The sequence below is a fragment of the Conger conger genome, chromosome 14, assembly GCF_963514075.1.
Source record: "Conger conger chromosome 14, fConCon1.1, whole genome shotgun sequence".
Classification (NCBI taxonomy): Eukaryota; Metazoa; Chordata; class Actinopteri; order Anguilliformes; family Congridae; genus Conger; species Conger conger.
This window is the reverse complement of record NC_083773.1, coordinates 40,528,629-40,671,642: the sequence shown is the minus strand read 5'-3', so window position 1 is coordinate 40,671,642 and position 143,014 is coordinate 40,528,629. Positions and strand designations below refer to the sequence as shown.

At 42.4% G+C, this 143,014-nt stretch overlaps 8 protein-coding genes and 1 non-coding gene across 22 annotated transcripts; 4 read left to right on the top strand and 5 right to left on the bottom strand.

The window, feature by feature from the left end:
- Positions 1–1,946: 1,946 nt before the first annotated feature.
- ncoa5 (nuclear receptor coactivator 5) lies at positions 1,947–20,543 on the bottom strand. Of its 6 annotated transcripts, XM_061219486.1 has the most exons (11): positions 20,408–20,537; positions 17,135–17,457; positions 16,170–16,277; positions 12,272–12,335; positions 9,992–10,555; positions 7,790–7,899; positions 7,424–7,553; positions 6,068–6,267; positions 5,350–5,554; positions 3,862–3,953; positions 1,947–3,214 (listed from the first exon to the last, which is right to left on the bottom strand). In XM_061219486.1, exons 2-11 carry the CDS (start codon positions 17,295–17,297, stop codon positions 2,427–2,429), a joined length of 2,424 nt encoding a protein of 807 aa, XP_061075470.1. In that variant the 5' UTR covers positions 17,298–17,457; positions 20,408–20,537; the 3' UTR covers positions 1,947–2,426. The 6 variants fall into 6 exon arrangements, with proteins under 6 accessions (XP_061075470.1, XP_061075471.1, XP_061075472.1 ...); XM_061219487.1 differs by lacking the exon at positions 16,170–16,277; XM_061219488.1 differs by lacking the exons at positions 16,170–16,277; positions 17,135–17,457 and having other exon boundaries at positions 20,408–20,543.
- A 6,902-nt stretch (positions 20,544–27,445) lies between these two features.
- Positions 27,446–44,147, top strand: ctsa (cathepsin A). The gene is made up of 15 exons (XM_061219189.1): positions 27,446–27,454; positions 27,975–28,135; positions 28,540–28,651; positions 31,179–31,229; positions 34,947–35,033; positions 35,282–35,437; positions 37,067–37,158; positions 37,387–37,471; positions 38,035–38,126; positions 38,329–38,407; positions 38,853–39,001; positions 40,257–40,332; positions 41,446–41,535; positions 42,181–42,282; positions 42,998–44,147. Exons 2-15 carry the CDS (start codon positions 27,975–27,977, stop codon positions 43,079–43,081), a joined length of 1,416 nt encoding a protein of 471 aa, XP_061075173.1. The 5' UTR covers positions 27,446–27,454; the 3' UTR covers positions 43,082–44,147.
- Positions 44,148–44,259: 112 nt separating this feature from the next.
- On the bottom strand, positions 44,260–62,627 carry pltp (phospholipid transfer protein). Of its 6 annotated transcripts, none has more exons than XM_061219182.1 (16): positions 62,470–62,627; positions 58,029–58,148; positions 57,205–57,304; positions 55,250–55,378; positions 54,466–54,621; positions 53,639–53,702; positions 53,388–53,451; positions 52,655–52,746; positions 51,932–52,108; positions 51,340–51,399; positions 50,120–50,284; positions 47,711–47,778; positions 47,530–47,572; positions 47,367–47,430; positions 46,293–46,369; positions 44,260–45,598 (listed from the first exon to the last, which is right to left on the bottom strand). In XM_061219182.1, the coding sequence occupies exons 2-16, from the start codon at positions 58,135–58,137 to the stop codon at positions 45,500–45,502; spliced, it is 1,467 nt and encodes a 488-aa protein (XP_061075166.1). In that variant the 5' UTR covers positions 58,138–58,148; positions 62,470–62,627; the 3' UTR covers positions 44,260–45,499. The 6 variants fall into 6 exon arrangements, with proteins under 6 accessions (XP_061075166.1, XP_061075168.1, XP_061075167.1 ...); XM_061219184.1 differs by lacking the exon at positions 62,470–62,627 and adding an exon at positions 62,300–62,436; XM_061219183.1 differs by lacking the exon at positions 62,470–62,627 and adding an exon at positions 59,386–59,546.
- Positions 62,628–68,712: 6,085 nt separating this feature from the next.
- pcif1 (phosphorylated CTD interacting factor 1) lies at positions 68,713–87,287 on the top strand. Of its 3 annotated transcripts, XM_061220936.1 has the most exons (18): positions 68,713–68,753; positions 68,896–69,051; positions 70,640–70,781; positions 71,618–71,742; positions 72,034–72,171; positions 73,336–73,490; positions 74,874–75,028; positions 77,299–77,446; positions 78,456–78,539; positions 78,728–78,827; positions 79,230–79,392; positions 79,966–80,138; positions 80,713–80,799; positions 81,367–81,551; positions 82,054–82,147; positions 82,793–82,968; positions 83,788–84,132; positions 85,502–87,287. In XM_061220936.1, exons 3-17 carry the CDS (start codon positions 70,655–70,657, stop codon positions 84,125–84,127), a joined length of 2,250 nt encoding a protein of 749 aa, XP_061076920.1. In that variant the 5' UTR covers positions 68,713–68,753; positions 68,896–69,051; positions 70,640–70,654; the 3' UTR covers positions 84,128–84,132; positions 85,502–87,287. The 3 variants fall into 3 exon arrangements, with proteins under 3 accessions (XP_061076920.1, XP_061076922.1, XP_061076921.1); XM_061220938.1 differs by lacking the exons at positions 68,713–68,753; positions 68,896–69,051 and adding an exon at positions 69,254–69,332; XM_061220937.1 differs by lacking the exons at positions 68,713–68,753; positions 68,896–69,051 and adding an exon at positions 69,778–69,889.
- A 1,578-nt stretch (positions 87,288–88,865) lies between these two features.
- On the bottom strand, positions 88,866–88,939 carry trnat-ugu (transfer RNA threonine (anticodon UGU)). The gene has a single exon. It is a non-coding gene; the product is annotated as a tRNA-Thr (tRNA).
- Positions 88,940–89,224: 285 nt separating this feature from the next.
- LOC133110003 (deoxynucleotidyltransferase terminal-interacting protein 1) lies at positions 89,225–103,040 on the top strand. Its single transcript, XM_061219811.1, has 13 exons — positions 89,225–89,729; positions 91,216–91,286; positions 94,140–94,236; positions 96,381–96,479; positions 96,585–96,644; positions 97,778–97,834; positions 98,010–98,071; positions 98,433–98,478; positions 98,679–98,737; positions 100,334–100,394; positions 101,456–101,527; positions 101,642–101,697; positions 101,844–103,040. Exons 1-13 carry the CDS (start codon positions 89,658–89,660, stop codon positions 101,950–101,952), a joined length of 921 nt encoding a protein of 306 aa, XP_061075795.1. The 5' UTR covers positions 89,225–89,657; the 3' UTR covers positions 101,953–103,040.
- Positions 103,041–104,018: 978 nt separating this feature from the next.
- Positions 104,019–107,967, top strand: ube2c (ubiquitin-conjugating enzyme E2C). 2 transcript variants are annotated; one of them, XM_061219750.1, is made up of 7 exons: positions 104,019–104,153; positions 105,090–105,254; positions 106,134–106,161; positions 106,245–106,331; positions 106,913–107,117; positions 107,520–107,579; positions 107,786–107,967. In XM_061219750.1, the coding sequence occupies exons 2-7, from the start codon at positions 105,154–105,156 to the stop codon at positions 107,821–107,823; spliced, it is 519 nt and encodes a 172-aa protein (XP_061075734.1). In that variant the 5' UTR covers positions 104,019–104,153; positions 105,090–105,153; the 3' UTR covers positions 107,824–107,967. The 2 variants fall into 2 exon arrangements, with proteins under 2 accessions (XP_061075734.1, XP_061075735.1); XM_061219751.1 differs by having other exon boundaries at positions 104,073–104,138.
- Positions 107,968–109,965: 1,998 nt separating this feature from the next.
- On the bottom strand, positions 109,966–112,336 carry zgc:109913 (regulator of G-protein signaling 9-binding protein). Its single transcript, XM_061218851.1, has 2 exons — positions 112,129–112,336; positions 109,966–110,507 (listed from the first exon to the last, which is right to left on the bottom strand). The coding sequence occupies exons 1-2, from the start codon at positions 112,328–112,330 to the stop codon at positions 109,966–109,968; spliced, it is 744 nt and encodes a 247-aa protein (XP_061074835.1). The 5' UTR covers positions 112,331–112,336.
- Positions 112,337–119,948: 7,612 nt separating this feature from the next.
- LOC133110499 (E3 ubiquitin-protein ligase RNF182) lies at positions 119,949–137,341 on the bottom strand. The gene is made up of 2 exons (XM_061220663.1): positions 137,089–137,341; positions 119,949–122,575 (listed from the first exon to the last, which is right to left on the bottom strand). The coding sequence occupies exon 2, from the start codon at positions 121,554–121,556 to the stop codon at positions 120,777–120,779; it is 780 nt and encodes a 259-aa protein (XP_061076647.1). The 5' UTR covers positions 121,557–122,575; positions 137,089–137,341; the 3' UTR covers positions 119,949–120,776.
- Positions 137,342–143,014: the final 5,673 nt, after the last annotated feature.

Sequence of the window (143,014 nt, the reverse complement as noted above, 5' to 3'; positions counted from 1 at the left end):
TCTGAAGCCGGTGGAGGAAGTGTCATGGAGTGGGCTCACTAATCTTTATTGATGATGTAACTCACACAATCCAAAACGAGCTCATCTGAAGCCCGGTGGAGGAAGTGTCATGGAGTGGGCTCACTCATCTTTATTGATGATGCAACTCACACAATCCAAAACGAGCTCATCTGAAGCCCGGTGGAGGAAGTGTCATGGAGTGGGCTCACTGATCTTTATTGATGATGTAACTCACACAATCCAAAACAAGCTCATCTGATCAAGCTCATCTTGATGATATAACTCATGATGGTAGCAGCAGGATAAATTTGTAAGTCTACAAAAACATTCTGTCTGCCAAATTACGGAGAAATGTGTCCAAACTAATTGCAAGGAGCTTCGTCATGCAGCAAGACAATGACCCAAAACACATTGCCAACACAACAAAGGACTACATTTTTGATTGGGTTAAGGTCTGGTGATTGATCAATTGAGCATGCATTTTACCTCCTAAAAGGAGATTGAAGAGAAAAGCCCACAAAACAAACAAGTGAAAGAGGCTGCAGTAAAACCCTGGAAAAGCATCACAAAAATGCAACAGGTCAATGGGTCGCAGGCTTGATGCAGTCATTGCAAGGTCATTTATTTTCATTTACTTAAATACTCTCTAATACTTTTGCTCACCGAAGAATTGGGTGGTCTGATACCAAAGGTGCTATGTTCTTAGTAGTTTAACATAGTATTTCTGCATGGCAAATACTTTACTTGTAGATGTAGTAGTGCAATATAAAAACAACCGACCCAACTGTCATGACATGAATGCTGCTTGTTATGAGTAATTGACTCATTCATTGAAAGGGGCGTGTTCAAAATAATAGCAGTGTGGAGTTTTAATTAGAGAATTCATTCATTCTGTGAAAAAACAGATGTCATTAATTGCCCTTTTTTAAGGAAGGGAAGCAAATATTCCACACATTGTTATAAAATATATTTCCTTCTGAATCGCTAAGTAAAATGGGCTGTTCCAAACTATATTATAAGATGCTCAGCTAAAATGATCTCAAATGTTTTAAAATGGCAACAAAAACCCAAAAAACGGGTCCAGAAAGATCAAAGATGATCTACAATTACCTGTAATTGACTGCAGCTGCAGTCATAAGACGTTTGATCCAAGCTGAGCTATCAGCAAGAAGCCCCCGTAAAGCACCATTGTTGAAAAAATGGCATGTGCAGAATCGGTTGAAATTTGCCAAGGAACACATCGATTGCCTCAAAGAGAAATAGCTTAACATTCTGTGGACTGATTGTTATTGTTATAAATTGATATTTTTGGGTCTAGTGGTGGTCGACAGTACGTCAGACGACCACCGGGTACTGAATTCAAGCCACAGTACACTGTGAAGACAGTGAAGCATGGTGGCGCAAAAATTATGGTATGGGGATGTTTTTCATACTACGGTTTTTGGTTCGTATACCAGGGATCATGGATCAGTTTGAATACATCAAAATACTTGGAGATTATGTTGAAACATGTCGAAGAGGAAACGCCCCTGAAATGGGGTTAACAGATTAATATTCTTTTTCTTTGCTTCCTGTAAAATAATAATAGACTTGATAAAATTTGTTAATGCTTTCATTTGGAATTGAATGTGTAATGTTTCCACTACATTTGAAATATGGAACTAAAAAAAAAGTTGCTCTTTATACACTTTAACGCACTATTTATTTGAACACAACTGTATCTAGGTGTAAATACCAGGAAATAAGCGGTAAATTTCTGAACTCTTCGCATGTTCATCTTTTTATCTTAATGTCTTCTCACTTTTAAAAAAAATCTACAAAACCTGCAGATTGCCCAAGCATTTTTAGACCCCATTTTTGTAATCTCAAAAGTTTGTAGACGTCCCCAGAATTATAATAGAAACCTGAAAACGGCAGTTACAAGTATGACAATGCATCAAGCCAGGTTTTCTTCCATTTCAATGAGGTTTATTTCAGTGACACTGAAATCAGCTAGTATTTACAAGCACATGGGCAACTGTAAAAATAAAAAAAAGGATGACAGAACTACTAAACTCTACCGATAACATAAACTACAGTGGACAGTATCACAGTTCAGGTGGTGACAACTTGATTTACAAAGTAAAGTCACATTCTTCTGGCATGCCATTGCATTGCTTCCTTTTTCGCCAAAATCAACCACCAATCAACCTACTAAGCAAAATTAAGCAAAGGCTCTAATTCAACAACAAAAACAATGTCCGACTACACAGTGGCCCACAAAATCTGAAGCAATCATGCCAGAATTCCAAAATTAAAATAAAATAAATCTTGAGGAACGTCTTTAAAAGCATTCGCAAATATAGCCAAAGAATAACTCCAGGCTAATTACGCCTACATTTCCAAAGCCTTAGTCTTGCGGACTTGTCGCTGGGCGGTGAGCGTGGTCAGTAATGGCGGGCGTAGTGGGCCATGGGGGGAGGCTGGCTGAGGCCCACGCCGGGCCGAGAGACAGGGACGTTCCCGGGGTTCACTAGGTGGTTTATGGAAGGTCCGCTTTGAATGAGCGTGTCCAGGGCCTTCTGGACGCTGGGGTTGTCGAAGTTGATGCCCGCCCCGCTGCCGGCCGGCCTCACCGACAGCTGCGGGACCACCAGGCGGCTGGGCGGGGGCCCGTACGGGGAGGGGACGCCGGCGGGGGTGGCCGGGGCCCGCAGGGCCGGCCTGGCGCCCAGCATGCCCGGCCCCGGGGCGCCGGACTGCGGGGGGATTTTGGCGATGGGGAGGCCGGCCGCCTGGCCGGCCATCGAGGCGCCGTAGGCCTGGGCCGGGGTGGGGGAGACGCCCGTCCCGCTGTTGAACAGACTGAGGATCTTGGCCTGCAGCTCCTGCTGGTGGTTGGAGGGGGCGGCCGGGGCAGAGGCGGGGGCCGGGGGCAGATGGGCTGTGTGCGCGGCGTGGGAAGCCAGGACCAGGTTTGCGGGGTGAGTGGGGTGCGTCGGGTGTGTGGGGTGTGTGACGTGCGCGGTGTGCGTGGGATGGGCGGTGTGTGTGGGATGGGCGGTGTGCGTGGGATGGGCGGTGTGCGTGGGATGGGCGGTGTGCGTGGGATGGGCGGTGTGTGTGGGATGGGCAGTGTGTGTTGTGTGTGTGGTGTGTGTGGAGGGGGGTGCGCTGGGTATGGGCTGGGCAGGAGGAGGAGCTTCGAGAGTTGCTGGAGCTGCAGTATGGGACGCTGTAGGATAAAACACACACAGGATCAGTCAAAGGGTTCGACAACAGGGGCATCTCACCCCTACACTGATGAAACGCTTCCCTGCGTTTCATCAGTGATAACATTTTGGACAACCAAACAAAAATGACAATGACAAAACAGAGAACGCCTTAAACTGGTGCACGTGTCATCACGATAAAATCAGAGCCAGCATTGAGAATCGAGACAAAGACATGAAGGAACGTGCTCAGGTTGGCTTAACCAGGCCAGACTATGAGAGCTGGCCATCTGAGGAACCTAGTGCCCAGGGTGCTTTCTTTTAAGGGGATGAATATAAATTGTTGCACATCGTTTCTGCTTTCAACGCCTTAATGTAGGCCTAAGTGTATAATGAGAAATCATACAGGCCACTCCAAAATGAAGTAAAATAGCTTAATGTGCAATGCCACAGCAAAATGTTGAAATTGAAAAGTCTGGAGCACTGCCAACACAAGCATACACAGGCTATCCTGGCCATTACTCATTCAGTCCCTGGCTGTCACTTGCATAGACGCGTAACAAACATAAGGGCTGAATCTGTACTGGATATGGGCATGTAAGGGGGGTGGGGTGGGATCCTGAGACGTAAACGCAGCTCATCCCATCGGAGGAGAGGGCCAGGGGCATACCTGCGTGTGGATCTCCGCTGGCTCTCACCAAACGCTCCCTCTTATCCCGCAGGTACTCGATCAGGCCGTCCAGCTCCTCCAGAGTCAGATACCTGCAGGGACACCCAACGGCAGAATGAACATCCAACACGGATGTGGTGCAGCGCGATTACAGTGCAGGTGAAGGAACATGGAGCTGCAGGTGATGGTTTGTGGAGGTGGTGTAGTGTGATGGTTTGTGGAGGTGGTGTTCTTGTGTGATGGTTGTGGAGGTGGTGGAGTGTGATGGTTGTGGAGGAGGAGTAGTGTGATGGTTGTGGAGGAGGTGTAGTGTGATGTTTGTGGAGGTGGTGGAGTGTGATGGTTGTGGAGGTGGTGGAGTGTGATGGTTGTGGAGGTGGTGGAGTGTGATGGTGGTGGAGTGTGATGGTTGTGGAGGTGGTGTAGTGTGATGGTTTGTGGAGGTGGTGTTCTTGTGTGATGGTTGTGGAGGTGGTGGAGTGTGATGGTTGTGGAGGAGGAGTAGTGTGATGGTTGTGGAGGAGGTGTTGTGTGATGGTTGTGGAGGTGGTGGAGTGTGATGGTTGTGGAGGTGGTGGAGTGTGATGGTTGTGGAGGTGGTGGAGTGTGATGGTTGTGGAGGTGGTGGAGTGTGATGGTTGTGGAGGTGGTGGAGTGTGATGGTTGTGGAGGTGGTGGAGTGTGATGGTTGTGGAGGTGGTGGAGTGTGATGGTTGTGGAGGAGGAGTAGTGTGATGGTTGTGGAGGAGGTGTAGTGTGATGGTTGTGGAGGAGGTGTAGTGTGAAGGTTGTGGAGGAGGTGTAGTGTGAAGGTTGTGGAGGAGGTGAAGGTTGTGGAGGAGGTGTAGTGTGAAGGTTGTGGAGGAGGTGTAGTGTGATGTTTGTGGAGGTGGTGCAGTGTGATGTTTGTGGAGGTGGTGCAGTGTGATGTTTGTGGAGGTGGTGTAGTGTGATGGTTGTGGAGGAGGTGTGTAGGTGTTGCTCGGTGGAGGTGTGTAGGTGTCGCTCGGTGGAGGTGTGTAGGTGTCGCTCGGTGGAGGTGTGTAGGTGATGCTCGGTGGGGGTGTGTAGGTGTTGCTCAGTGGGGGTGTGTAGGTGTTGCTCAGTGGAGGTGTGTAGGTGATACTCAGTGGAGGTGTGTAGGTGATACTCAGTGGAGGTGTGTAGGTGTTGCTCAGTGGAGGTGTGTAGGTGATACTCAGTGGAGGTGTGTAGGTGATACTCAGTGGAGGTGTGTAGGTGATACTCAGTGGAGGTGTGTAGGTGTTGCTCAGTGGGGGTGTGTAGGTGTTGCTCAGTGGGGGTGTGTAGGTGTTGCTCAGTGGAGGTGTGTAGTGTGATACTCAGTGGAGGTGTGTAGGTGTTGCTCAGTGGAGGTGTGTAGGTGTTGCTCAGTGGGGGTGTGTAGTGTGATACTCAGTGGAGGTGTGTAGGTGTTGCTCAGTGGAGGTGTGTAGGTGTTGCTCGGTGGGGGTGTGTAGGTCTAACCTGCTCTCGGACAGCAGGGTGATGGCAGGTTGTAGAGAAACTGGGTGGCCCTCCCTCTCGTGCTCCCTCATCAGCACGTCGTCCGCCATCTTGGCGGCTTTCCTGGCGATCTCCTCGCGCTCCTTATCCCGGTGCTCAACCTTGAACTGGTCATAGTTGTGGGCCACCAGAACCATCGCGTCCTGCATGGGCATGTTCCGATGCTCTGAAATTTCAAGGCCAAAAGCAATCAAGTCGATGGAAGATAAAAATAAAATATTTTTAAAAAAGAATTTTAAAAAAAGGGGTTATACTGCCCAACATGCTGTCCTCATCAAGTTCACAAAGAACTGGAACCTCTCCAATAATGAAGCCTCTTTAGTAAGAATCAAAAGTACATTCTGAATTACAGCTATTTATCAGGGGCACTGTGAATTTTTGCACATTCAGGCAGAGCCTGAGAATCTTGTAAAAAGCAGGTCAGAAAAACCAGTTAAGTAAACGGAATTTAAGCAATTCAGTTCAAAGGTAACTACATTCGTAATGTACAAAAGTGCATTACGACTTAGTGCCACATAACCATCATGTGGAATCGATGTAAAAATCTACTGACGCGATTGCAGTGGGGAAGGTTCCTGACAAAAAACCCCCGACCTGGTCCTCTCAATAAAACCAGCTAACCATCCCCAAAGTAATTCGCCTAAGCCCTTCCCCCTCCACGGCTCTCAGGCGTCCCTACCTTGGGGCGTGCCGAACAGGATGTTGACGGTGCAGGAGCGGTGCACCTGGTGCTGCTGGGTGATGATGATGGCGAACGGGGTGCGGGCCCGGCCCACGTCCTCCAGGGCCTGCGTCAGGGACACCTCGGTGTTGAGGAAGATCAGGTCCACCACCATGCCCAGGTCCCGCACCTTCCTGCCCACCGTCTCCGCGTACTCCCTGGAGGAGGGAGATTCACCAAAGCGAGGTTGTGTTTGAATAAATCTAACAGGTTAAAGACGAGAGCGCAATGGGCCGCAAGTGCACTTCCGGTTTCTTCAAACTCAGACTTAGGATGATACCATTTCCACTTGCAATTTTCATAATGCTGAAGCTATGACATTCCATATGAAGATTCACTGATTGCCAGCCCAATACATGGTCACCGCTGATGTATTACTAGGGCTCCACACAAACCACAGGGCACTCTCACAAAGCACGATTGGGAAAGACAATCTTATAGATGTACAAGATCCAAGAGTCTAATTTCCTTCAGCAAAAAGGCAAAAAGGCAAGAATCACCGAGTCTCAAACCAGATTCAGGGCTGAGAAACCACCGACCTGCAGTGTTTGCATGCAGCGTTGTGCGTATCACCAGAAAACCTTGCCAGTATTGCCATTACTGTGCAAATTCTATATAATGCTACTTTGGATATGCAAAAATTTTTTATGAATGCAATACTCTTAATTTCAGACCACGCAAGAATATCTATAATGCAAATATCTATGCCTCCTCGACAGCTTAAAATCTACCTTGGGGCAAATGTAGGCACTGGCTACTCCGCCTGAACTGGCAGGAAGTCGATGGCACTTGTCAAATCATAATTTAAAATAATTCGTTTTTTTAGCTGATGCAACAGCTGTACAGATCTCATCATGGCTACACCAGGACTTCGATCACCAACCTACCAGGCCTGGTCATTTGTACCTTAGCCACTAGGCCACTATTGACAGTTCATACAATTTGCAGTGTGTTGAAACCTGTATTGAAACCAGCACACCCAGTGGCCCTTCATAGCAATTGGCAGCAGGGGAAATAACAAGATCAGATTGACAGCAACATACCAGAACAAGCTTTTCAGCCAAACATGGTTTGGGTTCTAACGCCTTTTGAATGTTTATAAAGTTTCATAGATTTGTATTACTGTTCTAGGTCAGTATAGTCAACCTGCAGGGGGAATGTTCGTAACCAAGCGTCCGTTATGCGCCCTTTCAACCGCCAGCCCCCCAGGGACAGAGCGTCCGCTAAACTATTGCAATGTGATGTTGTCGTGGTTACCAGCCGCGGCCCCTGAATGACAGCCTGGCACAAAATGGCGGAGCGCCTCTCACTCACTTCTGCTGCTTGTTCACCACGATGACGGAGCAGTCGACGGGCCGCTCGGAGTCGTAGCGCCGCTGCAGCTCCTCGTAGTACTGCCTGTACAGCTCGTTCCTCCTGCGCTCCTCCACCCGCGGCCGATCCTCTGCACACGCACACACAACGGCTCAGCACAGCGCTGCCACAGCCACAACAGCAGCTTCACATATCGCATATAGCGGAGTCGTTGTACTGCGTTTCTGCACATTTCTGTTATATCCAGCTACAATTGCAACTGCCGGCCAGGTTTTTGTCCACCTGTTACTCAGTAAAGCATATTCCTGAGTCTGGTTTAAAAAGTGCCATACAAATACAATTCCAGGGAGCCGAGTCCAGGCTTACCCTCAGCCTCCCGCCGCCCGTTCCAGGGGTCCCGGTAGCGGTCCGGGTACGGCTCCTCCTTCTTGCGGTAATAATCGTCCACGCGATAGTACCGGTCATAACCCTCGTCCCTGCAGCCGAACAGAGGAGCGGCCAATCAACGGCAGCTCTGGGAGGTGGGCACTAACCACTCCAAACTCATTCAGACGGGGATCAGTTACAGATCCCGACTAATCAAACCACATCCTACATCCAAAAAAGGGGCAGTTCACCCCCAAAAATGAAATGAAGGTACATTTCCACTTAAACTACTGCAATGGAGCCCGGCAGAAAAAGAATTCTGTCGATGCTCACGTCTATCCATGGGATAAATACATTACGGTTGAATCAAATATACAGTTTAGGCAATCTGAAGGCATGGGCTGAAAGCCCCATATGGCGTGCTTGACGAGGGGGAACTATAGCAAATATTCAGCACACAACACATTTCAGCAAAACCATCTCGATGAACAGATAATTCTCAGTGGAAGTGGAAACATACAATGCAGTCCAAAAGTATCTGGACAGTGCACATTATTTGTTGATTCTGGTGTGTACTCCAGCAAACAATCACGATGTGGTTAGAGCAGACTTTCAGTTTGAATTCGTGGCAATTTTCACTGTTCACACTCAATGTGTTGGAGTACAGAGCCAAAACAACAAAATGTGTCACTGTCCAAATACCTGCACTGGATCGTGGTTTCATTTTTGGGTGATGTTTTTTGGAACAAAACCGGATTTACAACACCCCCTTGGGGAAAGAACACACATGAAGCTTGTTTCATATGCAATAACCAAATGAAAATTTTTGCTCCAGTTGACAGCCCTGCCATTGTCAATAAAGTTTGTAGAGCCAAGAGAGAAAATATAGCTGTGAGCAGCAATTCCCAGGGTCCAAGCAGCATAAGACTCAAATGTTCCAACAGACATGCTGGACCATGCCATTAACCGAGGAACCTGTCTGGCAGTGATTTGAGCAATATGAGCAAGTGTAAAATTGGTTTTGTGTGTTTGAAATGAGAAAATAAGAGTATGCGTGCTAGCACATTGTTCAGAAGATGCCTCGTGTAAACTTTTACATTTACGCAGTGCATATTGTGAAGTGAATGGTGTGTGTGTGGTTTTTGGGTATGCATTTCTTTGGTTGTGACATGATGTGGTTCTGTGTAGGATGGAGTGTTTTTTTGCAGAGTATTAATTGGACTATATAATAAATGGAAAGAGTCAGGAAATGTATGCGTGAACACTCGCTTTTGAAGCTGTGTGTTCTGTTGTAAAAGAGCTTGAATGAATGAGGTGCATGATATTTCAATGAATTTGGGGATCCGCACACTATGAAAGAATGCAATGGTTTCCATGGCGACTATTGACACTTATTATGCAACCGTCTAGAATTTATACCCATTTGAACAACATTTCAAATTGATTGATTGGCACGTAGCTTTGGTGTCATTTGTTGTAGCAACTATTCCTATGCAATTTAGATTGCCGTATGCTTTAAGGGAATACACTGGAGGTTTTGCATCAGTTCAAGTTACTGTTCATGAAGTTATTCAAGCTTTCAAATTTGGAACATCATTCTAGCGAGGCCTTGTCAGTGTGCACAAAACATTTCAGAATGATTGATACAACGGTGAATGATATTAGCTCATTTGCATATCAATTAGTAAACAAAGCAAATGATTGGCTTGTAGCTGCCTTTTTTTAATTTTAATTTTTTGATATATTTTGTTTTGCCCCATATTCAGAAACTCCTACACTGACGTGCCTACACACAATTTAAGCATTTAATCATAAGCTCAATCAGCTCAACTGAAAAAAGTTTTTCACATATTAAAAATTGGGTTTAAAAAAGGGTGTGTTCAAGCGCTTGTGGAATCTGTTGTTTGACAGATTGCTTTCAAATTTGGAATATCCTGCCAGTGAGGCCTTGTCAGGGTGCACAATACATTTCAGAATGATTGCTGCATCAGTGAATGATATAGCCAATTTGCATGTTAATTACAAAACGAAGCAGCTATGGACGCCATATTGCAGACAATTGTTCGGGAGATTAGACAACCATCCTACCACATTTGGAGAACTTCACCAATTTCTAGAGATCAAAACTCTTCAGGCCATATTCCAAAAACCCTTTCATTTTTATAAAGCTTTGGGCACAAGAACCTGTCAAAACAGTCTCACCTGAAGGCGGGGTCACCTCTTGGATCCTTCTCTCGGCTATCGGAGCCACGGTACCTATTGAAGTTTGGATCTCTTGGGTCATGCTCCCGAGGGTGTGCCCCCCTGGGCTCGCGGCCAGGCTCCCTCACATCACGACCCGGCTCTCTGCTGTCACGACCCGGCTCTCTGCTGTCACGACCTGGCTCCCTCATGTCACGACCTGGCTCCCTCATGTCACGACCTGGCTCCCTCACGTCACGACCGGGTTCCCTCATGTCACGACCCGGCTCCCGCATGTCACGACCCGGCTCCCGCATGTCACGACCCGGCTCCCGCATGTCACGACTCGGCTCCCTCATGTCACGACCAGGCTCCCTCATGTCACGACTCGGCTCCCTCATGTCACGACCTGGCTCCCTCATGTCACGACCTGGCTCCCTCATGTCACGACTCGGCTCCCGCATTTCACGACCCGGCTCCCGCATTTCACGACCGTCCCTATGATCGCGGGAGTCCCGGCCGTGCATGGGAGAGCGAGAGCGTGTCCGGTCATCCCGTACATCGCCATATCCACCGTAGGGGGGCCTACAGGGGACAGAAATCATCGTTAAATGAGAATGTACATTAAGCCAGGACATCAAAAACAAAAATGGTTTGTTGAATACATATAAAGTCTTACTTGCAGAAAATACGATAATCGCATAGAGACGAGAGAACGCAGGCAACTGAATATGACGCAGGTTTACATGGGTAAGGGATTCAGAGCAATCGCCTCTTAAATTGAGGCACAAATAAAAATCCGATGGATGGGGAATCACAAGGTCGATTTCAGAAATCTCCGCGATATCACGACGGATAGATGCAAGATATTAAATGCCTTCAGTGGAACACACAGCAACATAGCAGCTGCAGTGATGATCAGAGGACTCTTCTGAAACTACAGGTCCCGGCAATATGGCCGGGGAGGGCATTCTCCCGAACTGACAGGAGTCTTTTCAGGTTCCCCGTGGGGAAAACCAAACCTCCCCACCACCCCCCACTTCACGCAGGGCTCCATTTTACTTCGCAATTAGAATGAAACTGGGCAGGATTCTTGAAATAATTACACATGATTTTTACAAAGACATGTAAAATGCCTGCAAACACATTCCTCCATTGTCCTTGAAAAGGCATTTGCCCAGTGCACCAAAGAACAATTCCGGAGGGAACAAATGGTATGGTTTGAGGTTTTGTTAAAAGCCATATTGATTGTTTGAAAATAATGAGAATGCATTCAACCCTATTCAATCAAATAAGAACATAAACAACGGTACGTTTATTTTCAGAAAACGCGTAAAGACAAGCCTAAACTGAAGTAAAAGCAGTCCTAGATTCTGCAAAATGAAGTGTACACGAGTGAAATGGAGAATTTTTTAAGGGTCGGGGAGTTAATTTGACATCAAATGAGGAGGGACGCCTGGGTGAAAGCATATTGATTGGAGGGGAACGGAAAATTTACATCTGATCGACGTACTGGTACATCTTGTTTTCCAGGAAGTGAATGAGGGTGGAGGATATTTAAATTTTCTGCATTTGGTTGCAATATATACTTTAAGATGTGGTTATGGATATGGTTATGAAGAATTGGCTTAATTGAGGAAAAATTGGATATCGTTTTGAGCTTGTCTTTAAAATGTGCAGATTTCCTGTTCAAACGCGCATCTGCATCATGCTTGTAAAAAAAAATAAACAAAATAAATTGCTCGACATTCATAGGAAGCATTTTTGGGCCACACAATTATTGATGAATACACCGTTCAAAAAAAGAAAACATTTTCCACACAAACACAATTCCACATTTTATTACCCATCAAGATACCAAACATTTCAATTGAATAGCAGAAGGCCTGACAATGCAGTGAAGTGCATTTCATAATTACAGCCTGAGAGAACGATATTCTGATTGAAGTCTGAAGAGCCGACTCCAAATTCTGACAGCAAGAGTCGAGGAAGAGAAGGCCGGCATAAAATACTTAAGACAAGGATACCCACAGATAAGTGTTTTTTTTTCTCTTCCTATTTTATTTCAGCACTTTTATTTTAGAACACAAAGCACAACTGGAAGTGAAGAAGCTCGCCACGACCAAACTTAAACTCGTTAAGACGTCCGTGATGTTGACCAAAAAAAAAAAGAAAGAAAATAATGATAAGTAGGTGAAACTCCGCCCTGTACTCAGAAGGTGCTCCTTACGTAAAGAATGATTACCAGAGAAGCGGAAACGGTCACTTCTTCACACTATAGGCACTGAATCGTTACATTACCTGCGTGGGGGGCTCTGCCGGGACTGAGCCTTACTCTGTCGTCGCTCCGCAGCCATATTTATATCTGAAAATAAACCAATCCAAACGTTCAACTTAATCAAAAAATCTCTCACCACAGTTCATGGTGGCATGGATTAACCCCCCCCCGCCCCCGTTGCTAAAACCCAAACAGATTCATAAGTTTCTTTCAAATCTATTTCCCATAACGTATGCAGATGACATCAGAATGGATGGGGAGAAAATTCCTTCTAGGACGATTTGTGGACGATTGAGAATGCAGACTAGCCGAGATATGAACGGTGTACTCTGCAGGGTTGACTGTCAACAACTGTGCAATTTCTAAGAATGTTCATGAATGTTTTCAAATCCTGAAAGATGCCCCCTCCCCCCCCGGCCCAAAAATAGTTGGTCAGTCAACGACCTGCTGAAATCTATGACAATATCAATTTGCAACATGTAAAATAACCCAATAAGAGTAAATGTACCAGACACTCCCTCGCAATGAACAATTCATGGATCGTTCTAAATACACGCCAGAAAGCTTGTAACCTTGGCCTGTGGAGGACAACTTTCCCATAGAACTCAATGCATTTTTCAGCCAAATTTTTTTCTCTCTCAGGTCAATGACAAAGGATAAAAATACAGCGATAACACTGGTTCATTATAGTTAGTTTCTGCTCAAATTGAGCTCATAGGGATATTTTTTCATTTGCTTATTACCCACCAGGGATAAGAAATTTGAAGGTTGTCAAACCTCGATCAGATCACTTTGTTACTGGCAAGCTTATTTATATGATAGAATGCATTAAAAGTGAGTGATATAACTAACCAGTGAGCTAAAAAAAAAAATCACAAGGAACAGTTGTGTAAAGTCCAAACTAGCAAGCCACGAGGTACTTTACAACAACTTGTATATCCCAGCCAACTGGTTACATCATAACTCTTTTGGACGTAAAGTCATTCTGAAGACGAGCGGATAATCAAAGATGAAAACATTTACTTGGCATTGTAGATGGTTCGCTAGCTAGAACGCTCTTGAAATACCTTATCCATAAATGAAAACACTTGATTACAGAGTTGCAAAATGCCATGGTGTTACCTAAAAATGATGCTGTGTGCAGAAAATATGCTTTACCTTTAGTGAGTGACTGACTAGGCAATAGGCCTAACGTTGTTAGCCATTTCCATTGTGTCACCGCTTTTATGTTGGCAATGCATAAATCAAGAATATTAGTAGGATTTAAAGTTATAGCTAACTGAACTGAAGCACAGCTTGTGCAGATCCTTGTTTTCTTCTGTTACAGGTTAACAGTCCTAACTTCATATGAAAACTGATATTGACTGGGAACCATCATATTTTTTAGTGGATGCCCTGTCAACCTGTGTTTTACCAAAAAAAATCTATGTGTTGCTATGGCCGCTTGTCCTCTAACATGTCATCGCCAAGGAAACTCACGTGATTAAGAACGATCCATAAAGAAAAGGCAACACCTTTTCTACCGGGAATAGCATTGCTATACATTTTCAATATCCTGGAATTTTAACACGGTCTACAGGCAATCAGTGTATTTCAGTTCTACAAATGAGTGACAGCGCCAATTGTCAATCTCAATTTTGAAACCGCATCAGGAGAAAAACAGGAGTTTGTCTTTTTTTGGTCTTCCACACCGTAGTCATATTGTGCTAGCATTAATGCGAGCAAGTAAACGAAGGCTATACATTTTCGTGAATATTGCCTCATACCATTTTTGACACCTCACATTTTCTTTTGGGATACAGAGGTTAAGACTCTTGGTATTTACTTTCCTTACAATATAAACCGTTGATTTAAGTTCACATTACACACAGTGATTAGGAATGGCTTTGAGCCTTCCTGGTGATATCGCACGTTTATATTACTTTGATCAACGTTGAGGTACTCCACATCTGTAAGAGCATCAGGCAAGAATGGCCACGCAATGAAATTACTTTCATTTTCCAATAGTCGTAAATGGCTAGTGGACCCAGAAGCCATTAGCTGGTCTTGCTTTACAATGACCCACATTAAATGAAGCAATAGTAGCGCTTGCTACTATTCAAGTTAACTCCATTATGGACCAAGAGTGGTTTATCCACCTCCGATTCCAGGTATCAGCAATACAATATAAATTGCTTTCCATTCCTAATTTATTGCGCTACGGCATCTCAGGGGCCACCAGAAGCATTTCCAAAGACCTTTTCGTTGTTAGTTCATCTGACCCCAAATGCAACTGTGATGAATGCCTTTTGTATGCGGGTTAGCCAGAATATGGAGATTCAAAACTATTTTTTTTTTTCCAAACAAACTTTCTCAGACAAGATGCAAACCAAGAAACCGCACCCATACCAGTTACAACCGACGTCTTCAAGGGGTACTGCATGGGTAATGCGCCCTCCAGACCACCCGTTACATCCCTTAAGGAGCCATTTCTCTGGTTTCCCATTATTTTGGCAGGTAAGTATCCATACTGTATTGAGCTACATTCTGATTAACACAATTCAGGCACATTTACGGGAAAGGGTTCACTGCGGTGTTTTGTTTTTGTGATTTGGTTCTCTTTTTTTACCTGATGAACTGATCATTTTGGTCAGAAGCCAGTTTGTAGACTGCCCTTTGATGGCGCTGTAAATTTGATGCACGCATTCATTCAAAGACATTTAAAATTCAGTGTCCAATCAGTATTTGTCACAGAGAACTAGTAGTGAATCTATTGTAGTCCCTCTTCCCACAGTGAAAGCTCAGTGTGCTTCAAGACCTTTCAGTAAAAGCACAATCAGACCACGTCTGTCCAGTCCAGCACTGTGCACCTTCAGCCAATGCATCCAGCTGCCGATTTTTCGTTATGCACTGAACACATTTTTCCAGTTAACAAAACGAAGCGGCACAAACAAGGAATATTCACAGGGCACCAAGACACAGGACTTTAGTGTCCAGTGGCATTGAACAAAACGGAAGTTAAAAGTGGGACTCAACCATTTTAAATTATTCAGCCTTACTTAAATCTCAGTGCCCTCATTCAATTGTCTTAAGAATCCAGTCAGACACACAAGCTAAAGGGACGCATTGCTGGCTGCAGATTTTTATAGTTCAGCATGTGTCTGCATTTAAAGTCAAAATCAGCAAGACTACTTCACTCCAGAGATGTGGTCAAATAGAATGAATTAATGAAATGCCTGTACTGGTGAAAGCTGTGCCTCTACTGCCATTAGGACGGCTGAACAAACTTCAAAAGAAAGTGGTCACTAGGCTATGCAAAAGCATTCAGAGGCTTTGTTCTCATCATTCAGGATGTCCCAAGGTTCCCATATAAAATGGCTAGGAAGACAGACGAATCAATCCAGGTCATAATAAACCGGCATCCATCAGGGTAACACGTTTTAAGTTTCTAACAATATTTTTCCTTCTGCTAATGCATTAAAGCGTGCAAAATGCTTAATACATTGGTGATCCCACAAATTAATTGTACTTTGTGCGATAATGAAAGGCCTCCAGCTCATGAAAGCTTGTGCCAAATTCGCAGTCATTTTCATCAGTAATTTTAAAGGCAATCCCACACTGAAGCATAATGACTGCATCTATGCAATTATTTTTCTCCGAGTAAATTTCTAAAATGTGAGATCGAACACCAGAAGGGGGATAAAGTTCTCGATATAGAGCATCATCATGCACGTTCATTACCACTACAGTACCCCTTTCCTCTCCAAAAACCAGAAAAACATTGGTTCATTGGTTAGGAATTCCCATGACACAACATTCCCCATTTGCAATTTTTTTATTTCTTTTTTTTATTATTTTGTTGCAATTCAGTTTAAGGTGGGCAAAATTCACCGTCTGTCTGCGGGGTCTCGGGCAGCCAGGGCCGCTCCATCGGAGCCTTACCTAGTTTATACCCTCTATAAAAGCGACCGTTTTGTCCCGCCTTGGCAGCTTCAGCTTCCTCGGCTCGCTCAAACTGCACAAATCCGTACCCGCGGAACATGGACAGGGCTGGAAAAAGGAACAGGCGTTTCTGGGGGGAGGGTTTTTTATCTTTCTGTGTTTTTATCTTTCAGCACGCTTTTTCTTTCTGTGTGCTGTTCAATCCAAGACACACCTGTGCCTGACCAAATTAACAGTGCCTGACTTCGAAATGGCACGGTCTTCATGGGAATCTTTAAAATACGCGTTAACCCTTTGAGCACCGGGGGGGGGGGGACGAGTTTGGGTTTTCGTCCCGTGTAAGCGCACACTGGCTTTTCCTCTGAAATGCGTGCAGCCGTGATCACCCGCCATTCCAGCGGCTGAAGTCAGCCAGCATTGCGCCAAAAGACTGCAGGACTGGAGCGGGTTGCAAGGGCATGACTGGTCAAAGGACTGCCTGCTGCAGAGGATAGCTGCGCTTTTACGTTGAATTTAAAATCAGAATCAGAACTCAACACTAACAATTTAGTGTTGCATTCTGATTTGGTGCAATTAGACCATTCAGGCTGATGTTTTGCTAACTGGACAAGCATACAGTCTTAATGAACAGAGGCTTTTCAAAGACAGACTGAGAAAAGACACAAAACCTTTTAAGAATTCAAATTCGACATACAACTAGGGGGCTCAAAGGGTTAACACCAACTGAGTGATATTCAGGTCACAGATAATCAGGATACAAACTGAGTGAAAATGAGACGTGCCGCATTGATCAGGGTATAAAATAAAAGGCAGCACATTACACGTGCCACCAGAACAGGCTACATTAGCAGCACAGCATTTAATAAAAATCTCTTTACAGGAAAAATAAATCCACAAATAACAAAAACAGGTAAAATGGCTTCAGTTGTACTGGAGTAGTGAAGAATTGCATGTGGACTACTAACCATTTATCTTCCCGTACGGACTGAACAGATCCTCCATGTCCTTCCTGTCCATTAGGGTTGTTGGCAAATTCCCCACAAAAATCCTCCTCTCCAAGTCGCGGGGGTCATTGCTGTTGGTGGTCTGGTGAGAGGGGCTTCCGCTGCGGCTCCGTCTGCGAGACATGCTGCGACTACACTCGGCCCGATCTTAGCACTCGGTGGTGCACTTTGCGTTGCACTTGCGTCGGTTTTTTTTTCTTTTTTCTTTTTTTTGGGGGGGGGAGGGGGGGAATTCGGTTTATTTCTTTTGTTTGTGTTTGCGTCTGTGTGTGTTATCCCAGGTCCTAAAAATTCCAGTGCGCCAACAGAAAGGAAGAAAAGAGAAATCCCACACATGAAATGTCTCAACAGGGGGGGACATCACAAAATAGTTATGCAGAACATTTTCAGGGATGGAAAAAATAAGTTGGATAAAATGCACAGGAACATTTTTTTGAAAACACCACTGTCTTTCGCAGCTACACGTTCGGTTTTATCCACGACACAGACTTCAAGTTTTACAGGGAAATTTTAAAAGCGCATTTGTTTGGTTCAACACAACCTTGCGGTTTACGTACGGAAAACGCAATGGTGCCGACGTGTGCTGCATGCATTTGAAGCAGCATAAAATCGTTGCAAGGAAAAATTTACCCGACACATGCACGACGGCGTTAGGGCTGGAAAGCAACAACCAGCTGTAAAAGGCATTCCCCATAATATCATAGCGCTGACCAACACTACACAAAACACTTGCAGCTAGGGCTGTCACGATCACTGTATAACCGTCATACCGCGGTTATGAAAATTCACATCCAAATTTACCATCAGTTCCTTCCCATGCAAATGATGCCCGATAAAGAAAGTCACTTGTGTATTTCAAATATAGAATCAACCGGTTGATGCGTCTTCTAAAATGTGCTTTTCCGCATGCTAGTAGGACAGAGGGGAACAGGGCTCTGAACGCAAGAGAGAGCGCTTGAGACTGAATATACTCCATTATCGTTTTATGGTGAGACATGTAAACACCACATATATTATTGGCAATCCAGTCATTACTTAAAGAAATGTATGGCCTGATGGTGACGCTACAGGAAAAGTAATGGCTTCAATGGGTTTCTTCCTCTTGGGCGCATGAATGTACACGGCAAATTACATGGCAATCTCGCCATGTCCGGCATGGAATGACAGATAAACGCACTGTCCTCATTTCATAATGGTGGAGGTAAAAACGGCTCCCATAAAACAAAGTGAATGAGGTCAGGAAGGTAATACCAGTGATTTGGTTTACGGTTATTCGGTAATCCGAAATAATCGTGACAGCCCTACTTGCGGTCAACGACTTTCAGTTAAATCTTCATCAGGAATATATAGTAGGCTGACTGGTGTGATTTTGGTACGAAAAGGTCCGTCCGGCGCCCCGAAAATCTTCGTTTTCTCCCAATAAATTACATGCTCTGAAATTAAGCATGTCCAGCGAGTGCGGAAACGAGCGGATGAAATCCATATAGATTGTGGAACACCGTCGGTCCTCCGTTGAACTTAGTGCCTGAAAAAACATTTTGTTTTGTTGAAGTTCGAGTTTTAACGTTACTACACGAATGTAAAGTAGCACCCCGTAGTCCAGATCCCTGGATCAGTCATTCGCAAAGGGTTATGCTCAAAATCGTTTCACACTCGGGTGAAGTGAATGCATGCTATGCTAGCAAACTTATCAACAGATGCTCAATGTTTGCTGCATAACTTAAATTAGCTAGAAAGTTACTAGCACTCGTAACTATCTTTCCAAATTCCAAGATAGCTCACGATGTTCCGAACCAACAGCTTTGGTTTCCGCGCGTGTGTGTGTGTGTGTGTGGTGTGGGGGGTGTATAAAGTCTAATTCCTTCCGTTTTCATAAAAACCTGGTACAAGACTCGTACGCGATCCGTTTCAGCATAGGGACACGGTAATGGTGCTCCCCCGTGAGCATGGTGGGGAAGCTGTTGCTAACGAGAGTAACCGGCCAGGCTCAGCCAAAAGTGTTCACGCACGTAGGCCTACAAACATCGTTTTATATAGACGGTATCAGTTTTTAATGAATGTTAAGATTAACCATATACAAACTTAATTGAGATTTGCCTGCACAACACTATGCTACTGTACTAGGTGCTGTTCGCAACATCGTGGGCTAACACGGTCTTTCGAACGCAGAGAAGTTGTGTAGTTATGTTGGTCCCTATCATTATTGCGTCAATTCACGTCAACCAAAACGTTTTAGGGTCTTGCCAACAAGCAACCATTCGTCAGGTGAAAAACGACCATTAAACCGACGTTAAATTCAGTTTGGAACGCAGTGAGTCTATGTTAAATTTGCTCATGACGAGTTGCCCTTGAAGAAACGCATATTAATGCACACGTTACATAATTTTACTGCGCTGACCTAATTGATTTAGGCTGTACTCGATTACCTGTCTAGTAACATTTAAATGATACATTTGTTTGCCCGGTAACGTTTGAGTAAGCTTAGCCTAGACTCCACAAGTTACGTAGGCGACGTCAACGTGCGCTTTGTTTTACAGACACACAATAGTTGACAAATTTTAATTGAACCAACAAACAGTAACGTGCAAGAGTATCCAATTAGCAACGAACTAACTTACCTACCCGTTAGCAGTCCAACGAGTCCGACATGCTTAGTGGTCCGTGATTGCCTAGCTAGGTTAGCTACGTTGTCACCGCCATTTTGTAGCCAGATATTTACAAGTCCTACACAAGTTCAATTTTGCAGTCATCACCTCATGAAGCCCGTGACCAATATCAGTCGCATCATAAAATCGAAGGGTCATTCGTTGTGGAAAAGCAGTATCGATGAAGCAATCGACTTCGCCAAAATCGTGTTTTCGCTGACATTAGTCCGTGACGCCATTATCGTTAGTTCGCCAAGTAACATTACAGTTACGATAGCTAGGCTAGCTGCTACAAAATGTCGTCGCGATAATTGAAGATAACCAAAAATAGACCTGCTTTGTGTATTTTCGTGAAAATGACCACTTTCGGAAACTATAGCACACGAATGCGTAGTTAGTGCAAAGCTTATAGACAAGTTTATCGTTGAATATTTAGCCAGTTAGCATATTCTGCTAACAGGTTAAACAGAGAAAGCTTTAGCTAGCAAGCCAGCGTCTTTCGTTACTTGCTAGCAAGCTACCTAATATATAACGTTACCTGAATGAATCGATAACGAGGTAATTCTAATAATAATAAAAACTTCCATACCTTCACGAACTTTGCTTCCGTCACTCTTCAAACAATTTGCAACTTCGTATTCCTTCAGACATTAGCTAACGTTACACATTCTTTGAGTAATTTTGCCTTGCCCGCGACAAAAGAGCGCCTTCTTCGGTGGTGTGTGGGATCATAGAGTTATGATACAACATAAAGGCACACTCTGCCACCTATAGTTTTGGAGTGTGAATCCGGACCATGATTTTTTTTTTTTTATTGTAACAAAAACAAAATACAGGTGGCAAAAAAATAAGTTTCAGCAATGTACATTCCAACTAAATCGCTTAAATCTCTTAAAACGAGTGATTTAAGAGAACGTGGCGCATTCACCAATTTAGGTTATTTATAATGCTCTTGAGGTAGGAATAACATTTACGAATGGCCCCGACCTGTCGTACAAGTCATGCAAACAAGAGCCTGCACTGCATGTCAGTGCAACTCGCCTGCTGCACCGAATTTAATTTCAACTTTCAAATTAGGTGTTGCGGATAAAATATGAATCAAGATTAAGCAACAGCATTGCTTATTTCTTGCATCAAATGTTTTCAGAAATGTATTTCAGTAGATTGTTTCGGAGAAAAAATATTATGTTTTCCAAGAAACAAATTAACCACAGCCTATCAAATCCGGTATCTGTCATCCCTTGTTCTTGTTAACCCCATTAACCATCTATCCGACTGAATCCACCTACAGTACCGTATATACTGTATTATATCTGACAAGTGATTAAGTGCGTTCGTTGAATACAACATGGCACACTCGTGGGAGCCATTTATGAGAAGAATGATTTTTTTTTTCTTGCAGGAGGCCTATTCAAGCATAGTCCATAGCAAACAGAAGTTCAAAAACAAAATGAAGAAATAATCCATACTATGAGGGACTGCTAGCATCTGAACCATATACGCCAGCATCCTTTAATTTTAATCTATCGGACCAACAGAGTGCAGTTAAGACACACTTACAGTGCTCAGTGTAATTGAGTACACCCCCTTTGAAAAGTAACATTTTAAACAATATCTCAATGAACACAAAAACAATTTCCAAAATGTTGACAAGACCAAGTTTAATATAACATCTGTTTAACTTATAACATGAAAGTAAGGTTAATAATATAACTTAGATTCCACATTTTTCAGTTTTACTCAAATAAGGGCGATGCAAAAATGAGTACACCCCACAACAAAAACTACTACATCTAGTACTTTGTATGGCCCCCATGATTTTTAATGACAGCACCAAGTCTTCTAGGCATGGAATGAACATGCTGACATTTTGCTACATCAAACTTTTTCCATTCTTCTAGAATGACCTCTTAGAGAGACTGGATGCTGGATGGAGAGTGATGCTCAACATGTCTCTTCAGAATTCCCCACAGGTGTTCAATTGGGTTCAGATCAGGAGACATACTTGGCCACTGAATCACTTTCACCCTGTTCTTCTTCAGAAATCCAACAGTGGCCTTAGATGTGTGTTTAGGATCATTGTCATGTTGGAAAAGTGCATGACGACCAAGGGCACAGAGTGATGGTAGCACCTTCTCTTTCAGTATAGAGCAATACATCTGAATTCATGATGCCATGAATGAAATGCAGCTCCCCGACACCAGCAGCACTCATGCAACCCCACTTAAGGACACTGCCACCACCATGTTTCACTGTAGGCATCATGCATTTCTTTGTATTCCTCACCTTTGCAACACCATACAGTTTTGAAGCCATCAGTTCCAAAAACATTTATCTTGGTCTCATCACTCCAGAGTCCAAGTAGTCTTCATCTTTGTCAGCATGGCCCCTGGCAAACTCTAGGCGGGCTTTTTTGTGCCTGGGCTTTAGGAGAGGCTTCCTTCGTGGACGGCACCCACGCATGCCATTCCTCTGCAGTGTACGCCGTATTGTGACATGAGAAATAGTCACCCCAGTTTGGCTTTCTACTTCCTTAGATAACTGAACTTGCATGCCGATTTTCTTCAACCCTTCTCATCAGAAGACGCTGCTGTCGAGGTGGTAACTTCCATGGACGGCCTGGACGTCTCTGTGAGATGGTTGCAGTTCCATCTTTTTTAAATTTTTGTATCACTTTTGCTATAGTATTTTGACTGATAAGTAAAGCTTTGCTGATCTTCTTGTAGCCTTCACCTTTGCGGTGTAAAGAAATTATTTTCTTTCTCAGGTCTCTCGCCATTTCTCTTCCATGTGGTGCCATTGCTAACAACATGAAATGGGAAGGGAAGTAACACCCTTTTATAGTCAACAGTCTGCTGGGCACCTGTGTAATGAATAATTAGACTCACCTGTGGTTGATTATTGTTAAATTAGACATTTGTAGTCTAAAATTTAGCTTTGCTCCAGAGACTTTCAGTGGGGTGTATTCATTTTTGCATCACCCTAATTTGAGTAAAACTGAAAATTTTGTTCTCTAAATTATATTATTAACCTTACTTTCGTGTTATAAGTTAAACAGATGTTAAATAAAACTTAGTCTTGTCAACATTTTGGAAATTGTTTTTGTGTTCATTGAGATATTGTTTTTGAAGGGGGGTGTACTCATTTACGCTGAGCACTGTATATCCTCAAGGCCTATCAGTAATTCTGTGACACCAAGCATGCAATCTGTGTAAAATTAAATGTACTAATTTGGCTATTACTTGTACACCAGCTCTGTAATACAAGTATCTAATTAATGCAAATATATAATCATAATATATAAATAATGTGGCACAATGCATAAAGGTTCAGTTGTTCAGGCCAAACATCAGAATCGAGAAGAAATGTGATCTAAGAGACTTTGACCTCAGAATAATTGTTGGGGCCAGACATGGTGGTTTCAGAATCTCAGAAACTGCTGATCGCAGGGGATTTCCATGCACTATAGTCTCTTAGAGTTTACAGAGGTTGATGCGAAAAAGAAAAAACATACAGTGAACAGCAGTTCTGCAAGTGAAAATGCTTTGTTCATGAGATGTCAGAGGAGAATGGCCAGATTAGTTAAAGCTGATCAGGAAGGTGACAGTAACTGGTAAATAGTAAGTGGTAAATAACCACATGTTATAGCAGTAGTGCAGAAAAGCATCAATGAACATTCAACATTTCAGACCTTGAAGTGGATAAGCTACAGCAGCAGAAGACCAATGGATGCGTGCGTCCCTATACACTGTATGAAAAATGCACCCTCCTTTACTCCAATACCACTCTCCTCTACTCCGTGCCCCGAAAACCAATCTTCATGGACTCCCTCCCTCCACTGTCCCAATATATGGTAAATAGTTGGCATTTATATAGCTCCTTTATCCAAAGCCCTGTACAATTGATGCTTCTCATTCACCCATTCATACACACACTCACACACCAACAGCGATTGGCTGCCATGCAAGGCTCCGACCAGCTCGTCAGGAGCATTTGGGGGTTAGGTGTCTTGCTCAGGGACACTTCGACACAGCCCGGGCGAGGGATTGAACCGGTAACCCTCCGACTGCCAGACGACTGCTCTTACTGCCTGAGCCCTGTTGCCCCCTGTATTGAAGTAGACAGGCGAAGTGGCTTCAACTCTGCCCTCTGTTACTCCTCCAGCCAAGTGTTCAAAGATGCAGGCTACAGCGGAAGTCTTTTCACATTTCTGGGTGATTTTGTTGTACTATCCAAATCCAGAAAGCAGAGATGGCAGGAAACTTGAATTCTCCCAATTATGCAAGATATTAGTAAAGCATCCTACCCAATTGCAAAATGTCAGTTGGTTTTTGTGGCTCATATCCAACAAACAAATTCAGCAATTTAAGACAGGGAAGAAGGTTTATATACAGTGCATCCGGAAAGTATTCACAGCGCTTCACTTTTCCCACATTTTGTTATGTTACAGCCTTATTCCAAAATGGAATAAATTCATTTTTTTCCTCAAAATTCTACACACAACACCCCATAATGACAACATGAAAGAGGTTTTTTTTTTTTTTTTTTGCAAATTTATTAAAAATAAAAAACTCACATGTACATAAGTATTCACAGCCTTTGCCATGAAGCTCAAAATTGAGCTCAGGTGCATCCTGTTTCCACTGATCAACCTTGAGATGTTTCTACAGCTTAATTGGAGTCCACCTGTGGTAAATTCAGTTGATTGGACATGATTTGGAAAGGCACACACCTGTCTATATAAGGTCCCACAGTTGACAGCGGATGTTGGAGCACAAACCAAGCATGAAGTCAAAGGAATTGGCTGTAGACCTCTGAGACAGGATTGTCTCGAGGCACAAATCTGGGGAAGGGTACAGAAAAATTTCTGCTGCTTTGAAGGTCCCAATGAGCACAGTGGCCTCCATCATCCGTAAATGGAAGAAGTTCGGAACCACCAGGACTCTTCCTAGAGCTGGCCGCCCGTCTAAACTGAGCAATCGGGGGAGAAGGGCCTTAGTCAGGGAGGTGACCAAGAACCCGATGGTCACTCTGTCAGAGCTCCAGCGTTCCTCTGTGGAGAGAGGAGAACCTTCCAGAAGGACAACCATCTCTGCAGCAATCCACCAATCAGGCCTGTATGGTAGAGTGGCCAAACGGAAGCCACTCCTTAGTAAAAGGCACATGGCAGCCCGCCTGGAGTTATGCCAAAAGGCACCTGAAGGACTCTCAGACCATGAGAAAAAAAATTCTCTGGTCTGATGAGACAAAGATTGAACTCTTTGGCGTGAATGCCGGGCGTCATATTTTGAGGAAACCAGACACCGCTCATCACCTGGCCAATACCATCCCTACAGTGAAGCATGGTGGTGGCAGCATCATGTTGTGGGGATGTTTTTCAGCGGCAGGAACTGGGAGACTAGTCAGGATTGAGGGAAAGATGAATGCAGCAATGTACAGAGACATCCTGGATGAAAATCTGCTCTTGACCTCAGACTGGGGCGACGGTTCATCTTTCAGCAGGACAACAACCCTAAGCACACAGCCAAGATATCAAAGGAGTGGCTTCAGGACAACTCTGTGAATGTCCTTGAGTGGCCTAGCCAGAGCCCAGACTTGAATCCGATTGAACATCTCTGGAGAGATCTTAAAATGGCTGTGCACCGACACTCCCCATCCAACCTGATGGAGCTTGAGAGGTGCTGCAAAGAGGAATGGGCGAAACTGCCCAAAGATAGGTGTGCCAAGCTTGTGGCATCATATTCAAAAAGACTTGAGGCTGTAATTGCTGCCAAAGGTGCATCAACAAAGTATTGAGCAAAGGCTGTGAATACTTATGTACATGTGATTTCTTAGTTTTTTATTTTTAATAAATTTGCAAAAATTTTAAAAAAACTTTCATGTTGTCATTATGGGGTGTTGTGTGCAGAATCTTGAGGGAAAAAATTTATTTATTCCATTTTGGAATAAGGCTGTAACATAACAAAATGTGGGAAAAGTGAAGCGCTGTGAATACTTTCCGGATGCACTGTATATTTGTTTGTACATGAAAACCAAAAATAGCTACCATTATTTCAGTAGCCTACATGAACATGCATGGATGAATTTACTTTACTTCCAAATGACATGCAGTATTTATAACCAATACATTTGTTACGGATGTTTTTCAATGTGAACATTGAACATTGAGAAACAATAACTCGTAATATATATGGACATATAGGCTAGGCTATGTTTCACTTGGCCTAATCTGCATGTTTCTGAATTCGCCGAGTTGCAAATGACAATAGCCTCGGACATAGGCTGCTACAGTATATGAGGTGTTCAGATATCAGACGTATCAGGATTCTGGGATTATAGTAAAGTGTTATGTTTGTACAGATTTTTACTTTGATCCAATGTCGCTGGTTGCATATTAATTAGTGTCACGGCGCAAACCGGACAGGAGCCGCAATGTCAGGTTTCTGTTTGTACTGTTTGTCCCGGTTTTCCTCACCCCCCTTGTTCTCTCCTTGGCTCCACTCGTTAACTCCCCTCCTTTGGTCCACATACTTCCGCTGTAGTGGAGGAGTGGTAGTGGGGGGGGGGAGTAAAGGAGGGGGGAGTGAAAGATAATGGGACACAGCCAAGGAGATGCATTGTCTCTGATACAGTTCCATGAACCAGACCAGAAAAGAAGTGGTGGACACAGCCCAATTCTTCTTCTTCTTCTTTCTGTTGTTTTACAGCGGTTTGCATCCAAATTCATGGTGCATTACCGCCACCTTCTGCTGCAGAGTGTGGATCAGAGATTACAATAATTTGCCATATAAATAGATGACCAATACTCCCTTCTCTCCTACTCACGAATGATCATCTTATATTCTAATTTAAATTCTCATTAAAATATTTTTACCTTCCTATGAAAATATTAAAAAGTATCTCCCTTAAAAGCCCTCATACGTTCCACTTCACCCATGACGAATAATCCTTTTAATGTGAATACTTGCACATCTTTTCCCCTGAATTTAGCCCTCATAACTCATCATTTGTGTCTCAAAACCCCTACATACCATAATTACTGTTCTACGGACTCCTCTTGTTCACTCTTCTCACACAAACCTGTGGGGTGTTTTGCTACTATTTTTCGTGTTTTGTTTAATCCACAATATCCCAGTCTAGTCAATTCTATTTACTCTCTTCTGTTACCATTAAGAATAGATTTTGTCTTGATACTTCTTTGAATTCAACTCTCCCTCCCATTTATCTTGCCACATTTGATTTGCAACATATAATACTTTTGGTTTCCGTCTTATCCTAAATTCCATGTCTGTTGCTTCTTTAATAAGAGCTGGCTTTGCCAAAGTATCTTTCATTCCCGTTCACTCCAGGAGGAGCAGGACCCCATATAAACCTGACAGTGCGATTGCACTGAGTGACGCTTGTGAGATCGCATACATTATATCCTCCGTTGCGCCTGTAGAAAAAAAAAGGCTGCAGCCCATAACAACAAATTCATACATCTGATCTGTCCAAAAATATGTAGTTAATTATACTAAAATGTCTTTGCAAGACTACTTACCTGTCACGTGATACCTCGATCACGAGATACAAAAGAAGGAAGTACCGATTGTCACATGACTTACGGCTCTTCACGTTGTTAGTCTGCACTGGAGTGGTAGGTTTCGCCCGGAAGGTGAGGTTTGAATTTTTTTTTCATTTGCTAATAAAGTTATTGTCTTTGCTCTGTATTTTTACCGTGTAATTAGCGTTGTTACTATTTCTTTAGTCCATAGTTAGCTTCTTAATTTACAGCTCATGTCTTAGTTGTTACTGTGATTTTTTTCCCGAATGAATGATGTTATTAAAACTTTCACACGATCGGTGGAATTTATCCAAGTAGTTACAGACGAGCGTAATTTTCAATCCAAAGTAAGAGTTGATGACAAGATGAGACTTTTCAGATTTTGGCCGTAGTTTACCAGGTTTCCTTGCATAGCCATATTTCTAGTTTATAGCCAATGTTTAAAGCTCACCAAGAAGCTACTAGCTCTTCCGCCACCGGTAGGTTAGCAGCACGTAACATGGGTGCATTAATAGAACCAGAAAACTTTGGTGTTCGCGTTGGAATTATTGGAAACGATAAACATTTCTTGAATGAAGAATAGCTTGAAGTGTAACTTCAAGTGTGTTTGCAGATGCGTGGGTTGGTGCTTTGTTTTCTGCTGGGGACGATGGGGGCAACGGGGGCCCCAGACAAGGACGAAATCAAATCCCTCCCAGGACTGAAGAAACAGCCCAGCTTCAAGCAGTACTCTGGTTATCTGGACGTCGCCGGGAACAAACACCTGCATTACTGGTTAGTACGATAATTTCCCCACTCTTGTGGACCAGGCTGAATGAAATATAGTTTTTTCGCAAACCTTTATGCTTTGTGATGGCTCTACTTTTTTGTCTCGTTGAACATTAGTTACACTTCATCACATGATTTTCTGAAGAAGGAAGCAAAACTGCTGGCTTGTGCCCTTTAACTCTTAAACCGATTCAGGCAGTGGTAAAACATACTCAGGCATACCCAGATTCAGTTTCTTTGCATTTACAACAATGTGATTTGACCTTTTCAGTCCGTTGAGAAAATTGAGAAAGTTGAGAATTTAGTAGGGTTTTAATACAGGCTCAAAACCAGACTATAGCACTCATTTTGAATGCCCCTGTCCCTCAACATATAACTCATAATAAGTGCTCCTCTGCTCATCTCTGCAGGTTTGTGGAGGCTCAGAAAGACCCAGCCAGCAGCCCTGTGGTTCTGTGGCTGAATGGAGGCCCAGGGTGCAGCTCGCTGGATGGGCTACTGACCGAGCACGGCCCTTTCCTGGTGAGTCAGCTCCTCTTTACACTACACTACATTACATTACACTACACTACACTACACTACATTACATTACACACATCCTACACTACACTACATTACACTACACTACACTATACACACTACACTACATGACACTACATGACACTACATTACACTACACACATCCTACACTACACTACACTACACTACATTACATTACACACATCCTACACTACACTACATTACACTACACTATACACACTACACTACATTACACTACATTACACTACACACATCCTACACTACATTACACTACATTACACTACACTACACTATACACACTACACTACACACACCCTACATTACATTACACACATCCTACACTACACTACACATACATTACATTACACACATCCTACACTACACTACATTACACACATCCTACACTACACTACATTACACTACACTATACACACTACACTACATGACACTACATTACACTACATTACATTACACACATCCTACACTACATTACACTACATTACATTACACACACACTACACTACATTACATTGCATTACATTACACACACTACACTACATTACATTACACACGTCCTACACTACATTACACTACACACACCCTACACTACATTACATTACACACACCCTACACTACATTACACTACATTACATTACACACACACTACGTTACATTACACACATCCTACACTACAGTACACTACATTACATTACACACACCCTACACTACATTACACACACCCTACACTACATTACATTGCATTACATTACACACACTACACTACATTACATTACACACGTCCTACACTACATTACACTACACTACATTACATTACAAACACCCTACACTACATTACATTATATTACACTACACTACATTACATTACACACATCCTACACTACACTACATTACACTACACTACACTATACACACTACACTACATGACACTACATGACACTACATGACACTACACACATCCTACACTACACTACACTACATTACACTACACTACATTACACACATCCTACACTACACTACATTACACTACACTATACACACTACACTACACACACCCTACATTACATTACACACATCCTACACTACATTACACTACATTACACACACCCTACACTACACTACATTACACTACACTACACTACACACACCCTACATTACATTACACACATCCTACACTACATTACACTACATTACACACATCCTACACTACACTACATTACACTACACTATACACACTACATGACACTACATGACACTACATGACACTACACACATCCTACACTACATTACACTACACTACACTATACACACTACACTACACACACCCTACATTACATTACACACATCCTACACTACATTACACTACATTACACACACCCTACACTACACTACATTACACTACACTACATTACACACACCCTACACGACATTACAATACACTACATTACATTACACACACCCTACACTACACTACATTACATTACATTACATTACACACACTACACTACATTACATTACACACGTCCTACACTACATTACACTACACTACATTACATTACAAACACCCTACACTACATTACATTATATTACACACATCCTACACTACATTACATTACACACTCCCTACACTACATTACACACACCCTACACTACATTACATTGCATTGCATTACATTACACACACTGCACTACATTACATTGCATTACATTACACACACTACACTACATTACATTACACACGTCCTACACTACATTACACTACACTACATTACAAACACCCTACACTACATTACATTATATTACACACATCCTACACTACATTACATTACACACACCCTACACTACATTACATTACACACACCCTACACTACATTACACTACATTACATTACACACACACTACGTTACATTACACACATCCTACACTACAGTACACTACATTACATTACACACACCCTACACTACATTACACTACATTACACACATCCTCCACTACATTACACTACATTACATTACACACACCCTACTCTACACGACATTACACTACACTACACTACACTACGCACCACTATACTACACCACACACACACACACACACACACACACACACACACACACACACACACACACACATACACTGCACTACACTACATGCACACACCCCTACCTGACAACCTGATAATGGCATTATGGCGACTTCACAAATTAATTTCCCTCTCTGCCAAACTTGTACGACTGATGTATCAATGTTCCAATGGTGTTTTTATTCTGAAAACTCCACTACAGTATAGAGAGACTTGCAGATTGGCTGAATAAGCTGAACCTGCTGTATGTGTAAATATGCCAAAAAAAGTAATGAAAAAGGGCACTCTAAATGCATATAATAAATTGTAGAAAGCAATGTACCTACATTTAACCATGTATAGACAGGAATGAAAATACTGTGTTTTGTGATTTGATTGTAACTTGTATTAATTTGTATTTTTGTACAGATTCAGGATGATGGCACCTCCCTTGACTACAACCCGTATGCTTGGAACAAGGTACACGGTCCCTTATGACTATATTCCCAACCTTTGCCCGTAATGCACGTTTATGTCCTTCCACTATCCATAGACATTGTAAATACCCTGTGTGCCAGTAACTTTCACTGATCACGGCAAAAGGACAAAGATGGTGTAAATGTAGTTATGTGGTTCTGGCAAGACCATCACTGTCAGCACAGCTTGTTCCACATGATCTTTGGTTGGGGTTCGCAGCAGTGTCCGGTGTGTGTGGAAGAACCAGCCAAAACCAATTCAGTTACATTGACTGCATTCCGTTTTGTAATTCTTAATTCAAAATTGTACATTCAAGGTTGTATTCACCATTACACTTGTTGGTATGAATATACAGCAGTGTCTCGCGAATCAATTGCTGTTGTGTGACGCGTGCATTCTGATAGCTGGGGGCTGAGTGCTCTAGAGGATGTGGGGAAGCACGGCTTAGCAGGCAGAAATCCAGATGGAAAAGGTTTCACTGACAATCCAAAGCGCTGTTGGGATGGACTGATGTTAAAAAGCCTTTGTGTCACGTCCGGATCCAACATATTTGTGGTTACTAATTTCCTGCCAAATGGGTTCATTAGTCAATGTTCGTCATAGAAATAGGCTTTTTTAAAATTTCCATTCATAAAGAACGCAGATATCTTAGATAAATATGACCGTTTTATCTTCCATTTGGCTTGTTGTTCTCAGGCTCCGGAGCCATGCTTGGTTGCACTGGACTGCTGAGAGATTTCTCAGTGTTGTCAGTGATACATGTTGTCTTTGGCTTAGTCTTATTGCTGGGCTCAGGTTTTAAAGGGATTTTTCACTTTCTGGAGTGAAATATCCCTTTTAGAACTCTTCTAGTTGGATAATAAAATTAGTCCAAACTGTCCAATTACATGGAATATAGAATGGTACATATACAGTGCATCCGGAAAGTATTCACAGCGCTTCACTTTTTCCACATTTTGTTATGTTACAGCCTTATTCCAAAATTGATTAAATTCATTTTTTTCCTCCAAATTCTACACACAATACCCCATAATGACAACGTGAAAAAAGTTTTTTTGAGATTTTTGCAAATTTATTAAAAATAAAAAACTAAGAAATCGCATGAATTGAGCTCAGGTGCATCCTGTTTCCACTGATCAACCTTGAGATGTTTCTTCAGCTTAATTGGAGTCCACCTGTGGTAAATTCAGTTGATTGGACATGATTTGGAAAGGCACACAGTTCCCAAAGTTGACAGCGGATGTTGGAGCACAAACAAAGCATGAAGTCAAAGGAATTGGCTGTAGACCTCCGAGACAGGATTGTCTCGAGGCACAAATCTGGGGAAGGGTACAGAAAAATTTCTGCTGCTTTGAAGGTCCCAATGAGCACAGTGGCCTCCATCATCCGTAAATGGAAGAAGTTCGGAACCACCAGGACTCTTCCTAGAGCTGGCCGCCCGTCTAAACTGAGCAATCGGGGGAGAAGGGCCTTAGTCAGGGAGGTGACCAAGAACCCGATGGTCACTCTATCAGAGCTCAGGCGTTCCTCTGTGGAGAGAGGAGAACCTTCCAGAAGGACAACCATCTCTGCAGCAATCCACCAATCAGGCCTGTATGGTAGAGTGGCCAGACGGAAGCCACTCCTTAGTAAAAGGCACATGGCAGCCCGCCTGGAGTTTGCCAAAAGGCACCTGAAGGACTCTCAGACCATGAGAGAGAAAATTCTCTGGTCTGATGAGACAGAGATTGAACTCTTTGGTGTGAATGCCAGGCATCATGTTTGGAGGAAACCAGGCACCGCTCATCACCTGGCCAATACCATCCCTACAGTGAAGCATGGTGGTGGCAGCATCATGTTGTGGGGATGTTTTTCAGCGGCAGGAACTGGGAGACTAGTCAGGATTGAGGGAAAGATGAATGCAGCAATTGACAGACATCCTGAATGAAAACCTGCTCCAGAGCGCTCTTGACCTCAGACTGGGGTGACGGATCATCTTTCAGCAGGACAATGACCCTAAGCACACAGCCAAGATATCAAAGGAGTGGCTTCAGGACAACTCTGTGAATGTCCTTGAGTGGCCCAGCCAGAGCCCAGACTTGAATCCGATTGAACATCTCTGGAGAGATCTGAAAATAGCTGTGCGCCGACGCTCCCCATCCAACCTGAGAGGTGCTGCAAAGAGGAATGGGCGAAACTGCCCAAAGATAGGTGTGCCAAGCTTGTGGCATCATATTCAAAAAGACTTGAGGCTGCCAAAGGTGCATCAACAAAGTATAGAGCAAAGGCTGTGAATACTTATGTACATGTGATTTCTTAGTTTTTTATTTTTTATAAATTAGCAAAAATTTCAAAACTTTCATGTTGTCATTATGGGGTGTTGTGTGTAGAAGTTTGAGGAAAAAAATGAATTTATTCCATTTACATGACAAAATGTGGGAAAAGTGAAGCGCTGTGAATACTTTCCGGATGCACTGTAGATTTTTCAAGATCACAAGCATGTGATTAGAATGTTCTGAACTAAACATTAAAATGCTGATGAAATGATCACTACTGGTAATTGAATCAAGTGATCTTAGAACTTTGACATTTTGAAAAAGCATTCCAAAAAGCCTACTCTTCAAAGGGTTAATAAATGTGATGGGTCCGGCTTCAGATGGCTTGGTGCAGCTGCTGATGCGTTAAATCACACCGTCGATATGGCAGGTCTGGACCTGATACACAGGAGAGTAGGACAAACTCATATGGATTTGTTGCGACTTGGCAGCTATTTCGAAACAGAAATGCCATACCAAAATATTGTGTCAAATGTATCGCATGCCAGGAGGTAAGTCAATATTTGTATATTTTCAAGTTTCAGTTTTACTCACTCGAGATATGGTAGGAGGGTGTGATGCTGGTGAAATGCATCACTGGGTTTTTATTTTAGTAAGTTAAGGCACCAGCTTCCTATCTATGCATATGATTGTTTGTACCTACCACAGATTTACATTTTTTGCTTCTGCCATTTGTGTTTGCGGCCATCATAATTCCAAATGGTTCGTTATGTCTTGTGATTTGAGTTTACAAGCACTTATATGCATACCGTGATGTAGTAGTTTTATTTTGGTCCTTATTAACATTTTTACAGAATGAATGCACATAGAAATAATGAATAAAAATATTCACCGAAAAAGTGTAGGCTGAAGCTTTAGCTTATTACACCTACCCTTTTTACATAACATTCCCATATTCAACTCTTTCACTACTAGGTTTAGGCTATATATGTAAAAAAAAACATGACAATCTCTGGTCATATTTATGGTTCATGCATTTGTGTAAAAGCATAGAAGCAATTTATTGAATTTGTTTCACATCATATGAATTTACAATTCAAGGTATTCTCATTTCATTTTCTAACTTTGAATTATTCAGTTAGACCTAAAAACCAAAGCTTCAGCAAAAGGGCGTACTGAATTTTTCACTCACTTTCAGTTCCTTGTGCACACATGATGGAAAAAGGAACTGGTTTCACAGCGTTTAAAAATAACTGAATGTTGGCGTTAGCTTACCAAGCAAACAGGAACATGATGGGGCCATTATCTCAAATTCCTATGCATACAAAATGTCACATTTGAATGAATGATACTACCAAGTCCCAGTCATTGAGTGGTGTGTTGGTGGGTTGCCTGAGATCCCCCTCTGACTTGGTGAGATGCCATGACAAGGGCTTGATGAGAAGGTAAATGTTGTTGTCCATAGATCGCCAATGTGGTCTACCTGGAGTCACCTGCAGGGGTTGGCTTTTCCTACTCTGATGACAAGCAATACACCACCAATGACCCCGAGGTGAGCTGTCCTGATGTGTCCTAATGACGGATGTCACTATAAAATATTTCAAAAGTTCAGATTTCCCTATAAATATGTGGTTGTGATTTTGCGGCCTTGGTAATTCTGAGATCAGTGCTTATTGTGCATCAGTAATATTTTTTAGTAATGCATAAAAACGAATAATAATCTTCCTCAAATATTCCTTGTGAAAGTATGAACCTGGGAAGGGTACGCTGGCTTCCTGTGAATCATGTCTGCTCTTCCAGGTGGCCATGAACAACTACCTGGCCTTGAAGCGGTTTTTCCAGCTTTTCCCGGAGTACAGCAAGAACAAGTTCTTCCTCACCGGCGAGAGCTACGGGGGCATCTACATCCCCACCCTGGCAGAGCACGTGATGGAGGACCGCAGCATCAACCTGCAGGTCAGAGTTCGCCCGCTCGACGCTGCTGGTGGCTTAAGGCGACATCATGCAGCGTTCTCGCAGGTTACGACATCCGGAGCTCGGATGCACACACAAGGTCAGGTTGCGAGAACCGAGAGCATGTGCACTCACAAGCACTTTATTAGGAACATTTTTCTAGACTTCTACTGCTGTAGCCTCTCCTCTACAGAGTTATGATGTGTTGTGTGTTCAGAGGTGCTCTTCCGCATGCCATTGTTGTAATGTGAAACTTTTTAAGTTTCTGTCACCTTCCTGTCAGCTTTGACCAGTCTGGCCATTCTCTTCTCACGTCTCTCATTAACAAGGCGTTTCTGTCTGCAGAACTGCTGCTCACTGGATTCTTTTTGTTTTTTGCACCATTCTTTGCAAACTCTAGAGACTGTTGTGTGTGAAAATCCCAGGAGGGCAGCAGTTTCAGAGATACTCAAACCACCCTGTCTGCCACCTACAACCATTCCACAGTCAAAGTCGCTTAGATCAAATTAAATGTAATAAAGTAAAAATGTTCCTAATAAAGTGCTCAGTGAGTCTATATTAGCATGGATTATACGGCTCCCGACCTGATCAGAAAAACGTCTTAAATGGAACCACCTCCGGATTGGTCACCTGGAATCGAAACACTGAATCTACTCGCAAGACCTCACACCTGACAAATTCAAGCCGATCGTGCCTGATAACAGTCTCGTGTATCTCACTATAATCTCGTATAGTGTACACTGCCCTTTAGTCTTGTCCCATTGCTGGGCTAAGGTTTTTAAGTGAGCTATTTACATTAACACTGTGACCTTTAACACTGTTACTGTCTGATCATAAAATTGGCAACAATTGGTACTTAAACCCCTCGCCATATGGCTGACATAACATGGTCATGCACATGACATAACCGCTGTCAGAAGATGGCACAACTGATGATATAAGTTGATGTCAAATTATATAATTACATCAGTAAATGTCAGGGTCATAATATTGACATGCTCTTATCTGAATTTTATGTCACTTGACATAACCTGACAGCATCTGCCATCTTCTGACAGCTGTTATGTCATGTGTAACATAGCCTTATGTCAGCCTCATGGTGAGGGGTTGGAGTAATTTGTTACCATGAAATTCATATGTCTTTCAGGTGCAAGATCACAAATATGTTCTTAAACAGAAGGTTCTAGAACACTGACTTAGAACTTTGAAATGAGAACATGCAGTCCTACAGCTGCCCATGCAGAGCTGCTACTGGATAATTTGTCTTTAATGTGGTAGTGCAGGCTGACTGGCTCTATAACAAGGTCCACCGGATCCTTAAAAGCCCTAAGGCTTCTAAAAGAAATGGAATGAAGTACTTGAAAGTTCTTGTAAAAGTCATGTAATTCTTAGGTGAACTGTTCTAAATGTCTGTATCAGAATACCGAGCATTTTAAAAAGTGCTGTAGTATTCAAACGTTTATGATTATTTAGCTAATATAGTTATAGATTATGCCCTTAGGAACTGCTCCTGGATCAGTGTCCACTACTTTGACTTATAATTTGTATGCAAAAACCCCTCCACATTTTTAGGATTCTGTGGGCATTCTGCCAGTGTACATATTAACATATTTGGGCTTTTCTGTCCCGCAGGGTATCGCTGTGGGTAACGGGATGTCCAGTTACGAGATGAACGATAATTCACTGGTGTATTTTGCTTACTACCACGGGCTCCTGGGATCAAGGTACGCATGATGATAATCCACTGAATGCAGAAACGCTTGTGATTAAACAATGACATGGCAGAAATGCAGTGCCCAGACACAGGCACAAATGCTTCATTGAGAGAACAATAGTTCTTCTCTTCCACACGTAGGCATGTTTGCAGTCACACTCGGTATCACCTGATGTTCACCTCCAGTCCAGAGCTCCAGACGGGTCGTGACCGAGTTGTTTTTTGTTCTGTCTCGCAGGCTGTGGACAGACTTGCAGTCATACTGCTGCAAAAATGGGACTTGTGACTTCTATGACAACAAAAATCCAAAGTGCTCAAAGAACGTGGGTTCATTTATTTAGTTTCATTTCTTTTATTTATAATTATTATTTTTTTCATCTACTTCTGCACCTTTTTTGTGACTGACCAAGTGTTACTTTACCTTAGTTACTTAGCCCTGCTCCGACACTAACAAGAAATTACAAATCCTTTGTTAGCCTATGTGAGCTGTTTATTGTTCATATAGAAGTGTATATCATTCTATTGCGTTGTGCTGTGTAAAAAACATTTTTTGATAAAAATATAATTGATGAATCAGATTAATGAAATAGGCCCTAGTTCTGATCTTTGTTGTACTCTTAGCACTTAGCACTTGAAACTGTATTAGCGTCTTTCAGCGCACTTGTCCCTGGTGATGGGCATGCACTTTGCACTTTGTTGTACGTTGCTCTGAATAAGAGCGTCTGTCAAATGCCAATAATGTAATGCAATGTATAGATATCACTTTGATAGAATTTTATCGTTTACTTGTTCTTTCTTTCATTCCCCCTCTTTCTTCTTCATTTGTCATTGTTTATTGTTGTATTTATTCTGATAATAAACGTCTTTATCTACGTGCTGTCTCCAGTTGGCCGAGGTGCAGTACATCGTGTACCAGTCAGGGCTGAACATGTATAACCTGTATGCGCCCTGTCCTGGTGGGGTGCCTCCGAAAGTCAGGTAAGATGCGTGGTAATACAAAGCCGTACAACATATCTGCAGTACTGCCATAATACTGTAAATCACGCTGATATAATCTATACCGTATTTGGCTGGTTATGTGTCGGACTGTTACTGAGAGGTGCTTGTGATTTGCCATTGCTCCCGGTGATTTGTTGCGTGTTGTTGTGGATGCAAAATGGCTCTGTTCCTCTGCACTTAGGTATGAGGGAGGCCATCTGGTGATTCACGATTTGGGAAACCACTTTGTCCGCAATTCCTGGACCGCCATGTGGACTGAGGTAACTGACAATCTGGGGAAAGGGGGTGGGGGGGTGGGGGTGAACAAGCCTACCATGACCCTAAATAAGCTGGGAACATCGTATAGAGTATCCAGTACTGCATTCGGGCTTGATCACTCCAAGGGTATCTGCTGGTACATGGGAACTTATTTACACATTGACAGGTATCTTTGTGACAAGTGCCTTCTATTGGTGTAACGTGAAGTTGACTTTTTTTTTTTTGATTTCCACTTATGCCCCCTTATTCTGCTTACGAAACTCAACCTGAAATATATTCCTTAATCCAATGTATTTAACCCCCTTATTAGCCCCTTTTAAAGCGCAAAATCTCCACCCACTTGAGACCGGAGAGCAGTCAATGCAGTTCAAATGGTGACTTGCAGTGCATGTTTTCCCTCCGCTGAGACAAAATGGCGGCCTGTCTGATTTGTAACCCTTTTCGCAGAAACTCCGTGGCATCGCCTCTGTACACGAATCGGTGAGCCTGGAACCGCCGTGCACCAACTCCACCCCCTCCACCATGTACCTGAACAACCCCTACGTCCGCTCCGCCCTGCACATCTCCCCTGATGCCCTGAAGTGGGCTGTCTGCAGGTAAAGGCTGAAACAAACCGGCTCCGTCAGGGCCCTGTCCAGCTAACCGTTCCTGTCAACCGTAGATTTATCAAGAGATGACTGGCTTTGTTCAGGTACTTTCCTGTCTGATAAAGTTAGTGGTTGTTGGTTGTTACTTAGCACTTGAATGAAATGCAGTTCATTACAGTTAACTTGCTTCGCCTGGTTTCTTGGGACTGAATTGGTTGCTGATATGAACATGAACCTGCATACCCTGCGTCTCTCCAGGACCAGGTTTATTATGTAATGTGTACAGTGTCTTTTCATCCCCATTATTCTTTTTTGTATTGCTGTGCTGCAAAGCTGAAGTAAATTATATTTCTTTAATTTTTTTAATGTGAAAATGTAAATCAAATATTGACATAAATATGACTCTGAGAAGCATTCACCCTGTTTGTATTCACAACCTAAATTAGGCCAGGTACATTACATTTATTTTATTACTCTGCATACATTAACAAGGACCACCTGTGTTGATTTCAAATCCACCGGTGTCCAGTTGCATGATATCACTAGAATAAATATCACTTTGTGAGGTGACTGAAATGGCAGATCAGACCAGCCACGCCGACCAGAAGACCATGGAACTGGCTTTGGAACTTTGCCATGAGGAGGAAAAAAAACCTAGATAAGGATAAATAAATATTGGAAGAGCTTTGAACCTTCCTAGAAACATAACTGCATTCATTATAACAAAAATGAGGCAGCTACAACACTGGCAGAATCGCAGAGCTATAACAGACTGTCTAGGGACCAACAATTTCCTCAGCGCTTCACAGATTTGGCCTCTTCAAGAGAGCGTCTTTGCAGAAGCCACTTCTAAGAGAGGACAGCCATTCACGACTGGTGTTATTCAGAAGCTATGTGACAGACCCTGAGACCCTTTGAAAAAAGGTTGAGCTCTTTGGCCTGAAGGCACACAGAATCACACGGGCTGAGCGCTAACCACACGAGATCATATGTTTGGTGGAAATTACACAACTCAACACCCAGGCAACACCCATCGAGGTCCTCATGCTTGGTAGTGGTGTAAGTGGCAGCATTGGTGTTGCTTTTTAGCAGGAGGGACTGGGAGGTTTGTTGCCGTCAAGAGAAAAATGTTGGGCGGCCTGCAGCGTAGTGGTTAAGGTAAATGACTGGGACACGCAAGGTCAATTATCTGAGCTTGCACTGGTGTTTTGTTTGGCCCTGTCTATGGACGCTTCCATGGTAGCCCGTGTCTTTGTCGTTGCAGTGCAGAGGTGAACCTCAACTACGGCCGCCTGTATATGGATATGAAGAGCCAGTACCTGAAGTTACTGGGAGCACTGGTGAGCTGAGATTCTGTTCGGAGGAAAGATCCTCTTCACTTACCACCGGGCAGGGTTTTTGAGTTTGTGTGTTCCCAGAAAGATCACTTTCTGGGTTTAATTATTGCAGGTTTCGTGAATATTTTGACCCAGAGAGTTTTTCTGTTTGAAGGATATCTAGGATATTTACAAAAGATTCTGATAACCCATGTGTGGGGGGAAAAATGCACAAATGAAATATAACAGGTGAGCATCGTCTGATAAAACGAATCCAGTAAAAACACAACAATAGCTATTCTTCAGTTTAACTTTCGTATTTATTTGATCAGACGGATTAAGAGAGTGGAAGGCCTACCAGCTTTCTGATAGTTCTTCAATTTGCACATACACACAGTATGACTTAAATGCAGTTTTCAGCATACTGCATACTGGGGGGAACATAAACAAAAAAATGCACGCAGATGGCTGCTAACTTTTCTCAGTATTTGGTCTTTACTGTTATCAGTATTTTGTCTTCACTGTTACCCCTTGTTGGCCTTCTATGAGAACCGGAGTGTACTAGCTACCCCCTTCTGGGTGAAGCAGAGACATCTAAGTGAAAGGCTGTTTGCGTGTTGGGAGAAAGAGAGAAAGGAAGACTCCCTTTTAACACTTAATAAAGAAGTGGTCTAATAGGAATAAGGATTATAATAAAAGGTTATCTTTGATCACGTGATTATCTCTGTTAACACACATTGTAAATTAAGAATCAATTAGGAAAATTATCCTTACAATCAATTAAGAAAATTATCCTCACACCCGCCAGCTATACAGTCACTGCAGAAGCATTCTAGGATAGTCTAGAGCAAGAAAATATCCTCAGGCATCTTTAAATAAGCTCTTATAATGTAGCTATGCCACCAGGAAATCAGTGCCGGCCTAATATCAAAACTGCTTTTATGTTTATCACATGCTGTACTAGCCATTCAGAATCTTTTTTCAAAATATCCTTCATTGCTCATAAAAACTGGGCCAATTGAAAACGTAACTGAAACGTAACCATCAAAAAGATAGCGTGTGAGGAAAGCACTGAAGAGGGAATAGTGAATAAGTAGTGAATTGTGCACTGACGTGGCTGCTCTTTCCTGGCTGTAGAAGTACCGTGTGCTGGTGTATAATGGAGACGTCGACATGGCCTGCAACTTCCTTGGGGATGAGTGGTTTGTCGAGTCTCTTCAGCAAGAGGTAAGAGTCGTGTTTTGTTTTGTCTATCACTTAAGTCATTTTATTAGATGGCCATATCTCATTATGATTTTTCCTAAATTAAATACATTTTCCGCTCAGTTCCATTCACACTAGGGATGGGTATAGTTTAGATTTCGCAAATGCAAAGTAGTTGAACAATTTAATTGTTCTAATATTTTAAATTATACTTTATACTTATAATTTATATAATTTCAGTTTTGGCACTTTGGCTAGCTTGATAATGGTCAGGAGAATGTACAGTGTGTAACATAAGTGTGAAATCTGCGTTGCACGTTGCAAGCTGCTGTAGTGGTACCGGATTCCCGCTCCCAACCCCAACTAACACCTCGTCCTTCCTGCACTGACATTCTGACATTCTGACACTGTGATATGGGGAAAATGGCTCCTAAAATGGCTCCTCTGCTGCCTTTCCTCCTCAGTTGGGCGGTGTTGTGATGCTGCCCTCAGTCAGATGATTCGTCTCTCTTTGTCAAATGTTTCTGTTTCTTGTGTCTGACCTGTCATCTAATGTGGTACTGCAAGTGTGCATACCTGTGTATGTATCTTTGAAGATCAAGATGGCTATATATATATATATATATATGTGTGTGTGTGTGTGTGTGTGTGTGTGTGTGTGTGTGTCAGGTGCAAGTAAAGCGCAGGACCTGGCTCTACAATACCGCAGATGGTCAGCAGGTCGGTGGCTTCGTTAAGGACTTCTCCAACCTCAGCTTTCTCACCGTCAAGGTAAGGTTGACCCCTGCGGTCTGGAGTCTGCATGCTCTGAACCACAGACCACAAACACTCAGCCCTGCACTGGGTCAGACTGCCATGGGCTTAATGGATGTCACGTGCTGTTTGTTCAAGATTATGACTTTTTGTATGCTGTGTGATATTCTGCCACATTAATGATAGTAGGTTCTTTAACTGACCATTTCACAGTGAAACAAGAGCAAGGAGACCATTGACGACCTTAGGGTCGTTTGAGTTCTGTGTTGATGTTCATAATTGTAGCATGCAGCGTTTTACATATACGTTTTTTAAATAATGCAATGTGTAACAACATGTAATAACGTGTGTGAACAGCAGGGGGCGTATTATGTACACACATGTATGTGGCTCAACTTCAGCACATTGAATTTGAAATGAACTGCGTTAAAGTGCAGACTCACCTTTGATTTGAGGGTATTTAAATGCATATCCAATTTTAGGGGACCAAAACTAATTGGACAGATGGCATCTCCGTGGTTTCTGATTAGTCCGATGTATTCGATTGCTTCCTTTGTGCAGGTACAAGAGCTTTCAGTATCTAGTCTTGATTCAAGGCTTTTGGGGTCTGTACTTTTAATCTCATAGTCATCGTTTCATTTCAAATCCAACGTACTGGAGTTCAGAGCCGAAAGAACAGAAAATTGCACTGCAGACTGCACCGAATATCACCGGTGTCTCACTTGTCCATCAGGGTTCGGGTCACATGGTACCATCGGACAAGCCAGCCGCTGCTTTCACCATGTTCAGCCGCTTCCTGAATAAGGAGCCGTATTAAGACCGGGGCGATGTCGTGACTCCACGCCCCTGCCTCGCTCCACAGAGGGTGTCTACGCGATTGGGTTACCTCCACTGTCTGTCCTTACTGTACCTCTCTAACATCGACCACTAGCTGTGTGCCCTCTCCGAACTCCCCTTGCAGTCCCCCCTCCCCAGTACTGCTGTGCACTGTGAGAACCTGGGTCTTTGGGTTGATCCAAAAAATACACCCGGGGGGGGCATTGATAAATCGGAGGTGTCTAATCTTGTCTGAGAAGGGCAGGTGTGGTTTCAGGCTCTTTCTCTATCCCAGCCAAACGCTGGTTTCAGCTAATCAATTAATCACGGCCTTCGGTCAACCAATCAATCCTATACTTGCACACCAGCCCTTCTTGGATACGATTGGATACCTTTTGTGTCATGTGATTTGCACAGGATTGAGGTGTACAGCATTGAGCTATGCGTCCATGAATGCACATCTTTTTCTTTTCTTTTTACTAATATTGGGTAAAAGCAAATGCATTTTTTGTACATTTTTTGCTTTCTTGTCTCTAAAAACTGCTGTGATGACCAGGTACTGCTGTAAATAATTTAATATCTGGTGAAGATTCCATTGCTTCTGATCTTGCCTGCCTTGCTATGAGGGAAAAAAAAAAAAATCATGTCCATTATGTTGGTCAAACTTGTTGAGCCAAGTGACAGGAAATGTAACTAACGATGGCACTGATGTCAGACTGACAACTTTGCCTGTTAGTTCGTTTTAATCATTAAGATTCAAAGGTTGCTAATGGAATTGAAGGGAAAAAGAGTTAATTTAAGAATTAAATCACAAGTTTGCCTTTTTAAAATGTATTTCACTTTTACTCTGTCAACAACTGAGCATCTGAAACCAGGCTTCAATGACAGTTCTAAAATGTCAACCATTTGCAGTCTGAAGAGATTTGTGAGGAAATCTGGGTATTATGCTTGAAAATGAAGGCTAATTCTGCATTCTTAAAAAGGGATCATAAGACAGCTGGTGTTTACCTTTCTTTGGTCTTCAGATTGTTGACAATGTTTTTTTTGTCAATAAATGTCTCATCAAACTTTCTGATTCATATTTCTTGTAAGATTGAATTTGCAATGTGATATTTTAATCAAGGGAACACATCAAAGTTTGCCAAAAGATTTTGCTCTCACAAACGGCCACAACTGATGTGTTTTCATAAGGTTTTATTAGGACTTTATGTAATAATAAAAAAAGGTGTTATGGTGTCATTTAATGAATAGGTCATTGTGAGGTTAGGTTTACGATACATTCAAGACTAGTGGGCAGATTTCACCCCCTTCAACACATATGTAACAAGGTAATGCACAATACATAAAACATATTCTCCACACAATATAAGAAACTTTTACCCCTGAAAAAAAAGAAGACATTTTTTGTATTTTGATTGTTTCAAGACCTATTTTACATGGCACCAGTATATATAAAATGCATGTATTTTGGGCGAAATGTGAATGTATTCCAAAATTATCTAAACCACATAAATGTATCTTGTTTCAAGAAGCATTTTTGTAGCTCCAGCTAATGTAAGAAGGTGAAAAGCAAAAAGAATGTATTCTAAATAAATTGGTATGTCCTGGTAATGAATGTTAAAATCATAGTAAAACACGGTTTAAAAAAGAAAAAGAGGCAAATCACAATGAAAATGTGTGTGGGGGGGAAAAATGTGATTCATCCATATTCTTATGAAATAAGTCATACAATACTTATTCACTGAACTGAGCAGAGTTATCTGAGAGCTGGTGTTTTGGCAGTAGTTCAGTTTCAGAAAGCTGTACTATTGACAGACTGCACATTGAAATGACAACCTGTTCCGTTTCTGACTAGAGAGGTTTTCTGTTGGTCCCTTTTTTTCAGTTGTGGAAAGGCTGTGATATTAAGCATTAACCGACGAGACAACGGGAGAATGTAGGAGAATATGTTCCTGTGAGAAACATTTTTCATTTTGACACTTTTTAGTCCTCAATGTTATTGATGCGTTTATGAAAATCTAAAAACATATCTCAAGATATGTCAAACTCAAGAAATGGGCCCATTTATATTTCTTGCCCTTTTATATTTGGTCAAACATAACTGCCGCTGAAAAATGTTGCAATGTGCCAGTGGAAATTTCCTATAGATATGCGGCTTAAATTATTTCAGATTTTATCCTGTGAAACAGTCCTTTGAAAATGTTGCTCCACATTGCTCTTTGTTGTTGGTAAATACAAATACAAAACTCTGAGCTTTTTTTTTTTTTTTACACGTGAATGTTTTTTAAAGGAATGGGGAAAGTAGGAGTTGTCGCCATGTAAGTATATTCATTGTGCGTGTGTTTTAGCATGTTTGTTTGGAGATACTGGTGGTGTTATATATGGCCATCAGTCTCTGGAAAACTGCTTCTTCTCCAGCTTACACCATGGTGCTGTTATTGAGCCCGTTCTGGTTCCTCTCGATCACCTCCCGTAAGCCTTTGGTAAAGTGCAGGTTGGCTCCAATGACGATAAACCCCTGGAGAGGGTGAGAAGGGACGGACACTTCAGGTCAGTGAGGGACACGGCTGGGAGAAGAAGTGGTTTGGGTGTGTCCCAAAAATGTGAACATGCCAGGCACTCTAACATACAGTACTGTGCAAACCTCTTCGGCACCGTATATTTATTTTTGTTTGGTCTTAGATTTATTTTTTCTGCATTAACGTGTTGGAAAAGAGCAAATTTAAGATTTCCAAAAATTCATTTTGCAAAATGATGTTACATTTCAAAAATAGTTGTATGTTAAGTAATAGACTTTTCAGATAAAAACTTGATTGAGGCTGTCTGGGATTACATGGAAAGCCAGAAGCAAGCGAGACAGCCGTGTGCCCAGCATAACTACCCACAATTCAAAGCAGGGAAGGGAACTGTATTGCGGCTGCACGTGTTCTGAAGAGTATGAAAGTATTGCACTTGGTCTAATTTTTTATGGCACCTTTGAGCAACCTTGATAAAGGCAGAACTACAAATGCTGCAGAGAATTCACAATGCTTTAATCATGCTGGACCAAGCACAGTGATTTTGGGTACGCAGAGAATGACATCTGATTGGCTATGAATTCCCTTGCATTCCCTACCAACTTTGATTCCCCAGGTGAACACTGCATCCCTGCAAATGAGAATTGAATTAGCCCACCTTGAAAGCAAAAAATAAAATAAAAAATTGTGACTCACATTATGATACTCCACCACTTCTTCAATAAAGTCCATCCCTTCAGGCAGTGGGATCTGTACACCTCTCTTGGTTCGGTCTGAAACGTGTAAATAGCCGCAACATTTAGATGGCTGCAAAATAGTCCTATTAATCTTTTATAAAATATATATTTAAAATATTTCAAAGTCAGTAATTGCATTCAAGACTCAACATACACTCAACATTTTGCTGCCACTAGTACTTCATAGCTAACCTAAAAATCGAGGCACTGATTGGTAATCCCTCTCTATAGCTTGTACTCCAGTTAGCTTGTATATACTGTATCTAACTCTCGAGGATGTACATGTGGTGATGCTGTAGAGTTGTGTACTGTATATAAGACTCCCATCAGAACACAACAGCATGTGGAGCGACATGGCTCAGGCAGTAAGAGCAGTCGTCTGGTAGTCAGAGGGTTGCTGGTTCGATCCCCCGCCTGGGCTGTGTCGAAGCGTCCCTGAGCAAGACACCTAACCCCCAAATGCTCCTGATGAGCTGGTCGGCGCCTTGCATGGCAGCCAATCGCTGTCAGTGTGCAAGTGTGTGTATGAATGGGTGAATGAGAAGCATCAATTGTACAGCGCTTTGGATATAGGTGCTATATAAATGGCAACCATTTACCATTTACCATGTCAATGATAAAGATTACATGGAAACATTTTAATCCTTTGGTCTCTTAACTCAAAACATTGACCGCAGATCTTAAGTGTATGTAGCTTCAGAAAGTTCTTATCCCAATTACAACACAGTCTAGGCTGTAATTTCTTTGTTAAGCAAGGCAGATTAAAAAGTGAAACCGTTTGATTACAAACCCAGAATGCTGAAATGCTCTTTTACACACTCACTCACCACAAATGGCCAGACTAAAGTAACCTTTACTCTTTAACATATTTATACACCACACAGTGGCCAACTAAAGGAACAGTTGCTCTTTCACACACTTATTCACTGAACAATGCTTGGTTAAAGTACCAATTTCTCTTCCGCACACTTGTACACCACAAAGGCCTAAAGTAGTGGCTTTTGGGGATGTGATTCACAAGCGTGCTACACACCATTCAGAATGGGGACCACAGACAGCTGCAGCATGGTTTTCAACGGGCCTTGCAGGGGAATGAGCTGAGGAGAAAGGGAGAGGGTCAGAGTTCACCTCCGATCCAGGTTCATTTAATCAAAGAGTAAAAATACAGTAGTAGAAAAATCACAACGTCAGCTTACCGCCAATGATTCCAGAGCAGACTGGTTAGAGAAGATTTTAAACCTGCCAACAGATATCAACACTCAGTACTCAATTACAACTGATGCTAGTACTACTGATAGTAATAGTAATATTAAAGTTGTGTTTTATTTTTCTTTTCTTTGTACTTCTGCTAGATATCAGTTTACTATGCTGATGTACCTTCTCAAGTCCATGTGAACAGCGAGCCTTGTGCCTTTCAAAGACACCTTAGCATTGAGTTTCCCTTCCTGCAACAGAGAAGTAAAGGAGGGTTACTGAGTTCATCCCTGTGTGTGGGGAGGCTTGCAGCTATAGGGTCCGAGTCACCCATTCAGCTTATTTCATGCTTGCGAGAAGAGACATACAGAGAGAAACATGGTGAGGGAGGAGAGAAAGAAGAGAGAGAGAAGCTTTTCATGTCCGCAGCTCGACTTGACAATGTTCTGGAACTTTACTACTCAGGAGTCGTGTGTGAATGAGAGTCGCATTCCAGAAAAGTTACTCTGGCAATTTGGCTCAAGACCTAACATTTCTGGAAATGCTCCATTTCGACATTAGTGTGAGCAAAGCCATCACATTGCTGGATCCAGCAAGGAAAACCTGACTTGTTTTGCCAAGACAACCAAGCTATCATGTTTATAATAAGCTACTGCAAAAAACAAATAGGAAGAAAATAAAAATCATATAAAAATAAATAAATAACATATGCCAAATAAATGATAACCTACATTCATAACTGGATAAGGTTTACGCATTATTTCTTTCAGACATCCATGTCAAGTTTCTATAGTTTCTGTAGGTATACAGATGTTAGCTTATTTTATTCACATTCTCTTGAGTAGCGAGCTACTGGCTACTAACCCAGAGCTAACAACGCCGTTCCCCAATGGCTGTATTCAGACAGCTGGCTTTTCTGCTTTTCTGTTGGTCTGTAATGATGTTCAACAATATCTTACAAGAACAGCTGACTTTTCCTGTTTATGATTTTTAAACATACATACATACATTATCCTAACCCGCTTATCCTGAACAGGGTCGCACATCTTTTTTCAAATTTGTAAACAGGAAATCGTGAAAATACAACAATCTAAAAATACGATTGCAATGCCTTTAAGGAAGTTCATAATTTTTTTCCCCAACGAAATTTCCCCAGTCACTCTGACTATTGACTATTTCAAAAAAGCCTTTCCCCCAATTCATTAGTCAGTATTTGGGACAGAAGTCTCTGAGCCTGGTTTAGAGAAGAACAGATGATCGGGAATGGGACAAGTGTGAATGCTATCAACCTGGTAGAATGCTGGACATTACTTGGTTGCGTGAGCAGTGGGATACACTAGCGCGTGTGTGAATGCTATCATCCTGTGCGGACGCTATCCGCCTGGTAGAATGATGGAGAGTGCTTGGTTGTGTGAGCAGTGGAAGGCACCATCATGTGTGAACGCAGTGAGCGGTGATGCTAGCGTGTGTGTGAACGCAGTGATATTAGCGTGTGTGTGTGAACGCAGTGATATTAGCGTGTGTGAACGCAGTGAGCAGTGATGCTAGCGTGTGTGTTAACGCAGTGATATTAGCGTGTGTAAACACAGTGAGCAGTGATGCTAGCATGTGTGTGAACGCAGTGAGCAGTGATGCTAGCATGTGTGTGTTAACGCAGTGATATTAGCGTGTGTAAACACAGTGAGCAGTGATATTAGTGTGTGTAAACACAGTGAGCAGTGATATTAGCGTGTGTGTAAACGCAGTGAGCAGTGATGCTAGCATGTGTGTTAACGCAGTGATATTAGCGTGTGTGTAAACGCAGTGAGCAGTGATATTAGCGTGTGTAAACACAGTGAGCAGTGATATTAGCGTGTGTAAACGCAGTGAGCAGTGATATTAGCGTGTGTGAACGCAGTGAGCAGTGATGCTAGCGTGTGTGTGAACGCAGTGAGCAGTGATGCTAGCGTGTGTGTTAACGCAGTGATATTAGCGTGTGTAAACACAGTGAGCAGTGATATTAGCGTGTGTGTGTGAACGCAGTGATATTAGCGTGTGTAAACGCAGTGAGCAGTGATGCTAGCGTGTGTGTTAACGCAGTGATATTAGCGTGTGTAAACACAGTGAGCAGTGATATTAGTGTGTGTAAACACAGTGAGCAGTGATATTAACGTGTGTAAACGCAGTGAGCAGTGATATTAGCGTGTGTGTGAACGCAGTGAGCAGTGATATTAGCGTGTGTAAACACAGTGAGCAGTGATATTAGTGTGTGTAAACACAGTGAGCAGTGATATTAGCGTGTGTGTAAACGCAGTGAGCAGTGATGCTAGCGTGTGTGTTAACGCAGTGATATTAGCGTGTGTGTAAACGCAGTGAGCAGTGATATTAGCGTGTGTGTAAACACAGTGAGCAGTGATGCTAGCGTGTGTGTGAACGCAGTGAGCAGTGATGCTAGCATGTGTGTGAACGCAGTGATATTAGCGTGTGTGTAAACACAGTGAGCAGTGATGCTAGCGTGTGTGTAAACGCAGTGAGCAGTGATGCTAGCACACTTGTGTTAACGCAGTGATGCTAGCGCATGTGTGAAAGTGGCGTCCGGGTGTTTGCCCTCACCATGGTCATGCTGCTGAGCTGCAGAGGGGGTTGTCCAGGTGGGAGCAGCATCACGATCAACATGGCGGTGACCGACACGCTGGCCCCAGAGGTTTTGATGGTGCACCGGGGGGCGGTGGTGACCTTGAGCTCCAGTGACATCGGAGCCTCCATCAGAGCAGGGTTCTGGAACAGGGAGAGATTTGCAACCTCCGACTGTAACAGGGAGGCCTAGACGTAGACTTTAATCGAACAAAGCCACCTATCAAAGGGGGGTCTAGACCTCACATTTAATCTAACACACTTCACTGCAATATGGAGGTCTAGACTTCATATTTAATCTAACACACTTTACTGTAATATGGAGGTCTAGACCTCACATTTAATCTAACACACTTTACTGTAATATGGAGGTCTAGACCTCACATTTAATCTAACACACTTTACTGTAATATGGAGGTCTAGACCTCATATTGAATCTAACACACTGTACTGTAATATGGAGGTCTAGACCTCATATTGAATCTAACACACTGTACTGTAATATGGAGGTCTAGACTTCATATTTAATCGAACACCCTTTACTGTAATATGGAGGTCGAGACTTCACATTGAATCTAACACACTTTACTGTAATACGGAGGTCTAGACCTCACATTTAATCTAACACACTTTACTGTAATATGGAGGTCTAGACCTCACATTTAATCTAACACACTTTACTGTAATATGGAGGTCTAGACCTCATATTGAATCTAACACACTGTACTGTAATATGGAGGTCTAGACCTCATATTGAATCTAACACCCTTTACTGTAATATGGAGGTCTAGACCTCATATTGAATCTAACACACTTTATTGTCACAGGGAACTCTAGACCTCATCTAACACACACTATTATCCCAAGGAGATCCAGAGCTCTCAATTAATCTGACACACCTTAATGATGCAATGCCCGCAGAGTGAGTTCAGGCAGATAACTCAAGAAGTGCCGCCCTCTCACATGATGCTTATGTCTAAAGGGAGGGGCTATATAAACCACCAACCTTACCTGGTGCTTTATATAGCCCCTCTCACAATCAACTTAACAAACACTACTACCACAGGGAAATTGATCTAACACACACTACTGTCACAATCAATCAAAAACACACTTGTCTCAGGCCAGTATGAACTTCCTGATCGATTACATGATTCCTCAGATGAGTGCTACCATGGAAACCACAGGCATGCACTCACCAACATCATGATTGTCCCAAAATAGGTTGTCCTCAGCAGCATCTCCATGTCCTTTGGCATCTGAAAGTACATTATATTATTTTTGTAAAAATTTATATGTATTCACCAATTTGTATTAATAACCTAAATTATAGCACAGCCCAGACGCTACCCACACAACACCAGATCAGGCCCTCGTACAACACGGACAACTGTACACTTGCATGAAAAGAGAACAAGTGGCCAGCGACGACACTGAAAGGCATATTAAATCATGGTTGTTTTTGATAGTTTTCCATTTGGGTTATTCCTTGTGTAATTACCCCCAGTTTATAACTCAAGAGGTCCCTGATGTAAAAACCAGCTTGAAATGACCAGCTACCAGCTGTTTCAAAACCGAGCTTGAACTGGTCAAACCATGTTGAGTATGAAGCTGGTCTGAGCTGGTCAAACAGCTACCAGCTGTTTCAAAACCTAACTTGAGCTGTTTTTTTTTTTTTACAGGGCACATACAGGGCTCAGAAAGAAAGAAAGAAAGAAAGACAGACAGAAAGACAGAAAAAGAAAGAAAGAAATACGGCAACAAGTCATGTTCTCTGCTGCTGTGCGTTACCTTCTCGTGTGTGATCAGCATTTCGAAAACCTTGGCTTTGTAGTAGGCGTGGAAACCGCTGTCGAAGAAGTACTCGGACAGAGCCATGTAGACCATGCGGTCATACTCTCGTATGACCGGCGGCACGGCGTAGTTCACAATCGTGTCGTTCTCATTCCGCCGGTCATAGTACATGCCCTGTCCAGCAAGGAGGGGGGCAGTAATGCATTGTTACTAAACGAAACAGTAACAATACTCTAATTTTTACTTTTTTTTTTAACAAGTATTTATTTTGTAATTTTGAGTAAGTAGATACTCAAAATTGCAGGCAGCATTGCAGTACCTATATAACGCACAAGTGTGTGCAGATCATGTGGTTATAATGTCACGAATTTATACAAGACATGAAACTAGAGCAAAATAAATGTAATACAAACAAAATATTGATATTATCTGAAAGCCCCCAACCCTGGTTGGAAGGCTACAGTGTTATTTGTTATGACCCTTAAAACCAACAACCAATTTAGACCCAATTTTAATGAAAACCAGCTATGTGGCTATCCGGCCAATATCACGAAAGTAGCTCAACTTAGTCGAGCGAAAATCCAAGAGAACCGGGTCAACAAATCCTGAACATGGCAATCACGGATAACAGGTATCGCGACGGTAGTTATCAACTCGCTACGCCAACCCTGGAACTAAGTCCGAAGCTATCTGTGCACTCCCATATGTGTCGTCACTCACCCTAAAGTCCAGATCCATGCTTCTAGAGGTCACCAGAGGATCACTCAAGAGGGAGTAGTCAATCCCCACATAGTCATCCACCACTGAACGCACTGAGAAGACACACATACAATTACACAAACAACTATACACAAACACACCCAAAAACACACACAATCACACATACAAACAGGCAAAACTGTTGAAACAAAAATATACTGGTGGTTAAGTGGTTTGAGAGCCATAGAAACAGTGTCTCCCTGCTACCTTAATGCTAAATCCACTACTAATATGTCCATAGATACCAACAACCTTAGTATTTAACAGCATGCACATTCTGTTTTTGCAGAATTATGCAATAAATCAGTTTTGATGCCAAGGCTACAAGTGAATATAAGACAGTTTTTTGCAGAACTGGGCAGTTAGAGGAAGAAAAGTATTGTTAGGTGTTTTTTTGGAATTGCAGACTTAGTAATTGACCAGTTATTCTCCTTTAGATAATATTCTAAAAGACTGTTAGAAAAAGCACCTATTTATTTATTTATATATTTTGTTTGATTATTAATTAATTTATTCATTCTTGCTTGCTTGCTTGCTTGCACCTAATCTCTATTCTCAACTTTTCTTTACTGGTATTGACCTCTGTATAATTGTGTATGCTACTTCCAGATTCAAACTCTGTAAAGCTGATTGGTCAGTCCAAAACATTACATATTATGCCCGAGAGGATGTGACACGAAACTTCTGCTCTTACCGGGGATGGTGTCCAGTAGTTTGTTAATCAGAACCAGGCTGGCATGGTTCAGAGCTGGGCAGATCTGAAGCACAAAGAGGTAGAGAGGTTTGGACTGGCTGGCATTTCACCCATCTACATTTACCTGTGTGCTCTGCATAAATACATTCAAAAACAACATTGCTAATAAGTATGTTCAGTATATTGCGGTTTCTGTCTTGACTAAAGAGGTAGTCGTGGATGTTTGCATACATGGGCAGGCTTGTCAGTACCTGCTGGTTCAATACAAATCGCATGGCTGTTGTCAGGAATGTGGCCAGGAACTCATATACCCTCCTAAGTAGAAAGAAAGCACAATAATCGGTACACAATACGCAACTGTACACAAGGTCTAAGTTGGAAACATCCACAAACACTCAGTGAGCACTTTATTAGGTGTTTATTACACTTATTTTTTAGACCTGTACTGCTGTTGCCTATCCACTTTGAGGTTTGATGCGTTATGTGTTCAGAGATGCTCTTCTGCTTACCACTGTTGTAATGTGTGGTTATTTGTGTTACTGTCACCTTCCTGTCAGCTTTGACCAGCCTGGCCCTTCTCCTCTGAGCTTGTTTTTCACACCATTCTCTGCAAACTGTAAACTCGTGTGGAAATCCCAGGAGATCAGCAGTTTCTGAGATACTCAAACCACCTCTGGCAGCAACAATCATTCCATGGTCAAAGTCACTTAGATCCCATTTCTTCCCCATTCTGAAATACAGCTGAACCTCTAGACCACATGTGCATGCTTTTATGCATTCAGTTGCTGCACCCTGATTGGCCAATTAAATATTTGCATTAACAAGCTGGAGTACAGGTCTACCTAATAAAGTGCTTGCTGAGTGTATACTGCAGCAAGTATGCACAATATCCAATGGGAGGGCTTCCATACACATAGCAAATGTCAAGGGATAAAATAATGCTAATTGTCATATAAGCAATGATAAATACTTATTAATCACAGGGGTTGGACTAAAACAATACAGAGGGAGAGGGATGAGAGATATAAATAAGGGAATGAGAAAGGGGGATGATGCAGGACTGGAGGGGAGGACTCACGACAGGGTCCCGGAGAACTTGGCACGCATTTTGGATATAGCCGCATCGCAGGAGACGTTGGAGATCTTGAGGCGCCCAAAGTCGTCTCTGGTCAGCTGCAGGGCCGTGTGGATATTCACACCCTCGGCGGAAGCGTTGATGGTGCCCACGTCGTGGCTGCGGAACACACAGGACAGCCGCATCACCCCCGGCAAATAGTTCCTTATTTCTTATTATTCGGCCTTTATCTGGCTTTTCTGCTTTTCCGCTGGTCTGTAATGATGTTCAACTCTGCAATGACTTTTCTTTCTTGTATATGAAGTCTATGATTGATGATCATTTTCCTGTTTATGATTTTTAAACATCTTTTTTTTTATAAACAGGAAACCATGAAAATGTATTTTGTTATGAGGCATGTAATTTCTAAACATGATTGCTGAAAGGTTCATTTATGATTGGCTGCCAACTAAATGGTTGCACTGTGGATTGGTTCAAATGTGAATGCGATGTACAGGTGGCAAACTTGGTTTTCTCAACTGAATCAGCTTAATATCACAGTATCTGTTTTCTTTGTGCACAATACAACAATCTAAAAATCCGATTGCAATGCCTTTAAGGAAGTTCATAATTTTTTTCCCCAACAAAATTTCCCCAGTCACTCTGACTATTGACTATTTCAAAAAAAGCCCTTTCCCCAGTTCATTAGTCAGTATTTGGGACAGAAGTCTCGGAGCCTGATTTAGAGAAGAACAGATGACCGGGAGAGGGGATGACAGAAGAACTGATGACCAGGAAAGGGACTCACAAGAACCAGTAGAGGATGTTGCGCAGGAAGCTGAGGGAGATGGAGGAGTTGTGCACAGCAAAGAGGAGGCCGTAGTCGGGCTGGAAGCGGAGGTCCGCCCCGGTCAGGTTCAGCTCCGTAATCTTCACCCTGGGGTGCGCGAGACAGCGACACAGGTGCCATATTAACCAGGGAACTGCAGAGGCTGGAAACAAGTCCGTCTTCAAACTAATTTATGCATCCGGCATGGGCTGTGTCAACGGAGCCTTGCCCAACTCATTTCAGTTTGACATCAATAAATATTTCTATTGGCAGACCCAGGTCAAATAGAGTATGTAATTGCTTCGGATTCAAATGCTTTTCTGTGCTCGATTATTCTTGCCTGGACCAACCAAGAGGACCAGAAGGCGGGGTTTTTGCACTATTGGAGAGTATTTCATAGGTTCCAACACACCAGACAAGCTCAGTAAAGCCAAGAAATGTATTTGAATATGAACGGATTTGACCCAGGTCTGCTGTGAAAGAAAAGCACCTGTTTGCCTCCACTCCCCCAAGCCGATAGGTCGTGGCACTGATAAAATATGATTGGGAAAAAAAACATTGAAAAAGGTCTTAAGATTTATTTTTCATGGCAGGACTAGCTTTTTCTGACAAAAAGCGGCTTGATAAGGTAAATCTAACTAAGAATGACGTGCCCAACCAATGATTACGACAGATGGTTATGACACACCATACCTACTGACCTATAATCACTAGATATGATGTTCATGGCTGCAGACAACGTATCCTTCTTGCAAATTGTACCTTATCCAACCTGTTCTGCAGTTGTTACTTTGACCTTTGGTATGCACTTTTTGTATGTCGCTTTGGATAAAAGCGTCTGCTAAATAAATGTAATGTACACTCTATTACATTTTATATTTTCGTGGTTGCCGCAAAAAAACATCATACACGGCCAGATTTTGAGCTGCTAGTTTTGCCAACTGATACAGTGATCCTTATATTTTTGCTCAGGAAGCATATTTTCCCATTTGACTCCATTCATGCTTCACAGCAAATAAAAAATATTTATGCTCATATACTGATGTTTAATATATATTTTTTTTTAATTCTTTTTTTCAGGGTCCAATGAAAAAATGAACATCCTGCAGCTCTCCAGGAACAAGGCAGCACACCCCCTGATATTTGGAGATGAGGAGACTGAACAGTAAAATGTCCAGTGTTAATTAAACACTAACAGAGTACATAGAGTATGAGTCCACTTGGGACTATATGTACTCTGTAAGAGCTGATGAAACACTGAACATGTTATTGTGTGAATATCCTGTAGCTCTCGAGGACCAGGGCAGCAGACCAGACAGACAGACAGATAGATACCTAGGTTGATAGATATATACGTATGTAGATAGATAGATAGATAGATAGATAGATAGATGGGTTGGTAGGTAGATGTTGGGAGACAGACAGATTTGTGTATTACAAAAACTTCACATATGCATGTTAATGTCCGCAGGAAGCTTCCATTGTTTTACAGACAACCAATAAAACACAGCGGTAGAAATTGCAGCCTATAGGGCAACCCTGTATAACGAATGACCAATCAGAGGTCACACTGTATTTAGCACCCAAATTTGAATACATGCAAATGTACTTGTATAAAGTCCCCGAACTGCAATGGTTCGATGGATACTTTTGTGTGAATCCTTCATGCTGGCTTCCTGCAATAAATACTTTCCTGACTCAAGACACAAACATCGGATTTGCTGCTTCCTGAGAAAATGGTCACTTTAATTATTTGGTAAAACTTTGTGTTACCAACAAGATAGATATGTAGATAGAAACATAGATAGATAGATAGATAGATAGATAGATAGATGGATAGATCAGGTGATGCGTGAGATGGGCAGAAGCTCACTCTTTGGATTTATAGATAGACAAACAGACAGATAGATCAGGTGAGACAGGGAGAAGCTCACTCTTTGATGGTGTACTGAAAGCGGCCCTCTTTGCCCTTCATCTCTGGCATGGTCATGTTCCCCAGCTCCTCCTCAACAAACCTCTGGGTCTCTGTCTTCACTGCAGGGAACATGGAACAATAAGGGCTCTTTAAATTCACTTACTTACCACACATTCCCACAACCTTAACTACACGGCTAGATCAACACCAACATAAAGTGAGCTCTTTATTAGGTATTTATTAGACTTATTTTTTAGACTGCTGCTGTAGCCTATCCACTTAAGAGGTTTCACGCGTTCTGTGCTCAGAGATGCTCTTCTGCACGCCACAGTTGTAATGGTTGAAGCTGACAGCTACCTTCCTGTCAGCTTCAACTAGTCTGGCCCTTCTCCTCTGACCTCTCTCTGACCTGTCTGCAGAACTTCTGCGCACTGGATGTTTTTTTGTTTTTCATACCATTCTCTGCAAACTCTAGAGACTGTTGTGCATGAAAATCTTCAAAGGTCAGCGGTTTCTGAGATACTCAAACCACCCTGTCTGGCATCAACAATCATTCCATGGTCAAAGTCGATTAGATCACAATTATGGACACGGTATTATTATGTACAATATATATAACTTGTACCAAATACTTAATCATCTGAAGCCACATATACTTAATAATATAGCATGCAACCACTGTCCGTAATTTCTTTACTGTAAGTAAATCCCATGATTCATTTTCATTCGAGTGTAGTTAGTAATTGGGCCTATAACCTCAATTACAGTGAGCCTATAACCTTAATTACAGTTAGCACCGGTGATTATGCCGTGTGTGGTTGAGATGTAAAAATTAAACCTTACACATCTCCAGGCCTCTGGAGGTGATCCTGATCTTGCAGGCCGGGGGTTCGGCAGTCGTCATGGTTACAAGGGCCAACAGGAAAATGGCCAGAGCTCTGAAGAGGGCCATTTTCACTCAGCCTGGACCCCACACACACACACAAGACAAGGATGCTCAAAAATACAGATCAGTACAATTACTGTTATCCCCCCCCCCCCCCAAAAAAAAAAAATATATATATATATATATATATATAATTGACAGACAGGACCTAATATGGGTTAAGAGAGCAAACTTGTATTTGTGGAGTTCGGTGAAAAGCGTTGTTAAATGCCAAATATTAATACTAATAATACATCACTGCTACTTACTACTATCACTACCACTCCTACTACTACTATGCTAATAATAATAATAATAATAATAACAATAATAATAATAATAATAATAATAGCAACAACAACAACAACAATAATAATAATAATAATAATAATAATAATAATAATAATCATCATCATCATCATAATAATCATCATAATAATAATAATAATAATAATAATAATAATAATAATAATGGCACTAATACTAATACTAATGTCACACATAATAATCACTACTTTAATGATAACGATGCCCGATCTTAGTCCCGTGATTTCAGTTATACGTGCAGTAGCTGAGCCGCAGTGAACAGAAATAGAATCCCAGGCGCTTATTTTATCTTTCTATTCATTTCCATACCAGCGACGTCTTTCACCACAGCCTGTGCATCGAGCATGTGAGGCACGAGTATACACAGTAAGCAGCCAACATCCATCTCACACTCACTCCCAGTCACCATCAGCAGCAGAGGAACGCACTTTTTTTTAACAAGACACTGCACAATGCAGGGCTGAGAAAAAACACGGTGATGACGCACTTTTTATAGTGTCCAGCCAAAAGAGCACGCACGAGTGCTCCGCGCGACCACAACACACCACAGCTCCCAGCTCATAAAGAACCTTACCTGCTTGTGCTAATAATCTTATAACAGCTGTTAATTTGACATTGTCACCGTACAATTACGTTTTCCTTTAGCACATTGGTCACATTCACACTTTTCTGTTTACATGTACAACGAAATTAATTGATCAATCGGTATTTCCCACTTGACCGAAACAACCCACACGCTTCCCTCTTATCCGTTTCTGACCCATCAACTAATGTTCATCAGATCCAAAAGTGAGATCCCGCATCATAAACAACCCCCTCCCCGAGCAGTGGCAAAATCTCACACCGCCGTTCACCCCTGCGACGGAGTCCCGAAACGTCAGCGGGAAATTCAGCTTTTCTTATCTTTCCTCCCGGAGATGTGTCCCCGGCCGGGGTGCGGACTCTAACCTGCTGGTATGTGCGGCGGCACGTCAGAGCGCGAGAGGAGAACTGTCACGTCCCGGGAGAGCGCAGCTTTGTCTTCAGCCAAGCGGAGGCGGCGGCGATCGCTATAGTAACTCCCAGGCATGGGGACCCCAAAATACCGAGAGAGAGGAGTGTGGGATATTTCATGACACGCACTACTTTTTTTTTTTTTTGCAATGTAACGCCCCCTCTATAGACCCCCCTCCTCACCACTACCCCCCCCCAACTAATTTCCCAAGCACAGCAAGGAACCACCCTCGGAGAATCCAAATTGAACTAATTACGACATTCCGATCGCTATTATCTGCCGTTTAGCAGACGCTCCCATCCAAAGAAGTCCAGCTTGCATTCTTTTGAAACACAAACTATTTATACAGCTGGATATTTACAGAAGCAAGTCAGGTCAAGCACCTAGCTCGAGGGCACAACGGTAGCGCCCCGCCTGGGTATTGGACTACAAAAATGGAACTGCGAGGCTGCAACCCAGTTCCTTAACCGCTGATACACTGCTGCTCCCAATAAGCCACCCTACTTGCTGTAATTACCCTGTGATCCCCCACGTGCGCACACACATATCGACTCCCCACCTCACCCATCCACTCCCGCAGCATATCACCATCATCTTGCCCTACATATTATCAGTCTGCTACCAACCCCATTCCTCTCCCCCCAAAGAAACCTACCCCAAAAACAAAACAACAACATCCAAACTCCGGCCTCCAAGTAAACAGGCCCTAGTAGGGAGGGGGGACATGGGAGAGTGGTAACGGGGGAGGCTGCTGAAGGTGGGGGTTGGGGGTTTGGGGGGGGGGGGGGGGTCTCAATGACCCCAGCACACGGGTGACAAAGGGTCCCCCGAGGGCCCACAGGTCAGCCGCCCCCACTGGCCCCAGGGCCGGCTGCTTCCCCTTGGAATTACGGACCACCGAGTCGCCCCAGACATCCTTTTCTTGGAATCGCATTGAGCTCTCGGGGTCAAGAAAGCACAGAAAACACACCAATACACACACGCACACACACACGCACACCATTACACACACACCATTACACACAAACACACACACACACTCTCATGCACACACACCACTTTCTGACAGACATGGTTCATTTTTCAACTGTGAAGCAGCAAGATTCTACCATAATATTTACCATTATACCATAACACCTGCAGATGAATTAAAATCATTACGACTAGTTCAGTTACCACATTTATGTTGCTGTAATTTAAGTTACCATATTTGGAATTTGTTGCAAATGTATTTCCTACATGAAATAAATTTATTGTTATTTTTATTATTTGCCTGTATATTCTAACACAGATTGTTTCACATGTTTGAAGATTGCCTCATTTAACTTAAAGGGAGTATGTAATGAATGTTGTGATTGTGCAAGCAGTGTTGAGCGGGGTCTCATTGCAGTAATACTGTATTGCTGGTGACCCTTCTGTTTTCCCCACATTGATACTCTACCGACCCTAAAGCATGAACCTGCAGACCGTGTGAGAAAGTTGACACAAAGAAGCACCAGCTAAACAGTTGACATCATTTTCATGACTTTTCATAACAGTGATTTCCTGTTATTTTGAAAGAACAACCTTCACTTGCAACTGTATAATTTATACTGACGCAGCAGCGATAACCTGACTCATTATGTGAGTCATTTTATGTGTGTGTGTGTGTGTGTATGTGTGTGTGGGGGTGTGCGCGCGTGTGTGTGTGTGTGTGGGGGGGTGTGCGTGTGTGTGTGTTGGGGATGGGGGGTGTTGTGCAATAAGGAAATGGTTAAGCACTGTTTTCTAAAACACAGCAATGTGCTCCTGTCCAGGTCACTGCCCTATGTAAGACCCGAGAGCAGCCTTCTGCTTCTTCCAGTGGAGAGATTTATTTCTAGGAATTTATCTGCCAGTACTGGAAATTTTGGGTTCGTGTGCGTGTGTGTGCGTGTTTGTGCGCGCGTGCTACATAAAAATAGAGAGTGAAAGTGCAGCCTGTTTCATTGCCTTCACCGGCAATGTTCCGAAACTTTATCACTCCGGGATCAAGTGTGAACGCGTTCTGGAAAAGCCGCTGCAACAATCTTCCGGCTCAAGAGACTGGTTGCACTCACATACAGTATTTTAATTGTTTCTATTTACTGGATGATAAACTCATTCTTAGACTTTTGTGGCACTCCCACAAGAATGAAAATATAATTATTACTTTGTAGCAAAAGGAACACAGAGTATAGTAGCTTAGCTTTGCAGTTATATCCATCCACTCTATGGTTCTCATTAATGCAAAGTGCATTTTAGGTAAAAACATATCAAGGAGACCTTAACTGGTGCCTGCAGTACTCTAAGTGTTGCTTAGATGGTGCTACTGTACTGATTTACCATAATATTGCTAACACTGGGATATTGATTTTCTTCCATACGTGAAATAATTTACTGAAATTATCCAACCTACTCTGCCATACTCTGACCTACTCTACCATTAAAGGTCTCAATTGCCTTTAAGAATGTCAAAAACAATAGTAAATTGCAATTTTAATGGTTAGGAGTAACACAGGTCTTTAGTAAGTGAAGACCCCCAATCATTTTGCATGAAGAATGGTACAGGATAATGTTAATTTCTCTCTTAAATTTACTTCCGGTCAATCAAATCAGAGTACTCATTGCGCTCAGATTCCAGCACAGGAAAAGCACTAGAATCCTCCGTTATAAAGGACACACTGAACAGTACAGGATCCTGTTTGCTTAGCATGCCCTCAGTCTTCTGCCAAAGATTTAAGTTTCAACCTCGATTGAACCTCTTGGTCTTCTGTTTGCCATCAACAGTCGAAGCCTATCGCACAGCTCTTTTAAAAACACCTTTCTTTCAACAGTAGTCAAGTGTTCCTACATAGCCTGGGCACTCACCTCTGCTTGAGTCATTGTGGGAGAGGCACGACAACACCACTGTCTCAACAGGTCCCATCAACCCCAAGCCCCGTTCTGAGCTGTCTGCGTCAACTTTGGGCAGGATTTCCACAAGTTATGCCTGTTTTCCCATTTCCCAACACAGTTACACAATAAACTGAAATACTTACTGTGTGCTGTCAGTAGACAATTCCTCAGTGGGGATGGATTTCACTTTTTTTTTTTTTGGGAGAGTTTCTCATGAATTCCAAGTATTTAATTCAGGAATGGACAGTTACAGTAAATGTACACTTTTCAATCGTTGGTACTAACTCTCTCTATCTCCCACTCTCTCTCTGTTTCCAAAGTGAGGGTGGTATTTATAGTGGCAGGTTGTAGGAGAAAGGGGCGGGCCTTCGGCATGAGTCGTACGACCATGTGGTCATTATAATGACAGTAATCTATTTTACAAACAGACTTAGCAGGCAGTTTTTTTTTTTCACAATTCCAGCGTATGAGAACTCTCACAGTATCGCATGATAAAACGGATAATCAGAAGGACGGACTTAAATACTGCAAAGTCTTTCTCCCACCACAGAACAGGACGCTAACTGAATATGTGTTGTTTTATGCCTAGAGGCTACTGCCCGGACAAAATTTGTGACCTGGCAGCTTCTCACAGTTCTTTTCAGGAATTTTCTTTAAAAATATGAAAATGGTGGCAATAGCATATCTTGACTGAACTGTTAGAAGAGCTTCTCTGTGATTTGTGTTCAAGTGGCTCTCTCTCTCATTTTCAAATAAATACCATTTGAAAATTTTCTCGGAAAGGCAACCTCAACTTGATGATATGTTTGCAGTGCGGTCTGATGGTACAGCGGGCTGTGTTTGTTATTTTTTAATGTGCAATGGATTCACCGCTAAATCAGACTCCTCAGTGTCACGCATGGAAAAATTATACATTCATTTTAAGATGTAGTTTTTTAAAGACCTTGCTCGAAGTTTTCTTGGAACATATATGGCATGGTTTACCCTCACGTCTTGATTTTCAAGTTTCATCGACATTACGCTAGCATGCACCCAAAAAGAGATGTTCCGAAGATAGAAGAAAGTTTTATACTAATTCCAAATCGCATATGAGCATGTTGCTTTGGTTATTCATTTCCATTAGATGTCTTCCTACCCTTGACATAGGCGGTTCCTAAGTATCCTCTGCCAACGGAATGTTACTTGCCGCTTAATTTTGCTGGCGGGGCCGTCCTCCAGCATCAAAGGAACTTTGATGCTGGAGGACGGTTAATTACCACCTTAGAACGGTTTCTCCGAAGGGAGGGAGGGGCTTTCGTATGAAGGAGAACCCGTTAAACCCACAGCAGGCCTACTCAAGCCCATTATATGCTTCTCCTCACATCTGATTAATGGGGATCACAGTCCTGTCAAACTCTGAAAAAAACCCCGTCTAATTCCTAGCCTCTGGATCTTGAGCGAAAAAGATCAAATCGACGAACTCATTACTTTAAAAGAGAACGAAAGCCGACAAACGTACTAAAATCCGTAAATTAAGGACACGTTATATGTTAGATATTTCATAAAGGCAATAATAATGTCATACGCTGGGAGTTTGGTGGGGGACCTTAATGAGGAGAATGGAATTGATTTGTATAAACAGTACATGCATACACCATGTATACCTTTTATATTGGTTGTCCTAGCTTTCATATGTTTCTCTTTCATAACTTTAGTGACCCACTTTATATATGTTTATATATGTCGTGAACAGCTTGTTTACAACTAATTCCTGTTATTATTACACAACAATATTCCAGAATAACCCAGAAAAACAATATGTAGCGCTCAGGATAAACACTATTGTGGTGTAGTATTAACTTCCCGAGTTCCCAGTTTTTTGTTTAAATCTGGAAATTTGCCACATCAATATTTTCATATTTTCAGACCTACTTCACAAAAATGTCATTGCAGAGAAAATGAAATATTTATTTGCAACAAAATATTTATTAACGCAGCAATGTGTGCAATCTGGAACAAATCCCTTTTGTGACAAAATCAGCCATTTTTGCTTTCTGGATTTAAGGTGAACTATGCGGACATGTTAGACCTGATAAACATAAGCCACAGTCTTGACCATAAATGTAACCCCCTACCATCTGGAAGCGTGTGGGCAGCAGTCACCCAAAAAGTGTGTCACACAAGTATGTCACATCTCCTGATCTCCTGAGACACGCAGCCAATCACAGCTGAGGTTACGAGGCAGTTAAGTGTAGTAAGCTCCGGTTGCTCATGCTATGCTTCAATAGCGCAGCCTGTTATTTTACTGGGAGGCGGCCTATTTATTCCAGCCAGTGAACAGTGGTTGTTTCATCCACTTACCCATAGAGAGGAGCCGCGGCAGATGTGTAACTTCCAAGTTTTGACTGACTGAGGTTGCTACCGTGTATCTGGCGGCATGAAAACAATGAAGTCAGCGAAAATCCCTTCTCTAAAACTTTATTTATTTTTAACTGGAATGTCTGCCACCAAACTGACCATAATCTCTGTGTGTGGTCCTCTTCACCTGCTTTGTTTGGAGATTGAATAATCTGAAACAACATTATTTTAAGGAGAAACCCATGGGAATCTTTCAACAGGACTTTCCAAGCATATCACAAATGTACAAAGCCCAAGCACAGAGCTGTACATTACTGTAGACAAGGCCAACTACTTCTCCTGACTCTTACTTTCTCACAAAACAATGATGGTAACTATTTTAAAAAATCGACATGCACTTTTTAAAATTATTATTACTGAACAGCAACACATATGTTGGGAAGATCTTACACTTAGTCTGTTAAGGTTAAAGGTGAATTTTGCCTGTTATAGGCGTTATTCATTTCATACTGCTATTATGCTGCAAAACCACATGTTATCTGTACTGCCTTACTTACTAGTAAAACCTGTTTATGTTTCTGTTGGTCCATTTGAATGTCACACAATATTTATCCATTGTATATCGAGCTGAAATATTATAGGTATGTAGTTTTATATGAACGAATGAATGTTTGATTGCAATGATTTACATAAAAGGTCATGAATAACATGTGGCCACATGTCTGTGTAGATTAGAGCAGTCATGAAGTGCACATACACAATGCTTTGGAATGCTGTTGGGCAACAGGATTACTTTCTTCCCTAGGTTAGTGGTGAGTAACACACAGAGAGAATATAAATGGCTTTTGTTTTTACCCTTAAACATTACCCTTGACATTTTAATTCAGTGGTCATGATTGTCCAATATAATGCATGGAACCTTACAATCTACTAAACAGGATTTAAATAAGTATTGATACGGCCTTTTAGCCTGGCAAGTGCACAAAACAGAGCACGCACACAGTCTGTATGAAGTACTGAAATTATTGTTTTAATTAACTTTTTAATCTTTGTTTTATGCTGTGTGCAATATTGTACATTAGTACAAATTGAGACAAAACATCCACCAAAAAATGTCCCATCTAAATTTGATGGGTTATTTTATAATTACCTCCCAGTTTAGGTTAAAGACATTGTGTAACTTTCCCCGAAGAACCAACGCTTATTATGAAAAGAGGCATTGTGGGATTGAACCACTCCCAGTGCTGTACTTCACCGGAGCAGGAGCCTCAGTGCTGGTCAGCAGAAGAAAGCAGGAGTGCGGAGCAGACCAGTGGTCACCTCCCTGAATGATTCAGAACGACAAACCACGTCATTCTCCTCTCTCTCACTCAAAACCTGCTGGAATTCATTTCACTTGCGTGGAGACAGGCAGATCAGGCTGCAAGAGATTGCAAGGTAACACATGAACTACAGCACCCCCTATAGATGTCATCTGGCACTGCAATGTAAGTCATACCAATCTTTTCAGCCAGCCTATTTTAAATGGTGAAACCAAAATCTGATTTACCTGATGATGCTGTTCTCCAAAGATCTGTGATTGTATTGATTCACAGAACATCTTCTACACAACACATTAAAAATGAAATACAAAAAAGCATAAGCACATTGCTGAAATTCACATGAAATGAAACTGTCCAGAGAGTTAGTACTGCAGATTCATGCTCTGAACAAGACCTGCAAGAAAAACAAAACAAAACAAAACAAAAAAAACATTTTTGCAAGTGCAAGTCCACATAGTTATCATGTAATCCTGGGACTCTCCAAAATTATCCATACATTAGTTTATATTTGACATTATCATTTTGGCTGTGTGCTTTGGGTCATTGTCATGCTAAAAGGTCCTTCCCAGTTTCATCTTTCTAGCAGTTTCTAGTGGTTCTATCGCCGGTGTAGCCATGATAAGATCTGCACAGCTGTTGGCCCTTAATTGCTCCAGGAGGGGATTGCCTCCCGCTTAGTCTAATCAAATATAAGTCGCTTTGGATAAAAGTGTCAACTAAATGACATGTAATAAGTGTTTTCTGTATAAGGTTTTAGTGTCTAAAACAGCTCCAGGATGATATGAAGAGCTCAAAAACACCAAAAATGATGTGTGGTTCCCCTTTATCCTGACGAGTGCCCCAGTAGCTGGCGGATGAGAAACATGCCCATGACAGGATGCTGCCGCCACCAAGCTTCAGAGTGGGTGTGCGGCTCTCTGGATCACGTGCTGCACTGTGGTTTCATCAGACCAAAACACACCTCACCATGTTGCTTTACAATCTCCAGTGGGGTTTTTTTTTTAAATACCTGAAACAAGACTCAGTGTTGGCCTTTTGATTCGGGGCTTCCTTCTGGTCACTCCGCCAGAGGCCAAACCTGCAGCGAGTTTTGGATATTGTTGCCACATTGACTGTGTTCCAAGGAATATATATTTTTCTTTCCTTAATATCTTTTCATACCCATCTCATTGCTTGTATCTGCCCACAACTATCTTTTCTTTTTGATTATGGTTTAACCTTTAAAATCGTTAGCATTGCACATTGCAATAAATGTTCTCATTTGCCACAACTTTTCCATGACTGGAAAACTGCATGAAATAATTCCAGGGTTTTCATGCATGGGAACCCTGACACACCACACACACATACACACAAGTGTCAATGTCAAGATGATAGAGCGTTGATTTAGTGAATTTAGTGAAAAGGGTACAGGTAGAGCCCTTGACTGGCAAGTGCAAGTTAAAGTATCCTTGCTTTAGATGCTTGCAAAGGCCGTTTATATTTTTTAACCAATAATCTACACCAGTGGAAAATTATTTAATTTAATGAATTCCAGAAAAGTGATGTTGTTTCATTGCCAGAAGAGAGTAGCAGCAACTAACACATCACTATCATGAGCACCCAATGAAACAGACCCTTAATTGTTACTTCTGTATGTACTTTTATTATGAAAAACAGAAAAAATAACACACACAATTAAATACACAATTTCTGATGCATGGATATGAAGCATATTAAACTAAATTAAATGCAAACACAAAGCATGCGCGCCTCACCTTCACACATTTTTATTAATCTCATTACTGTAAATCATTTTTTTATTGGTACAGATCCAAAATCAATTGAATAGATACATAATTTAATGTTAAAAGCTCTCAGTAAAGTCAGTTACTCAGTAAAGCCAGTAAAAACATTCTCACCATGTACTGACCAGCTGATGGCGAGTGTTTCTACCAGTGATTAACAAGGTATTGTTTCTACCATGAGTAATTAACAATTAATTCATTTAAAGTTGATGTGGCCATAAAATTAATGCTGGGTTTTCACTCGATTGTTTGTTACTTCATAGGTTGACTTCTTGGATTTTGATGTGGTTGCTTGTTTGTCTATGTGTCGATTTGATTTGGTCTGGTGTTTTCTTTAATTTTCACTACTATGTTGATTAATGTATTTGTATGTTAGTTCATGTACTGAGTTGTGACCATTTGATGTTTTTTGTTGCTGTTATTGTGTGAATTGTGCCACAAAATAGATCCCATAAAAACAATACCCAGGCCAATTGAAGACAAACACTAAAACTGAAATAAGATTTTTTTTTGTTGAGTCCAAATTGTCCCTAGCCCTTTAAAAGGCGGTTCAACACTGCACAAGTCACCTGTAATACAGAAATGGCATCATAATAAACACACAATATAGAAACACATCTACTATCTTACTTCACACTTTGAGATCCTGAGCTAACAAAAGAGTCCAGACCCCAGACAACGCAGATGTTCCATTGTTAGGAGTCTCTGTATAACGAACATCTGTGCCAACGACGGCACTATTACTTTCACGTAATTAGTTGTCACGTGATGTGATAGACGGCCAGCAGCGATGACCTGAAGATTTAACTCGCGAACGGACAGTTCAGATAACCACCATATGACGGAATACCTCCATATATTTTAATTTGGTCTGACCAGATCAGCAAATGATACTGTTAGCTATAGTTTGTTCTGAATTTAAATCACAGCTTGCTAGCTACCTACTTACTTCAAAAACGTTTCAATACAAAGGCAGTTTACGTACGTAATCTGTTAAAATAACAAAAACATACAATGTTTAGGTACTACATATGCACGCTATGCAACCGTCTTAACGAGCTATCCAATGTCGCTATTTGAAAAGCCTAATGCCACACTAAATATGGCTACTTTTCATTGACAGCTGGTGTCCAGTACGACAAATAAACCAACGCATGCGCATTACCTAGGCCCGAGTCCCCGATACAAGATGGCGGAGACGGTGGGGAGGGAGAGGCGGAGGCGGATCTGGACTGAATAGAGTAAAGCCTGTACCGGATTCCTAGCAAACCTCTCCAAGGTAAGGGAACAACCCATAAAACCGAGTCAACAAAGGCAAGGACGCGTGGCGGAATAACCAGGGCGTTAGAATATCCACTCAATTTCTGCACGTCTGTGCAATGCACATAATAAACAAACAATATGTTGTGCAGGGGACGCAGCGACTCTAGCTGGAGCGAGCGCGCCATTTTGTTTACATCTTAACCCAACCAAAGTGCGCGCCTAAAACTGTACGAGTTGTCGAAAGACAAGGGGCTCAGCCGTAATCTCGTTGGCTATGATTCCCCGTTTTGAACACACGTATGGTTGGCCGCGTCGATTGTCCTTCTTTATGTGCCTAGATATGCAGGATTTGGCCTGTGTCCTACCGTATTTTGTATCTTTTTCCACGGCTCCCCCGTCAGGGTTCGGCGGTGCTGCTGTTGCTTTTGTTATGTAGCCTAGCTAGCGCAGCCGCCCGGCGCTTTCCCCTCCTCCTTCGTGTTTGTTTTCGGGCGGCTCGATCTCTGGGGTGGGCGGTGTAGCAGGCGCATGCGTGTCCTTCTATCGTTCACTTATGTTGGTAGCCACAACGACCAGGACAGAAAGCATTCCTTTGCGATGTTCAAAAATAATTTTAACTGGACGCATGCATCTTAAAATTAGTCTATTTTAAATGCACACACAACGTGACTTCCCATATAAACTACGTGTGCATACTAAACGGCGAAATTAATGAACCACAGTTACACCAAACATTTGACGTTTAGAGCTACGTTGGCTAACGATTGCTGCTTAAATCGCGCAATTCTGCAATGCAGAGAAAACGAAATGATATCGGCAACCATATCTAAAACGAATGTAATGTAAACAGACAGGTATATAGCTTAATAGCTGTATTTTTGTAATGGTGTATTAGAAAAGTTTGTAAAAGGAAACTATAACTGGTATTGCAATTCAAGCTAACAAAGCCGTTCCAGAATTCTTGATAGCGAGGTAACGTTATAAGATTAGTTAGCTGTGTAATTAATAAAGCTAGCTAGGGCTTATTTTCAACCAGCTAGCCAACAATGTCTTCAGTCTATCCAGGTTTATTCATGGAGACTTGAACGAATCATTCTAACTTCGGGAAGTTTTTCTTTCGTTGCCAGGTCTCCCGCCTGCGTGACACATTAGTTAATTAGCTGAAGTGCAACATTGGTTGGAGTATGACATCCTGGCAGGCATTGGTTCAGTGGAGATAAATCATACTGAATGATACTGTCCTAAACATGTAATTAAACGCGCATTTCCATTCAGGCAGTATTCAAAATTCTCTGTTGATTGAAGTACGTGTGTGTGAGTGGGGGGCGGGGTGTATTATAAATACATACAGCCTACGCAATATTTCTCGACATAACCCAACTCAAATGTCTGTATTCTAACTTAGACACACTTCTGTGAAGTATCCCCGTGAAGTTTTATTTGCACACACATGCAGATTAACTATTTCAAACTATTTCTAGCAGCCTACACATGAATTAGGGGTACGTCACAGAAGATGTATTCACTCATTAAGCGTGTCATGGAATCGGGTAATGTGGGAACCCCCGGTTTTAAATGGTGCAACTGCTGTTCTTCCTCCCCAGGACAGATGAGGCGAGATGACCAGTGAAAACCACACAACAGTGAAGGGAGAGCCGGCACTAGTGATGTCACCCTCCGGACCCTCCTCCTCACAGGAGCAGCCCCTCCTGCCCTCAACCAGCAAACCCATCCAAGAGCTGCCAGGTCAGCCTCCTCACCTATGGGGTAGAAGGGCTAGGCCCTGGCATGGTAACCTAGTGCTGGCACTGGGGTACCACAGATGTTTTTCTTTTTTTGATCTCTCTGAACCTCCTGATAAATGGATTGGTTATTCAGCTTTCGTGAATCTGGGTGACCATGTCCTGGAAGTTCAGGCTGAATGTTCTGGCCGGGACAGGAACTGTCTCCACTGGTCGCAGTGGCTGGTGCATCCCAAAATTCACCAGCCAAATTTCTCTGTTATACCAGACAACTAGTTATTAGAATAGAACAGGACCTCCAAGTGATGGGTGGTTACCAACACTGGTTGAGTAGACAAATTTAGTAGCCACAGGTCAAATTTACCAGTTTTTGTAATCCAGAACTGGTGTTTATAACCAGTTCTGGATTACACAGTGTAATTGATCAAACTACGGGTTCACACTCAGATTTGAGGAACAGAACTGCACAGCATTGCTTACCCCATGGAATGACCTCTTGACTGACAGGGTGGTGGATATCCAGCGCAGGGATATAAGTTCAGATCTGAATCTGTTGCATGGGTTTTTTCAAATCTTTCATGAGTGGGTTTGTGCAGTTGCCATTTGGTGGCAAGTACTCGCTACGTATTTCCTATCTTTGCGTGCACCGGTAAGTGTGGTACTATAGAAATTAATGTGATGAACATTAATTTGTATGTCTTCACAAATAAGGACTTCTAGCTGATGACATTGGTGTGGAACGATGTCTCTTGCGTTGAAAATTGCTCTGGATGCGAGTATCTGCTAAATTAATGTAATGTGTTTTTTATTTATCTTTCTTATTCTTAATTTTGCTCACAGATGAGCTGATCCAAGCGGGTTGGTCCAAATGCTGGAGCAAGCGGGAGAACAGGCCGTACTACTTCAATCGCTTCACCAACCAGTCGCTCTGGGAGATGCCAGTGTTGGGACAGCATGATGTCATCGTGAGTGCAACAAGGCGCAATTGGTGCGCCGCCGCACTAATTTAGTGTCGGTCGACAATCTCCTCAGGGTCCTTGCAGATCTTTGTTGCCTAGTGACGTAAATGCGACACGTCCCGATGCGTCACTAAGCAACAGAGATCTGCAAGGACCCTGAGCAGATCGTAGACTGACAGCAGTGGCTGTTATGATTCGGTGCTTAAAATCTTTAGGATTATTCTTGCCAGTTTTGTGCATTGAATGACCCCTAATCTGTCGTTTACTGTCGTCTGCTGTGGTTTCCGGTCTGTGCAGTCCGACCCCCTGGGCTTAAATGCAGCTCCGGCCTCAGGCGAGGCGGCAGGGGACCCCAACCTGGGGAACGGGCAGCGCAAGAGACGCCTGTCGGAGGAGACCCCGCAGGGGACCCCCAACAGCTTCAAGAGACCTAAGGTGAGCTGTCCATGACACTGTGTCTATGACTCCCAACTGTACTTTTAACATTCAGTGAGGTAAGGTGAGCTGTCCATGACACTGTCTGTGACTCCCAACTGTACTTTTAACATTCAGTGAGGTAAGGTGAGCTGTCCATGACACTGTGTCTATGACTCCCAACTGTACTTTTAACATTCAGTGAGGTAAGGTGAGCTGTCCATGACACTGTGTCTATGACTCCCAACTGTACTTTTAACATTCAGTGAGGTAAGGTGAGCTGTGTGACACTGTGTCTATGACTCCCAACTGTACTTTTAACATTCAGTGAGGTAAGGTGAGCTGTCCATGACACTGTCTGTGACTCCCAACTGTACTTTTAACATTCAGTGAGGTAAGGTGAGCTGTGTGACACTGTGTCTATGACTCCCAACTGTACTTTTGACATTCAGTGAGGTAAGGTGGGCTGTCCATGACACTGTGTCTATGACTCTTAACTGTACTTTTAGCATTCAAAGTGTAAAAGAAGAAAGGTAGAAATCAGTGTTTAAAAAAGAAAATAAATTCATGACATTGCTATTTTAAAATAATAATAAATAAATCAGTGTTAATTGTCGCTATCACCCCTGTTGATTGGAAGAGCACTGACTCCACTTCTCAGCAAAATGTAGTTTGCAAGTCTGGCTCCTGTGAATTTGAGGAAGACATCTTGCATGAAGCTTCCCTGTCAAAACTTGTGGGCACCCAATCAACCAGTGGGAGTAGCTAAAATGCTGTCATCCCTGCCCGCTGAACTTTCACCTACTATCCTTGTTCTTTGCCTTACCCGAAAGGATCTTTAAGGAAGTTCCAACCCAAGAAATTGTCCTTAGAGCTAGAACCCTTTTCTCACTTCCTGTTTTTGCCACCCCTGATGGGTGGAGCAAGAAAAGGAGCAAGGAAAAGAGGAAGGAGGTGAATTACAAGTGAACAGTGAACAGTCGGCAGGGAGAGCCGACGTGCAAATATTTGCTTAATATACAAAGAAATGGAAAACAATAACTTGTGTCACGCCAAGTGAACTATCCCTTTAAGCTGAGCCGGTCGGACTATTCTGCTGAGGCTAGCGTTTCCCGGTCCTGAAGCGTCTTCCTCCTTCGGCTTCTGCTTCTCCTTCTCCGTTAACCCGCGTTGTGACTCGGGCAGGTGGAGATGACGCCCGTGACCCCGACCACCCCCACCATCCCCATCTCCCCCAGCACGCCCGGGGCCAAGCCGTGGAGCTCCAGCGCAGAGGACAAGCAGCCTCAGGCCCAGGCTTCTGCCCCGGCCCCGGCTCCGGCTCCGTACCGCCCGACCGCGTGAGTACCGCCTGTCCCCACAGCAGCACCCGGGTCCTGCTCACCACCGGCTCTGTGCTGCTTAAAGGCACGCTCCGTAACCTCACACTTCAAACGGTCAAACACAAACACCTTCAAACCACTGTTTATCCCTTCTCCTTCTATGTGAACGCGCTGATGTTGAAATGCCATTGGCTATGGCGATTTAGAACCGATTTTCAACCAATGAGCTTGAATTATTGTCAGTGTCGGGCTGTCAATTGTATGTTTTGAGACCCAAATTTAAGGACTCTAAACACAGGCAGAGAATGAGTCAGCATGTCGGTGAGACCTTTTCAATGATAGGAAGGGATTTCCAATGGTCTTGTTTTAACACAAAAATCTTACCTATTGTACCTTTAACTGCGACATTAGCTCAAGTGGTAAGAGCGGTCTTCTGGCAGTTGGAGAGTTGGGTGTGTCAGTGTGTCGAAGCAAGACGTTTATCTGTTGGTGTGAGTGGGTGAATTAGAGGCATTCATTGTAAAGCCCATTGGATAAAAGCTCTATATACATGCAGTCCATTTATTGTGTGTTGGAAGTTATACTAAGTGAGTTTTAGGTCGGTAGAATCGCCTGCACCGGCTGTGGAAAGATTATTCTCATAGGACAGGCCTGGAGAAGTATGTTCCAGGAGGGTCAGTGAGTGCTGGCTCAGGTAGCTAATTTGCTGTGTAAACTGTCATTGTTCAGCTTGTAGTTTAACATTAGGGGCACATTAACTTTCTTCAGCTGTTACTTGTGAGCTTGTTGTGAAATGTAGTAAAAATGCAATATCCTTAAATGGTTGTCGTTGTAGCTGATATTTGCAGAAGAATCAAGAAACTACACCGCCCTCCTTGTCTACCATGACTTAGGAAGATTTATAGAAGTAATATTATAGAAGAAATATTTCTAATAATAATATTTCTCTCTTTTTACCATCGTACCACTCTATTAATTCATTATCCATTCATGTCTGTAGATTTTTTGGTCAAAGGTAACTGACAATTCCTGGATATCTACTATCCTGTAGGCGTTCATTTACTAATATGGCACTCCTGACTACGTTGTATATCGTTCTGGATAAGAGCGTCTGCTAAATGCTTTGTAATGTAATGTAATGTAATGTAATTTGTAGTAATTAGTAGCTGAGCAAGATCTCTTGTGGTTGGATGAGGCGTGCTTTCTTAAGGTTGGAGTGAAACCTACAGCACAGAATCTCCTGGAACAGGGCGAGTTACCACCAGTTTAAGTCTCTGAATTGTCCTGCTTTGTAAGTGCTGCTGATAATTGTGTTAATTTGCAATTTTCCTCACCTCCTCAGTGTGGTAGTTTGAACTGTGGAACAGGCACTGAGGTACCGTTATGTGGTTGTTGTTCCAGGGTGTACTGGGACCTGGATGTGCCCACCAACGCGGTGATCCGGGAGAGGGCCCCGGCCGACCACCTCCCGCCCCACCCCGAGATCGAGCTGCAGCGGGCCCTACTCACCGGCAAGCTTCGCCAGCACTACCAGGAGCTGTGCTACCAGCGAGAGGGTACGCGCTACGCCCACCGTGCGCGACGGGGCGCCCTGCTGAGGCCCTGCCCACGCACCCCGTGGCCTGATACTGAATCCTCATCACACCGTACTGTACAAAGGATGCGGGGTTCATGTACTCTGCAAAAGCCCAAATTCTCTTAAAAACACGCTGGACTGCTTTTAACACAATTCTGATGCATGTGGTCGAGGTTGTCAGTTTTTTAGAGGGATTTGTCAAAATGTTCATGCCCGCTTGCAGACCGGCTGAGACAGAAGCTAGAGCAGCACTAGCTTCCTCGATAGGGCGTATACACGATCGAAAAATATATTTCGGGGGAATTTTTGAAGGGCAGGGAGTCGGTTTGACAACATCAAATGAGGATGCATGCTGCTGTGTGAAAAGGATATCGATTGGAGAGGAATGGACATTTTGATTGACATACACTCAGTGACCACTTTATTACCTAAACCTGTACACCAGTTTAATGCAAATATTTTATCAGCTAATCACGTGGCTGAAACTAAATGCATCAAAGCAAAGCAGCAAGGAGTTCAGCTTTTGGTCAGACCAGATATAGAATAGAATAGGGAAAATATGTGATCTAATTTACTTTGACTGTGGAATGATTGTTGGTGCCAGACAGGGTGGGTTGAGTATCTCAGAAACTGCTGATCACCTGGGATTTTCATGCACAACATTCTCTAGAGTTCTTCCCTGCTTAGGATGGTGCGAAAAACATCCAGTGAGCAGCAGTTCTGTGGCCAAAAACACGTTGTTAATGAGAGAGGTCTGAGGAGAAGGGCCAGACTGGTCAAAGCTGACAGGAAGGTGACAGTAATGCAACACTCATTACAACAGTGGCATGCAGAAGAGCATCACAAGACGCATCAAACCAAAAGTGGATAGGCTACAGCAGCAGAAGACTTTTTTAGACTCCCAATGAGTCTAAAAAAGAAGTCTAATAAATGCCTAACAAAGTGTTCACTGCTCTCGTTTTCCAGGTAGTCGATGGGGAAAATATTTGGTGTGAAAATACACAAATTACAATTTTATTTATTTCTTTGCAATGTACGTGTTCATATGGTTATTAATAATTTACTAAATTGAGCAAAAAGTTACTTTTGATTTCAGCTTGTCTTTGAAATGGAGCCGATGGCATTCATTCTCAGGAGTAGTTAATTTCAGAATGGTCCAACCATGCTGTTCCTCGAGCAGTACTCATCCTTAATTGCCTCTTTCACTAATGTGAGTGAGTAATGCAAGCTACTGGAGTAGGCAAATACTCTGGCCAAAGAAGGCAGGAATTTTTCATATGTCCAGGCCTGTGGGCACTAGCCAAAGTTTGACTGCGTTTAAATAAACAAAAAAAACATGGTGAACGGGATGGCCAACTCGTTGGTGCGCGTCACTTTTCACACCGAAGACTGATGGATTTTCTCTGTACTACATATGTATTGAACTTGAAGTGTGTTCTCGGTGAGGGTTTAGCCGGCTTTCACAGCTGGTATAGACGGGACATGCTGAACACAGGGGACCCGTAATGTAGGACACACTCGCGATGTGTGCGTTCATGGTGAATTATGCAGGGCTATGGTGTAGACACTTAAAAGAAAAGGGATTTGTCTGCTTCATGCCGCAAAGTGTAACTGAGAGAATTGTGGCTTCTTGTGTCGTCACAACTTGACGACAAATCATCTGGCATTTGTATCCAGCCTTTGATTGAACTATGTTTTGTCCCTGGAAAATAAAATGCATGTGAAATAATGTCATCAGGAGGCCACAATGCAGCGATGCTGGCTTACGGTATGGGTATTATATCTGACGCAAATTTTGTATTTCATGTAGTTGATGGTGATGTTAAGATTATCGTAAAAATGAAATAACCGTGGCTTAGCATGAAATGTGAACACATAAAAGGTTAAGAGCTGAGCAATGAGCACATTTATAAAACTTTGAAGGCTTGATACATTTTCAGCACTGGGTAGAAAGCAACATTGGTGTCTTTTTGGTGACTAAGGTGACGAGTGTAAATGGCCTCCATTTTGAAAGCTTCTATTCTTGTGCTTGTGACGCCAGCATGGCGCAGGGCTGTTGTTCAGCTGTTGGAATTCCCTTTTGGCGGAGTCCTGTCTCCGCCTATCACTGCTGGGAAGTGTTTCCTATCATAGACTTCCAGCCCATCTTCTGTTGAGTGACTGCAATGCGAGGTGTGAGAGGGATGTGTGTGGAGGGAGGGATCAGCTGAGCGGGGGTGAAACTCTGCCTTTTGTCCTGCCCGTTTCCAGGGATCGATCCTCCTCGCGAGTCCTTCAACCGCTGGCTCCTGGAACGGAAGGTTCTGGACAAGGGGAACGACCCCTTCCTTCCCAGCGAATGCGACCCCGTCATTTCTCCCTCCATGTTCCGAGAGGTCATGAACGATATCCCCATCAGGTCAGACTCTCTGTTTAACTGTAGCTCTCACCCGTATGACGATATCCCCATCAGGTCAGACTCTCTTTTTAACTGTAGCTCTCAGCCGTATGACGATATCCCCATCAGGTCAGACTCTCTGTTTAACTGTAGCTCTCAGCCGTATGACGATATCCCCATCAGGTCAGACTCTCTGTTTAACTGTAGCTCTCACCTGTATGACGATATCCCCATCAGGTCAGACTCTCTGTTTAACTGTAGCTCTCAGCCGTATGACGATATCCCCATCAGGTCAGACTCTCTTTTTAACTGTAGCTCTCAGCCGTATGACGATATCCCCATCAGGTCAGACTCTCTGTTTAACTGTAGCTCTCACCCGTATGACGATATCCCCATCAGGTCAGACTCTCTGTTTAACTGTAGCTCTCACCCGTATGACGATATCCCCATCAGGTCCGAAGCTCACTGTTTTACCCATAGCTCCCACCCATATTAAATCAGTCCGTAAAGTAAAAAAATAAAAAAATAGAATTCATTGTTTCTGGTTTAAATATACAATACATTTTCTGGTGCCTGTGGCCAATATAGGACGGGACGGTTACATCAAGAACATTCTAGAAACAGGGATGATCGTAAGGTGCCATTATTTGCTCAGTTCTGGGGGGTCATAGTGTTAAACTTTGAACAATTTTGTTTTTATAACACGTACAATGAAGTGCAAATCAAACCCAGGGACAAGTGCGTTCAGGACCCTAGAGGAAAGTTATGCAATTACATTCTTGTTATTTCTAGTAGCTTTTATTTCTAGTATGTATTAAAGAGTTAAAGTATGTCTTTGAGTACACCAAAAATCACTCCCTCTAAAAAAAAGACAAAAATTGTCAAGCTGTATTATAAAAATGGTAGTTTATTAGATGGCTGTGCATTTGCAGTTGGTTTAAAATTGTCAAGCTCTATTATAAAAATGGTAGTTTATTAGATGGCTGTGCATTTGCAGTTGGTTTATATTTATTGTTTGTTTTGGCTTCAGGTTGTCCCGCATAAAATACAAGGAGGAAGCCCGGAAGCTCTTGTTCAAATACGCGGAGGCTGCGAAAAAAATGATCGACTCAAGGTGAGGTTTTGTCACCACGTCGTTCAGGAAAACAGCCGATGACATTCTACAGCTTTTACTGTTTCTTTTCTCCATTCACATAGAAAGTTAGACAGTTATGTCAAAGGGGTATGGCTTTTTAAAAAAAAGGGGTTTTAAGGTCGAGATTGTGTTGTGCACTGTAAGTAAAGGTCTTGGGTTCTCTACAGAAACGCTACGCCGGAGAGCAGAAAGGTTGTGAAGTGGAATGTCGAGGACACCATGAACTGGCTGAGGAAAGACCACTCCGCGAGCAAAGAGGACTACATGGTACACGCAAGCCCCGAACCCCCAGTCTGCATGTTAACTATCCAGTCAGAGCCAACCCAGCAAACACAACGGGGGTTCTCACAATGCTGCTGCCATGTTATAACCAATGTTGTCCAAACATTCCAGTATCATTGTGAGGAGATTTTGTGTTAGCTGTGTGGGCAGCTTCAGTGTGTGGATGCAGCCTGTGGTGGGGTACTGAACCCTGCGCTGGCTGGATTTCAGTGCCATGCAGGCGTACAGGTTGGCACTTAGAAGGCTGTGGACCTGCGGAGTGTGTTTTGGTTTTTTTTGTCTGCGGCAACGAGACGTGTCTTTGCGTATACGGTTGGGTTTTGGTTGGGTGGTTGGGTGAAAGTTGCTCGGCGGTCATTGTTCCAGTTATTTCCGTGCGTTTCTCAGGACCGGCTGGAACACCTGCGCAAACAGTGCGGCCCTCACGTGGCGGCGGTGGCCAAAGACTCCGTGGAGGGCATCTGCACCAAGATCTACCACATCTCCACGGAGTACGTCCGTCGCATCCGGCAGACGCACCAGGCCCTGCTGAAGGACTGCAACATCACGGGTGAGTCTGACACACCCGGTCGCCGCACAGCTGTTGGGCCCTTGAGCAAGGCTCTTAACTCCACATTACTCCAGGGGCGATTGACTCCTGCTTAGTCTAATCAACTGTGAGTCACTTTGGTTTAAAAGTGTCTGCCAAATAACATGGAATGATTGGTCCACATGCTAGCCTCCATTGTGACATCATCATGTGCTGTTGCTGGTGATCACTGATCAGGTGGGAATGTAGTCCAGATTAGCAGCATTAGTTGTGATGTCATTGTGTGATGGAGCTTGTGTATTGGGTAGGACCTGGTCAAAGAGTCGTAACCTTGGTACTGTGGAACTGGGAGGGGTGGGCAGTATATACTTGGGATGTATTTGTTGGTTTCGTTATTTTGTTTTTGTAATGAATGGAGGACATGTTGTGCCTCGCTGTTAGATGTTTCAGTGCCAAATTTGCAGGTTGGTTTTCAAGTTGTCAGATGTTTCAAAGATATTTTTAACATATAATTTCTTTAGAAATCTACGGTAAAAATGAACATTTTTAAACAGAAATTAAAATGTAGCACCGCCTCTCCCCTCATTGTCACAGACGGTGTGGATCCCCCGGAGGTGCAGGACAGGCTGGTGTACTGCTACCCGGTGCGGCTCGCCATCCCCTCGCCCCCCCAGCCCAGAGTGGAGCTGCACTTCGAGAACGACATCGCCTGCCTGCGCTTCAAGGGCGAAATGGTCAAGGTCAACCGCAACTACTTCACCAAGCTGGTGAGGACCTTCTACAACCCAGCACCAGGGCTAATTTAGCTTCTGGGACGTTCCTTCTTTTTGTATGCTGACTCTGAAGGAGTACAAGATGTCCTTGTAAATGATGCGTGGTTTTAAGATTTAATATTTAAAAAATGAAATTAATGAAATGTGCCAGAAGTAGCTATGTAGAGTAAAGTAGAGCTGGTTGGTATTCGCTTTGTACGTTTGAAATACTGCCCATGTATTCACGCCTCAAAGCCTCCTATAACTTTTTGCAGGTAAGATTTAAAGCTTTTGTTAACCTTCTCAGTGGTCACAATGTTGTTAAATAATCTTAAAGCGAAATACCTGTTGGCCCTGCCCACAGGGAGAGACACCTCTGTTTTACAGTTTAAATACCGTAAATTCAGAAGCAGGAGCTTAATCTGTTCCAAAATGTATCCATTCAGCCATACATTCTACCAGTGTGCCAGGTTTCATATGAATATTTTATAGCACAAGTGTCTAAAGCAAACCATGTGTTGAGTAATGTCTGTATAGGTATAGATTGGTGTATATTCTGAACGAAGCTTGTATTTGTTCCTGTTTCCAGGAGCTTCTCTATCGGTACAGCTGCATCGACGATTCGAGGTTTGAGAAGTTCCTGTCACGAGTGTGGTGCCTTATCAAGAGATACCAGGTAAACATGGAAAAGTGTTCATCTTTACTCTGTGGCCTCAGGGTTGAGGATACCCTGGTTTTAGTGTGCTGTACTTCAGGGTTTGAGGATACCCTGGTTTTAGTGTGCTGTTCTTCAGGGTTTGAGGATACCCTGGTTTTAGTGTGCTGTTCTTCAGTGTTTGAGGATACCCTGGTTTTAGTGTGCTGTACTTCAGGGTTTGAGGATACCCTGGTTTTACTGTGCTGTACCTCAGGGTTTGAGGATACCCTGGTTTTAGTGTGCTGTACCTCAGGGTTTGAGGATACCCTGGTTTTAGTGTGCTGTACTTCAGGGTTTGAGGATACCCTGGTTTTAGTGTGCTGTACCTCAGGGTTTGAGGATACCCTGGTTTTAGTGTGCTGTACCTCGGGGTTTGAGGATACCCTGGTTTTAGCATGCTGTTCCTCAGGGTTTGAGGATACCCTGGTTTTAACGTGTGGTCCCTGCGGTTTGAGAAGGCCTGGTTTTAACGTGTGGTCCCTGCGGTTTGAGAAGGCCTGGTTTTGCTGTGCTGCCCCTCTGAGCCTCCTCCCGGCTGCGTTGCAGGTGCTGTTTGGCTCGGGGGTAAACGAGGGGACGGGCCTGCAGGGGGCGCTCCCCGTGCCCGTCTTCGAGGCTCTGCACAAGCAGTTTGGCGTCAGCTTCGAGTGCTTTGCCTCGCCGCTCAACAGCTACTTCAAACAGTTCTGCTCTGCGTTCCCTGACACCGACGGCTTCTTCGGGTCCCGGGGGTGAGTGTGCCGACCCGCTTGCCGCCTCGTAGCCGGAACCAATCCCAGCCCTCGACATTCAGCTCGTTGGAGCTAGCCAGCCAATCAGAACAGAGGTTATGTGATATCAATCAGCCTTAAAGTCACGAAAACAGCCTGTTCTTGGTAAAGCCCGCGAGGCGCTGAATAATGGACATGAATAACTCAATAGAGATTGTTTTTGATACTTGAAACCGTATAAACATCGTCTTATGGATATCCGGACCTAAAATAAAACGCTAGAAAGGTATAGAATATGGGACCTTTACAATGTGTCACTATATAGTAGGCATACAAACACGTTTACAGCTAAAAAAATATCATCTATTACCCTTTAAAAAAAAAAAAAACAACAACCTTGGTTTGATATATTGTGATATCGTGCTCTGATAGTCGGAAGGGATGAGGCCAGGGTCAATGCCTTATCAGTGGTAGCAGGGCTCTCTGGTTCCGCCCAGCGCTGACGGCTCCGCTGTGTCCCTAGGCCCTTCCTGAGCTTCTGTCCTGCCAGCGGGTCCTTCGAGGCCAACCCGCCCTTCTGCGAGGAGCTGATGGACGCCATGGTGACCCATTTCGAGGTGAGCCCCGTACGAGACGGCAACTTTCTGTCATCGCCAAAGTGTTCCTCCGACTTACGAACGAGTACTTTGTCAGTGTTTTCTGCGCATCTGGCGTTGTGGGCTCACGCAATGCTTACTTCTCCTTCATTGCTTGGACAGTAATATTGGCAGTACAGTGTGTTAAGGTTTGCAGCTGAAAATGAGTCTGCCTAGAAAATGGATAATGAGAGGACTTAAGTCCTCCTTAGGCCTTACGAATTTAATTACTGGATTTCATTTTCAGAAAAGCTATTTGGGGGGGGGGGGGGTAAAAGAAAAACGAGGCTTTTTTTATTTAGAGTCAAAGTAGCCTAATTTTAGTTATGGTTAAAATGATTTCCCAATTTACAGCCTAGCCAGGAAAAGATTAAAAACAAAAAAATTATGGTCATGGGGGAATAGTGTTGATGAAAAGCTTGTTTATTTCAGTTTTAAATCATTATTTACAAAACTGATATTTTCCGCTAGGCTGTATTTACGGGCGAGTCAGCATTTTTCATGCGGAAAACAAATGATCAAATTATTGTCATTGCTTTGAGGAAGCACGTTGGCTCTGTTCAGGAAGGTTGTGTGCTACGGTCAGTCTGTGTTCGCGCTCTGACCTCTGACCTCTCCGTCACGCAGGAGCTCCTGGAGCGCTCCAACGAGCCGCTGTCCTTCATCATCTTCGTCCCAGAGTGGCGCGACCCCCCGACCCCGGCGCTCACGCGCATGGAGGCCAGCCCGTTCCGCCGCCACCAGATCACCGTGTCGGCCTTCGAGCACGAGTACCGCAGCGGCTCCCAGCACATCTGCAAGAGGTACGCCCAGTCAGCCCAGTCAGCGCGCCCAGCAGCCAGTCACCAGTCAGCATAGATGAGAAGAGATGAGAAGAGATTTAGTGTAAATTGAAACGGCCCCAGTACAGAGCCCTGTGGGACTCCTGTGAGAAGGGGATGAGGAGAGACCCCCTTCAGATGACCTGGTAGGACCCATGAGTGGGGTAACACAAGCAGTCTTACATTTAGAGGGAAAGTGCTCAGGCCAGATGAGCCTCACAGGATATACACTGAAGGAGAGGTGAAGGGATGGGGTTGAGTGTATGTATGGCTGTGGGTTCCAGCATCGTGAAGGTGGTTAGTGCAGCAGTGGGTGTGCTTTGGAGAGTAGGTGGCATCACTGGATGAAGTAAAGGTACAATAGGTGAACGCGCTGACGTTGAAATGCCATTGGCTGTGACAATTAGAACCAGTTTTTCAACCATTGAGCTTGAATTATTGTACAGCTAGACAGTGTTTTGGTAGGTAGTGCTGGTCTGTCAACGGCATATTTTGAAAGCCAAATTTAAGGACTATTTAAATTTAACACAGGCAGAAGGCGAGTCAACATGTCAGTGAGCCTTTTTCAATGATAGAAAGGGATTTACAATGGTCTCGTAACAATGTTTTAACACAGATTTAATCTTACCTATTGCACCTCCGGATACTAACCACGTTCCCTTCAGTTTGACATTGTTCACACTGAATTTTTTCTGATCTTTAGACACAGTCCACACTTCTCATCATCAGGCTGTAGTATGGGCCTTGTGCTGTAGTATGTGCTTCCTGTGCTGCTGTCTGAGTGCACCCGTCTCTCTGCAGGGAGGAGATGTACTACAAGGCGGTCCACGGCACAGCGGTGATCTTCCTGCAGAACGCCGCCGGCTTCGCCAAGTGGGAGCCAACCGCCGAGAGGCTCCAGGAGCTGCACGCCGCGTACCGCGTCTCGGGCCGCTCGCTGGCCTCCCCCGGGCCCTCCTCCACCCCCACCCCCACCCCTACCCCCACCCCCACCCCCACCACCACCACCACCACCAACGCCGCCGCAGACAAGGACCCCAAGGGCGAGCAGGAGGGCGCGGGCACGGGCACGGACACGCCGGCAAACCCGGACAACACCAGCCCCAAGGAAAAGACTGCCCCCAACGCCGCGGCCGTTTAAACGGGGTGAGGGCCGGAGGGGGCGTCTGAGAGAAGGGGGCTCATCATGGGGAGGGGGCGGGGGGGGCGGTCTGGACGGCACTGTGGGGGCGGGAGGGGTGCGGGGGGTCGTCTCGTTTTAAGGCCTCGCCTCCGTTTACTCTCTCTCTGCCTGGACTTTTATTTAATATTAGTTGAACCAAGTTCATTATTATCGTTGTTGTTGTTTTTATTACCGTCGTCGGCCGTAGCGGTAATCGTATTCGCCGTAGTTCAGTAGTGAGAGTAGTCTGTCGTCGTCGTTGCTGTCGTTATGGTTACTATTATTATTATTTTATTATTTTTTACCATTGTTGCTGTTGATGATGTCATGAATAATCTGGTAATTCTGGTTGTCGTTTTATTGGCCTTTGAACTTTAGTGCTATGCTATATGGCAGTGCTATCTGGCAGTCAGATTATGGAAAATAATAGGAGGAAGAAGAAGAAAAAAGAAAAACCACATTTGGGAGAGAGAAGTGGATGCTCCACAGGGCTTTTACCTCCTGGTCTCTCTGGAAGAGGAGGGGAGGTGGAACGATCAGGCAGCTATGTTTGTTAACCGTTTAGTCAGACTTCCTTTGCCCTGCCCCCCCCCCCCTCCCCCGCTAAAAGACGGTCACCTTCGCTCACTTTGTGGAGATGTAGCATTATGTGTACGTGAGTTCTCTCCCGCTTTTCATGTTCACATTGTGAGCTTACACGCTTGTCTGGTTTGTACGCAATTTCGGACAAACGACTTGTGTTTCACCTGTGTTTAGGAACTGGGAGGGTTTTTTTTTTTTTTTTTTCCCCGTCTTTTTTTTATTTTTATAATGCAGGTAGATGCGTTCATGCGTTACATTTGCAATATGAATTGGACTAACCGCAGCAGCCATGATTTTTCAACAGCAAAAGTAATCTTGATAAATGCCTTTCCCTTTGCTTGATACAGAAATTAGTTTTGTTACGTTCGGGTTTTTTTTTTTTTTTTTTGTGTAAGAAAGGTAGCATCTTGTTTTTGTTTGAAGGTTGCGAATGAATCGAAGCCGTAGTCGGTTATGAGCGAAAGACGTCTGTCAGAAGAAGCCTGCTTCTTCTATGGTTTGCCAGGCCTCTCCCGAGCCCGCATTCTGTGCTCCGATTGGCCGGCTGATGGTCCCAAGAACCCTCTGACCTCTCGTACTGTGCAATATCACAGTAGTTCGTAATATCACTGAACAACCTTTTGATTGTAGCAGACCTCATGTACAAAATACTGTGTGTAAAAACACAGAACATCCCTTTTTTATGCCTACTTTTATTTATTTATGGTTTATTTAAAGAAGTATAAACCTTCCTTTCCCAGCAATGATACTCTGCCCTTAATCTGTCCATAGGGGGTTGCCATGCCGCTCATTCTGTGAGGTTCCTTATGCCCTTGTGCTATGGTCACCCTGGAGACATGGGGCATAAATCCTCAGACATGATGCTGAACAGAATCCGAACCCACTACATTGCCACTAGGTGCATACTGTAATAAAACAAATAAAAAATATTTTTTCTTCTTTGACAATTTTTTTTTTAGTGACATTCTATGAACTGCACGCATTAACTGCATCCAAAAAATGAAGTTAATGAATGGGGTATACGTTTTTTGCTTTTTGCAATCATTTAATTAGAATAGTATTTATATACATGTTTACACTAGTATGAGATTATAGTGCATCACTGGGCAGCATTATGAATGTAAATTTTTTTTAAGAAAAGCAAAACATATTAAAATAGTGCAGCTCATTTCAGTATTTTGTAGTGAGGCTGTGGAAAAATTGATAAAGAATTGATTAAGAATATTAAATGTACTAAAAGCAACTCGATCCTCTTGTGAAAATTGACTTCCTCATCGTGACTAGTGATATAATGCACCAACTCATTTGGAGACTACACATCACATCTGTACAGGTTAAGTTTTGTATGTGCGTGCTTGTTTTTAACCCAAAATAATATAGTCTGTTGTACAATATTCAGTCTCTTAGCTTGGCCTCATTTGTACATATTAGCAGTTAGCGTTTATATTGCGAAATTGCAAGTACTGCTAGACGAAAGCTTTGGGAAAGGCTAATTCTGGTAATGCTGCTGAGATACAAAGATAAGACAATTTGATTCTTAGTAATTTGGTACCCTTGTGGTGGCGTTGTGTCATCTTGCTCTTGGGTAAAAATCAGGCCCTGACTTTTTCTCCATTGGAGCCGTGAGCATCAGATGGGTATTCTCATCCCAGTGCGTGTCTGTCACCAGCAAAGACCTGTAGATATTGTACAGAAATTGGTATGATTTGTTCTTTTTCTCTCTACTACACAGTTGTATCAAGCTGTTTAGAAGATGAAATGTATGTTGTCTCTCTTCTCCGTGGTTTTGTTTTCCGAAATTCTGATTCTGTTTTAATTTAACAAAAGGTTTTTTTTTTGTTTTGTTTTTTTAATGAAATAATTCATAAAAATGTTTATTATGAATTATACAATTTATGGAATAGAAAATGTTTTAAACTAAACCAAAGTGTTATTAAAGAATAAAAAAATCTATCTTGTATGTAAAAGTAGAATTGTTTATGAATGCAACAGTAATACACAGGTGTAACCAGCTAAATTACCCCTGGGGTTTATTTTTATAATTCTTGTTTTGTTTGGGTGAAAGATGGATTTTTTCCTGTCTGGAATTTACTTTGCATGATCAGATAATTTTCACTCACAGAAAGTATAATATAACTATACAAAATGACCGTCATATAAATTAGTCCATAGGCTATCTGTAGTAATGAGTCAACTTTACTCTCTGTATCATCTTCATTTTTATATGTGTGATAATATGTATATATAAAGATTTTCAAATGTGTGATATTCTTTTATTTATCCCGACCTGTTTCTCCTTAAGGTATTGTCCTTTAGATAGTCTGTAATTGCCATAAATGTTTTTTCTTAATGGGCATAGATATAGTGAGAAAATACTGTATGTGCTAATCAACCCATTTGTTCTACTGCTAACAGAGGACATGCCATCAGTGTTGTGACACATTCGGTACAGGCCGGTTTAAACATGTGCTGGAACACCATTAACTTACAAGTGAGATGTTCTGACCCATGTATATTTAATTGCATTAGTAATAAAACTAGCGTACAGTAATTGTAACCATTTGGTTTTCTCATAAATGCTGCCTGGTTTTCAAACATTCATATGTTCCAAATGGAAGCAAGCTGCCATCTTCCTGTGACACACCATTTGACTGACCATCCCCCCCACTCCCAAACTCCATTACTTTGGAGATGACGGTTAATTCATTAGAGATAGTTGTCCGGTAATGTACAATGCTTACTAATGCCAACTGCATGCTGTACACTTAATCTTTCCCTGAAGTATATTGTTTAACAAACTACTATGCACACACCCTTCTCTAGAACGATTTAGCGTAAAAAGTGTTCAGGTTAGGCACTATCTTGAATAGTACATAATACATATGTAAACATTTAGCTGGAGTAGATACAATTCCAATATTGTGTGGCAAACTGAATTTTAATTCGTTTATTATTATTTTTTAAAGTGATTTTATTGTCATGCATACACATGATTATGGAATTTGGTTGCCAGAGGGTGGAATGGACAGTACAATACAATGACAATTGTAGTATATATATGCTAAATGTGCAAGTTTAGACACTGTAAATGATGAAGCAAGCATGATCATTATTTCCATGATTACAGGATATATATATAAATAATTTAAGAAATTACTAAAACAGCCTACTTGACTCAAACCGCAGCTTGGTTCATCAACTCAAAGAATGATTGTGTTTTTTCTGGGAAGATTCTTAATGGGGATACTTGCCCTGTTTGGCAACACCCATGTTCTGGTAGCAATACGACCTAATTGAGTGACAGGGTTGGGAAAATTGAGGAGATTGTGCAAAAAAAGGTAAGGGTACCAAAAAGTGTCCCATGAGGTCTGGGATCTGAGTACCACAGAGGACATCGCAAATTGAGAACCGCTGTTCTCAACTTGTATGCATGGAAATATTCCAGCTTCTCCCTCCCAGGACATAACCTGTCTGGCTGTCATCAGCCGACCCCATCTGTGCAAACTCCTATGTCATTACAGTTGAGCCCAAATGTTAATATACACCTAGGCTAAAGACTTCCAAAAACTCCTCACATTTTCATTTTACCATACATTTCCTGTGTTGTCATTTCTATCCTTTGGGGTAGCCTTGCACAAGCTTCTCACAATACGTTGCTGGAATTTCTGTCCATTCCTTTCAACCCATAAAAAGTTATTTTTTAAATGTCGTAACCCTCAAATATTACGGGCAAACCCCCCTTCTTTATTTCCTTTACCCCATTTGTAACAAATCACATATTTGTGTTCTTACACTTAACCTTTTGGTCTCACCATTTATTTTGGTATTGAAACAGCCTCTGACTGAGCCACAGGATTGAGCAGATTATTTCAAATCTTGGTCGACATCCAAGATCTGATTCGCCACACCGAGCAATTATTGGTATATTTTAGGTATCTGAAAAATATTTGATAGAATTTAAACAAAGTATCGGCTGTACGCCTACCTGGGAGTATTTTTAATGCAGATACGGGAAATGGGTATTCCGATCTAAAAAATGCATTCATTTACCACAGTCATCTCCTTTGAAACGCATTAATAGATATATTTGACAGAATCCCAAACGAACTTTGAAAATCTTGGAAAGAGAAAACTTAGGCTCCAGCGAGATTTGAACTCGCGACCCCTGGTTTACAAGACCAGTGCTCTAAACCCCTGAGCTATGGAGCCATGTTGCACTTCCGACTGCATATTAGCATAGATAATATAATATCAGCAGTTCGCAAACTCTATCTATTTGGAAAGTTATCTATTGAAGTATTTCTGTTTAGATTCCTGCCTTCTGTACGTTATGGCCAGCTAGTACATCATTGTCAGTTTATTGATTTATTTACTTTTCTTGGGCTCGCAAATCACTTTCTGCAGAATGACGAAGTCCAGAGAAAGCTGAGTGACGCATCATGCAGTCGCGGAGGCGGCTCGTGCAGTGTGTCAGCAGCAAAGCCGCGTGCTGGTTGGAGGACACTAGTTTGCGTTTTAGGAAGTGGAGAACAGCAGTAGCAATAGCTAAACGTTAGAGATTTCCGATTGTTTTCGAAGTGGGGATTAATAACCTGGGTGGCATCCTGTTTATGTTGTCTTCGCTTTTGTACAGATACGGGTCCTCCTGCAACCGCAAATTCGAATTTGATTGTTTGGAGCTTGTTAACTGTTGGAGACGCGAATACTCCAAATCCGCTTTGTGCTTCCTGCAAATAATTTTCTGGAGACAGTTTACGAGCTAACGTTCTTTGAAGGTTAGCATTGGCTAGCCAGCCGTTGGCTAGCTATTTTGGCATCGACGTGAAGGAAAACATCTGTGCAAGTTCTCCTGAGAAAAAGTTAATAACGGTTAGCTTGTTAGCTAACTGACAATAATTGAACTGACCACAGCAAGCGGTACGTATTAATGGGTGCTCACAGGAGTGAAGGGCGGAGAGACTGGCTTCAGCAAGATGTTGCAGAACAGCAGGTCGCAATGGTGAGCATTGTTTGAACAATTGATTTGACATATTGCTTGCTATAACGTTAGCCTAATTTACTAACTTTATAGAGACCCAGGACTTGCATTAAGAGTCTAGCGGAGGCACTGAAACTATTCCCATTGAATGTGATGACTAATTTAGCTGATGATTGTATTCGGTCAAATTGAGTAACTTCGCTAGCTAACATCTAGCTATCTTAGTCATCTGTGTTGGCCGTGTGCTCCGAGTCCCATACGGTCTATGTCTGAGTCACAGTGTAGTTTGATGCTGGCTCGAGGCAGTAAATTAGCTGGCTTTCTTAAAGTGGGGCGTAAAAAACCTCAAATGTAATTTTAGCAAATTGCCCTGAAGTCAAAGTAAGGTCATCATTTTGTGGTTGTTTGCAACTAAGTGTTGACTGACAGGCTAGTTGTAGCATATTAGAACTACCTCAGCAAATGAGAAGTACCGTTACTGGCCATAACTTGGCTTTCTTATACCCATCTATAGTCTCTAAAGATGTCTATAGGTCTATAAATCCCCATTTTACAAAACCCAGTTGACAAATGTCCTAATCGGACTTCAAAACTAGCCAGCGCGAGCAGCATCCCTTGATTTATCAAGATAGCAAGATACCTAACCCCCAAATGCCCCTGACGAGCTGGTCAGAGCCTTGCATGGCAGCCACTCGCTGTCGGTGTGTGAGTGTATGTATGAATGGGTGAATGAGAAGCATCAATTGTACAGCGCTTTGGATAAAGGTGCTATATAAATTCCAGCCATTTACCATTTACCAAAAGGAAGTTGATGATAGTGGGGGACTCGATTATTAGAGGTGGAGACAGCATAGTCTTGCACGGTGTGTTGCCTGCCTGGTGCCCCAGTAGGGGATGTCCCGGTCTCCTGTCCTGGGGCGCACAGGCCAGCTCCTGGTCACAGCAGGGAGGGATCCAGTGGTCATGGTCCACGTAGGGACCAATGACATGGGTACGGGCAGGTTTGAGGTTCTGCGGGACAAATTTGTGGAATTAGTCCGGGGATCGAACCACCGACCTTGCAGGTCCCAGTCATGTACCTTAACCGCTATGCTACAGGCCACCCTACAACCTCCACAATCATCTTCTCCAGAATTCTACCTGTACCATGTGCAAGCAGAGGGATACAGAACTTTATCTGGAGGTTTAACACGTGGCTATAAACTTTTTGTAGGAGAGAAGGGTACAGGTTTATGGGGCATTGGGACTCCTTCTGGGACAGGGGTGAGCTGTACAAGAGTGATGGGCTGCACCTGAACCAGCGGAGAACTTTTGCACTTTGTTGGTTTTATATAGGCCTGTAGCTTTTCCTCAAAATACTGGTCTTTCACAATTAAAAAACAAATCTTATTTTCTCCCGCTTTTTTTTTTCTGGGATTGTGGTGCAAGTTTAGATTTTCTATTATTTGATATTGTATATATTTTTTCCATTACCTTATTCATTTGACTGTGATCCATGTCATTTCAGAGTCCGTGGAACGTCATGATTAAACATCGGCAGGTCCACCGCAGGGGCCGGCGCTCACAGATGACCGTCAGGTAAACCCAAAAGCCTTGGAATATTTATAACCTGCATTCACCATCGTGCTTGAACATCGTTTGTTCAAGCACACATCGTCGACCTGTGCTTGAACAAACGTGCTATTCGTTCGAGTCGGACATTTAAAGCTTTAAGTTCTGTATATACACTGTGATCACTTTATTATGTAGACCTGTACACCAGCTTGTTAATGCAAATATTTAATCGGCCAATCACGTGGCAGCAACTAAATGCATAAAAGCACACAGGCATGGCCAAGAGGTTTAGCTGTTTTTCAGACCAAATGTCAGAATGGGGAAAAATGTGATCTAAGTGAGTTTGATCTTGGAATGATTGTTGGTGGCAGACAGAGTGGTTTGAGTATCTTAGAAACTGCTGATCTCCTGGGATTTTCATGCATAACAGTTTCTAGAGTTTGCAGAGAATGGTGCGAAAACCAAAAAACATCCAGTGAACAGCAGTTCTGCTGGCAGAAACGCATTGTGTTCATGAGAGTGGTCTGAGGAGAAGGGCCAGACTGGTCAAAGACTTATTAATAAGTCTAAAAAATTCAGTAAAATACCTAATAAAGTGCTCACTGAGTATATATCAGTTGTAACTTATGTGGCTGTATCGTTCTCTAGTACATCCCACATAGACCTAATTACAGTGCATCCGGAAAGTATTCACAGCGCTTCACTTTTCCCACATTTTGTTATGTTACAGCCTTATTCCAAAATTGAATAAATTAATTTTTTTCCTCAAAATTCTACACACAACACCCCATAATGACAACATGAAAGAAGTTTTTTTGCAAATTTATTAAAAATAAGTATTCACAGCCTTTGCTCAATACTTTGTTGATGCACCTTTGGCAGCAATTACAACCTCAAGTCTTTTTGAATATGATGCCACAAGCTTGGCACACCTATCTTTGGGCAGTTTCGCCCATTCCTCTTTGCAGCACCTCTCAAGCTCCCATCAGGTTGGATGGGGAGCGTCGGTGCACAGCCATTTTCAGATCTCTCCAGAGATGTTCAATCGGATTCAAGTCTGGGCTCTGGCTGGGCCACTCAAGGACATTCACAGAGTTGTCCTGAAGCCACTCCTTTGATATCTTGGCTGTGTGCTTAGGGTTGTTGTCCTGCTGAAAGATGAACCGTCGCCCCAGTCTGAGGTTAAGAGCAGGTTTTCATCCAGGATGTCTCTGTACATTGCTGCATTAATCTTTCCCTCAATCCTGACTAGTCTCCCAGTTCCTGCCGCTGAAAAACATCCCCACAACATGATGCTGCCACCACCATGCTTCACTGTAGGGATGGTATTGGCCAGGTGATGAGCGGTGCCTGGTTTCCTCCAAATACGACGCCCGGCGTTCACACCAAAGAGTTAAATCTTTGTCTCATCAGACCAGAGAATTCTGTTTCTCATGGTCTGAGAGTCCTTCAGGTGCCTTTTGGCAAACTCCAGGCGGGCTGCCCTGTGCCTTTTACTAAGGAGTGGCTTCCGTCTGGCCACTCTACCATACAGGCCTGATTGGTGGATTGCTGCAGAGATGGTTGTCCTTCTGGAAGGTTCTCCTCTCTCCACAGAGGAACGCCTGAGCTCTGATAGAGTGACCATCGGGTTCTTGGTCACCTCCCTGACTAAGGCCCTTCTCCCTCGATTGCTCAGTTTAGATGGGCGGCCAGCTCTAGGAAGAGTCCTGGTGGTTCTGAACTTCTTCCATTTACGGATGTTGGAGGCCACTGTGCTCATTGGGACCTTCAAATCAGCAGAAATCTTTCTGTACCCTTCCCCAGATTTGTGCCTCGAGACAATCCTGTCTCGGAGGTCTACAGACAATTCCTTTGACTTCATGCTTGGTTTGTGCTCCGACATGCACTGTCAACTGTGGGACCTTATCTAGACAGGTGTGTGCCTTTCCAAATCATGTCAAATCAACTGAATTTACCACAGGTGGACTCCAATTAAGCTGTAGAAACATCTCAAGGTTGATCAGTGGAAACAGGATGCACCTGAGCTCAATTTTGAGCTTCATGGCAAAGGCTGTGAATACTTATGTACATGTGATTTATTCGTTTTTTATTTTTAATAAATTAGCAAAACTTTAATAAAAAAATAAAAAAATGAAAAAAATAAATAAAAAACTTCTTTCATGTTGTCATTATGGGGTGTTGTGTGTAGAATTTTGAGGAAAAAAATGAATACTTTCCGGATGCACTGTATAAACATTATGGATGCTCGATATTTCAAAGTCTTGCTGTTGCAGTTGATGATATACAGTACTGTGCAAAAGTCTTAGGCACCTGTATAACATTCTGTACAGATAAGATTCTTTTCAAAATAATTAAATGAAAGGTCCTCAATAAATGTACTATATATTTTACATTACATTTTAGGAATTTGGCAGAATAGTTCAAAACTGAATCAAATCAATATATTTTGTGGCCACCCTTCGGCGTTAAAACTGCATCACTTCTCTGAGATAGCCAACGCTGTCCTGCAGTTCTATAAGACAATCAGCAGGGAGGTTTGTTCCAAGCATGTTCTGCAGACTTTGGTTGGCTCCTTGCTTCTGATCTCAGACAGGCAAATTCAAGTTTTTATGTAAAAAGTAGTCAGTTGCTTACAGTAATATGTAACTTTTTAAAAATTAAATACAGAAATGTCTGTAAAATTAAATCTTTTGGAAAATGATTATTTGGAAATCTGAAATGTGTTCTTTTATACTCACACACACAACAAAAAGGAACATATATAATAAAGTCTAGGGTGCCTAAGACTTTTGCACTGTACTGTATAGCTCGCAGCTAAGTATATTTTTGACACAACTTGTGTGTGCTGAGTTTCTCTGTTGCATTGCGTTCCAGCTACACTGACCCTGTGCTGTCCATGGACCTTCTGAGAACTGTGCTGCAGCCCAGCTTCAACGACGACATTCTTGCAGTCTTTAAGAAGTACATGAAGGTAAGTGCTCCAGTGTTGGGTTCAATAAACGATAAGCACCACGGTCAGCGAACCACTGCCTGCAATTGTTTGAGTTGTATAAGGTAAAGGCTGGGTGATGTCGAACAGCGGCATGTGCCGCTTTAAAATAACATTGTGCAGTTTGTCTTTCAATCGTTATGAAATTGGACCAACGTGGAGGTGAGAATGAATTAACAATCCTAACTCCACAAAATACCAGAATGGCAGCAAAATAACCACCCGGTCGGCAGTCCAGGGTTCATACCAAAGTGTAGATTTAAATAAACTACTCGAAAGAATTAAGGGAACACATCAGATCTTGATGAACAATTTTTTTTCTTTTTATGATATTTTTTCGGCCTTTTTCAGCTTTATTGGACAGTATAGTATAGAGGGACAGGAAGAATGGGAGCGAGAGAGAGGGGAAGACATGCGACAAATGGCGGTCGGATTCGAACCGCCGACATCGCGGCTCGCAATGAGCATGCGGTCAATTTATTCAAGTTGAAAATCTTTACTGATGTACATTGTATAATTTGTTGAGAACAAAATGATGTAACAACGGTCAAAGGAAACCAAAATCATCAACCCATTGAGGGCTGGATTCAAAATCACACTGAAAATCAAAGTAAAAAATTGAAATCACAGGCTGATCCAACTTGTGTGAATTTTATCACAGCAACTCATATTGTGACTCAGTAGTGTGTATGGCCCCCCGCGTGCCTGTACGCACTCCCGACAACGTCTGGGCATGCTCCTGATGAGTCAGCGGATGGTGTCCTGGGGGATCTCCTCCCAGACCTGGATCAGGGCATCAGTGAGCTCCTGGACAGTCTGTGGCGGTACTTGGCGGCGTCTGATGCACTGATACATAACGTCCCATAGGTGCTCAATTGGATTTAGGTCAGGGGGACGTGAGGGCCAGTCAATGGCATCAATACCTTCCTCATCCAGGAACTGCCTACACACTCTGGCCACATGAGGCCGGGCATTGCCCTGCACCAGGAGGAACCCAGGGCCCACTGCACAAGGTCTGACAATCGGTCTGAGGATTTCATCCCGGTACCTAACAGCAGTCAGGGTACCGTTTGCTATGACATGGAGGTCTGTGCGACCCTCCAAAGATATGCCTCCCCAGACCATCACTGACCCACCGCCAAACCGGTCATGCTGGATGATGTTACAGGCACCATAACGTTCACCACGACGTCTCCAGACTCTTTCACGCCTGTCACATGTGCTCAGTGTGAACCTGCTCTCATCTGTGAAGAGAACAGGATGCCAATGGTGGACCTGCCGGTTCTGGTTGTTTCTCGTGAATGCCAATCGAGCTGCACAGTGCTGGGCTGTGAGCACAGGTCCCACTAGAGGACGTCGGGCCCTCATGCCACCCTCATGGAGTCTGACAGTTTGGTCAGAAACATGCACACCAGTAGCCTGGTGTCATTTTGTAGGGCTCTGGCAGTGCTCCTCCTGTTCCTTCTTACACAAAGGAGCAGATACCGGTCCTGCTGCTGGGTTGATGCCCTTCTATGGCCCTGTCCAGCTCTCCTTGTGTAACAGCCAGTCACCTGGTATCTCCTCCATGCCCTTGACTGTGCTGGGAGACACAGCAAACCTTCTTGCGACCGCACGTATGAATGTGCCATCGTGGAGGAGCTGGACTACCTGTGCAACCTGATTGGGCTGCAGGTACTGCCTCATGCTACCAGTAGTGACAAGGACACTAGCAGAACACAAAACTAGAGAAGAATCAGTCAGGAAGGATAAGGAGAGAGCAATTGTTTGTGGCCACCACATACAAAACCATTATGGTCTTGCTTTTGCATCTCCATTGCACCTGTTATCACTCATTTGCACCAAAGCAGGCAAAATTGATTCTCAATCACTCGTGCTTCCTAAATGGACAGATTGATATTCCTGAAGTTTAACTGACTTGGTGTTACACTGTGATGATTAAGTGTTCCCTTAATTTTTTTGAGCAGTGTATGTGACTACCATTGTGTTTTCGGCCAGAACAGAACCATACTGTAACATTGCAGTGCAGTTTTTAAATGACTGGACGAGAAATAGCACTTTCTGTTTGCCATGCTTAGGACAGCAGGCCTTCTTAATATGATTTAAAAAATGTTTTTGTCAAACAGTTTTTTGAGAAGGCTGCCAGCAATGTGAAAGAGAACGTCGGTGAGGAGGTGCACACGGAGCAGCTGATCAAAGAGGCTTGCAGAAACTGCTTGGAGCATGTGAGAGCCTTCAGTTCTCGGACATTTAACGCGGTATTGTAGTATGGAGTAGACTTGGCATCCCAAAGGAAACTCATTATTTTTGTTTACTTTCTGCTTCTGCAGGCAAAGCAGCTCTTTCCCGACTGCCAGATTGCCAGATCCGGTCCTGAGCCCACAGCCAAGGTGAGGTTTAAAGCCCGGTTTGTACACAACCCTTAAGACGAGTGTCACACAATTCATGCGTCGCACAACGGTTTGCATTTGTAGTTTGGCTACGGTCCGTTATGAGGGTTCTATTGTCTCTATGGTAACAACACCTGACATAAGAATTCCTCTGACAGTTTGTTTCCATTTTTTGAACGCAACGTGTCCGTGTCAATGATTTTTGGTGTTCCGTCTGGCCGATCCTGTTCAAAGTATGACTTTGTCCGCTATGTGAAATTCTACAGGTGCGCAACACTGAGAAACAACGCTTTTTCCCAGTTGAAAATTCGTTATTTTTGTCATACAAAATTTGTCGCCTGGGTCATGTATAGAGAAACAAAAAACATCCTCACAACTGTGAGCAGCAGTTCTGCGGGCAGGAACGCGTTGTTAATGACAGCGGTCAGTAGAGAAGGGACTGACTCACTGAGTGTATATCACTTGTCAGTTATGTGGTTGTATAATATTTGGTACATACATCTTGAATTTAATTTAGTATAATCTGTAATTATAAACATTATGGTTGCCCGTCTTGCTGTTGCGGGTGATGATGTATAGTGACACTGAGGAAAAAGGGGCGTACAACACTTTTTTTTATTTTTATTTTTTTATTTTTTTTAATGCGTTATTTTCGTCATGCAATGTTTGTGGCGTGGGTCAGGCATATTAATCAGACTTTAGGTTTAAGTGAGACGGAGGGCAGAGATGGATTTTGCTGTATTATGTTATGACAGTGAGATTGCTAGTTTTTGCTGTATTATGTTATAACAGTGAGATTGCTAGTTTTTGCTGTATTATGTTATGACCGTGAGATTGATAGTTTTTGCTGTATTATGTTATGACAGTGAGATTGCTAGTTTTTGCTGTATTATGTTATGACGGTGAGATTGCTAGTTTTTGCTGCATTATGTTGAGACGGTGAGATTGCTAGTTTTTGCTGCATTATGTTGAGACGGTGAGATTGCTAGTTTTTGCTGCACTATGTTGAGACGGTGAGATTGCTAGTTTTTGCTGCACTATGTTGAGACGGGGAGCTGTGACAGAGCGTTGGCTCGGGCCGCTCTCGGTGTTCCTCTCTAACTGCTCTTCCTCTTCCTCTTCCCTCCACACAGCGCGCTCGGCCGGTGGAGGATAACTCCAGCCAGAGGGGCAGTCCCATTCCCAAGAAGGTGAGACCCACTTCCTGTTCTGTGATTAACTGTCCCAACAGGCCGCAAGAAATGAAAGGTTTTCTTTAGGAGGATAATGAGGAGGAGGAGGATGAGGATGATGATGATGAGGATGATGATGATGATGAGGATGATGATGATGATGTGGATGATGATGATGATGTTTTCTTTGCAGCGGAAAGGTCGCCCTCCCGGTCCAGTCACTGTTTATGATCGACCCGGTTCCTTCACCACCCCGTGAGTATAAGCAAGTACACACACACACACACACACACACACACGCACACATGCACTCACAAACTGACACACATCCACTCGCAGTCACACACATGCACTCCCATACACGCGCGTGCACACACACACACACACACACACACACACACACACACACACACACACGCATGCACTGTCACGTGTGGTGAGGTTCTATACCATAACCAGTGCCACTGATCAAATCAGTGTAAAGTTGTGGGTTTATACAACTGTACATTCATACATTAATCAGTTTCTTCAGCATGAGGACATTGTCAGTGTTCAGTTTTAGACATGTTGTAAGTCTAGTCCAAGCTGTGACCTGCTTGCTTCCTCTCTGTTCAAGAGCCAAGCCAAAGACGAGTGAGCCAGTAAAACGTGAGGGACCCAAGGTGAGGACAAATAATTTTATATCCTTTTGAGATTCTGTCAATCATCAATCAATTTTGTAAATCACACATGCATGCATCAGACTATGCTTGCCAAAGTGTCATTTATTTGTATAGGCCTGCCTGATGTTTATAATTTATGTGACATAATCATATTTGAGTGTGATGTGTGCTTAATTAATGCACTTTGATTTCTCACGCAGTGGGACCCTTCCAGACTGAATGAGAAGAGCACGTTTGTCCTCGGCTCAAGGGCAAACAAGTAAGCGCAAAGAGAGGGAAGAGCAGGTTCTTGGATCGGTTTGTAACTGAGGTTGTGGATGCAATTCCCCGGCTCAATGATAGTGGTCCACCTGAATCTACGCCTGTAGCCTGTTCAACAAATGGAGTCATGGACAGGTCCAGCACTAAAAGGCACCTAAATGTCCACAAAGATCCTTTTTCAGGGCTTACTGCTATGTAGGCAGTGCAGATTAATTCACAGACATTTTACTTGTGCTGATGCTGGTTGTGGAGGGAGGGATTCATTTTGACTGCAGGACAAAATGGCTGCCATGAGTTCAGAGTGGTCTGGTATTGGCACAATCAGTAAACAGTAGTGATGGTAACGTATACTTCCTCCACTTTTCAGTCGGAAAACAATGAAGAACTGAATTGAGAATTCATTGGTGTAATAGCACGACCAAGTGGCCAATTGATGTTTTTTATTGAAATGAGCAAGTGCAACGCAGTCAATAAATAAATCCTACTCTCAAGACTATATAGTCAAAAGTATAGTCAAATTCAAGGTGACCCAGTTGCCAAAAATGAGCAAAACCTCTGAAAACAGAAATAAATTATTTGGATAATCGGATTCAATTCGATTTCTTCATGGTACAGGATGGTATTACCTGTAATTACAGTAATTTGTGTTTTTATGCCCAAATACCAAAATTATAATTTGATGCTCGAGCTGTAATTTTTCATACAGAAATCTTTTTCTATAACTTTGAAAGAGGAGAGCACTACCACATGCTCAAGTGATGGAATTTTAATACCACACCCAAGGGTTATCAGGGTTATCCAACAATCCTACTACCTGGCTCCTGACTCAGTCAGTTGAAATACAACCTGTCGTATTGAGCAAGGTTCTTGTACTTTGTATCTTGTGCCGTAAAATATGTGCATTTGCATACTGTGGGTAGAACGCTGCTCTCCATGCCACCCAAATGTCTGCCTGATCATTGCAAGCTAAACATGTAAAGTCAAACAAAGTAACGTGAACTCACTGTGTTCCCAACAGAGCACGGGGAAATGGCCGCTCCCACCAGAAGCTAAATGCTAGTTTTTCTCCTGAGGAATGTGGTTTAGGATTATGGTTGCTTATTGACTATCTCAGACACTAAAACACTTTGATTGATGTGAATGGGACCAATAATTGTAGAGACAAATAACTGCACAATGTCCCTGTGTTTCGGAAGACCGTGTTAGCTCTGAACACCGCTGTATAAGCCTGTCCGGTTTATAGTCTCGCATTAGCAACAGCTTCACCACCACAGTGTCGCTGTTGAAATTTCATATGCTGAAATGAATCGCATATGCAACTTGTACCAAGTTTTTATGAAAAGGGAAGGAATTATACGTTACACACGCACACAAAAACCGAAGTTAATTTGGAAGTAAATTTTTTTGTTATTCGTCATGAAAGTTGCACTGTTCGGAACATGGAGAGCTAACTTGGTGTTAGGAACACGGTGAGTTTACGGTAACCTCTATGGCCTTGGTGTTAGGAACACGGTGAGTTTACGGTAACCTCTATGGCTGCTCGTGTGAATGTCGGTTTGCCGTCCTGCCTAACATCACTGGTCCTCCCTTTCAGGGCTTTAGGGATGGGCGGCACCAGAGGGAGGATTTACATCAAACACGCTGACCTCTTTAAGGTGAATTTGCTTTTCACACTTTCCATTGCTTACCACGACAGGAAAGCGGGTACAGTTATGCATCGTGATTGTGTATCAGGTATTCTATATCATTCGCTCGCTACACAGTTTTTTTTCATTTATTTTTTTTATTTAAGAAAAAGACCTAAACCTGGGATGCCTGACCGATCAATGCAAGGAAAGCTTTGAATTTCATCCAAATTCAGTAACAGTCAAATGCTATTATACTAGTCTAGCAGGACGTTTCCTCCATGCCAAGAGGCCCGTTCTTTTGGTGATATGGTGATGTCGCTCTAATGAGGAGTAGAAGACCACGGTTTTGTTCCTGTGTCTGTAAATTAAGTTCTTTGCCTCTTCCCTTGCTCACCACTATGTGTTCAGCTGTGTCCACACATACGAAACACGCCTGGATACCTTTACGTATACACTCAGTGGCCACTTTAATAGGTAGACCTGTACACCAGCTTGATCATGCAAGTATTTAATCAGCCAATCATGTTGCAGCAACTAAATGAATAAAAGCATGCAGACATGGTCAAGAGGTTCAGCTGTTTTTCAGATGTCAGAACGGGGAAGAAATTAGATCCAAGTGACTTTGATCATGGAATGATTATTGGTGCAGGCAGGGTGGTTTGAGCATCTCAGAAACTGCTGATCTCCTGAGAGTTTCATGCACAACAGTCTCTACAGTTTGCAGAGAATGGTGCGAAAAACAAACAGTCACTGATTCACGCATTAATAAAAAAGGCTATATCAAGTAATGCTCGGAAATTGCTGCTGACAATTCGGACTCCCTGCTTCCAGTACTTTATGCGCCCTACGTTTGCGAGAATAGGCTACTATACTATCTTCTATAGGATCGTTTCATCGGAATGATTAATATTTGGGGGGAATCTCTGATATTCTTCGGTACAGAATCTTGAAATCCTTAAGATCATTCAGTCTCTGCTAGTGGGCAACAATCTTCAAATCTAACCACATATTCTTGCTTGATATTGACGAACACTTGAATTTCTTTATAATTTGACGCAGTTCTGATATAATATGCGTGTGTGTTCCAGTACGCTGCAGACGCACAGGACAAGCACTGGCTAGCAGAAAGGCAGCACATGAGGGCTACAGGAGGAAAGATGGTAAGACCCTGTGCCAGACATTCATTAATTCATCAGAAATGTTAGTCTTTAAGAAGGTTTGGTGTGCGTGATGCTAGTGACAGATCTGTTACGCTATGTCTAAATATCTTCTAGGCTTACCTTCTCATCGAAGAAGATGTACAGGATCTTGCTCAGAGTGACGACTACAGGTAATAATACTTTTGGAATTATTCTAGGGTGCAGTTAGATTATTATAACTGTTTTTTTCCCTAACGTTGCTAAATTCATGCAAGTAAATTCAAGCAAAAATTGTCATTCTCACTGTCACTCTCATTTTGTATAATGAACGCCTCAGAGAATGCCCTGAGCTGAAGCTGGACGAGATGAAACCGTTTGCGGTTCCGCTGTGGATGATCGAGAAGATGCAGAAAGCCATGGAGGCCCAGAGGTCGGAGAAGGAGTAGATTTTTACGTCACAACTTGGACAGCGCATTGTAAAGCTTGAAGTCAGAGCCTCTCTACCACTGTCGCAAAACACAGCAAAACTTCATCCTGCAGGGATTGTGCCATGATGAAAACCCAGTGCCATTTCATACAAAAACGGAAGGGGGCTGTTGTGTAAGCAAAAAAAGATGTATGTACACATTTGTCTGTAACTGTTACACAACTTTTCTTTTTGTTGTTGTTGTATTTCCAAAAAAAAAGAAAGAAAACCGATTGACGTACTCAGGCTTGTCAGAGACATTCAAACGGTATTTCAGGCAAAAAAGGCCAACTTGGATGCCTTGCGCGTTGGTTAGTTACAGTGATTCGATTGAAAAATTGTCTAAATATGGTCTCAAATGCACCAGCTTTTCTGATCCTCTGGATAATATGGTACAGCCCGATCAGGTTTTCTGTGGCGCAGCTGTCATGCGCTGAATATTTGCTTTGTAATGGAAATGCTTTGTCTTGGTTTTGTACCACTGTACTGCCCCGTCTCCAGTAGTAACAGACATTGGTTTGTTTTTTAAAACGGTGTGTAGGAGTCATCTTTAGTTCAGGACCGATTTATTTTCAGGACTTGTTTGTCTGCAAATGTCCTCGGAGGTCTTGAGTATTCTTGCAGACAATTAGCTCTTTGTGCTTTAAGGGATTTTTTTTGTTTCATTTTTTTTAACCATTTTATTGTTTTATAACTTAAAATCAAAGCAGTTAAAATGGGCTGTATGTGAAAATGGCATATTACTGTATTGGATTTGAGCAACTATTATGTGCCATGTGATACGTTAGCTCGATTTTCATTTCTGGCGTTTGTGTCCTGAATGCCATTTCTGTGTTAAAAAGCCATCCATTGCAGTTGTGTCATTTTATTTTTATTTTTAAATGGCTATTTTATTTTTAATCGCCAAGATCTGCATTCAGGAAAATGTTATTTTGTACATTTTTGTTTGAGCTGCATTTTAAAGCAGGAAGTATGATTTGCTCTCGAGCTTTCGATGAGGCATGAACTGAGACTGTTATCAATTATTAACAGCAATATTAACTAAGTATTAAAAACTGTTTTTGTTTACATGTCCACACTCCATATGATTTTGTAGATCTTTTGCTCCGAGCGTACACAACAGCATATCATGTTTTTCTGATTTAAAAGGTTTGAAGTTGACTTGTTGTCCCTTACTGTGGAACTGGCTCCTTTCTCTGTTACACTCAATGCAAAACATGAAAGGAAAGCAACCGGTCTGCTCGTTACAAACAAAGGAACAGTCATACCCTACAAATGAGAAAATACATAACTATTTTCCTGCTCAATGATCATTTTCCCCACAATGCATTTCAATGTACAGTATATTACTGTATAAAGAATTACAGTTTGCAACTGTAGGGGAATGCCATACCTCACTTGTATGTAATGAATTTCAATATTGCCCAATGTAAATATGGAACATTTATTCCACATGGCATTAATAGCTATTTATCATATTATGTGGCATACATTCTGGGATTGGAATTGAGGTTGGAAGAACACAGGGGTCTTCAAGCTGGACCGAGTTAGAGAACCACCGGTAGATGTGAACGCCGTGGTTGAAGTAACACTACAACGCCGTTCCTCGCAATTGTGTTAAAATAATTTGAGTAACTTGCAACTTTTTTAACCCAGAGTAGGCTACAGCACAAATGGTACTGGTTTCTACGCATTTATACGCATCAGTAGCCCACACAAAGTAGTCCAATACGACAAAACCCAGAAGTTAATCGGATGGAACGGGGAATGAACTTAAATTTGCTGTACCGGAAAATAGGTGTATGTGGATTTATGTAGCGAGCAAGAGTTATTTAGGAGATCACAACGCAAAGGTACAAATGCTACTCTTTCACCGTGATGTTGCAAGCCTGATCGAAGCTGATGTCACTCTAAAACTCTACCTATCATAGTCACTTCCGATACTCTCCTGTCCAATCGCCTCCAAGTGCATCTTTACTGAAGGTTGCTTAGTCGTTGCTTTGATTTTAAATAGCTCACTCCGATTGGCCAATTTTCAGACTTGGGCGGCGAAACTGTTTGAGGAAAAAGTTTAAACGGAGGGGCGGGATAATATTTGAAATTGAATTGTTGCACGCAGCTTTAAATAACAGGCGAGTGACAGAGCACATCTGGTCATTGATAATTGTATGTCGATATACGGTAAACTACGTTTTCATAAATAATTGTTACGTTATTAACTTTAGCGCTCGCTAAATAGGATGTGATGGATTGTGTGTGATATGCTAACGTTAAACTGTTTTATTAGCTAGATAGCTAACGTTATACCATTAACGTTAGCTAGTTAAGCTAACGATGCTTTACTGCTAATGTTACTTAGATTACGTTGGCTATGCCCTACGAAAACATTTAATATTGGCAGAGTAACGTTATGGCACACTGGGTTTTCTGATTTTCTAGCATTATCCATTATTTAAGGTTATGCGACACTACGACTACCTAGCGTTACTGTTAAGGGGTTCTTACGATAGCATAACGATTACTTAATATAGCTAGGTAATGAGTGTAGCAATAACATTACGTTAGGCTACCACAATAAGCCAAGTTAGACCGTCTTGAGTTAGATTTAGCACTAGCTACATATTTAACGCGTAGTCCTTTTAGTTTATGTTAACTTAGATGGTCTGTGCGTAATTTCACGCTCGGAGAAGTCTTAAGAGAACGTCGTTAGCCAACTTGCCTATCCCCCATTTAGCCCATCTAACGTTGCATGACTAGTTGGCCAAGTTACTGTCGACATTAGGCAACCGCATGCTCGATTAAGTTTTAGTTTACGTTTGTACGTTTACCGTTAACGGTAGCTAAGTGAATTGGCTAATATAATCAATCCAACGCGCTAACTGCGGAATAGTTGCCAGATGGCTAGGTACACTAGCCATCAAGATTGTGCGGACGTCAGAATTGCAATCGTAACGGTGCCTAATTTCGCACTGGATGGTTTATCGGCTAGCTTGCAACTTCGCTGGATATAATGCGTCTGAGATTGAGGGTATATTGCCATGTTAGCTAGCTACAGTTAACGTTAGCTTGCCAATTATTGCTCCTTGCTGACGTTAGCTAAATTATTTGTACCAACAGTGGCATCACTAAAGCTAACCTGTTAAATCGGAGCGAGTTTTTCTGCTTGGAAGAAGTTGGAACAATGGCCTCTCAGAATATGGATCCTGCTGCAGCCTCTTCTACCACAGCGCTGAAAGGTAGCGAGACCGGGGGAAGCGCAGCCAGGGGATCGGTCTCGAAGAGGTGAGTCTGACTAGTCAGTGTTTTAAGTTTTGGGAAGAGGGGTTAAGATCTTTTCCCTAATATAGCTATCTGGTATCAGCTAACATGTCCAGACGTATTCAGTAACGTTAGCGCGTAACTGTTAATTACCGACTTCATAAACAAACCATGGCTGGTGTGCTAACATAACTAACGACAGCCTGCACGCCAAGCTGACTGCCTAGTTAACCTGACCGGCTGGCGTTACTTTACTTGCAGCCTATTCAGACATCTAACTTGGCTAACGTTACATGTCATAGAGATGCACTGAACTGCAATTTCGGAGGCAGGTAGGAATTTGCCTTGGATGCTGTGTAACAAAACGGGTTTGCTAATCCGAATGATGTTTGTTGGATTGCTTGTCAAAGCCATCATTTATAGGCACAGTGGAACGTTAACGTCGTTGCACACAATTTGAAATGGGGAGTAATTTGCTAACGTTAGTGGCTATCGGTTAGCTAACCCACAATCAAAATGGCTGCTGGTTGCTAAGCATGAAACGATCCAACATCTATGAACCGCTTTGATTAAAAGCTTCTTCTTTTTTTTTCACAAATGAATTTGCTTGAAAATGAGCTTGTAATGCATTCGTCTCGGGAAGGCCTATATAAAATCTTGGGCATTTCTGCACCGAACACGAATTGATTTCATTGGAAGTTGGCCAATTCTAAGTTTCTGAAAATATATGAATTGTTGAATTGGTAACGTTTAACCGATGTGCACAGTAAGGGGGGAGTATCTGTATTTTGCCGTTTTGCACAACTGTATTAAAAGCGTTGTGCACCGAATGTGTCCTTTTGTTTTTGCAAAACGCTGAAAATGTAGCTAAGCTTTAGTAACTTTTTTCTATTTCTTCTCCAGGCTACAACAAGAATTGATGACACTAATGGTAATATTAGTTCGTTTGCTTCTTATTTGATTTATATAAATATTTTTCTTCCCACTAACAGTTTAGATTGATTTTCTCTACAGATGTCTGGAGACAAGGGAATTTCAGCTTTTCCTGAATCTGATAACCTCTTCAAGTGGATTGGGACTATAGACGGCGCACAGGGAACGGTAAGATTCCTGTTAGCAGCTGACTAACCTGGCATGGACAAATTTAGATGTTTAGATGAGGCAGAATGAGTATACAGCACCAGTCAAATGGTAACTTGCACCTGGCGATGTCTAGACGTGCTGCCTGGTTTATAATCCAGTTGTCCGAAGCAGCTGTTCCCTTCAGCTGTTGAGGATCTCACGGTGGGCGGGGTGGTTTTACGGAGTATAGCAACAGTGGCTGTTTCACAGTTGTCAGTCATAAACAATGACGTGTGGAAATTTCCGTTGTGACTGGGTTTGTGTGTCACTGTTTAATTTGAACCACTTAAGCTAAAGTTAAAAATGTTTCTGTGAAACCATCTTTTGTACAATGTCAAACTACTGACAAGAGTCACTGCGCCACCGCTGACATACTGTAATGTGGTATGCCGGGTTCGTATTTCGCCAAACATCCAATTTATAAATGACGAATTATTTTATTTGGATTTCTGTCACTTTTGCTGTAAAATGATTCATTTCAAGCCAGCAAAATAAGATGTTTCATCACCGACTCTTGCATGATAACTTGTTTGTTTTTCTTTCATCCATTTTTTCCGCAGGTTTATGAAGGCTTGAGGTACAAGCTGTCCTTGGAGTTCCCCAGCGGGTATCCCTACAAAGCGCCCAGGGTAATGTTCATCACCCACTGCTTCCACCCCAATGTCGACGAGCATGGCTTCATCTGCTTGGACATCCTGAAAGAGAAGTGGTCGGCCCTTTACGATGTCCGCTCGATACTGCTGTCCATTCAGAGTTTGCTTGGAGGTGAGGGCGTGCGGAGGGGTGTTTTGGCAGTAGCTGTCAGTTGGTTTGGTTATGAGATGTTTTGATTTGTACCCTCGTTCAATGAGCAGTTGAACCATTACATCTGCTAAGTGTGTAGGCTTATTAATTGAAACTTTCTATACTATGGTATTATGGTTCAGGTGTTCCCTTCTCAAAATTGGCAGTTACTATGGTATTTTCATACTTCTGTAGCCTTTCAGTTTATATGTTTAAATGGTGTGGTAAAATGTGTTGACCATTTCCCAACTTATTTAGAAACTTTATTTTTTATTTATCAGATTTGAATCTCCTGTATTCTTGAATGTCACTGGATGCCCCAATACTGCAGAAGGCAGTGTCGTCCTGTCCTGCAGCCTTGCATTAACTGCACTTTCTCTCCAGAACCCAACAACGAGAGCCCGATGAATGCAGGCGCTGCTGAGCTGTGGGAGAACAAGGAGGGTGAGTCCCGCGCCTCACCGGCTGCTTCCTGTGCCCGCTTCTGGCAAATGGAGTTCTCTTCTCCTTCAGCACACATCAGTGCTGACGGCTGAAAAATGATGTGCACTGCCCTTTGTGAAACTCGCTTTATTAATTTCCACAAGTTTTTGGGTGTTAACTGTCCCTGGAAGCTGATTTTTTTAATGAGTCTTTCCTTCCATTTTCAGCCTACAAAGCCCGTTTACTCGCAACCTACAAGAACTGACCTGCGACATCTCAACCGCTGCTGTTTTATTTCTGTGTTTCTTCTGTTGGCGTATAATTATGTACATTTTTCCTTGTTTCTGTGTATGTACAGTTGTTTGTTTTTTTGTATTAAGCATATGAGAATAAAGACATTTATGGTAAATTTTGTTCAATGAATGGAATGAAAATTTGGTTTCGGGTCCCTTTTCATCCTCTGCCCTACTCTACAACCATAGCAATCTTACGACATCTCTGGATTCATTTTAATGAATCAAGTTTCAGTGAATGCAGGGCGTTCATTGAAATTCCTCCGCTTCACTGTCAGACAGTTATTTCATCCCAATATGCCACAAGTGGCCTACACCCCCAAGCTGCTCTGCTATTGGCTCATTTTTGCATAAACTGACACTTTTACGGGAATGCGCACAGCACTTGGTTAACAAAGCCTGTCTTCACTTAACAAGTAGGTGACCACCTTCGTAGTACCGGTTACGCCCGATAGTGGTTCTTTGGTTTTGTGAAGCCAGGTTACCAGTCGTACACCACCCAGGGTTCCCTACCCCCTGATCTAAACAAAATGCGAAATTGAGTTATTCCTTTCTGCTGTGCACGACACATTTTGGTGCCTATGCAACTTAATATGTGAGTTTGTGGAACTGAAGAACAATACTGATGCACAAAGTAAACCAGAGCTTGTGTAGGAGAGTGCACTGCACTATGGATGCCTGTGGGGGAAAAAAAGAGAATAAAATCCCAAGTATTCATTTGCTGTCTGGAAATGAAAGTTTTATTTTGTTGGCTGCAAACAGTTCTGTGATTGGAAATTTGCAATGTACAACGAGATTGAGAGGAGAGCAGTGATAAACGCTAATTACAGCCACTATAAAAAGGTGCTGAAGTGTTTTCACGGTCCCATGCATACCATTGAAGCATGGCCTTCATAGACCATTTTGTCTCTGAATGCATGTTAAAAGGCCCCCATTTATGTTTCAAATTGTATTGAATGTTTGGTCTCTTGCATTGTTTAACATGTCTCAATTAAGTTGGTAAAATAAATCTTTAAAATAAGACATTACACCACATTTGTTTCCAGAAAAAACCCCGCAAACAAAAGGTCTTCTGTTTGGCTTTAGATCTGATGTAGATTCTGGATTTTGATCAATATTCTTTTTTGTGTGTAAAATGCTAATTATATTCCTGTTCAGCAGGCCATCTGCAGGTGCACCTGTTGAGATTCACAGACAAGGCAACATAAATCTTAAACGCTTGTTTGAGTGGACAATTTTTAGTTACTGATTGGGTATCTTTAATCTTTTCTGTTACAATTATAATCTGCTACAATACGAGCTTCAATGTAGGATCTCAGCACTTTACAGTGCTTTACTAGCCAAGTAGCCTGGTATCCTGTAGGTATACCTGTAGCCTGCGATTAGATGTTACCACTCAGATACCTTCTGCAGGGCCCTTGGTTTCATCTCTCTTCCATGCCTTCAACTTCAGGATCTGACTCTGGCTCAAGCATGCCTGGCAGGGATCCTCAATCCTTGAATCCAAATCCGGCCCTGGTCGGCTTTCCTCCAATGTAATGAACTGAACAATTAGTGCTACTTTTGCAGAACTATTTGCACTGACTTTCCAGACTGGCTTCACACCTGACTCCCAGGTAAAGGGAAGGTGGAAAAACCTTTGAGCTCTCAGGGACCGTGATTTGAGGAAAGGATGTATGGTTTAACCAGTGTAGGATAATTTACAGATGCCGTGTCTACTTTCAGAGCAGGAGTGTGTGGGCAGGAGATGGGAGGGGTTCTCCTGTCAGTCCCAATCAGGGACAGCATGTAAAAACACCCACCCAAAATGGGCTGTTCAGCTTAACGGGAGAGAAACTGGCTGGGTGTTTTTTTTTGTTTGGTAGACCTTATATAAAATTGCTGAATCATAAGAGGGGGCCTTTAAGTTAGCTAGGCCTGTGGTTTCCAACCCTGTTGCTGGACATCTACTGTCCTGTTTTCCCTTCCTAACAAAGCACGCATCAACAGCTAGAGCTCTTCAGCTGCTAAATAGGTGTCAGGTTTGCCAAATTAAGATTGAGATGAAAACCTGCTTGCTGGGCAGTGAAGCGGGTGAACTGAGTTTGCGCACCCTGGTTTGAGGGGGCCGGTGCTCAGTTGAGCAGACAGAGCACCCAGCCCAGCCGGCAGCGATGGTTCCGGCAGCATCCGTGCCCTTTGTCCTGCTCCGTGGGCACCACCTCCACCTCCAGCGCCTGCCCTCCGGCCTCCTCCTCCTCCTCCCCGTCCGGCTCCGTGTCGCCCTCCTCCGCCCAGGCCTCCTGTGTGGACTCCACCGTCCAGAAGGGCACGTTGACCTTCTGCAGCATCTCCTGGGCCATGGCATCCAGCTGCAGCACGTGGCCCCGCAGGTCCGGGCTGGGGTCCTCTCCCGCCCGAATCCAGGGGGGCTGCACCGAGGCGGCCCTGGCGGCCACGCCCGAGCCCCCGCCCGCGGTCCCCGTGTTCACCAGGGCCCGGCGGTCCCGCTTCGCCTTCAGCGGAAAGAGGTCCTGCAGGGAGGCGGCCCTGCACAGGTCCTGCTGGAACCTCTCCAGCCCCGAGATGAGCAGAACCCACAGCCGCTCCAGCCCCTCCCGCTCATCCTGTGCCAGCTCCCCCTCTGTCAGCAGGGCTGTCAGCTTCCTCTGGAGCCCTGGGCCATGGGGGGAGGGAGGGAGGGAGGGAGGGAGGGAGGGAGGGGGGGCAGTCAGCACTCTGCTACTGAACTGGCGTTAACTGGTTGATGATAAACCGTATTTATTAATGAGGATTGATTATTTCCCATTATCCAGGTTGACTTCCAGAGCAGTGGCCACCAGCCTTGTTCCTGGAGACCTACACTCATTGAGTAGGCTTTCACTCCAACCCTGACAAAGCACACTTCACTCAGTAGCTAGCAATCTCATTGAGCTACCAACTACTAGAATCAGGCATGTGAAATTAGGGTTGAAATGAAGACCTACAGGGTTGGGGACCAATGTTCTAGAGTAAGGGCTACCCTAGCTTTCTGTGTTGCTAAGGGTTGGGAAATTTCAGGCAAATTCTTGGACACTTTCCATGGGAAAGTAAGCTCTGGAATTTAGAATATTTTGCCAATTTCAATTTTAAAATGTGAGCTTATATGAGTGAATAATTTTAGGGGAACATGTAAAAGCAATTCAAATTTTTATGGCATGTTTTGGTTAAAATATCCGTATGTAATGGATATTTGGTTGAATTACACCCCTGCACTTTGCATTCTTCCATCTGACATACAATACACCTTTGCATCTCATGCACAAATAGTTACCAGCATCTAATTTAATGGGAATACAGTAGAAATCCAAGTGCATACACAGTGCAATCCCCCACCAGAGGTTATATACAATATGGTATTCCTGTTTTTTTAGGTGTTGGATGAAAGGATCCCATGCCAAAAGTAAAGACAATTCATTTACTAAAGTTCAACTCTGTTGTTGATTGTTGGCTTCTTATTTATGCATGTGGTATGGTAACTGCAGTCTGCAGTTAATGGCCCTATGCTTCATAATGACCTTCCTATCCATGTTAGAGATTCTAAATCACTAGCAGGTTCACCACTTGACCATCACGAAAAGAGGTATGTCTGTTTTCTTTTCATTTGCATGACCTATGATGCTATTGAGTTTAAATAAAGTATATTATTATTATTATTACTATTATTATTATTATTATTAGTCTGTGCAAATAACCCCCTGCAATTGACCCTCCTTTCCTGTTCATTCCCCTATATTCCTGTTAACCCTTTAAGGTGTGAAATCACAAATATGTGAGCAGAATATTCTTAAATGCACATTCTAATGCAGCTGTAGCAATCACTACTGGTAACTGAAAGCAATTGAGTTATAGAATCAGTAACGCTTACATTACAAAAAAAGTTTCCAACCTTGAATATTACTACCTACCCACACAAATGTTTACAAACTGACACGACTCCAACACACGACCCCAGCACCCCAACCACGCACATGACCCCCAACACCCCAACCACACACACACGACCCCAACACCCCACCCAGTCACAACCCCAACACCTCATCCACACAACATGTAGTGGCCTACATTTGCATATTTTAAAGAGACAAAAATGACATTTCAACAAGATTTTTCAGGTGACCCCCATCCTGAAATCGAGCGATCCAACATGGGGTCCCCACCCACAGTTTGGGAACCCCTGCTGTGTGCATTCCCTGGACTGTGTTCCACGCGAGCAGTAGCTGAGCTCTGGAGTTGTGCCCGCAGCACGACGGCCGTACCTCTGGAGATGGTGTAAGCCACCGTGCGGGTCTCCTCCAGCTCCTCCCGCAGACGGCTGCAGTCGGAGCTGCCCCCGAGGAAGGTGGCCAACTGCTGGTAGCAGGCGGTCACCTTGCTGAGGGCGGCTTGCCCGCGCTCGCACTCCACCACTGGCCTCCGCCTGGCCTGGATCTCCCCCACAGACTTCCGCCAGCGGTTCATCTCAACCCTGCATGGGTAAAACTCAGTTCAAGGTCTCTCTGGAATGGAGCAGAAATAGCCTGGTCCACATGTTCTTGAGATGAAATGGTTGTGATATCCTGGAATTCATGAAATGTCAAGAGGAAAAAAGTAATCCCAATAGTTCAACAATTTGAAGATCAGTTAAAACTTCACCTTTGATTATTCAATAATTACTGTCTACTACACTTATTGTCTATTGGTTTGTGCAGGCAAGTGCTTTATCTAACTTTGCTTTCAGTAACAATATTTTAAACCTGATTGTGTATTTGTGTGTAAGTTAAAAGAAGAGAATCCCTACCTCTGATGTCAGGATCCGGACTGCAGCGCCGTGCTCCCAGCTCCCAGGCTGAATTCTCTTTCCTGTCCTCATTACGATGTGTGTTCTGAACGGCCCAACCCTCATTTTTTCCACACCCCCTGCGTCCAATGAGTTCTGCTCTTTTGGGACTGGCAGGGTTTCAATTACCCCAAGTCCCACAGCTGATGCCGTGGGACACCTACTCTCAAGAAGTCTGAATGCCTGGAAGTAAGAGAGGGGAGGGGTCAAATTTAGTATATGTGTGTTGTTCTGAGAATGCAATTTCATTTTTTTGTGGCTTGGTAATGAATTTCACTGCTAATTCCTGGAAGAGGCTGGGGTGCTGGATGGGTGAAGGCAAGCTTCAGGATCTTCAGCTTATCTCTCGTTAAATGATCGGAGAACATTTCTGTGGAGCGGGAACAGAGGTGCTCCCTTGTGACTGGTCTCCCGAGCAACACTAACATTAGTCTGTTGAGTAAGCGAAAACAATCACAGTCCGCAAGAGTGCAACTGGAAACCACTTTCAGTAAGCCTTTGTGTATCTCCGGAAGCTTTCGACACCAAATCAAATTTACAGTTTAAAGATCGGATGCTATTGCGCGTTTGTACTGTACCGTCGTTATCTTGCAGTATACAAATTAACAACAATACACTGTATTTAATTCATGTTTTCTTTTGTAATAATTTGATGTGTGCCTTTTCACTGAGATAAATAAGCTAAATGATAGCTTTGGTCAAAAGTAGTCTTATGACAGTAATTTGTGGTACACAGAGTCCTCTTCACCTTCTTATTTCTAATCACCGATTATTGACCGAACACTATGAATTCCCTGTTATACAAGTTGAATATCGTTGAAATTAATATCTTGGGCACACATAAAGTGTCTCAGAATAGGAGTGCTGAATTAATCAATCAAATGGTTACAGTGCAGTCCATAAGTATTTATTTGTTTTCGAGTAATGCTGGAGTAATAGAGTGAAAACAACAAAAAAATGTGCCACTGTCCAAATACTTATGGACTGCACTGTATATTCTAACACTTGATATAGGCCCTAACCTGCCAATGCATCTCAACGGCTAAGGCTCAACCCTGCAACTGTAAGGCTCTTTTTCATCTGAGCCAAACAGGAATCTTTCCAGCTGGGTTTGAACTGGTCACCCAAATTCAGCCTAGCAGTGCTGTTGTTGCTGTAATATGCATTAGTCATGTCACTCCAGGGAGTGAACTATGACGTAATTATTGGATTTTAGCAATGTTATATGAAATTGAATCAAACCCGTTTTCTGCTAAACATCACTCAACATTTGCATTTAGCCATGGCCTATAAAGGACTCATTTATTCGACACATTCTAACATCAAGATTTGTCTTCAGAAGTACCAAAGCAAACAAAACAATCTGGCAACCCAAAATAGTACAAAGGAAGAGAAGCGAGAATGGTAAAAAAAAAAAAAAAGACCCTCAAAAGTGCTCTTGCCATGGTGCCCACAAAAAACGCTAGCGGCTCCTTCCAATCACTTATTTCTCATCTTTTCTTTTCTTTTTGTTTCTTGCTATTTTTATTACTCCTAGCTCCACCCATTGGGATAGGCTAGGAAAAGTGGCAATAATAATAATTAAGATCGCTTATCTTTTTTCCTTTCCTTGCTCCTGACCCAGTAAAAAGGCAAGAAAACATCAGTGCATCCTTTGCATTTTTTCACAAAATCTTTAGTATAAATCTGTGTCCACCTCACCCCATCTGTCATGCATCTGCTACATCTGTAACTTTCGTGGCTTTGAACTGATGTTTGAAAGAGCAAGGACATTCCATTTACCAAATTCACATTTTCACACAGTTTTAAAATAAGGTATGGGTCCCGGTAATGGGCCACAGCTACAGTGATTGCAATGAATCACTGCTGTGGCCATACCTTAAGAAGGGCTGGTGCAGCCACCTGGTGGACAGCATGTCAATTTCACTTTCTGGCACGACAATATAGTATAGGCCGCTTACCAATACAGGCTTGGGTATTGAATTCTCAATTTTCTCGCGCTGTGTACGTGTTTGGTTGTGAAAGTCGGGAAGTTATTGTGACTGCAGTGCAGATAGAAGGAATCCATCACAAACTACCGGTGAAATTTCAATCAATTATTCAGATCAGACATAAGCTCCTTGACCTAGGGGCCAAGACCTGGTTCCATTTTTTAAGATCACTTCATGGTCCTGGTGAGAGACTTTGCTCTCGATCTGCCGAGCGGTTGGTTCCAGGAAAGGTTTTTTTTATGTATATTGCTTTTTAAGAAATACGGATATAATAATATGTTCTGTCCTGATCAGCATTGCTCCTATCTTTTATATAAAATAAATTACTGAGTAAATGTGTGAGCCAGATACAAATATCTCATGGGCTGGAAAGTTGCGACTGCTACAGGCCTTGAGCAAGAAATATGACAAAAATGGGGGAAGTTTTACTTTCTTTTTGAATGAGGTGGTTATCCTTGAAACTGGCACACTTTGCACAGTCCCTCTTAGAGGGTATACAGGATTGGTGTAAATAATACTTTTTTAGTGCAGTGTTGACTCTGTCAGCAGGTGCACTCTTTCCGTAGAAATAAAGACCCATTTTTTGGATCTAGTGTGAAGTGTTTTCCTGACTGGATTGCAGGGATGGATTTCTCCTTCCCAACAGTCTACAAAGTCAATCATTTCCTCCCACAATAACATGCAGTCGCAATGGATGTTTTTTCTTCCACTGTCTCCCCATATGTGGATTTGTTAAGTTGTTCCATCATTTAGAAAGTATTTTAGTATTTTCTGGACCATCTCATGTGCCCTTGTTATGTGCTGGTGCAATGAAGCCCCTTGTGCTCAAAAACAAAACAGTTACTTTATTGTTGCATCTAAACTATGTTCACCATGTTATTCTAACATGGGCGGATTTCGGGACGAAATCCACAAGCTGGACTTTGGTCCAGATTCCATTAAGGGCTGGCTTTTGTCCGGTGCATGATCTGGACTTTGTCGATTGCCTTCCATGAATGGTTTTGTTTTTACTTTGTGAGATTTCCATTAACGGACTGCTTTGTCCCATCTATGATATGGAATTTATAATTTCAGGCCCACATTGAGTCATCCATTGTTTAGTCCAAGGTTTGGACGTTTAACCTATTAGGCTTGCTTTAGGCTTGTCTGCTTTAACTTGTTACTTTATCGCCCTTTTGTTTAGTATGCCACTTTCAGTCCAGATTGTGTGGGGCTTTCACAGCAAAGCAGCCAGTAAAATTCAGACACTGGTGACTGCTGCTTTCTTTTTAACCGTTTTTTTAAGCGTATAATTTATTCTTGAGTCGATGTTTAAATGTATCCATTGTCATTGGGTGCTGGGGCGTTTTTGAATTCCCTTTGCTGGTGATCCTGTGTTTCACTCACTCTATCTGTAATTTGGAGTTCCACCCTTATAAGCTCCTAATTGACTGGCTCCACCTGCCTGCAGCCCTATTTAAGCCCTGCTGCAAGGAAAATGTTTGTGCAGACATTTTTGTTGTTCAACGTTACCGCTTTTGTATAGACATTCTGTGGCTTTTTTGTGGTTTGTTTTCTTTGTCTTTTTGAATGGTGTTTGGGCAGGTTGCTCACTTTGTTTTCTTGTGCTCTTTTTGGTCAGGCAGGTCAGAGTATGGAATCTATCTGCAGAAGACATTTTTCCTTTCACAGGAGTAAGAATGACTATTTGTTTTAGATGAGAGGTTTTAATCTTCTGTGACCCTGCTCTGGCCTGTGTCCTAACCAACACCTTCAACTGTATGAGTTTTGGTTTGTTTGGGTTTCTTTGAATGTCTTTTTAATAAATTTCCTTTGTATTGCTTTTGGGGAAGATTCATTTGAACTTTGCTTTGTTTGGTGCACTAGAGAGATTTATTGTGCCCATACTGTGGTTGCCATGTTATTGTAACATGGGTGAGATTTGGGACGTAACCCCCGGACTGTCAATCACACTGCACCGGGACCTGGCCTGGGTCCCTCCTTTCCCCACTGCACAATCTCTGGCTACATTTTGCACCCAATGGCAGCACTCACGAATTTAAAACAATATAAACATTTTTTACAATTCTAAGTGAATACATTCAAAGTTTAAGAAGTCCAGTGTAGTAATTCCCGTTATAAAATTCAGGTCGGCTAAATGTGTTCTTAAATTCAAACCTTTTTGAACCATATTTTCTATCACACACATTTATACGCGTAATGCAGAGATTAACATTCTCTACGTAACCTCCTCTAGATTGTCCAGGTGCGATTTTGACCAAATAAGACATGCATATTTAAAATGCTGTTATTTAGGCTCTTCTATCATTCTTTTTAAAAATGGTGGTAAGAAATGAACAGCTGAGCTTATATGAAATGTGTGTTGATAGCATGTGAGATGTAGCTAATGTAATACGTGTGAGGCAGATTATGTGTGGGCAGGTGATGCATATGCGTTATAGGCCTATGTGGGCAGTAGGGCTAGCATACAAGGGAGTGAACTAAACGACAAAGAAAGAGAAAACCTGAAATGTGCGTAAATCCAGTTCGCAACTTCAGTCCCCTCTCAGGCGACAGCGATGCGCAGTCTGCTCACTGAATCACGACTGGGCAGTGTCAACATTTGGAATGCAAAGCGACCGGTCCTCACCCCACCGATATCTGCCTCTGGAGCTGGCGGATCTTGCAACGTGTAATTACAGCTGTTATGAGTGAAGGCCTAGGGCAGCCGGTCATACAGAGCTCCCATATACGCCCCCCTACATATCATAGTAGCAATGCCCATAGCACAGCAATTTAAGTATATTTCAACTGCTTCTACGTTTACACGAATGTCAGCTCTTTATTTGCCGAATCTATCTGTTCATTACCCCACCGCGGTGTTACGACGATTAAGCGAACCTGTAAATCAGAATTCAAAAGAGAATGCAGGTTTTTAATATCTTGTTCATCTCAAATACATTAAATGTGCAGTGAATATGAAAACTAAAACTAGCATTACAGACTTTAATGACCCCATTTTCTCCACCGAGATGGAAAACACTGCAGCACTGCGGAATGCAGTCACCAAACAACTGTTGGGCGTTTACTTAGTCCGTTAAATTATTTTTCAAAGGCAAACAATAAGGAGGAACATCATTCATTCCTCCTCCCACTCAGAGTAACAGAGACAACAGCCACCATAAGCCCCTCCCTTACCACTTTGGAACAGCGCCATCTCTCTTGAAATTAAACCAATGCGGAAGTGGATGCCTTCGTCCGACTGGTTCAGCAAGATTTTCATTGAGACAAATCGGAGGAGAACGTTTGAAAATCAAATAAAAACTAACAAAAAATATATATTATTGTGAACCCGGAATAAACTTCCTGTTATGAAATATTAGATTATCGCGGGGAATCAGACTAAAACCTAATAAATTTGAAGGCAACACATGAGCTAGTGTGAGGCTGAGGTGCAGGGACAGCACCACCCCAGAAAATCCTATGGTCTAATACTTTTGAGGACCCTTGTCAGTCAGGCTCAGCCCTACTGATGTGCCGTGTCTTCCTGGGTAGTGGGAGATTTGAACTTTTATTTTGACCAGAAATAAATCCTAATTTGGAAGAATTGTATTTACAATGACCCTGGCAGGTATGAGAACTGTGGTCATCCACACAATAAGATGCAGAGCTGAATTTTACCCTTATTGGCAACATGACGCATTGTGCTTTAACAGTGATTTTAATGCATTGTGCTTTAAGCAGTTTGACAAACTGTCATGTAATCATCACTAATTCAAGTTGCTGTTGCATTATTTGTTTGGCAGCTGTTCATTAGCCTTTGACTTTCTGCCAAGGGGTTGGCTACCTTTTCCATAGCGCCCCCTGGTGTGAGAGGAGTGCAGTAGACTTTGAACGTCAGTAACGATTGTGACACACTGTTAGCGGCAAAGCTGCCTAGCGCAGCAAACGGTAAATGGTTGGCATTTAATTAACGCCTTAATCCAGAGCGCTGTACAATCGATGCGTCTCATTGACCCATTCATACACACACTCACACACCAACAGCGATTGGCTGTCATGCAAGGCACCAACCAGCTCGTCAGGAGCATTTGGGGTTAGGTGTTTTGCTCAGGGACACTTCGACACACCCAGGGCGGGATCGAACCATCAATCCTCTGGCTGCCAGACGACTACTCTTACCTCCTGAGCCAATGAGACGACTGCTCTTACCGTCTGTGCTAATGTCATCTCGGCATCCCTCAATCGGCCATCTGTGGGCGTACAATGCAATTTTTGACTGACAAAAATTGGTATTTGTTAAAATTTTAACCAGGTTTAATGTTATGTTGTCATTGTCCAGTTTTAATAAAATGGAAAATGTAAGATTCAATTTTGTATATTTAACAAGTGCTTCAAATATGTCATAGTTTTTTTACATTATAAATAGAGACTCCTGCTCTGGTTCCTTGATACTAGTGTGTCTTGGATGTAGGGGTCACCAGGCACATTTCTTCTTCTGCACATGAACACATTAAAACTAGGCATGATCACACAGGTATAATTCAAAAACTTAACACATGCATATGCAAAAGGCTCAGATATTTTTTGATAAACACAATAACAATGAATATTCATGGCTCAGCACCCTTATTGTGCATATTCAACATCACTTCCCAAACACAAACAGAATAATGTAAGGTTTTTCAGCTGATCCAGTGTGCTATCTCCTCCACTGTGTGTCACTCACAATCTGTTGTCATTGATATATGAGGTATGGTGTAGTGTTTGCATGTTTTTAAAGTGGCTAAAACCTTTCTATAGTAGATTGGATCATCTAGAATTTTTATATTTGATATACTTAAGTTGTGTATATATTCAAGATATTTAGTGTTCTTGTCAGATAATCTTTGTGCCATCTAATGTAGAGTGTAAAATTACAATCATGAAAGTACAAACACAAGTCCTTCTCTATTGCAATGATTGGATGGATTGTCTCTGTGTGGTCATCGCACATTCTCCCTTTGTGGGTTTCCTCTCGGTATCCCGTGTTCCTCCCAAAGACATAACGACTCCCGGCCTCACGAGAGATCACTAGTGTGACTACCCTGGTTAAATAAATGATGTGTCATTTATTTTTGTGTGTGTTCTGTGATCGTCCTTTATCACTTTGAGTTTTGCACTGAGGCACATTGTTATGTGCTGCTATCTCTGAGGTTGCAGGTGGCTGAGAGTGAATGTCTTCATGTCAGTGATTACTCTGGCAGTGACAGTTGGAGGCAGTGCGATAAACAAACCCGGGGAATGCACCAAGTGTTTTGAATCTTTATTGAAGTATCTAGTAAGAGTTGTAACAGTTTTGGCGGTTCTAAGGTGTATTGTCCATTCCCGTTCTGCAGTTACAAAGACAGACTCATGATGCAAAATTACTGCTGTGTCACAGACATGCCTTACAATGGCAACTCCAAACTCTGAAAAAATATATGAACACTCTATGCTGTAGGTATCCATACACGTACATAGTGTGAGTTTTAGAAAATGAACCACTCACAAGTAACATAGGATAGGAAATTTCTGCAGAGCTATTTAACACTGTATGCAGTTCGCACAGTACAATGTGAGAATGCTTGTTTTCACCGTTCTCTATCATAACACAATCGCGTGATCACAGTTATAGCTGAAGCCCATTTTGGGGAATATTCACAACCACAAATTTCCTGCCATCTGATGCATCTCGGGAGTTTTTTTTAATTTTTTTGAAATAATGAAATAATAATTGACAGCCACCCTCTCATTCCAGAGCAGAACCGTCCCGTGAACCTGGATCTCGGCGTGTGAGAGAAACGTCCGCTCTCGTCCGTTTTTATCGTCGGAAGTTTGCGGGCATTGCAGCAGCAGGGAACTGGGATGCAGGACGCTTCTTTCCAATCCCAGCCACCCGCCTCTGGCACCGCGGTAGCAAAGAGGACTTCTGGTACACTTAAGCAAAACCTGGAATGGGTCTGAGAAGAGGTTGAGGGCAGTTTAGCGAGGTGGACGGTTCAGGTATCGAGTTTGAGTTTTTCGGGGGTTCTAGCCTGGTGGACTCCCCGGATCGACACGTGGGGCAGCGGCACTGGTAAGGGGCGCTGAGCGGAGGCTATGTGGCGATGGACTCCATGATCTCGTGACACAGGCACTGGCAGAAGCCATAGAAGACGCAGAGGACCAGGGTGGAGGGCACCAGGCTGACCAGGATCACACCCAGGGTAAGCTGCTGGATCATCAGCAGGTAGATGCCCAGCGGCAGGGAGCAGAAGTAGATGAGGCAGAGCACGCCGATGAGGAAGCGGGGGAAGGCCCTGGAGGTCCACATACGGCACTTGTGGACGGGCAGGTGGCAGGGCAGCGAGTCCAGGCTGGGCGGCCGGTACAGCCGCACCATGTTCAGCATGCCCATGGTCTCCGAGGCCTGAGACTCACCCGGGACCTCCATGATGGTGATGACCAGGCAGTCGGAGGAGCTGTGCGATTGGTCAGCGCCAGTGCAGACCCCGCCCCCGCCGCCGCTCAGGCCGTTGGGGGTGAGCACCACCTCGCCGGGGGTCGTCGCCGCGGCGACCGCCCCGCCCTTCCGCGCCCGGTCCTGGTAGGTGAGGATGGCCAGGATGTTGCTGTCGTCCTGCAGCAGCCAGATCTCCTCGTCGGGCACGTGGGTCTCGTGGCGGCAGAACGGGCAGCTGATGATGCTGGGGGAGGAGTCTCCCATCTCCACCATCTTCTTCAGGCATTTGGCGCAGACGCGGTGCAGGCAGCTGAGCACCTTGGGCTTGCGGGTGCGCGCATCGTAGCGGTTGTAGCAGATCTTGCACTCCAGCTCCTCCATGGTGTACACCCGGGGCTGGGGGCTCCCAGCCTCCGAGTCCTGCTTCTGACTCATGCCGGCCGGGGGAGGGGTGTCCAGGGCACGGGGTGGCAAACTGCAATGGGGAAATACTGGCCGCTACGGCCACTGGTCTCTCCGGGAGAGTCCGTGAGCTGCCGTTGGCCGCTAATGTAGTCTGCTAGTAACTGCCGGTCTCTCCTGTAGACTATCCTTGCGTCGCACTCAAAGTGTGGTTTTTAAATGAGGTTTTTGGCTCCGTAGCTGCGGTGGTGGTGTTGCGTCCACTTTTTAAATCCCCCCCAAAAAAACACAAAATGAGGACTTGCTTCGTGGGCTAAATTATGTCAAGAGCACTTGTTTGTGAAAAGTATTACCCTACAAACGCATGCACAGATTGCTTAATAAGCCTGCCCTGATGTCAGACCCGGATATTCCGGGTTCTTTATTGATATGCCCTGAAGGATAACGGAAATAGTCGAGATCACAGTCGGAGTTGGCGCAGAACCCCTCTGCTCCTCTGCTGGTGCAGCACAAGGTCACAGGTTTTCTGGGGAAGATGGAGGAGGGGCCAGCACTCTGTGACTCAGTCCCCAGGCCAAAGGCGTCCTACCCCAGAGCCCTCCCCTCCACAGACCCTCTTCTGCTCCCGCTCGCTGACCCAGAAAACCCAGCCATCGCGCGAGCCTTGACCTCCACCTCAACCTCCGCCGTGCACATACATGGGCATTTCTCTCACCGCCCCACTTCCACTTGCTCTTCACCGTCAGGGGCAAAAAATAAAATACTGTTCCTTCGGAGAGTTGGTCTGAGAATTCCTGAGATTATCCTCCCGTGATAAATCTCAAATCCAAGAGGCTTGAATATTTATTTTCTTTTTGGAGCAAGATAGCCCGAATGGTTTTAAAATGTCAAAGAAACTATGAGAGCTATTTATTGCTACAGAGAAAGACTATTCATGCTGGTCAAAAGAGGCTGTTGATTGGTAAGCACGGTGAAGCAGGCTGCTGTTCAGGTGACCCACGGTGGGGTTGCTGCTGAAGAGGGACTGAGGCAGGGCCCAGGAACACTCTCTCCTGTGGTGGGAGCACAACAGGACACAATATAAACATCACCATACAAAGTGTCCAACCAATTATGTTCTTTTTACCCTGTTCTCATTCTCACAGGGAGCAACAACAATGAGTAACGGGAAGGAACACACGCAGATCAAGCTGAACTGTGTGTGTGTGTGTGTGTGTGTGTGTGTGTGTGTGTGTGTGCATGCGCGTGTGTGTGTTAGGGTGGTGAGGGCAGTGGCGTTACTGCAAGGGTTCTTTTCTTACTTTAATGATTAAACACTGGGGAATTCATGACTTAGCATACAAATTAATAGGAAAACATTATTTACGTTAGTTCAATAGAAAATTAGGCATAGTATAACACAAGGTATTTTACCTCACCTTAAAACTCTAGATCAAGCCTGGTCCTGTACTAAATTTGGTTATGTACAGAGATCAAACAAAACTCAATTAATTCCAGGACGAAGCTTAATCTGTGTCAGTCAAACAAGCCCTGAAAGTTTCAAGTCATCCTTTGGATGCAGACAAATACTGTCATATCTAAAATTAATAAAGAATATTTTGGCCCAAGATTCATTTTGATCTGAGCAGTCAATGATACATACACGATTCAATGTTGTCCATCTAGGTAAGTGGCAGACAATTTGCATAATTTATTTACAGTGGCACTATTTGAAATCAATGGCACAATGAATTCAGCAAAGTACCAGGAACTTTTTGCAGAAAATCTTGTTGTCTCTGCTAGAAAGCTGAGACTTGGTCTATAGGTGGATTGTCTAACCTTATCACAAATTATAGGAAAAGACTCATGGCTGTCATCTTTGCCAGAGGTGTTAAACCAGTGGTACCAACAATTCTGAAACCTGTTTTGTGGGGAGATATATATTTTCTATTAAAAAAATTCAAGACTGTTGATTCCATTGAATCATTAATAAAGCACACTGCTTTACACATATTGGAAAATAAAGGTTATGTCAATAACTGTATTATTTTTCAGTTTACAGTATTTTTTGTGCAGATTTAACAAGGGTTCCAATAATTCTGGAGCCCGCTATACCTCTCTTGCATACACATGTCCTTAATTAAATAATAATGTTAGACTGATTCTTTGGTTGGTATACTGAGAGGGACATGGCCTCAGCTCATGTGAGTGGACTCATAGATTCCTTTTACTGCTCTACTCTTAGAGTGCCATCATAGTGTTCTTAAATTCAATAATCCTTTCTGTGTGCGGGTTATATAATTTTGTCTTTAGCCCGGGTGGGGTGACATTGGCTAGTTCCTTGTGTCGATGTTGAGAAGCATCGACACAAGGAACTAGCTTACAAGGTGGCTATAGATGAATTGGTTCAGGTCTTCTGCAGCCCGGCTCTGTGTGGAACCACACAGGTCACAGACATTGTCTGACCTGGGACGCAGTGTCCAGCCTCATTCACACAAATAGACCTTGAGAAGATATTGATATTGGCAGCTCCGCTCCGACAGTTACATTTAGGACCTCGTAATACTTAATAGTTTATGTTTGTACGCGGTGACGGCAAACCTCTGGGGGATAAATACAGGGCTCGTATATTAGAAACGAGACGGCAGAGTGGCCGGACGTGTTGTGACTGCGGCGCCCCGTATCGGCTGGGCGATGCTAGTCGCGCACCGAGACGCTCCGCCCATCCAATCCCACGTTGTTTACGGCCTTCTTGTCCGGGATATTGATGCTGCGCCGTAAGTCTTGCGGAGGGAGGAATATTTGAGAAGACGCGGAGAGGGCGACGAGTAACGCGTTCTATGTCTATGAATGCTGCAAAAAATCATAATTATAAATAAATTCCTTGCTAAAAAAAAAACAGACACTGTCCTGTTCACAGTATATTTGCCCTGCCAGTCATTCCCATAAATGCCAGGAAAGACGTTAGGACAGAGCACATCTGAAAGGTAGCCAGGTGAATGCTTAAAAATGGGTTTGTTGCGACCAGATCTCCTATGAAGACAGCATCACAGGCCCTGACCATTGGTTCAGGCTTAATGCAATTGCAGCTTCTAAATATCTATTAGAGTTTACTTGTGCCCAGTAATTGACAGGCCAACAAGAAGGGAAATGGGGATTTTGAGTCTGCCTGAGTACTATATGATGAGAGGAAATGTTGAATCACTCTCCGGCCCAATGAAGGCATATATTCTGACAAAATGCCTGGTGGCTCAAAATAATATCCCTCAACATGTTTTATCATTGCCTGTTGCCAGAATGGTAATTGGACAGGGCTGTCTGGTACAGCTTACGAAATAGCTTTTCACTGCCATCGTGGTTCTTACAATTTCATATTCATTTTTTATTGATTTGGCTCTATTGTACAGTATTTGTAACATACAGATATTGACAATATGTTGCCTTTTCATGTGCTTTTATGAGTACTATTTTGGGACTACTAAATCAAACGAGCCTTTTAGCTAAATTCAATGCAATGCATTGCATAGCTGTGGCGAATATACTTAAACCGTACACTATCCCTGATAAGTAAATAAATCAAAGAAATGAATCATTTTCATCAGAATAGTTCCCAGCGCCAGCTTAACTAAAACAATTAATTTCCCATTCCCTCAATAATAATGTTAATTGTCGCTATTGCTTTGTTTTCATTTTCACATTTTGCTGCGCGCTTAGCTCCTCTTTGATGTTTACTCCGGAGAGTGCGGGAATGAGCGATTGTGGCCGGGCTCCAGGTAAAAATAGCGTTGAGCAGCGTTGAGGGACTGAATACATTAGACTCACGCGCGTTCCTCCTCCCTCTCCCCTGCACTCTCATTATGCAACAATATATTTTCTTTTCAGTGCGTGTGCAGGCTGCTAGTCTGAACCGCGCCTATAAATAGCAGGACCGGGAGCTGCAGGACGGACAGCTGGCTTTATGTAACACTCCTCCTTCGGATAGCAGTGCTATCAGGAAGCGCGTCAGCGAGAGAGAGGGAGAGAGGGAGAGAGAGAGAAAGAGAGAGGAGGAGAGTGAGGGGTGGGAGAGAGTGAGGGGGGAGGGGGGAAAGAGAGAGTGCGGGGAAAGGGAGAGTGAGAGAGAGGGGGGAGAGAGAGAAGGAGAGAGGGAGAGAGAGGGGGAGAGGGAGTGAGAGAGGTGGGGAGAGAGAGAGTGAGAGAGGGGGGAAGTGAGGGAGAGAGAGGGAGAAAAGGGGAGAGAGATGAGAGAGGGAGAGAGGAGGAGGGAGAGAGAGGGGGAGAGAGGGAAAGTGAGAGAGAGATGACAGAGGAGGAGAGAGAAATGGAGAGAGAGATGGCGACAGAGGGAGAGTGTGAGAGGGAGAGAGAACAAGGGAGAGGGAGGAGAGAGGGGGGAGAATGAGAGGAGAGACAGAGAAAATTAATGAGAGAGGGAGAAGGTGAAAGAGAGAATGAGAAGAAGTGAGGGGAGGAGAGGGGCAGTGCATGAATGAGAAGGAGAGAGAGAGAGACAGAGAATGAGAGGAGAGAGAGACAGACAGGCAGGCAGGCAGGTAGACAAGGGCACTCACAATGGCATGAATGATAAGCTATCCACAGGGTCTGGTCTAAAGGTCAGAACCATAAGTAAGGGAGTGCATGTAGAACCATTTTAAAACATGTTCAAATGTTAAAGCAGAGGGACACCTGTATCTAAAATGGCCAGGGGAATGATAAACACAGAAGTCTAAAATAAATAAAGAACTAAACATTTGATCATGGTGTCTTTGTGTAAACAAAACGCAATGTTGTGGGATTTCAGAAGACGTTTTGGGAGCTGATGGCATCAAAGAGCTGTTATAATGGTAACATACAGTAAGACCCAGCACCTACAGCTGGGAACAACATGTACAAGGAAGATGTTTGGCAGCCATTCAACCACATCTATATTATTAATATACATTTGCTTTTATCAGATATTTCTGAAGATGTAATCCATATATGCTTTTGATTAAGCATATGGTCAGTTGTCTTTATACAGAAAGCTTTCTATCGGGCTGAAAGCAACTTTTAATAAAGGAAAATCAATATCATTGCAGCATATTACAGACAAGTATCAAACACTATTAGAAGAACTCTGTATTTCTAGCTTTCAAAAGAAAACAAAAAACAAACTCTTTCCTCTATACGACTTAATAGAATGAGACAGTCGGACAGCCAGGACGGTCACAACAATCCATTAAAACATTTAAAACATTAAACATCGGTTTATAAAAGATATGCATTGCACTGCACTTCTGTGTAACTCGTGACAAGCGTTATTTCCCCCACTTTTCTTAAGGCTTTCTTCGTCGTGCGCCTTTGATTGAGAATGAGTCCTGTATCTATCCATTTGAGAAAATGACCAGCGCATTCTCATTTGTATGCACATTATGTTTTCTGTAGCTCTGATTTGCTAACCCGCGCCTGTCAGTCTGAATCTGAAGCGCCGGCAGAGTATATTTTATTCGATAGAATAGCGTGTCATTTGTAAATGAAGACTGTTATTGTGGACGAGAACTCGCAGCGTGCGTCTTTAAATAGTGGAGCGGATGAGGATGTTTCTGCCTGTCAAAGTCAGTCAAAGTGCTGCCAGCCTCAGTCTGCGTACGTGTCAGGTATTTTTATCGGATAGCTTGTAAACCACGAATGTCCAAAAGTCTTTATCAGCCGGCCTGATGAAGACGGCCCCTCCAGTGCCTCTGGGTTATGTATGCAATGACATTCCGATGCTGGCGGCCGCAGAATACAATGTAATCTCATTCCCATAGATGATAAGATTATGTCTACCTGAGTTTTGTCTTTTCAAAAGATACGTACGCTACATATAGCTATCCCTGTCATTAAATAACATTGTTCAAGTGGCCTATTTCAGAGGCCTATATAAATGATTATTATTTAATGGATATGAATAATAATGCAATACAATAGTAACATAATTCATTTATATCTGGGAATTCATTTATATCTGGGAATATAAAGTAAAAAATACCATTCTTATATATGTCATGATTTATTTACCCTGGCAACCCGATTATGAAAAATAAAGTTAAGCTTTGGGAAGGTTTAGAGCAGGGTACCAAAATAAGTCTCTGTGTGAAATGGAATCTGCACTGTTAGGTAGTAGGCTAGTTATACTTACACACATATGTACACTCGCGGATACAAAATTATGAAATGTATTTTCTTACTATTGTACTGTTATATCTATCAATTGTTTGTCTTCCATTGTGGACTATGTTGGAAACTAGTGTTTTAATGTAGTACATGATGTCCTCTGAGATGTAGGCTACTCTTGCCTGTACTTTTTATATCCAAGTAAAAAATCCAGTCCAAATCCAAGTCCAATCCAATCTGTTCCACTGTTGGAGAGAACAGTGGGTTGAAGAAAAATGATATGAAACCCTACTTATTTTTGCCAGCCCCATCTTTTCTTTAAATAAATAAACAAATGAATAAATACCTTTTCTGACATTTTTAACAATATATGCTGAGTCACTGCAGAGTCATTAATCTAAATGTAATTTCAACTTTCACTATTTATTCATGTTACGAGTAAATGGTCTCAATGAAATACTCAATAACAAACACTGGAGCAGGTTACTGATATAAAAACCTGTTCATGGGATGCATACTCTGCAAAATAATTGTATGATATTTCTATATTTTGCTTCTATATCAACTACAGTGTACAGATTTGAAGTATTTTTACATTTATTTGGCATGGTGGTAAATCCATAATAGTAGGCTATTGGCCTTAGCCTTTAAAATATAAAAAATTTAAGTTTCACGCAAATCATTCAAACTATCTAGGAGAAGGTTTTATTGTGTTAATATGGCAGAGAATTGAACCACTGAACATAAAGGGGAAGGCAGAGTTTCCTGTTCAAAGCAGACACGGCTAACATCTAGCTAACATCAAGACTAACATGAAAATCCACCATGGAGGAGAAGGCACTGTCTTTGTAGCAGTTACCCAGGAAACCACTGACAGAACATGATGAACGTAGCAGGCAAGATGTGAGCTGAGAATGAGAAGGTTCAAACTGACATTTTTTAAAAACAAGTTAGTGTCATTTCTTGTTTATTGGGCACTAAATACACGCCTGAAGTTTTATAGAAAAATAAACTATGAGTATGAAAAAATGCAAAATGTAAAAGTTGTATCTGCTTGGAGCCCGTTCCTTTTGGGAATAAACTTTGAAGCTCAATATTTCAAAACCACTCAGAACGCAGACAGAACCTTCTTCTAACACTCAGCTCACGCAGAGATAGGTGATGCAAATGTAGACCCGGCGAATGAAACAAATCAAACGTTGAGTTTATCTGAAAAAAACAAAAAAATAAACACGGCTAGCAACTGTACACAATCGAGGAGAATCGGGGCGGGGCCTTGCTGTAGCCAAGCCGATATCTTGCGTCGCGCTTTCAGAAATCTCTGACATTTTTGGGAGGGAGAATGTTTTTGGGCAGCCTCCTGCTGGGGGCCTGCTGCTGCAGTGGTGCGGATGTGTTCGGTGCGGCGCTCGATTATTCCCGGCGCTCCCGTCTCCCGCCTGGCTCTGCTCAGGAGGTCGGTTTGCTCTTAATTCCCGTCCCCTGGTGCCGCGCTGGGGCCCCCGAGCATCTGAGAGAGGAGGGCGGAAGCCAGCGGGATCGCGAATAAACAGCCAAACCGCCATCTGTTCGCTTGTCCCTCTGCTGCCAAGCACAAGCAACAGGGGCCTGCCTTCACTGCGCAAACCCGGGCCCTGGCACGGACAGGTGAGCCGCCATTTAAGAGACAGCATAATTCCACGGATGTATCTGGTCTGAAGCGACACACAGCAACGGGCACTCACTCAGGAGTACATGGTAAATGGTGAATGGCCTTTATCCAAAGCGCTGTACAATTGATGCTTCTCATTCACCCATTCATGCACGCACTCACACACCGACGGCGATTGGCTGCCATGCCAGGCACCAACCAGCTCGACAGGAGGATTTTGGGGTTAGGTGTCTTGCTCAGGAACACTTCAACACACCCAGGGCGGGATCGCCAGATGACTGCTCTTACCGCCTGAGACAATGTCACCCCCATTACATTAAATTACTTTAAAATACGTTAAATTACTTTGGGGCAAGGCTCAGGGTTCCTGCACTCTGCAGTCTTTTTGTAGGGAAGGAGATGCAATACTCACAAACCATCGTTCGCGGGGTTCCTAAAGTAAGATGTTTACTTACTCTCCGAATTCCCTGCTGATTGCATCCTATTACTCATGGACAAACTGCGCACTAAACTTTCATGCCATTATGCTTTCATTGAATTGGCAAACCATTTACCATGGGAATTCCCAAAAGAACCATTCTCATTTGACTGGTTTCTGACACCTTGCTTTCTCCTGATTGCCTTGATACCTCACTGTGTGGTGCGGGACATAGAGAACAGAATTAACATGGCTGAGTAAATTTTTTAAATTTTTGGTTTTACTTAATGCTAACCATTAAGGTTTTCCTGTAGATCTTCACTCAGTGAGCACTTTATTAGGTACACCTAAACACCAGCTTGTGAATGCAAACATTTAATCAGCCAATCATGTGGCAGCAACTAAATGCATAAAATCATGCGGACATGGTCAATAAGTTCAGCTGTTTTTCAGACCAAATGATGGTTTGAGTATCTCAGAAATTGAGTATCTCAGATCTCCTGGGATTTTCACGCACAACAGTCTCTACAATATGCAGAGAACGGATTTTAAAAATCCAGTGAGCAGCAGTTAGGCGGGCAAAAACGTGTCGTTAATGAGAGAGGTCAGAGGAGAATGGCCAGACTGGTCAAAGCTGACAGGAAGGTGATAATATTAAAGAAAATAAATCACCATTATTTTCAAAAGTTATGATTTCATTCCTACATGCAGTGTATATCAGGTTATTAGATACACTGAAACTGCTGCAAATGGTGACAGGTTTCATAAGCTTTTGGTCCTGAAGACAGCGACAAAAGTTTGGTGCAATGTCTGTGTGTTCAGCAATGTCTGCATTCCAAAATGAGCACTTCACTTGAATTGTTTCAGTAATATATTGGGGCAGCCTGTAGCCTGTCTAGTGGCTAAGTTGGCATGATTGGGACCTGGAAGCCCCAGTGTAGTCATGATAAGATCTGCACAGCTGTTGGATTGTCTCCTGCTTAGTCTAATCAATTGCAAGTCCCTTTGGATAAAAGCATCAGCTGAATAACAAAACAAACTAAATAAATGGATTGTACATAAAAAATAATTCATGTAAGTTTCTATGGATAAGAGTAAATGCTGAGATATAATGCCTGTAATTCACTCACAGAGTATGAATGAAGAACATACTTAAACACATAAAATGTTACACACAGAGCAAAGGGCACTCAGTTCAGATTGAACAGATGCCAGAGCATGTCACCATACAAAACCTTAACACCTTTACCTGTGCTCTCTCTTCTTAGGTGAGAAGAGCTTGCAAGATCGTTTGCCCTTCGCAAGGGACGGTTTGTGTGATAAAGGGTTTGTGTGTGACTTTCTCTCATGAGTTATGTATAGTATAGTTTAATATTAAGAAAGGCCTGTGACACTCTGACACATTTATACTGGCTCAGTTTAGGCACCGTGACATGCAATGTCCTGCTAAGTGGCTAGCGCTGGGAGGCAGAATCTCTCTTTTCATACTGTCACATCATTTTTTTACCTATCCCCTGGAGGCTGGTGAATACAGGGCCTGCCATACCTTTTTTATCCTAAAACTAGGGGCCAAAAACCATGGCGTGAACAGCCGTACAATGTCCTAAAACTACATGTAAGGGACGGCACAGGGGCTTGTGCAGTTTCTATGTCCAACATGGAGGTAGTACATTTGCCCCGCCAAATACATACATAGAGTACATATTCTACATAATGTATGTACATACCAAATAAAGACAAGCGGGCAGCGGTTTTCTTTCCTGAAAGGGACTAGATTATGTCATGTCATGTAAAAATAAAGGATATTTTCTTCTCTAACGGAAATGACTAATTTTGTGGTCCAGAGATGAAATAACAATCACGCAAAAACACCCTTTTTGTTCTCAGTTGAACTGATGAGACATGTTTAAAGGATAAGGCTGCATATAATACCGAACATGGATGATGAGATATGTTATGTTCAAACATACAGGAAAAGGATATACTTTTATTTCAATACATTTATTTTTATGTTTCAATGTTTTTCGTTCAGTAATTCTCTTTTTTCTGAAAACCACAGGTGCCAAAATTATTGGCGCCCCAAACCTCTGGTAATGGGCACAAAAACTACATAAACGGTTAAACGTACCACTTAGCAGTGGGCAATAATAAAAAAACATAAAACAAGACAACCCATACTGAGCACAATAAACAAAACCAAGCAACATGAGTTTGCCAAACCTCATTGGAATTATGACTGGAAGAGAGTGCTATGGTCAGATAAAACCAACATTGAACGTTTTGGCCATACACACCATCGTTTGGCGGTAATAGAGGAATGCATACAAGCATCTCATGTGCCAGGAAGTCCTGCCAGAAAATGTGGTTGCCTCGGCTAGGAAGCTGACACTTGGTCATAGGTAAATTGTCCAGCAGGACAATGTCTCCAAACATACATAAATATCCACAGAAATGGTTCTGGAGTGCACTGTACCCCCAGAACTACCAAAATTATACTGAAAAAATGTTCTCTTTCTAAAATAAAAACAAGCAAGTTCATCACTACAAGTTTACAAAAATATCTTCTGATGAATGATTTATGAGAATGTAGATCCATAGATCTGTCGATTTTTTGAAGGGTTTCTATATAAAGATACACTTTTCTCAAGTTAATTAAACTTCACTTGAACAACAGTTCCACGTTCTGATTTCTCGTTTTGTTATTTATGTTTAAAATCAATCATATTAATGAGCATTTTTACATAAGTGCTCCGATAAACTGCCGGAGAATTGTTCTCACACAGGAACATTTAAAAGTTGACGGTTGTGTTGCATTTGTGCCATTAATTATTGAAGGTGCTGGGAACAGCTGAATTGGTTGGTCATGTGATACGGGCACAGCCCGGGGGAGTTATGAGGTGACTCTAATGACGTCTCATCAACTAACCTAATTGTCAAAAATGTGTTACATTCACCATGTGTAATTAAACATGTGTTATTCTCAAATTACAATCAGCTCCATAATTATTGGCACCCTCGATAAATGTGCACAAAAATACTGTAAACAAACAAATTATACAGTTGGCTTTTGAATAACTTTATTTTCCAACATTCTTCCAAATGCTTAACTCATATAATAATTAACTTTCACCAGTTTATTAATCATGTAAGAATAAAACATTGTTTTATTATTTTTGCATTATACTTCTTCAAGTTAATGTGTAAAGTATAGTGTGCCTTATTAATGAGTCAATTGAATAAACTAAAGTCTTGCATTTTTCAAATAAAGAATGTATTTCCCCAAAATGCAGGCTTCACAATTCCTGACACCCCTGGTTTAATACTGTGGGGTCTGGGGGTACAAGCCGGCCAACCAGGGGGCTACCTACTTTGCTAAGTCAGCCACTTCCAGGTTGGCAAAATAACTTTTTAAACTATTCAAGCGCTATTGCCTAAAATTGCCATTGGAATTGTGTTAGTTGATTAGCGAATGACGTTAGCATTTAATAAAACGTATGTTGAAATTGCATGTTGCCCTGTGTGGGCCCAGCCACCATTAAAACGCTGTACTGTGGTGGAACACTGTACTGTCAGGCGTACCCTGAGTAATAAAACCATCGAGTGTGAGTCCCTGGTCTGTCAGGTTCACCATGGAGCCCCACCACGCTGCAATACTTTGAGCAACCACCCCTGGCAGAGATGCCAGCTGTTGAGTCCTTTACCCTAAGGTTAGAGAACACATGATATCCTTACGGACTTCCCTCTTCAGTTCAGACCACAGGTTTTGCATGGACTTTTATGTGAGGATTTCTGTGTGGATTTTTATGTATGTTTGTCAATGGCCCTCATTCAAAAACCACTCAGACAAACAGATTTGTTCTTAAATTGCTTAAATCTATTTTAATTAACAAATTATTTAAGAGAACTTGGCATTTTTCTCTTATGTAACATTTCTTCTCAGGTAAGAATAATATTTACGAGTTTTAACCAGTCCTACCAGTGATGAATACACGAGCCTTGCAGCGCATGTGAACGCAGCTTGCCTAGTACACAGAAGGTGGATCATACTTTCAAACTCGACTTTGCAGATCAAATAGGAATCAAGATTCAGCAATTGCATTGCTTTTTTCTTGCATCAGATGTTCTCATAAACTTATATTTGTGGACTCTTTTGGGAAAAAAGAGAAAGAAAAAGAGAAAGTTTATCAGTGATGATAAAAAAAATGATTCATACAAAAAAGTAAGATAAATGTATGATAAGCATATGAAAAATCTATGACCAAGTCTAGCTTCAAGTTTTTGCCAAGATTTCCTGGTACTTTGTTGAATTCATTATGCCATTGATTTTGGTCTCATCTGACCATAGCACTCTCTTCCAGTCATAATTCCAATTATGTTTGGCAACCTCCAGATGCTTGGTTTTGTTCATAGTTCTCAGTAAGGGCTGTCTTCATGCTACTGATACAACCAATCTCTATAATTCTTAAAGTGTGATGCTTGGGTTCCTAATTGCCTCCCTCTCCCTTTTCCTTACTGTTCGTAGGGACAACATGTTCTTGCCCCCTCTTCCTGGCAAGTTGGAAACCATGACATGTTTGACTTTTTTTTTTAACGATTGCTTTCCCAGTGCTACAGTATGTGGTATGTTTAACCGTTTATGTATTTTTTGTACCCATTACCAGACTTGGTCAATTACTATCTGTCTCTTGAATTGAAAGTTCTTTGGCTTTTCCCATGCTGTTGGATGACAAAGGGATTTTGCATGCGTGTATACTCAAGAAGTGATGGAATGACATAATATAGTTTAGACTGAGATAAACTAAATACGCAAAGTTGTATTGCCAACAACTTTGCTTGATTATGCACCATAGGCAGTATTTGTTCTACATTTTCATCAAGGGTGAAAATAATTATTTAGCTGACTGTATGTTCAAGACAAACTGTGATGGAAATGAAAAGCTAAGCTTCATAATCAATCGGTCTGCCATAGTACATAATGACATTGTTTTAATATTCAATAATTAAGGATTTGGTTTCCTACATTTATTTCAGTGATTGTCATGTTATTATAAATGTGAAAAATGCCTAACAAAACATGCATTATCAATTGATTGAAAGTGGGCATAAATATAATTTATTGTAATTAGTCCAGACCACAACGTCATTAGTCCAGTGGTTCCCAAACTCGAATCTAGGGGCCTACTGTGTACGCTGGTTTTTGTTCCAACCACAACTGCAAAGTTGTTCATTTTTCTTAATTAGGTGCCTTTTCTGTTTAGATTGATCAGAAATAGATATGCTTGTTATACAGAATGAAAGTCCAATGTTCACGTTGTGCTTTTTGCGCCATTTGCAAACAGTAAAGTGGTAACAAGGTTTTTAACTGATCAAATCAAAGCCTGAGAACACTCTATAGGCTCTTAATTTGTTTGTTCAACACATGTTTTTATGTTCTTTCATTTTTGTCCATTAAATGTATTACCAAAATGCAGGTTTGGGACTAGTCTTAGTCCATGTCTGAGAAACAACCTATGAGTAATGAATTTCATTACCAATCAAATGGTTAGTTTTCATGGCCATGTGTTCACTCACCTCCAGGTTAACCAGAGATGTGAGTGCAGGACTCATCTGAATCATAATGACTGCCTTAAGCCTATAAAAGATAGAATATAATCTTCAAATCAAAGTCAAATAAAAGAAGGCCTTGAAATTTCCCACTAATAGGCCTAATAATAATACTACTACTAATAATAATAATAATAATAATAATAATAATAATAATAATAATCATCATCATCATCATCATCATCATAAGAAGAAAAATAAGAAGAAAAATACATTTTGTTTTCCTGTTAGAATAGAATCGTGATACTATAGAAAAATAAATTCATAAAACAAATATCTGTTGCCTATTGAATACGTTTGACATTTTATGAACTAGTGACAGGAACTTTAGTTTAACCCTGCATTCTGGGTTGGGATGCTCCTACACTGAACACCAAAATAGGCCAAGACACCTGACTACTGACATACAAATAGACTAGCTGCAGACAGCTAATAACATACATTAGATTCTGCAGTGGGCCTACCACTACCAATGTGTTCTCTACACCATTGTGGTAGTTTATTTTCAAACATTCATAGACGTTCTTTTTTTAATTAACATCTCACTTTCTAAATGATTGCCCATGCATGACTGCGTGCTGTTTCCCAATATAAATGAACACTAATCGAGCCCACTACTGAAAGCATTCGCTATTTGGTAGGCTGCATCTGAGGCAGAGATAATTCCCATATGTTATGTGGTCCTCCGGAATTTCCAATCAGTGTCTTGTAGAGGTAAACCACATGTGTTGCATTAGCGGTCTTATCGAACATGAGGTGGTGTGTGGGCTATCTTCTACGCTGTATTCTGCCTCTAACATTGCACGGATGTAAATAGCCTAGACTCATTTAAGTGTAACGCGCTATTTTCTTTACTGATATACTGTGCTGTGTTCCTATATGTGTGGGTTTGTTCCACTGAATTGGTTTCAGTGCAGTATCCGTATATTAAAACATCTAGCCTACTTTCCGTGTAAATCTACAGGTCCGACTGGCAAGTAAAAGATTTACGACGAGTTTTTTTTTTTATCCACTCGAATTCTGCGCACCAAATGTAGGCTGTAAAAATGTATTTTAAATGTTTATCATGTTTACTTTTCTGTGACAAATGTATCGTTGTCGATTATGGGGTTTTCGTTATAATATCGTACACCAGTAACATTTTCTGCGGTTGTCGCTTCTGTTGTTGCATTGGTAAAACACAAACGCGACAGACTGCCCTCTCGCTGGTTATAGATTTTCGTTAAAAATGGACTCCACGGGACTCAGTCGGTTGTTTGTTGGTAAACCATTTGGTAAGAGGAGCGTTCAACATCCATTCATTCGTTTATGATTTGATGCAAGAGTTTTGACATAAATGCAATCCACACTGGAGGCGCAGCAATCTCAAAATTAAGGCATGCATTAAATTACAGTTCCAATAAGGGGGGAAAATCGAATAGCTTAGTTGTCCTCCCTGTTGCTTTTGTGGGATCTGAAATAACCAATAAGCAGGTTGTTAAATTTCAATATTTACGGAAAAAATAAAGCAAAGATACAGATTAAAATCATTTTGATCTTGGGACGTTTTACGTGGTGTTTTATATCATGTATCAACCAAACAGTTGTAGCTATGTTGACTTATTTCAAAATGAAATGTGAGTAAGCCTATCCTATATAGAGCCTATAGGCTAGAGGCACAATGTTGTATGTTGTCGTAAATATTACAGCTGGCAGGGGTAAAACGAACTATTAAGAACAATATTTTATAGCGTATGGTTCAGAAACCAATCAGCATTTACGCGGTTTTGGACACTTACCCTTTGGTCGACTGAACATAAAATCCACCGTAAACCGGCGACCGAAAGTGTCCTCTTGCAAAATCCACGGTAACCCAAGCCTATCGTCAGCTTTTCCCTCTGTGTGTCCCCAGAATTATTTTGCTTACAGTTGGTGAGTCACTGCCGATCTCGTGGTCCCATCTGCTCGAGTCGGACTGCTGCATCCCTCTCAATGCGGTAGCGCCGTAGCATCAGGACCTGCACAGATTTCTCCTTGGTGGTTGCTGTGGCAACACCAAGTGCAGCGACCTAGAGATGGACAGTATTCATGGCCTGCATTTTGTCATTATGATGCATCTAATTAGGTTAGCCTGGCCATCTTCATCACAATTACCCAAATTTAACGAAAATGGGTCGTTATAAACGAGGCCAGCATCCTGTTGATCGTAATCAGCAGGAGGTGGTTTTATGCTTAAAAGACACTGGATGATTTCAGCTACTATATTTACGTATCTAAACTGTTACATGCTAGCGTGTGGGAAGCAATTCCAACACACTAAATTAAATGCAAATATAATTATATAGGCTAGCATACAGATGAAATGCGTACGTTAAATTACATATGCGTAGATTCTGCCCAAAGTTCGACCCACTTTCCTCCCCAAAAAGCTCGTTTGGGAATGATAAATGAGAAAAAAAGGAAATGGTCAAATCTCCCTTCCAAGGTCACACATTGTGTTAGGCGCAGGAACAGGTGCCCGCCTTTAATCTTGTCATAGCCATATTTATTCCCTGCTGGGAGAGGAGGAGGAGAAGAAACGGTGGAGAAATATGGCATGCTACTCAGATAAAACGCACAGTTGCACATTTATAATTAGTGACGTAATTAGGAGAATGATAATGTACGCCGTGTTTCACAATAGCCATTGCACTGAAAACAAGTAATTAAATGTGAATGGTTTACAATGACTAAACAATTGGGAAGTGTCACATCGGTTAACATCATAAAACATGATTAACGCGCTTTAGAAATTGGATTTCTTTTTTATTTTTATTAAAGAACATGGTGCACACAGTACAATTTCTTGTTGGCAGTCAGTGCATTGTAGCATGCAAATAGGCCTACAAATTTAAGCGGACGACTGCTGTGTTTGTTTATCTATGTATTGCACCTTTCAAGCAGGACTACAAAGTTCTTAGACAAGCAATTACAACTTAAAAAAAATGTACTGTAGGACTACTTCAGATAACCACAACAAACAATATTATGTAATATGGTCAAGCTTTGTGATATTGCCTCCTCCATAACTTACATAAATGAGGGAAGAATTTGTCATGATGTATTCTTGGTCGGCTAATGGCGTTATTGAACATCAACACCGTTTTCTGAAAACCTTACCATATCACCTTAACATATTTAGTATGACAAATGATAATAACCAGTGTAGTACCATTCTTAAATTTAAATTTGTATATGAAAATGATTCACCATTAAAGTAATAATTTGATTGAACAGCAGAATTGGAATAACAGGCCCAACAACAAGTTAATGCCTGGTTAGTGGCAACACCACCTGGTGGTAGGAATTACGTTTCTTTTTAATAATGGCACCATCTGCCCTCCATATTTCTTGCAAAACAGCCCTGCCCAATAGAAATTGATTTGACAGACTGCACTGCATGTACAATAAATTATAAATCAGAATTTCGATTTCATTATGTCTGCAGTGGACTGCAAATTGATTAATATATTTACAATACAATACAAACCATAAAATCTGAAGGTTCATAGTATTGAGTATAATTCATTATTATACTATACTGGGTTGGTTTCCCAGATGTGGATTAAGACTAGTCCTAGACTAAAAGAACAAAATCAATGATGATGTCCACTGGGAAAATATTATAGTCTGGGACTAGTCTTAGTCCATGTCTGAGAAACTACCTAAAAATATTTTAGTCTCAGACTAGTCTTAATCCATGTCTGAGAAACAACCTATGAATTCCATAATGACTTCCATTCCCTGATTACATCCTTTATGACATTCATGGCAACCAACTTTGCAGAACAATCCAGACAAATAGTGTCATATTCAAATTTGTATTAAATGTTGTGACAATAAGGATATAAAATGAAAAGAATATATATTTTATGTATTTATTTATCTATTATGTATTATTTGTGAAAATAAATATATTTCAAGTGGTCAAGAATCAACAAAGGTTTTGCCAGAAGTAGGCATGGTATGGAGATAGAGAGATAAACATATTTTACTTTTCATAAAATTATTTTTCTGTAAAGAAAAAATAAAAAATAGACCAAGTGTCACATTTCATGTTTGTCACGTCATGTTTCATGTTTAGTCATTGTCTTAGTTACGTTATTGTCATGTCACGTATTATGTTAGTCTAGTCTCGCCATGTTGTTACGCTTTATTTCTTGTTACATTTAATTTTCATGTCATGTTATGTTTCATGTTTAGTTGTTGTTATGATTTTATTGTTAGTCTTGTCATGTCACATTATGTAGTTTATTCATGTCACAGTTGCAAACTTGTTATGTTGTGATTTATGTTTATTTCATGTTATGTGGTTCTGTTCATTGTTTAGCATACACTTCTTTGTGTCTTTCTGCAAACATTGCATTCCTGCTTTCTCTCTCCTTTCTGTCACTCACACTTCCCTAAATTGTTTCAATTCCCCTTGTCTTCTTACTAATCGACTAACTTTAGATCAGGATTGGGTAATACTAACATTCTAACCATGTGTTCATGTTACCTTACGTTTCTTGTGCATGTCATTTACTAATTTACTAAGGATTACTAATTACCTCATTAACTTGTCAATCCTCCACACCTGATTTCCATTCTCATGCTGCTCTCAACTAATTGTCTACACCTGCATATAAAGCTCAGTTCCATGTCATGTCTAGGTTATTCTGAAAATCAAACATGCCATAATTCATTCAAGAAATATTTGTGGGTATGCAATCTTCATAAACATCTTCCTTTTGTCTTCTCCATTAAAAACAAACTAGCTTCATCAGCAATGTGTCTGTTCCATTTCATTGACCCACATATCCAGACTATACTGTAGGTATGACCAACATTCATTGGTGCTTCTGCAGAGGCTCAACGTATTCAGGATTTTTTCAAATCAATTCAGAACCAAGAAAGCAGGTGAGGTAAGTGCACAATAAACGATTTTCTCTCACCAGAGATATGCTGTGTACAAACAGAGCACGTGTAGGCCTGTAGGCCTGCAGTAGTCTCAACCCCAGATGGTCCAAGTGGCTGTGGGTTTGTGAGATTTGTTTCTTCTGAAAATGAGGAAGAGGTGTATCTTAATAGGTTTTATCTGCATTGCTTCGGTAAACATCCCGCTGTGTAAATATGTTGCATGTAAAGCCTGCATGTTGCTCTCGGCAACCGTTCCCATTACACATAATATAGAAATGTGTTCAATTACAAGGACGTTCTTATGAGAACCGAAGCTCGTCACGACTGAAGCCATCGAGGTTCTGGTCCACTGGATAGGAAGCCAAATGGGCACCTGATTGATTAAAATGTAGCAGTCAGTTTATATTACCAAACGTGTCAGGAGTCTGTCTTATGATCACCGCATTGGCTGTCTACTATACAGCACATCAGCTTTAAATAGGATAGCCATTCTACTCTGTAGAATTGTGAGCAGATAATGTGTCAGTTTGATTCTTGTACTTGAAAGGTAAATACTGGTGGCACTGGACTGCTTTACGTCAGCTGGACTGAGGTCCCACGCTTGCTTGTCCCTCTTGGTTGTGGAGTTCTCGTCCACTTAAGACCAGAAAGCATTTTTCTTTGATCGTGCTTTTGCGTAATCTGTAAGGGACGGAGCTGTGTCTTGCTTGTATTTCGTTAACTGTCGATGACTCTTCAGCACCCTGGGGGCATATTCAAATATATCTAATATTCTGCAATATTTTGTTCTGTTAAAAGCTCTAAAACACATTTTACTGTAAATAGTGTAACTCTTAAATAAATAATAAAATGGAAATTAAGTACACATGTAGAACATTTCTGTAAAAAAAAGGAAGGAAATAAACAGTTTTAAATATAAAAGAAATATTACTATAAAGAGCAGTGAACAGGTAAAAGGTAAATTAAATCAATATTTGTTGTGACAACCATTTGCCTTTTTAAACTGCTTCAGTTATCTTAGGTACACTGTCCGGCAGTTTTATAAGAAAATTAACTGGTTGTAACAAACATATTGGAGAACTTGCCACAGTTCTTCTGCAGAAGCTTGCTTCTGGCTCTCCAGGTAATCCCAGACAGCCTTGATCAAGTCTTTATCTGAAAACTGGTATTACTTAATATGTAACTTTATTTAATGAAATGCAAAAAATTCACTGTAACAAATATTATTTTTTGGAAATATCAGATTTGCTCTTTTGTACTGACACTAATGCAGAATGCAAAACATATAAATAATATAAAAATAGCTAAGACTAAATTTATATTTAAATAAAGGTATAGGGTGCCTAAGATTTTTGCACAGTACTGTATATAAAATAATTCAGTTGTGAAGAATGCGGTGGGCGCATCACAAACATTGCATTGAGGCTATATTGTGCACTGACCAAGCAATCAGCAATGCAGCTTTTGCAGGTTAGGTGCATAGTTTCTGAAATCTGTGTGCCCTGAACTCAGCCTTGGTACCAGTTTATCAGTGTTTAGGATTATCAGAGCAGTGTTTGACATGATCTCAGTGTCAGTGTCGGTGTTTGAGATTATCTGGAAATGCCTGTGTTTTTGATAACTTTTATTGAGTGTTTGAAAAGATCTCAAATTAGTGGATTTGCAAAAATATTTGCATATCACATGGAGTTTGCCACAAAGAAACTGATCAATTAAACTGCAGACTATAAGTCAGAAGGTCCTAAAATGGCTGAAATCACACACAGGTGTATCACATCAGGTGCGCATGATTAGAACATTATTACTCAGCATTTTGAAGGAGGCTTGCCCTATTTAAACCTCAGACATTTATTTGGTGTGCTCCTGACTGTTGACGTGAGAGTGTACACCATGGTGAGATCAAAAGACCTGTCTGAGGCCTTCAGAAAGATTGTGGCAGCTTATGAGTCTGGTAAGGGATTTAAAAAGATCTCAAAAGATTTAGAAATCAGCCATTCCACTGTCCGGAAAATAGTGGAGGACATTCAAAACAACTGCCAACATGCCCAGGCCTGGCCGTCCAAGCAAGTTCACCCCGAGAGCAGACTGCAAGATGCTAATAGAAGTCTCCAAAACCCCTAAAATCACGGGACCTACAGCAGGCTCTGGCGACTGTTGATGTGAAAGTGCATGCCTCTACAATCAGAAAGTGACTGCACAAGTTTAACTTTCATGGGAGGTGTGCAAGGAGGAAACCTTTACAAAGACCAGGACTTCTGGAATAATGATGAGTCTAAAATTGAATTATTTGGACATCAGAACAGAGGACATGTTTGGCGCACACCAAATACAGCATTCCAGGAAAAGAACCTCATACCAACTGTGAAGCATGGAGGTGGAAGTGTCATGGTTTGGGGATGCTTTGCTGCAGCAGAACCTGGCCAGCTCACCATCATAGAATCTATCATGAATTCTACAGTGTACCAGCGGGTGCTTGAGGAACATGTGAGACCATCTGTAAAAACATTTAAGCTGAAGCGGAACTGGACCCTGCAACATGACAATTACCCAAAACATACCAGTAAATCCACCAAGGACTGGCTGAAAACTAAGAAGTGGAGAGTCCTGGAATGGCCCAGTCAAAGCCCAGATCTTAATCCCATTGAGATGTTGTGGGGTGACTTTAAACGGGCTGTACATGCAAGAAACCCCTCAAACTTCTCACAGGTTAAAAGATTCTGCATTGAGGAGTGGGGCAAACTTTCCTCAGACCGATGTCAGAGACAATGGTAGATGGTTACAAGAAGC

Coding starts and splice junctions, on each gene's coding strand:
- LOC133110499 (XM_061220663.1), bottom strand. CDS start 121,556: ATGAGTCAGAAGCAGGACTCGGAGGCTGGGAGCCCCCAGCCCCGGGTG.
- zgc:109913 (XM_061218851.1), bottom strand. CDS start 112,330: ATGAACCGCTGGCGGAAGTCTGTGGGGGAGATCCAGGCCAGGCGGAGG. Junction 110,508..112,128: donor GGCTTACACCATCTCCAGAG/GTACGGCCGTCG, acceptor CCCATGGCCCAG/GGCTCCAGAGGAAGCTGACA.
- pcif1 (XM_061220936.1), top strand. CDS start 70,655: ATGACCAGTGAAAACCACACAACAGTGAAGGGAGAGCCGGCACTAGTG. Junction 72,172..73,335: donor ACAGCTTCAAGAGACCTAAG/GTGAGCTGTCCA, acceptor TGACTCGGGCAG/GTGGAGATGACGCCCGTGAC. Junction 79,393..79,965: donor GAAGGACTGCAACATCACGG/GTGAGTCTGACA, acceptor TCATTGTCACAG/ACGGTGTGGATCCCCCGGAG.
- ube2c (XM_061219750.1), top strand. CDS start 105,154: ATGGCCTCTCAGAATATGGATCCTGCTGCAGCCTCTTCTACCACAGCG. Junction 106,332..106,912: donor TAGACGGCGCACAGGGAACG/GTAAGATTCCTG, acceptor TTTTTTCCGCAG/GTTTATGAAGGCTTGAGGTA. Junction 107,118..107,519: donor CATTCAGAGTTTGCTTGGAG/GTGAGGGCGTGC, acceptor CTTTCTCTCCAG/AACCCAACAACGAGAGCCCG.
- LOC133110003 (XM_061219811.1), top strand. CDS start 89,658: ATGGGTGCTCACAGGAGTGAAGGGCGGAGAGACTGGCTTCAGCAAGAT. Junction 94,237..96,380: donor TCTTTAAGAAGTACATGAAG/GTAAGTGCTCCA, acceptor TTTGTCAAACAG/TTTTTTGAGAAGGCTGCCAG. Junction 98,738..100,333: donor CTCGGCTCAAGGGCAAACAA/GTAAGCGCAAAG, acceptor CCTCCCTTTCAG/GGCTTTAGGGATGGGCGGCA.
- ctsa (XM_061219189.1), top strand. CDS start 27,975: ATGCGTGGGTTGGTGCTTTGTTTTCTGCTGGGGACGATGGGGGCAACG. Junction 38,127..38,328: donor GGGGTGCCTCCGAAAGTCAG/GTAAGATGCGTG, acceptor CTCTGCACTTAG/GTATGAGGGAGGCCATCTGG. Junction 38,408..38,852: donor GGACCGCCATGTGGACTGAG/GTAACTGACAAT, acceptor CCCTTTTCGCAG/AAACTCCGTGGCATCGCCTC.
- ncoa5 (XM_061219486.1), bottom strand. CDS start 17,297: ATGTCTCGCAGACGGAGCCGCAGCGGAAGCCCCTCTCACCAGACCACC. Junction 7,900..9,991: donor AGAGGTGACCCCGCCTTCAG/GTGAGACTGTTT, acceptor GTTCGGCTGCAG/GGACGAGGGTTATGACCGGT. Junction 3,215..3,861: donor CAGCGGAGATCCACACGCAG/GTATGCCCCTGG, acceptor TTTATCCTACAG/CGTCCCATACTGCAGCTCCA.
- pltp (XM_061219182.1), bottom strand. CDS start 58,137: ATGGCCCTCTTCAGAGCTCTGGCCATTTTCCTGTTGGCCCTTGTAACC. Junction 52,109..52,654: donor GCATGGATCTGGACTTTAGG/GTGAGTGACGAC, acceptor CTTGCTGGACAG/GGCATGTACTATGACCGGCG. Junction 45,599..46,292: donor AAGTGGTGGAGTATCATAAT/GTGAGTCACAAT, acceptor CACCCTCTCCAG/GGGTTTATCGTCATTGGAGC.